The 133005-nt window shown below is 51.7% G+C and overlaps 46 protein-coding genes across 46 annotated transcripts; 22 read left to right on the plus strand and 24 right to left on the minus strand.

The window, feature by feature from the left end:
* Positions 1 to 546: 546 nt before the first annotated feature.
* On the minus strand, positions 547 to 1675 carry KD926_010741 (putative glycerol dehydrogenase; the record flags this gene model as incomplete). The annotated part of the gene is made up of 4 exons (XM_053103135.1): positions 547 to 743; positions 806 to 1186; positions 1237 to 1533; positions 1609 to 1675. The coding sequence occupies 4 exons, from the start codon at positions 1673 to 1675 to the stop codon at positions 547 to 549; spliced, it is 942 nt and encodes a 313-aa protein (XP_052953410.1).
* A 1247-nt stretch (positions 1676 to 2922) lies between these two features.
* Positions 2923 to 3947, plus strand: KD926_010742 (inositol oxygenase; the record flags this gene model as incomplete). Its single annotated transcript, XM_053103136.1, has 2 exons — positions 2923 to 3825; positions 3891 to 3947. The coding sequence occupies 2 exons, from the start codon at positions 2923 to 2925 to the stop codon at positions 3945 to 3947; spliced, it is 960 nt and encodes a 319-aa protein (XP_052953411.1).
* Positions 3948 to 4763: 816 nt separating this feature from the next.
* Positions 4764 to 5899, minus strand: KD926_010743 (putative NAD binding Rossmann fold oxidoreductase; the record flags this gene model as incomplete). The annotated part of the gene is made up of 2 exons (XM_053103137.1): positions 4764 to 5504; positions 5573 to 5899. The coding sequence occupies 2 exons, from the start codon at positions 5897 to 5899 to the stop codon at positions 4764 to 4766; spliced, it is 1068 nt and encodes a 355-aa protein (XP_052953412.1).
* An 835-nt stretch (positions 5900 to 6734) lies between these two features.
* On the minus strand, positions 6735 to 16510 carry tor (putative TOR pathway phosphatidylinositol 3-kinase TorA; the record flags this gene model as incomplete). The annotated part of the gene is made up of 8 exons (XM_053103138.1): positions 6735 to 7470; positions 7550 to 7686; positions 7759 to 8194; positions 8259 to 8612; positions 9175 to 9560; positions 9620 to 15311; positions 15373 to 16324; positions 16384 to 16510. The coding sequence occupies 8 exons, from the start codon at positions 16508 to 16510 to the stop codon at positions 6735 to 6737; spliced, it is 8820 nt and encodes a 2939-aa protein (XP_052953413.1).
* Positions 16511 to 17463: 953 nt separating this feature from the next.
* KD926_010745 (SDR family oxidoreductase) lies at positions 17464 to 18704 on the plus strand (the record flags this gene model as incomplete). Its single annotated transcript, XM_053103139.1, has 5 exons — positions 17464 to 17485; positions 17542 to 17593; positions 17657 to 17789; positions 17853 to 18143; positions 18198 to 18704. The coding sequence occupies 5 exons, from the start codon at positions 17464 to 17466 to the stop codon at positions 18702 to 18704; spliced, it is 1005 nt and encodes a 334-aa protein (XP_052953414.1).
* A 312-nt stretch (positions 18705 to 19016) lies between these two features.
* On the plus strand, positions 19017 to 20405 carry KD926_010746 (mitochondrial 37S ribosomal protein bS1m; the record flags this gene model as incomplete). The annotated part of the gene is made up of 1 exon (XM_053103140.1): positions 19017 to 20405. The coding sequence occupies one exon, from the start codon at positions 19017 to 19019 to the stop codon at positions 20403 to 20405; it is 1389 nt and encodes a 462-aa protein (XP_052953415.1).
* Positions 20406 to 20901: 496 nt separating this feature from the next.
* KD926_010747 (Rtr1/RPAP2 family protein phosphatase) lies at positions 20902 to 21882 on the minus strand (the record flags this gene model as incomplete). The annotated part of the gene is made up of 1 exon (XM_053103141.1): positions 20902 to 21882. The coding sequence occupies one exon, from the start codon at positions 21880 to 21882 to the stop codon at positions 20902 to 20904; it is 981 nt and encodes a 326-aa protein (XP_052953416.1).
* A 929-nt stretch (positions 21883 to 22811) lies between these two features.
* On the plus strand, positions 22812 to 26658 carry KD926_010748 (SH3 domain protein; the record flags this gene model as incomplete). Its single annotated transcript, XM_053103143.1, has 3 exons — positions 22812 to 24591; positions 24667 to 24765; positions 24824 to 26658. 3 exons carry the CDS (start codon positions 22812 to 22814, stop codon positions 26656 to 26658), a joined length of 3714 nt encoding a protein of 1237 aa, XP_052953417.1.
* Positions 26659 to 27385: 727 nt separating this feature from the next.
* Positions 27386 to 28788, plus strand: cwc25 (U2-type spliceosomal complex subunit CWC25; the record flags this gene model as incomplete). Its single annotated transcript, XM_053103144.1, has 2 exons — positions 27386 to 27411; positions 27489 to 28788. The coding sequence occupies 2 exons, from the start codon at positions 27386 to 27388 to the stop codon at positions 28786 to 28788; spliced, it is 1326 nt and encodes a 441-aa protein (XP_052953418.1).
* Positions 28789 to 29274: 486 nt separating this feature from the next.
* KD926_010750 (putative AP-2 adaptor complex subunit beta) lies at positions 29275 to 31734 on the minus strand (the record flags this gene model as incomplete). Its single annotated transcript, XM_053103145.1, has 5 exons — positions 29275 to 30352; positions 30419 to 30847; positions 30910 to 31274; positions 31334 to 31379; positions 31442 to 31734. The coding sequence occupies 5 exons, from the start codon at positions 31732 to 31734 to the stop codon at positions 29275 to 29277; spliced, it is 2211 nt and encodes a 736-aa protein (XP_052953419.1).
* Positions 31735 to 32614: 880 nt separating this feature from the next.
* On the plus strand, positions 32615 to 33342 carry KD926_010751 (ER membrane protein complex subunit 4; the record flags this gene model as incomplete). The annotated part of the gene is made up of 2 exons (XM_053103146.1): positions 32615 to 32755; positions 32842 to 33342. The coding sequence occupies 2 exons, from the start codon at positions 32615 to 32617 to the stop codon at positions 33340 to 33342; spliced, it is 642 nt and encodes a 213-aa protein (XP_052953420.1).
* A 354-nt stretch (positions 33343 to 33696) lies between these two features.
* bna5-1 (kynureninase) lies at positions 33697 to 35349 on the minus strand (the record flags this gene model as incomplete). The annotated part of the gene is made up of 4 exons (XM_053103147.1): positions 33697 to 34139; positions 34196 to 34679; positions 34746 to 35092; positions 35166 to 35349. The coding sequence occupies 4 exons, from the start codon at positions 35347 to 35349 to the stop codon at positions 33697 to 33699; spliced, it is 1458 nt and encodes a 485-aa protein (XP_052953421.1).
* A 900-nt stretch (positions 35350 to 36249) lies between these two features.
* On the plus strand, positions 36250 to 37390 carry KD926_010753 (HesB/IscA family protein; the record flags this gene model as incomplete). Its single annotated transcript, XM_053103148.1, has 2 exons — positions 36250 to 36594; positions 37019 to 37390. The coding sequence occupies 2 exons, from the start codon at positions 36250 to 36252 to the stop codon at positions 37388 to 37390; spliced, it is 717 nt and encodes a 238-aa protein (XP_052953422.1).
* An 863-nt stretch (positions 37391 to 38253) lies between these two features.
* On the minus strand, positions 38254 to 39847 carry KD926_010754 (putative eukaryotic translation initiation factor 3 subunit EifCl; the record flags this gene model as incomplete). Its single annotated transcript, XM_053103149.1, has 2 exons — positions 38254 to 39375; positions 39539 to 39847. The coding sequence occupies 2 exons, from the start codon at positions 39845 to 39847 to the stop codon at positions 38254 to 38256; spliced, it is 1431 nt and encodes a 476-aa protein (XP_052953423.1).
* Positions 39848 to 41359: 1512 nt separating this feature from the next.
* Positions 41360 to 43497, minus strand: KD926_010755 (putative C6 transcription factor; the record flags this gene model as incomplete). The annotated part of the gene is made up of 6 exons (XM_053103150.1): positions 41360 to 41780; positions 41837 to 42190; positions 42249 to 42428; positions 42486 to 42637; positions 42694 to 43280; positions 43467 to 43497. 6 exons carry the CDS (start codon positions 43495 to 43497, stop codon positions 41360 to 41362), a joined length of 1725 nt encoding a protein of 574 aa, XP_052953424.1.
* Positions 43498 to 47579: 4082 nt separating this feature from the next.
* On the plus strand, positions 47580 to 48915 carry KD926_010756 (branched-chain amino acid aminotransferase, cytosolic; the record flags this gene model as incomplete). The annotated part of the gene is made up of 3 exons (XM_053103151.1): positions 47580 to 47991; positions 48064 to 48665; positions 48730 to 48915. 3 exons carry the CDS (start codon positions 47580 to 47582, stop codon positions 48913 to 48915), a joined length of 1200 nt encoding a protein of 399 aa, XP_052953425.1.
* A 409-nt stretch (positions 48916 to 49324) lies between these two features.
* Positions 49325 to 50752, minus strand: KD926_010757 (AAR2 splicing factor family protein; the record flags this gene model as incomplete). The annotated part of the gene is made up of 1 exon (XM_053103152.1): positions 49325 to 50752. One exon carries the CDS (start codon positions 50750 to 50752, stop codon positions 49325 to 49327), a length of 1428 nt encoding a protein of 475 aa, XP_052953426.1.
* A 730-nt stretch (positions 50753 to 51482) lies between these two features.
* KD926_010758 (40S ribosomal protein uS11) lies at positions 51483 to 52232 on the minus strand (the record flags this gene model as incomplete). The annotated part of the gene is made up of 4 exons (XM_053103154.1): positions 51483 to 51634; positions 51710 to 51870; positions 52028 to 52100; positions 52166 to 52232. 4 exons carry the CDS (start codon positions 52230 to 52232, stop codon positions 51483 to 51485), a joined length of 453 nt encoding a protein of 150 aa, XP_052953427.1.
* A 133-nt stretch (positions 52233 to 52365) lies between these two features.
* On the plus strand, positions 52366 to 54742 carry KD926_010759 (prephenate dehydrogenase (NADP(+)); the record flags this gene model as incomplete). Its single annotated transcript, XM_053103155.1, has 7 exons — positions 52366 to 52470; positions 52529 to 52752; positions 53371 to 53417; positions 53492 to 53640; positions 53707 to 54306; positions 54377 to 54508; positions 54590 to 54742. 7 exons carry the CDS (start codon positions 52366 to 52368, stop codon positions 54740 to 54742), a joined length of 1410 nt encoding a protein of 469 aa, XP_052953428.1.
* Positions 54743 to 55673: 931 nt separating this feature from the next.
* Positions 55674 to 56812, minus strand: KD926_010760 (uncharacterized protein; the record flags this gene model as incomplete). The annotated part of the gene is made up of 4 exons (XM_053103156.1): positions 55674 to 56099; positions 56156 to 56276; positions 56332 to 56665; positions 56737 to 56812. 4 exons carry the CDS (start codon positions 56810 to 56812, stop codon positions 55674 to 55676), a joined length of 957 nt encoding a protein of 318 aa, XP_052953429.1.
* Positions 56813 to 59044: 2232 nt separating this feature from the next.
* Positions 59045 to 63160, plus strand: KD926_010761 (putative cytosolic regulator Pianissimo; the record flags this gene model as incomplete). Its single annotated transcript, XM_053103157.1, has 4 exons — positions 59045 to 60781; positions 60830 to 62671; positions 62726 to 62892; positions 62959 to 63160. The coding sequence occupies 4 exons, from the start codon at positions 59045 to 59047 to the stop codon at positions 63158 to 63160; spliced, it is 3948 nt and encodes a 1315-aa protein (XP_052953430.1).
* Positions 63161 to 63910: 750 nt separating this feature from the next.
* On the plus strand, positions 63911 to 66046 carry KD926_010762 (putative ATP-dependent protease (CrgA); the record flags this gene model as incomplete). Its single annotated transcript, XM_053103158.1, has 3 exons — positions 63911 to 65530; positions 65590 to 65742; positions 65795 to 66046. The coding sequence occupies 3 exons, from the start codon at positions 63911 to 63913 to the stop codon at positions 66044 to 66046; spliced, it is 2025 nt and encodes a 674-aa protein (XP_052953431.1).
* Positions 66047 to 67284: 1238 nt separating this feature from the next.
* KD926_010763 (RNA-binding protein) lies at positions 67285 to 68969 on the plus strand (the record flags this gene model as incomplete). The annotated part of the gene is made up of 4 exons (XM_053103159.1): positions 67285 to 67337; positions 67831 to 67879; positions 67946 to 68410; positions 68472 to 68969. 4 exons carry the CDS (start codon positions 67285 to 67287, stop codon positions 68967 to 68969), a joined length of 1065 nt encoding a protein of 354 aa, XP_052953432.1.
* An 897-nt stretch (positions 68970 to 69866) lies between these two features.
* KD926_010764 (40S ribosomal protein uS9) lies at positions 69867 to 70875 on the minus strand (the record flags this gene model as incomplete). Its single annotated transcript, XM_053103160.1, has 4 exons — positions 69867 to 70157; positions 70256 to 70327; positions 70665 to 70687; positions 70830 to 70875. The coding sequence occupies 4 exons, from the start codon at positions 70873 to 70875 to the stop codon at positions 69867 to 69869; spliced, it is 432 nt and encodes a 143-aa protein (XP_052953433.1).
* Positions 70876 to 71250: 375 nt separating this feature from the next.
* On the plus strand, positions 71251 to 71904 carry KD926_010765 (mitochondrial 54S ribosomal protein uL13m; the record flags this gene model as incomplete). Its single annotated transcript, XM_053103161.1, has 3 exons — positions 71251 to 71271; positions 71339 to 71699; positions 71786 to 71904. 3 exons carry the CDS (start codon positions 71251 to 71253, stop codon positions 71902 to 71904), a joined length of 501 nt encoding a protein of 166 aa, XP_052953434.1.
* Positions 71905 to 72372: 468 nt separating this feature from the next.
* Positions 72373 to 73515, minus strand: KD926_010766 (urate oxidase; the record flags this gene model as incomplete). The annotated part of the gene is made up of 3 exons (XM_053103162.1): positions 72373 to 72497; positions 72587 to 73233; positions 73379 to 73515. The coding sequence occupies 3 exons, from the start codon at positions 73513 to 73515 to the stop codon at positions 72373 to 72375; spliced, it is 909 nt and encodes a 302-aa protein (XP_052953435.1).
* Positions 73516 to 74130: 615 nt separating this feature from the next.
* Positions 74131 to 76093, plus strand: KD926_010767 (MFS transporter; the record flags this gene model as incomplete). The annotated part of the gene is made up of 6 exons (XM_053103163.1): positions 74131 to 74434; positions 74507 to 74547; positions 74614 to 74671; positions 74731 to 75398; positions 75458 to 75560; positions 75627 to 76093. The coding sequence occupies 6 exons, from the start codon at positions 74131 to 74133 to the stop codon at positions 76091 to 76093; spliced, it is 1641 nt and encodes a 546-aa protein (XP_052953436.1).
* Positions 76094 to 76318: 225 nt separating this feature from the next.
* Positions 76319 to 77863, plus strand: KD926_010768 (agmatine deiminase family protein; the record flags this gene model as incomplete). Its single annotated transcript, XM_053103165.1, has 2 exons — positions 76319 to 76372; positions 76421 to 77863. The coding sequence occupies 2 exons, from the start codon at positions 76319 to 76321 to the stop codon at positions 77861 to 77863; spliced, it is 1497 nt and encodes a 498-aa protein (XP_052953437.1).
* Positions 77864 to 78517: 654 nt separating this feature from the next.
* Positions 78518 to 79099, minus strand: KD926_010769 (uncharacterized protein; the record flags this gene model as incomplete). Its single annotated transcript, XM_053103166.1, has 1 exon — positions 78518 to 79099. The coding sequence occupies one exon, from the start codon at positions 79097 to 79099 to the stop codon at positions 78518 to 78520; it is 582 nt and encodes a 193-aa protein (XP_052953438.1).
* A 2250-nt stretch (positions 79100 to 81349) lies between these two features.
* On the minus strand, positions 81350 to 83090 carry KD926_010770 (uncharacterized protein; the record flags this gene model as incomplete). The annotated part of the gene is made up of 3 exons (XM_053103167.1): positions 81350 to 81375; positions 81442 to 82203; positions 82304 to 83090. 3 exons carry the CDS (start codon positions 83088 to 83090, stop codon positions 81350 to 81352), a joined length of 1575 nt encoding a protein of 524 aa, XP_052953439.1.
* An 11442-nt stretch (positions 83091 to 94532) lies between these two features.
* On the plus strand, positions 94533 to 96194 carry KD926_010771 (NUDIX hydrolase; the record flags this gene model as incomplete). Its single annotated transcript, XM_053103168.1, has 4 exons — positions 94533 to 95007; positions 95387 to 95445; positions 95586 to 95873; positions 95937 to 96194. 4 exons carry the CDS (start codon positions 94533 to 94535, stop codon positions 96192 to 96194), a joined length of 1080 nt encoding a protein of 359 aa, XP_052953440.1.
* Positions 96195 to 96539: 345 nt separating this feature from the next.
* On the plus strand, positions 96540 to 97998 carry KD926_010772 (Zn(II)2Cys6 transcription factor; the record flags this gene model as incomplete). The annotated part of the gene is made up of 3 exons (XM_053103169.1): positions 96540 to 96551; positions 96653 to 97279; positions 97348 to 97998. The coding sequence occupies 3 exons, from the start codon at positions 96540 to 96542 to the stop codon at positions 97996 to 97998; spliced, it is 1290 nt and encodes a 429-aa protein (XP_052953441.1).
* A 308-nt stretch (positions 97999 to 98306) lies between these two features.
* On the minus strand, positions 98307 to 98784 carry KD926_010773 (GFA family protein; the record flags this gene model as incomplete). The annotated part of the gene is made up of 2 exons (XM_053103170.1): positions 98307 to 98651; positions 98713 to 98784. 2 exons carry the CDS (start codon positions 98782 to 98784, stop codon positions 98307 to 98309), a joined length of 417 nt encoding a protein of 138 aa, XP_052953442.1.
* Positions 98785 to 98876: 92 nt separating this feature from the next.
* On the plus strand, positions 98877 to 100102 carry KD926_010774 (uncharacterized protein; the record flags this gene model as incomplete). The annotated part of the gene is made up of 2 exons (XM_053103171.1): positions 98877 to 99060; positions 99243 to 100102. The coding sequence occupies 2 exons, from the start codon at positions 98877 to 98879 to the stop codon at positions 100100 to 100102; spliced, it is 1044 nt and encodes a 347-aa protein (XP_052953443.1).
* Positions 100103 to 100328: 226 nt separating this feature from the next.
* Positions 100329 to 102173, minus strand: KD926_010775 (amino acid permease; the record flags this gene model as incomplete). Its single annotated transcript, XM_053103172.1, has 3 exons — positions 100329 to 101682; positions 101750 to 101861; positions 101915 to 102173. The coding sequence occupies 3 exons, from the start codon at positions 102171 to 102173 to the stop codon at positions 100329 to 100331; spliced, it is 1725 nt and encodes a 574-aa protein (XP_052953444.1).
* Positions 102174 to 103111: 938 nt separating this feature from the next.
* Positions 103112 to 106949, minus strand: KD926_010776 (putative disulfide isomerase; the record flags this gene model as incomplete). Its single annotated transcript, XM_053103173.1, has 8 exons — positions 103112 to 103120; positions 103181 to 103328; positions 103405 to 103458; positions 103733 to 103803; positions 104615 to 104959; positions 105018 to 106550; positions 106616 to 106697; positions 106759 to 106949. 8 exons carry the CDS (start codon positions 106947 to 106949, stop codon positions 103112 to 103114), a joined length of 2433 nt encoding a protein of 810 aa, XP_052953445.1.
* Positions 106950 to 107578: 629 nt separating this feature from the next.
* On the plus strand, positions 107579 to 108430 carry KD926_010777 (complex I NDUFA5 subunit family protein; the record flags this gene model as incomplete). The annotated part of the gene is made up of 3 exons (XM_053103174.1): positions 107579 to 108123; positions 108191 to 108295; positions 108355 to 108430. 3 exons carry the CDS (start codon positions 107579 to 107581, stop codon positions 108428 to 108430), a joined length of 726 nt encoding a protein of 241 aa, XP_052953446.1.
* Positions 108431 to 109120: 690 nt separating this feature from the next.
* KD926_010778 (coatomer subunit beta') lies at positions 109121 to 112054 on the plus strand (the record flags this gene model as incomplete). Its single annotated transcript, XM_053103178.1, has 6 exons — positions 109121 to 109138; positions 109233 to 109295; positions 109347 to 109368; positions 109433 to 109464; positions 109529 to 110797; positions 110852 to 112054. The coding sequence occupies 6 exons, from the start codon at positions 109121 to 109123 to the stop codon at positions 112052 to 112054; spliced, it is 2607 nt and encodes an 868-aa protein (XP_052953447.1).
* A 1530-nt stretch (positions 112055 to 113584) lies between these two features.
* Positions 113585 to 115841, minus strand: KD926_010779 (serine/threonine-protein kinase; the record flags this gene model as incomplete). Its single annotated transcript, XM_053103179.1, has 5 exons — positions 113585 to 113782; positions 113856 to 114220; positions 114296 to 115477; positions 115578 to 115721; positions 115820 to 115841. 5 exons carry the CDS (start codon positions 115839 to 115841, stop codon positions 113585 to 113587), a joined length of 1911 nt encoding a protein of 636 aa, XP_052953448.1.
* A 1201-nt stretch (positions 115842 to 117042) lies between these two features.
* adaB (chromatin-binding transcription regulator ADA2) lies at positions 117043 to 118649 on the plus strand (the record flags this gene model as incomplete). Its single annotated transcript, XM_053103180.1, has 2 exons — positions 117043 to 118512; positions 118581 to 118649. The coding sequence occupies 2 exons, from the start codon at positions 117043 to 117045 to the stop codon at positions 118647 to 118649; spliced, it is 1539 nt and encodes a 512-aa protein (XP_052953449.1).
* A 468-nt stretch (positions 118650 to 119117) lies between these two features.
* Positions 119118 to 120071, plus strand: KD926_010781 (enoyl-CoA hydratase/isomerase family protein; the record flags this gene model as incomplete). Its single annotated transcript, XM_053103181.1, has 2 exons — positions 119118 to 119346; positions 119449 to 120071. 2 exons carry the CDS (start codon positions 119118 to 119120, stop codon positions 120069 to 120071), a joined length of 852 nt encoding a protein of 283 aa, XP_052953450.1.
* A 376-nt stretch (positions 120072 to 120447) lies between these two features.
* On the minus strand, positions 120448 to 121614 carry KD926_010782 (mannitol-1-phosphate 5-dehydrogenase; the record flags this gene model as incomplete). The annotated part of the gene is made up of 1 exon (XM_053103182.1): positions 120448 to 121614. The coding sequence occupies one exon, from the start codon at positions 121612 to 121614 to the stop codon at positions 120448 to 120450; it is 1167 nt and encodes a 388-aa protein (XP_052953451.1).
* A 1270-nt stretch (positions 121615 to 122884) lies between these two features.
* On the minus strand, positions 122885 to 123823 carry KD926_010783 (SUR7/PalI family protein; the record flags this gene model as incomplete). The annotated part of the gene is made up of 3 exons (XM_053103183.1): positions 122885 to 123184; positions 123272 to 123646; positions 123704 to 123823. The coding sequence occupies 3 exons, from the start codon at positions 123821 to 123823 to the stop codon at positions 122885 to 122887; spliced, it is 795 nt and encodes a 264-aa protein (XP_052953452.1).
* A 1104-nt stretch (positions 123824 to 124927) lies between these two features.
* Positions 124928 to 125695, minus strand: KD926_010784 (Ty1/Copia family ribonuclease HI; the record flags this gene model as incomplete). The annotated part of the gene is made up of 1 exon (XM_053103184.1): positions 124928 to 125695. The coding sequence occupies one exon, from the start codon at positions 125693 to 125695 to the stop codon at positions 124928 to 124930; it is 768 nt and encodes a 255-aa protein (XP_052953453.1).
* A 66-nt stretch (positions 125696 to 125761) lies between these two features.
* KD926_010785 (uncharacterized protein) lies at positions 125762 to 127067 on the minus strand (the record flags this gene model as incomplete). The annotated part of the gene is made up of 2 exons (XM_053103185.1): positions 125762 to 126602; positions 126808 to 127067. 2 exons carry the CDS (start codon positions 127065 to 127067, stop codon positions 125762 to 125764), a joined length of 1101 nt encoding a protein of 366 aa, XP_052953454.1.
* Positions 127068 to 127660: 593 nt separating this feature from the next.
* Positions 127661 to 129205, minus strand: KD926_010786 (uncharacterized protein; the record flags this gene model as incomplete). Its single annotated transcript, XM_053103186.1, has 1 exon — positions 127661 to 129205. The coding sequence occupies one exon, from the start codon at positions 129203 to 129205 to the stop codon at positions 127661 to 127663; it is 1545 nt and encodes a 514-aa protein (XP_052953455.1).
* Between the last annotated feature and the right edge of the window lie 3800 nt (positions 129206 to 133005).

Here is a 133005-nt window from a genome sequence, read left to right on the forward strand (position 1 = left end):
CCCCCCCCCCCCCCCCCCCCCCCCCCCCCCCCCCCCCCCCCCCCCCCCCCCCCCCCCCGCCCCCCCCCGCCCGCCCCCCCCCCCCCCCCCCCCCCCCCCCCCGGGGAGAGAAAGAAAGAGAGAGAGAAAGAAAGAGAGAGAGAAAGTGAGAGTTGGAGAAGCTGAAGGGGAGAACTGCGGGGGGGGTTCAGGCAGAAAGTTAGGCGGTGACTATCAGGCGGTGAGATGTGCTATGTTGTGTTTTTGTTTTCCTTTTCTTCTTGTGTCTCACTTTTGGCGACGAGCATCTTTTCACGCCGTCTCACACTATCACGGAGGATCCCACGGATCGCTGGAAACTACGATAATCTCTACATTGGCTTGGACAATCACGATAGGTAGTAGATATCATTTCGAAGTGTCATGCAGATCATACAAAATCAAAAGTCATTTACATGTCGTCATTGCTCTTGGCTCCCTTTTCCAACTGTACAAATGTCTCTATATCATGATCAAAGCACACTCTATGGCACCAATGATATGGCAAACATAATTGGACAAGGCGCTCTAAGACTTGTCCGGGAAGCCAAAGTCAATGCCAAAGGGCGGGTAGACGAATCGCTGGAATGCTTTCTTCGCAGCCAGCTCGTCGGTGTACTTGGCAATAGTAGCCAGATCCGACTCATCCAGCTTGACCAGGTTGCGGTTGTCTTCAATGCGAGAAGGCGTGACTGATTTGGCGAGCACGGAGGATCCACGGGCAACTTCGAGGGAAGAAAACGTCAGCAAGATATCTTCCGGGAAAGCCTTGATACCGGGAACTTACTGTGCCAGCTCAGAAGAACGGTGGCGGGAGTGACACCCTTCTTCTTGGCAACCTCCACAATAGGCTCGGCCGTGAAGAGCGGGCTGCCAGTGCTGCCCAGGGGGCTGTAGGCAGTGATGTGGATGCCCTTCTCCTTGCAGAGGTCGACAATCTCCTGCTGAGGAAGAGAAGGGTGGTTCTCAATCTGATTAACTGCGGGAATCACCGTGGCGTGAGGAAGCAGCTCTTCAAGGTAGCGCTTGCTGTAGTTGGAGACACCAATTGCCTTGACCTTGCCGGTTGCGAGTAGCTTCTCCATGCTCTTCCAGGTATCGATGTGCGAGTGCGAGTGGATGATATCCCGGGAACCGTCGGGGTGCTTAGGGAAGAGAGGGTGATTGCCTAAGAGCACGTTAGAAACGAACGTCTCGAGGAAATAGATGGCGACTCACCTTCGGGGTTCATGAGCAGAGGCCAGTGGACGAGGTACAGATCGAGGTAGTCCAAGCCCAGGTTCTTCAAGCTCAGGTCCAAAGCCTCCTCAACCCGGGTTTGGTAGGTGCTCCATAGCTTTGTGGTGACAAAGAGATCCTCGCGCTTAACCTTGCCCGAAGCCAGGGCTTCTTTTATGCCTTTGCCGACTTCCTCTTCGTTCTGATAGCAGAACGCGCCGTCGATGTGTCTGTATCCCACGGAAATGGCGTGGCTCACGGCCTTCTCGACCTCACCGGGGGCGGATTGCCAGGTGCCTGTGATCTAGTTAGTCTGACTGAACTCATTGGCAGGCAGCTCGAATTATCTAAGGGAGTATAGGAAGTACATACCGAGACCCAAGGCGGGGATCTCCGCGCCGGTGTTTAGCTTGAAGCGGGTGTCCGAGACGGCGGCCATGATGGATTGGTATCTAGGGAATAGGGCAAAGAGACGGGAATACAGGATGGGAGGAGAGGAGGGAGAAGAGACTTTAAAAAATTGAAAGAGAAAAGCAGAGAGGAAAGAGAAGAGGAGCCGATGCTCATACTAATACAAGAGAAAACTCCCCCCCCGCGCTGCCCCTCCATCGACCTGCGCCGGAGCAACTCCGCCCGAAGCTCCATCAATCATAACCGTTGCTCGGACTATTTCACCGCGAAGCTTGAAGATCTTCTCGCCTTTTGCTGGGCATTTCATTCTTGAATCCATTAATCTCGTTTTCTTTTGTGCATGGGAATCCTAGATCGATCGTGAAGCGGATGGATGCCGTCGACAACGAAGCCAACCAGTTCGACGTTCGCTACTCCGTACTGTCCGAACAATTCAGGGTCGATAACCGAATCCCGACATGATGAACCCCTCGTCTCCGTCCTCTCCGCATGCCCAGAATCCGACCTGGACTACTCCATTATTCATCCGACGGGAAATGGTGGGGACAACGGGATCTTTTCGGCGTTTCGCATCAGGTGGACGGAGAACGACGAAGAGATGGATCAACAGTCCCCTAGGGGATTCTAGCCCGATTTAGAAGACTTCGAGGGGAGCTGCATGTCGATAAAAATAACAAAAATAAGAAACAGAAGAAGAAACACCTGTCAGCAAACCATCTGCCAGATAATCTCATCAGTCGTGGGTGATTCGACCGTCGGAAACCAGAATCCTTAAGCGTTGCACATCCCACGGCCAACGCCCGCGGATTGACATCACAATCCCCACCAAGATCCAGATCTGTCCCCTGGTCTGAGGCTGGTCCCCAGGATCCTCCCACGTTCTGCATCGGTGGAGATCATCTCCAGCCCTTGCGCTTCCAGAACTGATAGCCCCGGAACCCAGAATCCGACCGATGAGCAGGCCATGATCGTGCCCTGGTGTCACCGTCATGGCCACGCAGATCATCGGTCTTCGATTCTCTGGGGTTTCAAATTCGACAATAGGAGATCCTTGGACTGTCGGGGAATGTTTCCACAATTGCTCTTCCCACTACAGTGCTCCTCCATATTTATGCCGCCATCTCCCACAGCGTTTTGTCTCTCCAACAACAGTTCCTTTGATACAAACTTGAATTTCCCTTCCACAGAATCATTCTACCAAGTTTGAACCAAACAAATCAAATTTGACACTCAAAAGATTATATACATAAAATCACATTTTCATAACCCTTCACAATGGCACCAGTCGCTGTGTCACCCGAGGCTCCCGTCTTCAACACCAAGCGGGATGGACAGGCCCTTGAGGATTTGTCGGACGCCATTGACGACGTCAACGTCTTGAAGGCAAACATGAAGCAGAAGCAGGAGCAGGAGAAGGGCCTGTACGAGGCCTCCGAGTTCGACCAGAACAAGGACAAGACCCAGTTCCGTCAATACGAGGATGCCTGCGACCGCGTCAAGAACTTCTACAAGGAGCAGCACACCAAGCAGACGGTCGCCTACAACCTCAAGGCCCGCAACGACTTCCACTCCAAGACCCGCGCCGAGATGACCGTCTGGGAAGCCATGGAGAAGCTTAACACCCTCATCGACGAGTCCGACCCGGACACCAGCCTCTCCCAAATCGAGCACCTTCTGCAGTCCGCCGAGGCCATCCGCCGCGACGGCAAGCCACGCTGGATGCAGCTGACCGGCCTCATCCACGACCTGGGCAAGCTGCTGTACTTCTTCGACGCTCAGGGCCAGTGGGACGTTGTCGGGGACACCTTCCCCGTGGGACTAGGCTTTGACGACCGCATCATCTACGGCACCGAGTCATTCAAGGATAACGAAGACTACGGCCACCCCATCTACAGCAGCAAGTTCGGCATCTACAGCCCTGGCTGCGGCCTGGACAACGTGATGCTCTCGTGGGGCCACGACGAGTACCTCTACCACGTCGTCAAGGAGCAGTCGACCCTGCCCGACGAGGCCCTCGCCATGATCCGGTACCACTCGTTCTACCCCTGGCACAACCAGGGCGCTTACCACGAGCTCATGAACGACCACGACAAGGAGATGCTCAAGGCCGTCAAGGCCTTCAATCCTTACGACTTGTACAGCAAGAGTGATGACGTCCCGACGGTCGAGGAGCTGAAGGTAAGAGCTTTCCCCTCCTCCACACCCCTAACCAGAACACAAAGCTAACTTCCATCCTCATCTAGCCGTACTACTTCGACCTGATCAACGAATACTTCCCCACCAAGGTGCTCAAGTGGTAGACAAGGGGAAAGATGTTGTCTATACTATGATTGTTCGACACGATAGAGACTGTATTGATCTGTTGATCTTGTTACTGATGTACTTTCATTTTGCCTCCTGTTGCTTTTTCCCTAAATTTTGTTTTACCCTGCATGATGATAGCGATGATTTACGAACCGATTCGAAACCAACCAATTACCCAAATACATTGAATCAAGAGACCAAAAATAAATATGGTCTTGTTTACTTGATATGCATTCCGTTCATAATTATGCTCGATGTTAAAGTAGGTTTTGACTAAAACTACGGGAAATGGACGTTCTAGATTGTAGTAGTACAGCCTAATCACAAAACTGCATGAATCATGAAAAATCTTCTCCTTCCAACGGTTCTCCAACTTGCCCCATGGGACTCGGAAACGGAATCCCGAGTCGGTGGGTCGAACGGGTATTCTAAGAGGATATGTTTCACAGCGATCCATGGATAGAAATGCGACATTAGAGAATAATAGAGAATAACTGCCAGTAAGTCGGAAACTTTACATATGGAAGAGGGCCAAGGTATTTAGATTGTCTTCGTTAGATATTCCGGGGAGCTGTAGCTTGTTCGGCTGGAATCAAATTCGGCCAAGGATCAGGTGTGCGGATTTGCTTTGTTGGACAGAGAACACATTCTAGCCATTGGGAAGTCGATCGAATTGCAATCGATCTATTTGAATCTATTTCCGACACCAACACTAAAGAACTAACAAAGCAATTATCGTAAAACATGTCTCAGGTTGCCAGAACAGGAAGGAAACGGTCAAGTACATCAGAAGTCATCAAACAGTCATGCATCTATAGTCGGGACTTCTCCTCACGGTTACCCGCTTCGTCGAAGAAGATCTTCTGTCCCGTGATGAGCGCCTCCTGGAGCGCAGCCCCAATGCGCACAGCCTGTACGGCACCCTCGAGCTTCAACGGTATGGCAGTGTTCTCCAGACACGACGCCGTGAATTCGTTGGCCTCGGTAACGAATGCATACTCGAATCGGTCGTAGTAGTGCTGGGGGACCTCGCGACGGATACCAGCGCTGTCGTAAATGTTGACCAGGTTCAACGCCGGCTGCGTGTTCACGGCCAGTTTGCCCTGCGTGCCGACAATTTCGGTGGTATCTTCCTGGCCGGCAGCCATCATGCGCGAGGCGTAGAAGTAGGCGATCTTGCCGTTATAGAACTCGACAAGCCCAACTGCGTTGTCACGGTCGTTGTGCTTGCGGAGATCGGGCTCCACGGCCGTGATACCCACAGCCGACACAGTCTTAACCTTGCTATCTTGCCCGAAGAACCAGAGGGCGAGATCGATGTCGTGGATGGAGCAGTCTACGAAGATTCCGCCGGAGAATTCGGCGTAGGCGACGAAGAAGCCGGTCGGGTCAAGCTTATCGCATGTCTGACTGCGCATGACGGAGGGCGAGCCAATCGTGCCGGCAGACATCTTGGTGAAGGCATCTCGGTAGGAGGCATCGAAGCGACGGGAGAAGCCACACATCACCTTGAGGTGAGGCTTCTTCGCGGCGGCGTCAAGGACGGATTGAGACTGTTAAAACGACTGTATTAGCTGACCAGACTTTTTTTCTCTCTTGTTGTTTCTGATGGAGTACATACAATCTCAACGCTTGTGGACAGCGGCTTCTCACACAAGACGTTCTTGTCGGCCGCGATGGCCTTGATGGCCTGCTCGGCATGCACAGCGGTAGCAGAAGCAACGACAACGGCTTCCAGGCCCTCGTGCTTAAGCATGTCATCGTAGTTCTTGTATAACTTCACTCCGTAAGGAACGAGGTGAACTTTGGCCCATTCCAGCTCCGTGTCGTCCGGCGTGCTAGCCGCGACGAGGTCTGCACGGGGGGTTCGTTGAAGGAAGTTCAGGGCATGGCGCTTGCCCATGCGGCCGAGACCAGCACAGCCAACCTTCAACTTGGTAGCAGACATGGTGATGTTGAGAAGGAAAAAGAGAAGAAGAACGGGAGGGAAGACTTGACAGAGAAGAGAAGATCGAAGGAGAGGAGAGGAGAGGAGATGAGGAGATGAATTGAATTGAAGGATCCAAGCAAAGAAGAAATCAATTGAGGAGGACCGACCGGGAATTTATTCGGTCGGGGACCATCCCTCGAGAGACCGCAAAGTCGGTCAAGTTTCCCTTCGGACTTGGCGTCGAATTGAGGAAAGGACCTTGCCTAAGCAGGACCAGGCAGATCAACTAGTGTTGCCGGTCCAGGTCCGTCAGTCACATCGGGACTCTTACTAAACGGTTCTTGCTGGAGCTTGGGGATGTTGAGTGGAGACCTCGTTCCTACCCCGGAATCCATTTGCTGCGCAGTCCCAGTGGTCGGAAATTGCTTTCCTGCGCAAACGAGGTGCATTACCGGCTTGGGACATGATGATCTCGGGGCGCATCCGATTGCTTTTCACAGACAGTCGTAGGGTGAAAAAGAAACAAGAGTAGAGATCCGCTCCTGCCAACTGCAAGTTCGAGCTGGAAGCATTGAAGGAGAGGGCGAAGGAGGAAGGCAGCTTCGTTGGGGGTGATTTTCCCCGCACGGAGAGCCTTGCTGTCTTGGTCAAAGCGGCAGGTACGCCCGTCCGCTCGCCGGTGGCTCCTTCTGCTTTGGCTCATGCGGAAGGCTGGCCCGGTTACATAAGCCGAGGGGATTCACGTGGAACAGAAACTGGGAGTAGTTACTGAGAAGCTGCAGTATTCGCCCCGCTATCGAGGGGTTGGGGAAAACAGACTAAGTACATTCACGGGGCCCTTTCGTCTCCCCGCTCAAGATTCATCCTCGTTCTTCTGTGCAGCCGTCTTCTTCTGCTTCCGTTTGGCAGCAGCATCCGCCGGGTCTACGTATCCATCCCCTCTCATCCAGGCCAATGCTTTCCGTACTCCTTTGCCTTGCACCGCGGAGGGTCTAGCCTCCAAGATCGACCCCATGACAGCCCAGGCGATCACCAGTACGAAGAGATCCCCGCCCTTCCATCCCTTCCAGAGCCCGCGCTTGACCCCCGATTTCCACGCCGAGTCCACGGCCGCGCGGAAAAAGTACAGGAAGATATTACGGCTGCTGCTAAGGAACGCAAATGGTAAACCGGCCGCTGCTCCGCTCAGGAAGAACCGCTGCGTCGGAAGAACAGACCGTGGGAGGATGGAGTTCCAGAGGCAGATGCTTCCCCATGCGGAGCCGACGGAGGCAGAAAGGATGGCCGTCAAGGCAATGATTCGCTTCGAGAGATTGTTAATTGAGGTAATGGGCTGCGTGACGAAACTCTTAAGCTTCAGTGCCGAAAGCGCCAATGTCACCGTGGTTATAAATCGGGCTAGAGGTGGAACCGAAAGAAGAAGGTGATGCAGAAACGTCGTGCCGCAGCTCGGGCAGCCGGGATGAAGTAGAGCGCATGACAGACTGGAAATGGACGGATGCGCAGGTCCTGTGATTGGGGAGATGGCTTTGACCGTAGATGGCAACGTGTAGGGATCCGCCGGATGGAGGATAGGCGAGATAAATGCTCTATTTGAAAGAGTTAGAGTCTATATTGACTTGGTGTTGCTCAAAGTCAGCCCCAGGAAGTACACGAGAGGGGACTTACGGCCATCGCAGCTTCGCAACAGTGGCGAGCGAGTCCACTATGGCTTCCTTCTCAGGCCAAGGGACATTGGCAGGCAGAGTCTCCGGTCGACCATGTATGTAGGCGGGAGAGAGCCTCATGATGACGTTTCCAAGCCACTACTTCCAGTCAGCCCCTTGTAAACAATGGCCCCGAAGTAGACGGGACCGCGATTTCGAAGTCTAGCTTACCTTGGGCGTGGCTTCTCGGTCAAAAACAAAAGCGTGGAACAGCTGGGCGCAAGAGAGAGGCATTAACAGCCAGCTTCCAAACCACCAAGGCCGGTTCTCGACCCAGCCTTTCTCGTCAACCACGTTGAAAAGGAATTCCAAACTCCGGGTCGTTGTGTAAATGGCGGCCGACATCCGGAGCTGCTTTTGGGGACAGATTCCCAGCGCAAACCCCGCCAAACTGGCGCCGACGGCGGGCGCATATCGCGAAGTCAGCGCACTGGAGATGCGCGGGTTCCTTTTGCGAAACGGCTCGGCCTCCTCGGTGCGGAGGTTTGCGCGTAGTCGGGCAAAGAAGCGATGCAGGAGTCGATGCAGGAGGAGCACTAGAGAAAGGGCGAGGGAGAGCCGAAAGTTAGGAGAGCGGAAAAGCGAGACACGAGGTTCTTTTTTGGAGCTATTGATCCAAGTATGCGAACGGGTTAGTCAGGCAAACATGATCGGCCAGCATAGCATCGTACCTGGAGAGCTCTCCCCGGATTCTGCGAGCAACCAGATCAACAAGTTTCAACGATGCTCCTGAGAGAAGAAAGACGCGCACAGACGTGCGAAATGCCGCGACGTTGTGTCTGTTTTTAGATCGGACGATGGCTTCGTAGTTTGATGGTGATGGCAGTTTAGACTGGAATGAAGGAGCGCGTTGAGCCATAAGTTGGTGCAGCGTCTTGTATTCCTTGGCGCTTAGAGAAATGCGGAGAGCGTTGCGAACCACCGGATGGACGTGAGGCTGAGTGTCCGCATCGCCGGTGGAGCCGGATGCCATGATGCGGGCGATAATAGGAGGGCCCTTCAAGTGGAAGATCTTCGAGATATGGCTGAGTCCTGGGGCTCACATCCTGCGATGTGTGGAGGAAAGAGGCCAAGGGGAAACAGGGAAGAATGGATGGATGAGCGCATCACTCGTGACCTCGGCTATTTGGGTCGCCGGCATGTTTTTAGCCTCATGTGCTCCCTGAATACTCTACTAACGTAGAAGAGTATATTCTAATAAACAGAAAGATTTATTTATATATATATATATATCAAAAATACGCATTGGCTCCAGAATTGCCCAGGTAATGGAAATTCAATCTCTATATTAGATTGGTACCTGCTGTACACGTCCCATATGATCAAGATAAGGGTCATGAACACAGCTTTCAACATGCCAAAAGAACATAGCAACGGGAATCAATAAAAAAAGATAAACAAAAAGAGGTAATTCTACACATATAAAACGAGAAATAATGAGAATGAGAAATGAGAAAAGAAAGTGCGACGAAGAGAAATTATCCCATGCCATGTTTAAGAAAAATAAAATTCCACCATCAGATCACAGTTTGCGCCGTCTTCAGACTCCAAAGTCAAAACCCACAGAACAAAACACTAGGCGATTACCAGAAGCTGCACCATCCAATCCAGTGTTGGCAGATGTTCTCAACGCTGGTTGCTTGAGCAAGAAGCTTATCGACCTGGTCGCTAATATTGAGCTCTTCGTTGGGCTTGAAGTCTCGTCCGGTCAACTTCTCCTTGACACGCGCAAGGACCTGCAATGCCCGTGCATTCTGTGCTTCACGAGCTTCATTCGGGATTCCTTCTTGAGCGTCGAGTATGCCACCTTCAAGTATCGAAGGCCGACGGTGGCGGGAGAAGTTGCTGGGCTGGACGCCATTATCAACGTTGATGTTGGAGATGATTGACTGTCGGCGTTCCGATGAGAATGGCATCCGGTCGGGGGACTCGCGCACCCCTAGTCGCCAGTTGATCAAAGGATCATGAATGAACTGGAACATATTAGCACATCATTCAGTTTATTTATAAATTGCGGTATGGAAGTACTTACCGCCTCCAAAACAGCCATCAGTGAGTCCTTGTTTTCTCTCAACACACGCATGACAGCCTCGCAGGTGATCCGGTAGCTGCCCTCGATATTGCTGACTTCCATAGCAAAGGTCAACATACGGGTCAGTCGGAATGGCACTCGTTCCGGATACTTCTCCCGGTGCATTGCAACTTCAAAACAGTCACCGAAATCAATGTGAACAACCTTTCCAGTGACTCGGTCCAGAAGAAGATTGGAAGGATGGCGATCTCCCAGACCAAGAATGTAGCCCACCATCGACATAACACCGAGAGACCGAGTGTAATTCGTCCGCCGCTCGAGCCAGGCCTCGGAACTCTTACTCTTGAGCCACAGGACCCGATACAGATCCTTTCCGGTGGTGTTGTCCATCGCGTACCCGAATACCTCAACCTTCTGCATGAGAGCGAGGTTGTCATAATCGGGCGCCATCTGGAGCATGATACGGTGCTCGATGTTCAGCAAGATGCGCCGACTCTCTCGGTATTCCTTGATCAGCGCATGGAGAGTATCACTGTTCGAGACCCAGCCCAAAATACCAGAACTCTGGGACAATGGGATGGCGGGGAATCGCTGCACAGACAGATGACGTTTGAAACTTTCTCCGTCATTGTCAAGAAGGGTGTTGACCAAGCCGAATAGTTGCATAACTCGCTCATCTTGTCTTATGTCCTCATGCCCTTTGACGCAATACATGTAAGAATTTCCGTCACTGCCCTTCAGTGTCATTCTTCGCGGTCGTTTCTTGGTCTGGAGGACGTGCAGTATAGGATCGAAGCTCATGATCCGGATGATGGGCCGGCCGCTTTGGTATGTACCAGGAACAGCCAAGTCGAGATCCGAACAGTCCTTGAGTCTGGGGGAGACGTATTTCAGGTCCAGGGTGGACAATTGCGGAAGCTGCCGGCTGATTTTCCTGAAGACAGTGTAGTAGAGATCCCATGCCTGATTCAGGTCGCCGATTTCCTCAGTTTCGCGATACAGCATACAATAGTGTTTCGCTTCGGCAAGGTCACGCCCGAAAGCTTGGGCAAAAGACACTTCACGTAATGTTTCAGCCCCCTTGTCAAGCATTTCATGCAAAGGCGCAAGAGTTGCGAACATGCCTTCGACATTGTGGTCCCCGAAGTAAAGTCGGGAGGCTTCTTCGAGGCCTTCATGCCAAAGCTCGTGCCAAAGGACTGCGACACGGATCAACTCGTGACTCACGAGATCAGCTTGTTCGACCAATCTCGCACTATGCTGGCGCATGTTATCCATGATATTGCTTGCTGATTGCGATCGTCGAGTAACATTGGATTTCATCGCAACGGTCAAGGGATATACCAGAGCTTGAGGGTGAGTTTTACCGACCTCGGCCAGCAATCGATGAACAGCACTCCGAACTCTGATATTCGGCTGATTAATTCGTGCGATTAGCTGGGGGGTAACGGCGAGCCATGTATCGATGTTCACGGCAGTGAATCCTTCTGTAACGACAGCGTTGACTTCTTGATCGCCTCCGTGGGTAAACCAGAGAGTGAGTAGTCGCAAGGTATCCTGCAATGAGGATGTCGATGACAGAGAAATTGACCTTAGGAAGCCGCGGATTGCGGGAATTACATGCTCGGTGACAATGTGGCCCGGTACCAAGGCCGGTGCGGTGCCATCTCGGCTAGCCTGGCTGGCAATTGTCGTGACGACTTCAAAATTCGCCAATGCCCAAGAGTGCCAAGCTTTGTACGAATCGCGATTGTATTTGGTAGCCGCAGAATAAGCGTTGAGAACCTCACGAACATGCTCTGGCTTCCAGTCGCCTCGCTGTAGTGAAGTCTGCCATTCACCTAATCGAAGGTAGCTCTTCGCAAGTAGCCTCCTGACTTTCGCCACGTCCTGGATACGGTCACGCAGACCCATGATATCGGTGTGATTTGCATCAGTAATACCATTAACGCCCACGCCGTTCATTCCGTTGTGCTCGGCTTGAGAGATCATGAGTGTGTTAAAGCGCGTAAAGTCTTCAGTAAGTTCTGATGTGAATTCTTTCAGCATCTGGAGAGCCTCACGCTGTCGTCCAGTAGCCCAGCTAAACTTCAATCGAGCATAGGTTACCTCTGAAGGAATCACAGCTCGTGTGCCGCTGCTGTCAGAGACGACAGTCTCCAAGGACGCGAGCGATCGCTCTGCTAGACCCATCCGGTTTGACTTGCGGCAAAGGTTGGCAAATTTGACCCACATGTCGAGGTTTTCCCGAGGAGAGGTGACGAGAGCTCTGACCTTGAGCATACGTTGCCAAACCTCGACATTTTGCTGACAGCCGAGCAACCGCTTGTTCCACGTCTGGCGCATGGAAATTTGTTTTTCGGGATCACCAACATTCTGTTTGTATGTAATGATTTCCTCGAGTTCCGCAAGCATTTGGACACGAACAACAACGTTGTACGCACGGTTGTATGATTCTCCAAGAAGGGCGGACAACTCAGTGTCGAGGCCATTTCGCGCTTTCTCAATGTACATCGTTGCCTCGTCAAACTGATTTCGGTGAATCGAGAGAATAGCCCCGAAGAATGATCGATCCGGCGACTGCTCCTTCATGACCCCAAGATAAGAATCCATAAGCTCCCACTGGCCCCTTCCCCAGGCCGCTGCTGCTGCTAGAGGAGCAATTGCTCTCCGGTGTTCCAGTGACGCTTGGTTCCATTTTTCTTGGGCAAGATCTGACAGAACCTTCCACTCGCCCAGTGCGTGTAGACATCGCATTTTACCCATGGTGACTCCAAAGGAGTCAGGGTCAATCTTCTCGCGTCGTTTGTACGCAGCAAGAGCTTCCTCCCAGCGCTGAAGCTTTTCGAACCAAGTCTCTTTCAGCTCCACATCCCGATAAGCCTGCGCCTTTCGAAGGATACCGATGGCGGCGTCGGATTGTTGGAGCTGGTTATTGATGGTAATCAAAGCCTCCACTGCTCCCGAGTTTTGATCCTGCTCAAACTCAAGCTCCTTATAATGAAGAGCCTTGGCAAACGCATGACACTTCGCAGCGTATTTACCAAGTGTACGAATGTCAATGGGAAGAGCCTTGTCATCATGCTCCATGAATTCTGCAAGATTTAGAAGAACCTGCAGGATCTCTGGGGGTATATTAGGCGAAGTGAGGGCTTTTTCGATGGAACGAACAAGCTCCTCCTGATACTGATCATACAGCTCCGTCCAGCAGGACACAAAGGCAGCATTGAAGAGATCTCGTGCAAGAGGTTGATAGATGCCTGCCAAACTTGCACAGGCACGTAGCGCCGGAGAAGGCGACTCCTTCAGCAACTCCACACTAAAACGACGTATCCATTCCTGCCAATCCTCACGCGTCGACTTTTGGGAGGCGTCCCATGCATTCTTCAAATGCTGTTGGTTGACGACCATTTTTTTCTGGCCGATCTCTGCGTAATTCGTATCATCTGCCAGAGCTGCATAGTTTTCATCGGGGTTGAGATCTTGCGGGAGCGGGTCTCCCTTTTGCAACTTCGTCACCAGAATTTGGTAGTTGACATGGGTGATTTGATTCTGCTTCAGAACTTTGTTCAAGAGGTTGATGTAGTGGCTGAAATCTTGGCCCAATTGGAAAATGAGGGCACAGATGCAATCCATGGCGGCCTGTCGTAGAATGCGGTCATTGCCTGCAACAACTCGGGACAGGGAGTGGACCATTAGAGATGCGAAGTCAGAAACATTGACCTGTCTTGAGAGTTTGGTGAGACTTTCGATGGCTGATTTTCGAATACTCTGAGGGTTTTGAGTCCTGTCAAAGAGCTGTACAATCGAAGGAACTATCAAATGCATGTATTCCTCCCCACTGGTGCCAAATATCATAAACGTATGGAGAATCCTCTCCGAAGGTTGTCGGCGAGGAGTGCTGTCGTTATCAAGCGTGTCTAGCATCGGGGGAATGAGACCCGCAAGATACTTCTTGAATTCACCTTCCAAAGACTTGGCGATGGCTTCCACGAGTGACAGGATGGTGGCCTGGACTTGGTATGATGAATCCCAAAAATCACGAATGACTTCAATGATCTCGGGCAAAAAGGCTCGAATATGCTGCCTCACGATATTAACCAGAATTGCCATTTGATTGAAGTACGATTCAAGGCGGCTAGGGGGCGACCCTCTGATGACCGATATAAACCCGGGAATGATTTGTCCAAGGAATGGCACGCATTTCAGTCCCAACGTTTTGAATATCGTAACTATTGCGTCGATGACTGCCGAATGATATTGGGCAAGAGAGTTCTCGCGCAAGATACTTTGCATCAGGGTGTTAATGACGACAGTTGGGTAATATTCCTCATTGGAAGGCGTAAGGCCCTGCATGATCAGAGCAACATCCGAAACTGTTTGGACCTCATTGATGTGGTGAACGTCGGGTGCACTCTCGCTTATCTGCTGGTATTTGTACGGATCCAACGCACCAACAATACCTAGTAATTTAATGGTTTCTTTGCGTAGGGAACCCGTCTGCTCCGTCTTGATGATATTGATAAGCACCGCGAGAAGATGAGGATATTCAAGGTACGGGTCAATGACGTATCCCGAGTTGCTAGCCAATTGGCCTAGTGTCCGCAAAGCAGCCTCACGTTTGGCGTGCGAAGAGAGGTCTTGTAAGGAATCCAGGATAATTGGCATGAGTTGGGGTAGATAGACTCTCATTTCGTTGCCGCCCACATTTGCAAGTTCTCCGACGGCTTTTAGTGTAGTTGAGGCAACTCCAGGATTGGCATCAGTTGCCTTTGGAAGCAACGTCGTCACCATCGGATCGACGTAGGATCGAATGAGTTTCGTCGCATTTGAAACAAACAAACTGATGAGCTGAGCGCTTTCTTCCTTCTGCCGAGCTGTGCTTGCGAATCCCAAGCCAGTCAGGAGGTTGACGAGAAGTTTTCGTAACGGGGGGAAAACGTATGCCGGGTTGACACTAGAGAGGCGACCAATAATGCAAATTGCGGCTTCTCTGACGGAGAAGACTTCATCGTTCACAGCCAAAAACAAACAGCGAATATTTTCTGGCCTCGCGAGATGACGGTCGAATTTGCGATCCAAAGACCACAGCACCGTACGCCGGATTTCGGGGTCAGGGTCACCAACGCCCACAGTCAGCAGTTTATCGATGACCTCACTAACGACTTGTATCGAATGGCTACTCGTTTGGTTGATAATCGGGTCGTGAACAAAGAGTTGACAACATGTAAGTGCCGAGGCTTTCCGAATTTCAGGGTTGTCGTTCTCGACATAGTTGATCGCGACATCGCGAACGAACTCATTCAGAATGTGTCCAGAGAAGTCGAAGCTACCCAGAGTATGAAGTGCTAAAGCAATTTCCGCATCAGTATGCAGCTCCTGAGGAGCAAAGTCCTTTGCAAAGGACGGCATTGGAGGCAGCCTGGTCTCCGGACATCCCAGAGGCCGGAACGGGGCCCCATATAGAATCAAACTCAACATATCCAAGAGTTTCTCCTGTATCGTGGGTTTTATAGGTGGGATGTAGTGTGCCATGTCAACAAGTGCCTGTGTTAGAGATTCGCTCAGTCCGCAGGCAAAAATGGGATCAAGTAACGTCTCCATGTACTTGTTGAGCGCTTGTCCCACGGCCAGTGACAACATGCTGATACACTCGAACATCGGAGCTTCCTTGACAGCAGCTCGATTACGCCTTTAGAGAATGTTAGTTGAGGCGGTATCGACATGATAGGGTTTGAGTGGAGGCGGCTCACGCTTTCAGGGCGAGTCCCTCCCGTATGTAAACGATGATTCCGTCGAGATATTGCGCGATGGCACCTCCTACGGCATTGGCAATCTTTCCAATCGCTATAAAAGCTGAATCTCTCTCCTTCTCTCGCTTGAGCTGTGCTTGTAGGTAGATCATGAATCGGTGGAGGTAGGTTTCGGTAAAGTCAACAGGGGCGTAGGAGGCGAGAATCGGGATCGTCAGGACAACCTGCGTGCGAATCTTCGAGTCCCGGTGGTCTTTCAGACGGAGAACAATCTCACAGGCGTTCCTATAGTGCTCATTCATGAACATAGCGCCCTTAAGAAGAAGCTCCTTGAGAACGAGAAGTGATCCGTGTATCCAGTCCACGTTATTGGATTTCAGGCCCAGAAGCGCCTCCTCGTATATTCTTGCAAACCATAGTTGCCGCACTTGCATGTCCCTGGCAGCGATTATCTCAAAGCATTCACTGACTGCCTGAGCGGCAGTCTCTCGGATGGACACCTTGGGATCCCTGAGGGCAACCCAGATGAGTTCAAAAATTTGGGGGACAAATCCATAGAGAAGCGTTGGAGATCCTTTAGCAAGTTCGCGAATGACGAGTACCGCGGCGAAGCGTCTGCTTTCCTGTCTTTCAGATTGGAGGCCCTCGAGGGCGGATTGTATTTCACTTTCGACCAGCTCCGCGGTGAGAGCTCCGCCCGGCTTAGCCAGACGGCCCAGCGCCTTAGCTGCATATACCAGCACTGCATTATCATTGCTGCGAAGAGCGCTGCGCAGGTAACTAGCAAACCGAGTCGTCTTCTGTGCCGCATCGACCCCGTCGAAATCTATCAGGCGGTTCAGAGCCAGCAAGCCACCGATACGTTCGTTTGCGTCACTGCCCGTTACAACGAGCTGTGCGATCCGTTGACTGACGGCATTATAAAATTCGAGGAACTTCTCCGGGGCCCAATCTATACGAACGGCAGAGTAAGCACCAATACGAGGAAGCGGTCAGGGTCTGGGGGGCTACCTCGTGAGATGGCGAGGACGTTGTCGTAGAGCTCATAAGCAGCTCGTGCTCGCGTCTCCTCGTTCTTGGACTTCAACTCGATGAAGAGTCGCTGAGTGACGTCCGTGAAAGGACCTGGTTGCGCCATTTTTGCGTAGCACACCCCAGGGTGGACATTTGAAGTCAGCCTCTAGGGCATGTACGTCGACACGAAATGAGCATAAGAAAGAGAAGAGAGCAGTTGATGAGCAGGCGAGGATGGTGGATGCGGGAAACGGCTGTGCAAGTCGAAGGCCTGACGGGATCGTGCACGGGCCAGGTCGGTTCGCGGCCTGGGGCACCGGTGCTTCTCCGCCTTGCTTCCTGAGGCCTCCATAGATTTCACTCCGGCAACATGGCCCCTGTTTGCTGTTTGGGGGTTAATTCTGCCCGCTATACATCTGATGGTCCAACACTACTCTTTTCTGTCAATGAAATACATTTTCAAGCTTTCAGACGAATTTCCGGGATAGGCGTGTTGAAATCATGCTATATATAATTGGTACGGCAACAAGGAGCTACAAAACTAATGGTCATCAACAAGTCTTCTAGTCAGTACTGTGCAGTTACTCGGGATCTCCAGTTTTCTCTATTCGTATATTACCTGCAATCCAAGAGCTTTCACCCTATTTAAAGCAGGTAAATGCCACGCCGTCATGAGCATGGGCCCTGGACCATAGACAATCAATCCCCACTAGGCCTCTGCGGGTTTCGGGGATATGGCCCTTCCCAATGTCCGCTAACGCATCCCTGGTTGGCTCGAAGGCAATCCTCCCCCCGGGTGCCCGGCTAAGTCCTAATTCCACCATGTAATTCCGTCATCAATTGATGCAAATATTGCCAATTTGTAATCATGTCGGTAATATCCTATCACATCCGAATGATAACTGTGATGGTGGACCATGGTGGGGTCGTAAGGAGGGGTATAGATGCTTGCTGGAAGAGCTATAAGAAGGTTGTTTGCCATGTCGCTCGAGGTTCACGATCATCTTAACGTCCAATTGACTGAGACCCTGTACCGGGATAAACACTATTTTCGCAAATTGATCGCTCCTAGCAAATATGGTCAAAGTTCTTCTTACCGGTAGGTAGAAAGCCATTAACCAATTAGATTCAAATAGTCCTAACAATTGTCTATAGGAGGTAGCGGCTTTATCGCTGCTCACATTGTCGATTACCTGCTGCAGAGGGGGTGAGTTCGTTTGACCATAAACACCATTTCGTCTCTGGAGTGCTAATCTAGTCTTTACAATAGCTTCGACACCGTGGTAACTGTGAGATCGGATGAAAAGGGCCAGAAGATCCTCGAAGCACACCCCGGGGTTTCCAAGGAAAATCTGTCCTATGTAATCGTCAAAGATGTTGCGGCAGATGGAGCATTCGACGAAGTAAGTAGGAGACGCATTGGCACTGCTCTAGGATCGACAATACTAACGTCTTACTTTCCCCAGGCCGTAAAATCAAACCCTCCCTTTGACTATGTCCTCCATACTGCATCGCCCTTCCACTACAACGTCCAGGATCCCGTGAAAGACTTCCTAGACCCCGCTATTAAGGGCACCACGGGTATTTTGAAGGCTGTTAAGGCCTACGCGCCCACAGTGAAAAGAGTCGTCATCACATCTTCCTTCGCAGCTATCACCAACGTCAAGAACCACGCGAAGGTGTACAGTGAGAAGGTGTGGAACCCGGTGACCTGGGAAGAGGCTCTGGACCCTGCGCAAACATACCGAGCCAGCAAGGTAAGATAGCCAGTTCACAGCGCCGTATCAGCCAATGCTAATACATTTTGAAAGACCTTTGCTGAAAAGGCAGCCTGGAACTTTGTCGAGAACGAGAAGCCGAATTTTGATATTGCAACGATCAACCCACCTTTAGTACTAGGACCTGTTGTCCATTACCTGAACTCTTTGGACGGCATCAACACCTCGAACTCGCGGATAAGCAACCTGATTCGGGGGAACGACAAGGACAAACTACCCCCAACAGGCACATTCCTCTGGGTGGATGTCCACGACGTTGCATTGGCTCATGTGAGAGCCATTGAGGTTCCGGAAGCAGGAGGCCAGCGATTCTTCCTGACTGCTGGCTTGTATTCCAACAAGCAGATTGTGGATATCATCCGAGAATCACACCCCGAATTGGATGATAAGCTCCCGCCAAAGGATTCAGCCGACGACACGCCGGCGAATATCTATGGCTATGACAACACGAAATCCATCGAGGTCCTGGGAATTAAGTACCGGTCGTTGAAGCAGTCTGTCGGGGAGACTGTGGACTCACTTCTGGCGGTGGGTGCTTAGGGAATTGAAATCGATAGGTAGTCAGTATACAAAATTGACGATAAATATGAATGAATGTATATGCAAATGAACATGAGATCGGTGAAAGACATCTTGTGAGAAAAACCCTCAAACAGAAAAGAGAAACAGAAGCAAGAAGACCAAGTAGACACCGTCAAGTACGAGAGCTTCGCGTAAGGTGGTTGTAGTCCCCCGTACCAAGAAGTCTTGGCAAGCACTTACCTAGTTAGTCCGATGTCTTCCAACTTTTTTCCAGCGTGCTCCGGAGGAAGAACTCAGATTCCCGACGCTGCAATTGCCAATCGAGTCGCCATGGCCACCACCAGGATATCGCCTACAGCAAATTTGCTGCGGAAGTCTCGCCTTTTTGCACTTCCGCAAGCCTTGACGCCGCCTCAAGAAAACCCAACCACGAAGGTCAACCGTGATTCCGACACGGCGACCCTGCCTTATCCTCTCCGAGCGTCCATTGTCACTCCGGCCTCGTCGCTGGCAAGAGGAGATTGGGGTTTGAAGCGACCACTTCCTCAGAAGTCGACCTCGCAGAAATCCTCTCGGCCGGTGGTCCGAGTTAACGAACTCGACACATTCGAACATGTTACCGACTTCGAATCCGCCGCGGATCACACCGTGACTCTGGAGAAGTTCCAGGAACTTCATATGCCTATTTCGCTGCCTTCCAAGGTCAACTACGCTACCAGCATCGTGCCCCGGCACCAGAGTCCCTTTGAAACTCAAGTCGATAACACAAACACCAGCAAGAACCTCGACGAGCCCGGGGCCAAACAATTTAGACACTCTGGGCCTTGGCTTGCAGGTCAGACGAAAGCGCAATTCGATGCCTATCTGAAGAAAGTCCGCGGCAACCGGTCGGAGCTTCTACAAAAGTTGCGCGAGAGATTCATCGAGAAGCGAACTGCCGAGCGAAGGAAGCAGGCTCAGGACAACGGGGAGGATCTCGAGAAGCTCGCACCGGTCCAAGTTAGCGAGGAAGAGTTCCAAGCGTACCTGAAGTCTCTGCGAGGAGACCCATTCGCCCTCGGACCTGTCGTTTTTGAGCTTCTGGACCTCCCCTCTCCCCCCGCCGTGCCGAGCGACCGAATTGGCCACCGATATTACCAATCCCCCGGCACCAAACTATCGTCGGGCGAATACGCTGTGTCGGGTCCTCCGAAGACACACCCCTCCGCCGGTTTGTCATACTCGCGTTCGCATGCTCTGGTTTACAACCACCCTTCGTACGGTGCCCAGGCCTTCCAGCGCCCGGTCGAAGCCCGTATCCTGCGACCGAAGGGCAAGTTCAAGAACAAGACTGCCAAGGCCATTGCTGGTGTCGGTGGTATCGCTGTGGAGGACTTGAACGCCATGACCTTCATGGAACAGGGATCGCCTCCAGGCCTGTCGTTCTACGACTCTACTATCCCTGGGGGTGCTAAGTACTGGGTCACTCCCATCCGAGCCTCGGTTGACTCCGATGGCAGAATTGGGTTGGCATCTTACCGTGCCAGTGCTACTGCTAAGGCTCCCTACCGCATTGAGGACTACAAGAAGCCCGGCGCTATTTCCGACGTTGCCCGTGGCTACCAGCGTTTCGTCCCCAGGTTGGATAAAAACCGTCCCAGGACCGCTCGGCCACGGGAGTCAACCTCGGGATCCACCGAAGACATTGCGAGAAACCTCATGAAAACGCTCAGCTCTTAATGGAAATTGCGTGATTTCCGGATGTTTATTTCCCTTTCTTGATGTTGATTGCATTGTTTTCGAGCAGGGTTCAACTGGTTGTATGATTAGATTTTTGGATAAATGTAAAGCTATTCCTTGTTCGCTGTCTTTCTCTATCCTGTGATATGATGCACATCACCTGATATTCTTTGTGTAGATTGAAATTGAAGCGATGGATTTACAATAAATAGTAGCTCCTCTCCACAGAGTCTATGGGTCGCTTTCAATAATCCCCATTCTCCGTACAATGCAAAGAATCTGCTTGAACGCAATATTAGGATCTCAATCTGAGGCATCCTACCTCCAGAGTCGTCATTATTTTTGTAAAGTATCAATCTATATGCTGCAGAAACTGGGTATCAATCATTTTGCCAACGCCTCAAATAGGAACAAACATTCTAACACCTGTGGCTACTCGCCTTTTTTTTTTTTTTTGGAGAGAGGGGAGGAGTCGCAAAAGTTGTCTCGGCGCAACTCAATGATCTTTGGGCATATACCCTTCGATAGAACCTCCCTTATCATCCCCAGGGCGCATTTCTGGAGCCGTGACATTCCCATGGGAGCCTGTTTCCTTTTCTAGGATCTGAACCTCAACCCGACCCGCCTGAGATAACAAGGCCGAGTCACCACGTTCCATAGCGAGCTCGCGAGACCGGGAGTCGTCGCGAACGGAGAGCCGTGCAATGTCTTCAGCCACATCATTTCCACTTTGCTCTGTGTCCATGTGGAGATTATCCAGCTGACCAGCGACCTCGTTGACGGTAGCTTTCGCTTTTCCTTTGCCCCGCTGTGCCGCTCTTCCTTCCTCCAGCAGAACGAAATTCTTGCCACGAGTATCATCCGCTCTTCTCTCCCAAACCGGGTCCTCGGCCAGCTGGACCCGTAGATACATGGCCCTCTCGGCACACTCGTCTGAACACCACATTTCCACCTTTTCCCGCGGAACGATGTTCATATCTCGTCCATGCCCGCCCGGTCCGCTGCCTTTGGCTCCCCACTTGACGCGAAACGTCCCTTTTAAGTCGTCCTTTCGGTGTTCGCGAGGACACAGTGCATAGCCACAAAGACCCTCGATGTTACGCTCCAGAATCAAATTATCATAGTCGGCCGGTTGGAAAGGAACGAGAGCGGACTTGAAGGTCTGGACATATTCGGCCAACGGCGACGCAGGGTCCGCGGATGGCGACGGGGGAAATGTGGCTAGTTCGAGAATGCGATCGAGGATGAGGGCTTCCGTGTCTTTCTGCGCTTGAATCCGGTGTGCATGCTGCAGGGCGATGGCTAAATGACGAGGATCGGTGCCTGGTTTACTTTGCGACTGGGCTTTCGTTTGGTGCGACGCTTTGGGTTTTGATGGCGCACGGCGAGTGGTGGATTGGGCTGGCGGTGCCTTGGGGGCGGCGGCACGATGAGCGGAAGGAAGAGACGTTTTGAGTATCGACTGGTCGGAGGACATGATCAAAGAGATTAGGAAGGGATAGGAAGGGATAGAAAGTCGATGAGATAGAATAGGATGAAAAAATGGTGGTGTCGGACTGAGGCGATGATATAATGAAAGATGACGATCTTTGAGGAAGATTGGGTCGGACAAGTTTCTCTTTTTTTTCCGGGTCGGCCAAGAGACTGGAACCCCCGGATTAAATCCAGGGAGATGTAGTTTAGCTATAGAAAAGGTACGGCCGGGGACAATGACGCCAGCTGGTAGATAATAATAGCTATGGTGATATGATATGAGACCTCTCGATTGCTTCGTACACCAACTCAGTACGTATTTTAGTGTACGGTAGTCTCTGTACCGCCACCGAGAGGACTTTAATTGCGCTTCCTGTTCAATATTATTAGCCGCCGATCGCCCCCGTGGTGGAGCAGGTTGTCCCGCCAGAAGGTGACGACCTCACGACAGTTCCGTACACCCTTTCTTCTTCCCCCCTTCCCTTCCTTCTCTCTCTCTCTCTCTTCTGTCATCCTTGGCATCCGTCGTATTTTTCCGCAACTGCTCTTTTCTATCATTGCTGCGCCTGAATTTGGTAAGTGCCACGAACTGTCCTTTGCTGTTGGAGTCTCCACGAGGGGGAAGCTTGCAGTCCCTTCCTCTCATGCAGCGCACTCACCCTCTGACGTACCCAACCCGACCACCAGGCTGACATATTCCACTTCCGACTGTTGATTCCTAGTGTCTAGCGTCCCTCTTCCAAACCCACACTTTCTCCGAAAGCCACCTTTCGCGCATGATTCTGTCCGTCGGAACCCACGTTATTTGGTGCTTCCCTGCGTGCAACTGCTACATTCTGGATTAATTGATTGCAACCCCCCCCCCTCCCGTCGGTCCCCGCCCTCGGTCGCTGTCTTACAATCCCACGTTCGTGACAGGGCCCGGCTTGCCAGATGTCCAGCCCGCCGTTCACGGTCAGAGCGGTCTTCGAGTACTCGTCGAACCACGATGACGACCTAAATTTCGCAATCGGCCAGGTTATTACGGTCACCGAAGAAGAGGATGCCGATTGGTACTATGGTGAATATACGGACGGCTCGGGGTCAAAGGCGGAAGGCATCTTCCCCAAGAATTTCGTAGAGAAATATGAACCCCCGGCTCCTCCGCGACCTACACGTCCGAGCAGGCCCAAGAAGGAACCTGAACCTGCTCCCGCTCCTGCTCCTGCTCCTCCGCCCGAGCCCAAGGCTCAGCCTGAGCCTGGGCCTGAGCCGGTACCGCAACCTGTCGCTGTCGAGCCCCCTGCCCCCGAACCTCAATATTTCTCGGAGCCCGAGACAGAGCCTGCTCCTCCGGCCGCGTCGGTATATGCACCTGAACCGCCGCGGTCGCCGCCTGCTCGCGTGGAAACCCCGGCCAGTGAAGTTCCATCTCCACCTCGTCCGGTGCAAGCTGCGGTTCCGCAGCCGCCTCCGCAACCGCCTGTCACTGAAGCTAGCGAGCCGCCCGCTCCGAAGACATCAACCAAACCCCCACCTCCAGAGAAGCCGACCGGCTCGTCTTTCAGGGATCGCATTGCCGCATTCAACAAGCCCGCGGCTCCGCCAATCGCGCCAGTCAAGCCTGGAGGATGGAGCTCCCACAGTTCGACTTCGTTCATTAAGAAACCATTCGTTGCTCCGCCGCCCAGCAAGAATGCTTACGTTCCCCCGCCCAAAGAAGCTCCCCAAAAGATTTACCGGAGGGAAGAGGATCCCGATATCCAGGAGCCTGTGGTACGGGAGCCCCCCGTGTCTGAAAGCCGACCTGCGCCCGCCGAGACTACCGAAGAAGGCGCAGAGGACCAGCCCAAACCAACAAGCTTGAAGGAACGAATTGCCCTCTTGCAAAAGCAGCAAATGGAGCAGGCTGCTCGTCATGCCGATGCGGCTCAGAAGAAGGAAAAACCCAAGCGCCCTCCGCCGCAGACCCGCACAGAGTCCCAAGAAGAAACTGTGCCTGCTGAGGACCTCGGCACCGAAAGGGTAGCGCCTCCCGAGGCCGTCCGGGATCACAGCGTCGAAACTGTGAAACCCGGTGCGCTCCCTGTGCCGCAGCCAACAAGTCCTCCTACCCCGGTACCGGAACTGGCAAGCGATACCAACGATGCTGACGACTCTGCGGCTGCTGATATTGAGGATGCAGAGGAAACATCTACGAGTAAGGAGGATTACGATGATCGTGCGCGCGGTGAAACCCAGCGTGTCGCCCAGTCTTCTAGCGAGACAAAGGCGCCGGAACCTGTCAAACACCAGCAGGAGGAGGAGCAACCACAACAGCAGCAGTCGGATGAAGACGAGGAAGAAGAGGAGGAAATGGACCCGGAGGTGAAGCGCAAGATGGAGCTCCGCGAGCGCATGGCAAAAATGAGCGGTGGAATGGGGATGATGGGCTTCTTTGGCCCTCCGGGTGGTATGCCTGCCCCTGGCGCAGCTCGTAAACCAAAACCGCCAGTGGAACCCGAAAGGAGGACCGAGGAACCTGAAATTACCAGCCCATCTGCAGCACCACCGGTCCCTATTATGGCTCTGCCAGGGATGGGCAAACCGGCAGCCGCCCCATCTGTCCAGAAGGACGAAGACGCTCCAGCTACTCCTCTGACCGAGCAGCATCCGGCACATGAGGTGCCTGACGTTGAAGAAGTTGTTCCGGAAGCATCTCCCCGACGCACCTCGTCTGACAGACCCGCTCAAGGTATGGGTTGCCTGTTTATTTTAGATTATGTGAAACCCTGCAACCTTGAAGCTAACGATGTATCATCATATCCAGAACGCCCAGTACCTCCCCTTCCTCCGATGGAAACACGACCTGTCCCGCCGCCTCCTATCCCTCAGGATGCACCTGCATCCCCTCCGCCTGTGCCCGGTGGTGAGTTAGCGGTCGACTCCCATGCCCCGTGCCAGTTTAGCTGATCCCTTGGTTATAGCCCGCCCCGTTCCTCACCCTGCTAAGAGCACCACATCTGCTGATCCTGGCGAGGACTCAGACGATGAGCTTTCTGTCCATGCACAGAACTTGTCCTTGAACGCAGTGGCGTCAGACCAGTTTGTGCCTCCGCCTGTGTCGGCACCCCCAATTCCTGATCATATCGATTCCCGCCGCCCATCGACATACGAGGTGTCGTCTCCAAGATCTCCCACCCTCCCTGCGGATAAGAGGCTTAGCCGTCCCCCGCCTCCGCCAGTGCCAACAAGTCCGCCCATGTCGCCGCAGAACAGACCTGCTCCTCCGCCACTTCCAGGCGATATCCGACGTCGATCAACCGCAGATAGCCACATCAGTACTCTTTCGCAGCCCCGCCAAGCAGGAGATGACGCCGAGGGCGAAGTGACGGAATATGATGGGGATTATGACACGGATATTGCATCTGGTGCAAAATTCAAGGATGCGCTGAAAGCCCATGGGCGTGATTCGAGCGTCGACGAAGGCACTATAACTGACGATCACCCCCTGCAATCTCCCCGGAGCCCTCAGGAAACTCGTCTCCCACCACCGCCTCCTCCGTCCGCCCCTCGTGCAGTCCCGCCGCCGCCGCCTGTTCAGCCACCCAAGAGTGCCGGTAGTGCCGGTAGAGCCTCGCTAGAATCACCCAGAGGCCCTCCACCTCCCCCGCCTCATATGGACTCATTCAACGGGGACGATGATGAATATGATCCTTATCGCTATATCGCTCCCCAATCTGGACTGCTGCCACCTCCAAGGGCCCCTCCTGTACCCATGGGCCGACCAGAAGTTCCACCTAGCATTCAACCGGAGCAAGTCGCAGATGATTCGGATGAATTGTACGATGCGTCTCCTGTTCATGCTCCTCCGGAAGTGCCGCCGCCTGCTGCACCGACTGAGAAACGTACTTCTATGGCGCCCCCGCCTTCCAGTTTCTTCCCTCCTGCCCAACCACCTACCCCACGAAGCAACCGTGCGTCCTTGGATATCCCTAGGGGAGCGCTTCCTCTCCGGAGATCTATGGATGTTGCCCGTCCTTCTATAGACCAGGGTTTCATTGCCATGGATGTTGATCTGGCTGAAGGCACGCTGTGGTGGAGCCAACCATCGACGCCTCCACCCGCTCTGCAAAATCGCAAGGACCTTTTCTTCGAGGTTGAAGAGTCAACCTCTTCGAAGCGGGGAGGCAAAGCCACAATCACGAAAGATGTCTATGTCTTGTTCTTGGATTACTCACAGACCGTGATCACAGTGACCTACGATGCTCGCAACCCCAGCGATGCGTCCTTGGAACAACGTCATGAAGGTCCTCCCCTTCAGCCCCGTCAAGATCAACTGGAAAATGCTCATGTTCAGATTGGAACTCGCATTTTCAACGCCATCAACGGGATTCAAAACACCACGGTTGCGGACGGCACCCCATTCGGTCTGGTCCAGCATTTGCTTAACCCTATCAAGGACGCTTTGCGCCCTGTTGGAACCCGAGCTTACGGTGCTTTGGTCTATTCGAATCTGGCGAATGCCTCGGTGCAGCAAAATGATGAAATCCGAGCGGGTGATATTGTCAGCTTCCGTAATGCACGCTTCCAGGGCCACCGTGGTACGATGCACCAGAAGTACAGCTCTGAGGTAGGCAAGCCGGACCATGTCGGCGTTGTTGTCGACTGGGACGGAACCAAGAAGAAGATCCGAGCGTGGGAGCAGGGCAGAGAAAGCAAGAAGGTTAAAATGGAGAGCTTCAAACTCAATGACCTTCGCAGCGGTGAATGTAAGGTTTGGCGAGTAATGCCTCGCAGCTGGGTTGGTTGGGAAAGTTAAGGACGAAACCATTAATGCATAATGAGCTTGCGACGGTCTTCCTGCACAGATGCGGTTGACCCGCTGACGAAGAGTCCTTTGTGGACCAACTATGGTCTATAATTTTCTTTTTATTTTCGCTCACCTCTGTCTCTCTCTCCTCCTTCCTCTCCCCCTTCTCTTTTCCTTGACAATTGTCCTGGTATCCTATGTTTATGACAACGCAGACGGCTGAACCGAAGATGAGTAAATGATTTGACTCTGGTATATTTTAATTTCGCATGGTACATGATCTGCAATCGGGCTTACGAGATTCGCTGCGTGTGCACGCCTTGTCTTCTCTGTGTTTTGTTATCTGTTTTTCAAATAATTACTTTTCTCGTTGTATGTATCTACTGATGCCTCCTTTTTTTCTAACTTGTTCTGTTTATTCCCTGTAACGGTGACTGTCTCTCGTTCCCATTTCTGTCCTACCTGGCGGTCTTCAGATATACAATGAATCATATTTCCACGAAAGTCCTTCCAAGTCGTATGGCAGTGTAGACGGCAGATATACTTGCTGGGTGGTTGGTGCCTCAGGCATATATATGGCAACAACGTCGGCCCGGTGGCACTTTCCATTTCGGGACTTATTCACTGTACCCATCGGGCAGGTGCAACCAACGTCTACCTCTCGTTCTTCCCCAACCCACTCTCCTATTCTCACATTCTCCCGATCGCAGCTTGCCTGCAATAAACCCAAGTCAAGATGGGTGGCGATCTCAACTTGAAGAAGTAAGCTCCCCCGTGTCCCTCACTCGACACCTCTTCGTTGAAATCTCACATACTAACCCGCATCCCGCAACCCATAGGTCATGGCACCCCTCGCTCCTGCGCAACCAAGAGCGCGTATGGAAAGAGGAGAAGAGCGCCTTAGAAGAGCGCAAACGGATCGACCAGCTACGCCGCGAACGAGATGAGGAGCGCCAAATCCAAGAACTGCAGCGTCTGCAGGAAGATTCGGGGAAGGCGCGCCAGCAGAACCGCGTCGACTGGATGTACCAGGCGCCGTCGAGCTCGACGGGTCACTATTCTGAGGAGATGGAGGGGTATCTGCTAGGCAAGCGTCGGATCGACGGGATCTTGTTGAAGAATGACGATAGCAAGAAGTTGGAGAAGGGTGCTGAGGTGGGCTCCGGGCAGGTCTCGGCTGCGCCGCCGGTTCAGAATGCCCGTGATACGATGTCGAAGGTTATGGCGGACCCGTTGTTGGAGATTAAGAAGAGGGAACAGGCGGCTTATGAGAATTTGGTGAAGGAGTCGGCGAGGAGGGGTGGTGGTGGTGCGGTTGCGGAGGGGTCTGCTTCCCGTGGCGGTGGAGTGAGGGATAGGGATGGTGATCGGGAGCGCACTCATAAGCGGAGAAGGTATAGCGATGAGGAGGACTCACATCGGCGTCATCGTCATAGGTCGCATCGACACCGCTCGAGATCTCCGGAGCGGTCGCATCGGAGACACAGGGATGATCGCGATGACCGTGATCGCAGAGACCATGATCGCAGGAGTGATAGAGATCGCAGGGATGAGCGCGATGGTCGGGACCGCCGGGACCGTGATGATCGAGACCGCAGGGAGGACAGAGATAGGAGGGATCATCGCTCGGACAGACATAGAGACCGCGAGGAGAAGTCTGACCGTGCTCCGCGCCGTGGTTCCTTCCATGATCGATCTCCCTCACCTCAACCTGATTACCGTCACCCAGATCGCCGCCACGCAGAGGAAAGGGACTCCCGACCTCGCAGAGATTACCGAGGGGAGGACCGAAGGGACAACAGGCCTTATCGTGACAATGGCAGGAACAATCGTGGCCCCAGAGACTCGCACCCTCGAGACCGAGATTCCAGGCCTGGACCCGACGCAGTGGAGCAAGAAGAGATTCGCAAAAAGAAACTCGCCGAGATGATGGGCAATGCGAGCGATATGGAACAGATTCGTCGCCAGCGCATTGCCGACGTCACGGCCGAGGAGGAGAAGCAGCAGGAGCGAGATGACAAGCAGCGATCGGAACGCGGCCGTTTCGTCTCCTCGATGCATCGACAACTGCAGGAGGATAATCTAGATGAGCGGATTCGCCGCAACCGTGCTGGATTGTCTCGGATGGATGAGGATTGAGCCTTCTCATTTTGAGCTATCTTTGTCCCAGTTCTGGGAATCTGCTCCTTTATTTCTTTCTGTTTTGTTTCCCTCTTTGCCTGATTTTTCCGTCATAATCTTTAGCGTTCAAAGGACAACATCCACTTTCTTAGGCACATACTGCACTGCATCGAATGGAAAATGTGCGTTTTGCTGTATCTACTCATCAAGGATACATACTCGTCGTCTCCGTAATGACCATTCTATTACTATTGCCTTACATAACATAAACCTATGGTAGTGCATTAAATACAATACAGTAAAAACCACATAATGATAGAATGACTCAAAGATATAAGAAAAATGAGGTATCACAAATTCCTGCGATGAAAGGGAGTCAATACCGCTCGAGTGAATCAACCAAAAACACAAGACCCTCCTCCGTCTGCAGAGCTGAGAGAAATTGGACAAAAAAAAAGAGAAAGGAAGTCTATACAATAACAGGGAAATTAAATCACATTAAAATCACAGTAACAACAGCTCTCCCGTAGCTGCTCCGCCGGCCAATTGAGGTTGATACACTGACTGCTGGTTCTGATTCACCACGTACTGCATCTGCGAGGCGCCGCCGCCGCCAGCACCACCGTCGCCTCGACCGCCTAGATCCAGCGCCTCCATCTGCTGTGTGCCTACGTTGTTGAAGTAGTTGTCGGCTGCGTTGACCGCCGCGTTCATGTCGCCCGGTGGGCCCAGGTCGGAGCCGTTGGTCGGCGACGTCGGCGTGCCGGAGGCAGCGGCAGGAGCAGCCGAGACACCAGCACCGGCACCTCCTGGCGGAGCCGGCGCCGGGAGCTGGAAGACGGTGCTGCCGCCGCTGTCCTCGCGCGGCTTCTGCAGCGCGGGGCTGTACTGGAGGCGGCGGGTGCGGGCGGAGCGGAAGACCTGCTGCACGGGCTTCAAGTAGACGGTGGCGAGGGTGCCGACGTTCAGGCAGAGTTCCTCGAGGGTGCGCGAGTCGAGCTTCTCGCTTTCGGCGCTGATGGGCGGCTTCTGGCCCATGACGACCTGGCGCGCGGTAGCCGGGTCGCTGGACAGCAGCCGCCAGTACATGTACCCGCGATCGCGGAGGTCCGGGTCATCGGTCTCCTCGGTGCACCATTTCAGGACCTGCGGTACGAGCTGCTGGCCCTTGGTGGGGCGCTGGATGAAGAACTTCACCGTGGCGGTCAACAGCGCCAGCTGCACCTCGATGGTCTCGTCGTGGAAGGTGGCCAGGTAGTCCTGCAGCAGGCCGTCCGAGTTCTCGATGCGGTCGGCGTACTGTCCGATGATCCAGATGATGGCGGCCTTGGCCTCGGGCTCGTCCAGCTCGTCGATGTTCTGGATCACCTGGCCGATGATGCTCTCGTACTGGTTGGGGTACTTGCGGAAGATGTTGCGGATGACCACTGTGGCTTCCTGCACGATGTAGGGGATTTTGGCGTTGACCAGGTCAAGCAGAGTGTCGATGCATTGCCGCGCCGCGGACTCGATCTTGATGGCGAGTTTCCCGATGGCGCGGACGGCCTTGCGCACGAAATGCACGTCGATTTCGGTGGCGTATCTAGAAGTTTCTCATTTAGTATCGAAGTGCTTAGGAGGAAGAGGAAAGGACAGCATTTCTACATACTCTCGCAATTCTGCTAGAACGACGGAGATGTTCTCCTTCGTGGTCAACATGAATATAAGTTCCAGCTTGGTCACCTTTACGTAAATAGGATCGTTGTAGTTGCAGAAAAACACCCGAATATCGTTCCGTAGGACCTCTGGTCTCTTCTGAAGGATGAGGATGGCATTCCGGAGCGCCAGATACTGGACCTCCGGAGGTTTCGACAAGAGAGTGACGAGCGGGGGCGACAGCTTTTTCGATAGCGAGGTAACGTGTCTTTCGTCGGCGATGTAGTTCATAAGGTAAAGGATGACACGGACTGAGGTGAGGACGACGGCGGAGTTAGAGTGAGAAAGACGGGGAGCGATTCGTTCTGCGAGCAAAAGTGCCTCTGCCGAATCTTGTGGAACGTATGACATTAGAGCCTCGAGAATGTAGGACTGACCCCATCTATGCAGAGTTAGCACGCCTGACTAAGATATTAAAAAGGGGCGTTGGGGGAGTAAACATACTCAGAGCAATCCGGTAAGATCGACACCAATTTCGAGGCACTCGTGTAATCGATGGTTAGAGAAATGGTTTCACTCCGGCCCCAGATATCCACCAGGGAAGCAAGGACGCTGGAAACAACCGTCGGATTCTCATCCTTCAGCATCTGATTCAGCCGATCGATCAAATCGGAGGCCTCGATCATCTTCTTGTCATGTTCGTAGAGCTTGGCGACGCAAAATGCCGCGGTTTTGCGAACGTAAGGATCCATATCTCCCATTAACCGCTTGACAGGCTGGATGGTCGCCTCGACATACTCGCGGACGTGAACGTATGAGATGGTCCGCAGCGCGAGAGCTCGTACCAGAGGGTTCGAGTCCTCCATGTCCTATTTCGACCTGCGCGTTAGCCCGTTTCACATGACAGAGGTGTAACCGATTGTCATACATTGACCAAAATGGGCAGCGCCTTCAGTGCAATTTCCGGTTTCATCCTTGAATAATTCACCAAGAATAGGAAACACCTGTCATCCTCCGAGAATATAACATCAGCGACCATTCCTTCATGGCGGATATAGCGGACGGCGGTTCTTCTGCGACGTACATCTTCTTGATTTCCAAGCTCGGTAAGTTCATACATCCGATCACATCTGGAAATAGGCCGACCATATCGTTGTTACTCATGGTCATGTTCGCGACGATTTTCTTCAGGGCGATCTTCTTGGCGGAGAAGTTCTTGTCCTTCTTACCGCCGCTGTTGAGTTCCTGTCGCAACTCGGCGACTTTGCCCTGTCGAGATCGCGAGAATTGTAAGCCATGAGTCGCATAGGGGGCGATGCTGATGAACATGGAGAAATAAGAGCGGTTGTGGATGAAAGGTAGGAGGGATGTGGAGAGTTCGATGGAAACACTAGGTATGATCGAAGACGAAAGCGAACGACAAAAGACACAAAATGAAGTACGGTATCACAAGACGCAAGGAGAGAAGAGAGGTATGGGATCCTTTCGGTGGAAGCACTAGATCCATGACCAAGAATGGGACGATCGGTATGAGGGGAAGGATGGGGGGGACGAGAGGAGGGGAAGGAAAGGGACCCAGCCAAGGTTGATAAGACCGGCGCGACCAGACAAGGACAAGACAAGAACGTACCCTGGCGAACAGCTTCGCATCTCCCCCGCTGGAACTCATGGTGGGTGGGGGTGGTGGTGGTGGTGCTCGGACGACGGACGACAAAGGATCGGCTTTGGTGCTGGTTTCTTCTCCGAGTCTAATTTCTTTAATGTCTTCCCCAATGCAAGCTGGACCTGTGGCGCAAGGACGAATGAGAACAGAGTCGCGGCGAGGAGCTTCGAAGGAGCGATTCTCTTAGCTGGCACGCTCCATGCAGGCCCTGGTTCCGCCGGGGCTGTTAGCGACCATTGGGGAATGTAAGGGACCAGGCGGACGTACCTGGACTCAAGTGTAGACGCCGGACTTAATCTCCAGAGCCGAAGCACGACGTTGAGTCGAATGAGAGGCGAGAATCGAAAAAGGAGAAAGTCTTGGGTGAGAATCAGGAGTGGATCGGGGTTACCGCCGCCTCCGCGCGCTTGTGGAGAAATTATTCCCTATCGTCATTATTCATTCTCCCTCCCTCGTCCTCTCGCCTTCCCACCCCCACGCTCTAGCTTATTTTCCGCTACGACTCATCTGCTTGGTCCTATCTCTGATTTCAACTTCATCTCCATCATGGCCTCCCAACCCTTGCCCCCCGTTCCTCCACCGCAATGGGTCGTGGACCTGAATTCTCCCAAGCCACGTTCCCCCAAGTCCGCATCCAGCATCCCCGACCCTCCAGGCTTCTCTAGTCGCAAGGAAGGAGGCAAGAACGTACGTGTGACTAGCTGATTCTCGTCGACATTCACATGACGGTTTCATTTCCTATGGCCTCCCGCTAACTTCCCCTCCCCTCCCAGCGATCGCAGCAACAATCGACATCCGCTTCCTCCGCATCTAAACCCGTCGAAACCGATACTCTCAAGCTGAAAAAGGCCTGGGAGATCGCTCTCGCGCCCTCCAAGCAGATCCCCATGAACGCGATCATGATGTACATGTCCGGCAACAGCCTCCAGATCTTCAGTATCATGATGGTGTTCATGCTCTTCAAGGGCCCCATCCAAGGCCTGATCAACACCAACGGCGTCTTTGCCAAGTTTGAGACGGACGGCACAAAGGGGAAGTTGCTCGGGGTGAAGGCGATTTATGTGCTCATGCAGTTGGTTTTGCTGGCGCTCGGCGTGTGGAAGGTTAATGCGATGGGACTGCTACCGTATGTTTACTCCCGGATCTTCTATTGCATTGCCGTTGCAGGTGTAGATCAGTTCACTAATATGGATGTTTTGACAGGACTACGAGGTCGGATTGGTTGGCATGGGAATCGGAACGACAACCGGTGGAGCGAGCGTATTTTGCGCTAGGTTGATGGGTTACGTTACATGAAAGGCAAGGAGCAAGACACACCGGTTAATATATCAACAAGAAAACAAGTATATGGAATGGAACGCCGGTTGGGCAATTATGTTGGTTCTCGGAAGTAGTTCATTGGATTTACGAGCGTGTGTACTTCTACATTCACGGGAATTTATGATACGAAAGTTCATATCTGATCAGCTTCATCGTGATATCGCACTCATTGCTGCGTCTATTTCATTTATATATTCATGGTCGCTCTTGCATTGTTATGTATACAGTCAAAGCGTCGTTTATCTAGACAACCGTTACATTCGAACCCCCTAGGGAAAAGAGAATCCCATCAAAGCATGCCAAGCGGCTTATTTCCGCGCATTCACAGTCTTCCGGCAGGCATCATAGAAGACCTGGCAGAACTGCCACACATCCACATAAGTGTTATATAGAGGTGCTGGCGCAACCCTGATCACATCCGGTTTCCTCTCGTCAATGACGACCGCATGTTCTTCTAGGACCTCCAGGACGGAGTCCAAAAGACCGGGCTGCAGCCGCAGACTAAGCTGCGCACCACGCTCTTCCGGGTTCGACGGAGTGATGATAATGAAAGGCTTCTCCTCGGGTGGTGCATCAAGAGGGTAGGTCAGAAGCAGATGCTCTAGGTACCCCGTGAGGTCCAAGGATTTTTGGCGGATCTCGGCCATTGATGTGCGGTTGAAAAGCTCAAGTGATGCAGCTACTGCGTTGATATCCAGCACGGATGGATTGGATACCTGATATCCTGCTGCGCCTTCCTGGGGCAAGAAGTCTGCTTAGGTTAGGTTCACACTCGTTGGCTTCAAGCAATGGGGAAGCGTCTCTTACTATTGTTCATGAGAAACCGAGTCTTCTTGTCTCCTCCCCACCAGCCAGACAATCGGGGTCGAAATGGTTCGCCGTCCCCATCAGCGCGGTCCATATCTACTTGGCCATGTCTTTCGTGGACAAAGATGCCCGCCACGCCACCGGGTCCGCTGTTGAGGTATTTGTAGTTGCACCACGCCGCAAAGTCTACATTCCAGTCGTGCAAGCGCAAGTCGACATTGCCTGCTGCGTGCGCGCAGTCCCAGCCCACAACGATGCCCTTGGACTGAGCATGCGCGGTGATCTTCTCGACATCGAAGTACTGGCCGGTGTAGAATTGAACCGCTGAAAGAAGGAGGACAGCAGTACTCGAGGCATTCTCATCAATCACTTGGAGTATTTGCTCCGTCGTCAGAATCGGCCGATCAATGTCTTTGGGCTCGATGAGAACCAAGGCATCCTTGGGGTCCAAGTTATGATGCTTGATTTGGGATTCAACGGCATACTGTACTCTACACATTAGCCCATTTATTTATCTTGAACGGTTATATGTCGAACTTGGGAAACCTACATGATCACTCGGGAAAGCCTTGCCCTCGATAATGATCTTGTATCGGTCCCGGGTCGGCTGGTAGAAGCTTGCCATGAGAAGGTGCAGGTTAGCCGTCAGGGTACCCATGAGTGCCACTTCGCTCTGAAGGGCCCCCACGACCGGAGCCATGAGCTTTGCGCCGGCATCGTCGACGTCGACAAACGGAGGCAGGAGCTGGTCATCATGCGGTGTAAAATGCCCGGTGACACCTTTTAAGGCCCAGGTTCGCAGATAATGCTCAATGTACTTGCGCGTGTTGCGAGGCTGCACTCCAAGAGAATTTCCACACAGGTAAATGCATCTGGAATCGGCAGCGTCGTCAAGGGCTGTATGTGGTGAAGGTTAGCGGGGTACCATATAACACCAGTACATGGCTTTACGAGTTTGAGATGAACGTACGCTCGTCAACGGCCAGGGTCTTTCTGTTCAGGTCTGTTTTTGAAGGAATGATGAACTCGTTTCGGAAATGATGGAGCGGGTCTCGGGCGTCGAGAGAATCGGCATATTCCCTGGTGAAAGCCCTGATATCGTCCTTGTAGGGAAGTGGGGGTCGGTTTTTGAGGTCTCGGACCTGAAAACTCATCCTGAGTCTGATCTGTGGGGGATAGACGTGCAAGTGTGTTATGAACCCTGGTAACCGCGGGAGGTATAGCGCGAGATGTTTACGGAGGGGAGTGTGATGGTGACGGGATGAAGACCGGATGTGATAGCCGCAGTGGCGGAAGTTTCTACGTTACTCAGTTATCAAGATTGCACTCTAGTTTGCTGCGAGAGAAGGCGGTTGTTGGCGGAAGGAACCGTTGGACAAATCTGTGATGGACTTGGTGATTTAATTTCCGTAATTGTATAATATCAAGGAATCCCCCCAGTGTAACTACGCTGCAGAAAAGGACAAGACATGGTTTGTTCTACGGCGGGGTTGTTCTGCATAAATATCCGCTGTAGGTTGCCCGGCTGCCGCACGTCATATCTAGATGCATATGCAGGAAAGACAACCTGTCTTCTGAGTAATTTTCTATCTGACTAGCAGCTCACTACTTCAAATGCCCCAGTACTCCCCAGTGCCTCATATAGATGGGAAACAAGGTTATGGCGTGGTAGTGGCGTTTCTGCGTAGCCACTAGACTCGAACTGGTGGAGTTCACTCGGTCTGAGTTGTTGTCTCTCATGTCTGTACACTTCCAATGCGACTGCCGGTGATCCTGCTGGACCTGAAGGAGGGAAGACAAGAAGTAGAGGAGTAACTGCAGGACAGATGATAGAAGCACGAGAGTGTAGAAGAGAAAAGACAAAACCCCCGCGATGATCGGCATTGATTCTGCCGTCTCTTTCCGAGGCCCATCAACCAATAACGTCATGTGCAGCCCTCTGACTAACCTGATATATAATCAATTCCTTCATTGCCCGGAAGTCCAGAGGTGCTCCGGGGACTTTTTCTTCAGACAACTATTCTTGAATCCAAGGAGTTGTCATAGTCTCGACCATGTCTTTTCCGATATTATCATCCGCCGCCCGCGGGGCAACGCGAACACCGTCTCGCCCGGTAATCTCTGCCCTCTCGCCGTCCAGACCGGCTTGGAGCACGTTCTCCGCACGCTTTTGCGACTCGGCCTCCCCCCGGCCACTTTTCCCTCAGATCGGATCCCAGAAGACTCGAATCTCTCGAAATGTCTCCGCGCAGAACTCTGCTCCTTTCTTCAGTACGCCCCGTCACAGTCGCGCTTTCTCCGCCTCGACCGTCCACCGCGCGACCAAGCCGACCCTCAACCCGAGAACCGGCGAAGATGGCAATACATTGATGGTGGAAATTGCGCCTCGTGCTGCAGAGGTAGGTTCATTGATTGGGTTCATTTTCGGTCTCTTCAAACATACTGCGCAAACATGACTGTGGTGGCTGTAATGCGCTGCGCTAGACGGGGAAGCAATTTGTTGACGTACCCTGTGGCGAGGACTCCGGACAACCATCTCCGAATGGTCGGGAAACTGCAAAAGTTGCCCGCGATAAGAGCCTCGATCTGAAAGGAATCAGTACATACGACCACAGGGTGTGGAAAACAGGGCTTCCCGTCCGCTCAGCCGTACTTAAGCCACACGCCGGCCGGTTAGTAGTTGGGTGGGTGACCACCAGCGAATCCCGGCTGTTGTATGTTTTTCTTCTTTTTTGTTTTTACTTTTTGGTTATCTGAATGCTTTTGGCTACAACGCATACACACATGTTTAAAAAATAGCCAGCTAATCATATCCCCCAACAGCGTCTCCGTGAAATCACCGACCCCTCCTCCTCCCCATCTGCCACCAAAGAAGAGAACCCATACCACCATCTCCGAATCACCGTGACGAGCGGCGGCTGCCATGGCTTCCAATACATGATGTCGCTTGAGGCGGCCTCGAAGATTGACCCCGAGGAAGACACCGTTTTCGAGGCCGAATACACGCCCGAGGAAGGATCCCCTCAAGGGCCCGGCGACGCCAAGGTCGTCATGGACGAGCCCTCCCTGGAGCTGCTGTCCGGAAGTAAGGTCGACTACACGATGGAGTTGATCGGTAGCCAGTTCAAGATCGTGGATAATCCCCGCGCGACGAGTAACTGTGGTTGCGGGACGAGTTTTGATGTTAGTGATTGATCGAACCCGCGGAAGATGGAAGGAATATGATCATTCATTCATTTATGCTTGTTGATTCCTCTTTTGATTATCGTGTACCATATTTATCGATTGCATTCGCGTATAGATAGAATAATGCCTACTGTGTATACCCCCTCTTCTCATGTTATGACTACTTCCTACGGCCTGCGTACAGACTAATGGCATCGGTGTATTTAAAATGATAAATAAGTCATCATCTATTTCATCATGCAAACAACAAATTCTACCGTATCGCCTGTCCTCTTTTTGGGTAAATCCTCTCATGCTCACATGGAGCAACGATCGGACATGCCGGAACAGAAACAGTAAAACAAACCAAGCACAAGCATTGAATACGCCCCAAACAAGCCTCGATATTCGATTCGAATTTTGTATGCTCTCCCAGACCTGTAAACCAGAGCAGGTCCAGGCTCGCACAGCCCTGAGAGTAAAGAGGAAAAAGGTAAAGGAAATAGGGGAAAACATGGACAATGAAAACCATAGATAAGATTAAAACAGGAAGAAAACAAGAAGAAATTCATGATTTTGATGCTGTGAAAGTGGGAGAAAGGGTGAGAGATGGAGAGAGATTTTGCGATCTAACACCATGACTCTCTGTTTTTTGTTCTTGACACCGGTGATTGTGGCTCTTCCCCACTATTGATCTCCAATTTGCAACGTCCAAGTCTCCCCGAGCTTTTGAGTAGATGGTGGGACAAACCAGACTGATCTGTCCGACGGCTTCCCCAGCTTGGGAAGTCTTACTTTCGAAAATGGTCCGTTTATAGACATGACGCGTATCTCATTCTTGGGCCACTCGCGCACGATCTCCGAGAAGAAAGGGTAATTGGGAGGGGATCGATTTAGTACACACGGGCGAGGTTGCGCAGGTACCAGTCAACCAGGCGACGTCCGGCCTTGGTCTCGCTAACGTGGATCAGGTCGTTCTCGAGCGCGTAGTCCAGGTCGTTGGCACTCACGGGCTCACCCTCCAGGAGACCACCCTCGACCCAGCGAACCTGACGGCTACGCTGCTTGTTGACTAACAGCCAAGAGCGAAGCTTCTCGGGCTCGACCTCCAGGAAGCCGGCCAGCTTCTTCAGATCCATGGTCGTGTAGAGCTTCAAGTACGAACGGATCGTGGGGTTGAAGATAGTGTTCTTGACCTCATCCATGAAGATGGCGGTGTGGTGGTCGACGGGGTCGACGTTGACCGACGGGTTGTCGAAGTCGGGAGGAGTGGGGTTGATGAACTTGGGGCAAGCGGAGCGGAAGAGCTCCTCGAACAGAGGAAGGGCGTCGGGGCCACCGTGCTGGAGACGGATGAGCTGCTCGCCGTACTTCTCACGCAGAGCGGAGTGGATGGTGTCGTCGAGACGGGTGGGGTGGAGAGCAACGCAGATGGCAATGAGGGCGTACATCTGGTCGTTCTTCTTGGCGATGGCATCGTAGCTGTTGCCACCCTTCTGGAAGTTCTTGGTCCGGGAAACGTAGACCAGGATGTGGCTGAACATGCGGATGGCGTCGCCGTACCGACGCATCATCATGTACGAGAATCCCACGTAGTAGTAGGTGGTGAAGTGGGCAGCCATGACACGGGCGAACATGGCCTTCTTGTTCATCTCGATGTCATCGAGGGTCTTGAGAGCCAGGCTGAAGTCTCCCAGCAAGCAGTGAACTCGCAGCAGACCGATGATCGAGAAGTATCCCAGCATCTTGTACAGGGGCCGCGAGCCATATTCTCCAGCGTAAGCCAGCGGGTCCTCACCACGCTTCATAGCAGCCAATTGCTCGTTGATCTGCGATCGTTGGATGAGAGAGTAGAGGACGTTGAGCACGGAGTAGCAGCCCCAGGTGTTCGGGTTCTCGCGCAGAAGCTGGGCCTCCTCCTCGTTGGAGCCGCTACGGGCGACGCGGTTACGGTAGCGGCAGAAGGACTCGAACTGGTAGATGAACTCGTCGATCACATCCCAGGCCCAGTAGTACTATTTGAAGATGAAGAATCAGCCGATTAGCATAATCCGATTCAAACCAGCCCACCGCACACATCGACAGCGGGCAGACCGAGCGCGCACACACATGCCGAGATCCACGCCAACTACCGTACTGCACAGGAAAACTAGGGGGCATCACAAATCAGGAACATACAGAAGGAACCTCCAATTCCACGGGGCCATCCGAGTTGAGGATGTAGTGGAACAGACTGCAGTAGTTGTCGTAGCTTGCGAACTTGGTCTCCAGCGTAGCCTGGTATTCCAGCGGGGTGGCAGCAGCAGCGAGCTGAGCCTGGAGATCCTGGGTCTGAGAGCCACCTCCCAGCGACGTCGTGCGGTCCAGTTCACTCATACCATCGTCGAAGTTGACCTGCTCACGGTAGTCGTTGACGAGCGCTTCCTCCTCCACATCGGACTCGTCGTTCAGGTTGGGGTGCGCGTTGGCGCGCTCTTCGTAAGACATATTGGCAAGAGAAAATTAAGGGACTGCCGTGAATCAAGAACTATATCCAGGAGGCGGTCGACTGGGAAGGTCGGGGTGGGACAGAGCGCGTCGTTCGGCGTGGCTCTTCGGCGTCGGGGGTGTGGGATTTCAATTGTTTCCGCATCGAATTTTGAGGGTTTTCGCTTGGACGGTTTGTGCTTATCTTATCTGTGCATAAAAGGGGTGGGATGAGTCATCTATGCACGGATGGGTGAGGTAAGCCGATTTGACGGAAGCTTAAGTGACCCCAAGGGCAGCCTCAGTATACACTATACACTGGACCAGTACGTGAATTGGGGTTTATTTATTTAACTTGAAAGATCAGTTCGAAGTGTTCCACGGTCCCGGAAGCCAAGTAGCTGCAGGCTAGTCCACCGAAGCATCCTTGCTGCCGCTCTACAGGCACCGTTGCAGCATCGTAGCCAGCCATAACTACTTACAACTGTAGGTAGTAATTACTATGTCAATTACTGTGAGGCATGGTAACTAATGTACACATGGATCATCCAGTGTCAAGTTCTAGTAGTATCGTAGAAGATAGTCTGTAGTCGAGAACCAACACCCAACGCAAAGTGAATATTGATCATCGGTTTGGCTATTTCGGAGACACTAGACGGTTGCATCGTCTACCTAATTGGTCACCTCGCCTTGTAGTTCGTGGCTAATATTGCCATTTGCCACTTAGGGAGGAAATGGTCTCAGGCGGGATACTGGAAAGCAGGAGACCGGCAACATCGTTGTCCTCTCCCGCCTCAAAGACAGGGATGCTCACGAACGCGATGGAACCGAGCAGCATACCAAGGATCGTCCGGATGCGTGTCATGCCAACAGCACAAGAGTGGCCAGTATCAGTTCAAGGGCCTTTCTAGCAGTGGCAAACGAGCAGATCGGGAATGACGCTGGCAAGAATCAGGATTCTTCGGTACGGCACCTAGGGACATCATTGCTCGGAGATAAACTGCCATTGGCAGTGATCCCCCGGATAAAGTATCCAGGACACGCTAGACATATTACTGGTCACTGGGAGCCAAACTCCCTCCCCCAGCGCCAGGCCTGAAAGAGTCGTTAGTAGCCGCACTGTATCTTTTGGGGGGAAATCGCCTGTCCCTTTCATCTCTCCCCATACATACCTTACGCATCGAAGAGAAAACCCTGGTCCGTTTGCTTTTCTCTTTTTCCGTTTTTCTTTTTCGTCGGGTCAGACTGAATAAATTGACCCTATTCAATTTAAGTTCTAACTGTGTATCGTCTAATCCAAAAAGAGAAAGAGTCATGCCCTGATCAGACCTTCCGTGCTCGAAGGCCATTATCTGCGACTGGGCGCCCGGGATTCTTCGTCCACCCTTCAACCTACTACACCCTGTTCGTTCTTCCGCTGTGCTCGAGAGTCGGTATTCTGTTTATCGGGCGCGTTATGTCTCTTCCTCCTTCCCTAAACAAATCAGCAAAGTCGACTGAAGGCAAGGGGTTAAGGGGCATGTTACCAGCAAGTTAGAGCCATTGAGAAGTCTCTAGCTCTTTGTGATCGAGCACGGCAACAGCCTCGGGAGGCAATGCAATTTTCATCTGCCTGGCCCTTTTTTCGATCATGTGGATCATGGCTTGAGCCTGCGAGAACCTCTTGCTGAAAGCGACCAAAAACCGACACAACTCGATGAAGGATTCCTTGAGCTCTTCATCCTCTAGAGCGGCGAGCAAGGCCAGGGCGCCTCTGTTTGTGGGCCCAAGCATCAGTCGAGGCACGTGTCGAAGCCCGTAAGACTCGTGATGGATGCGAAGGCAATGTGCGATCTGGTTCGCCGACTGCAGCTGGGCCAATCTGGCCTGCTCGATTTGGGCCGGCTGTAATGTTCTTCCTTCGTGATCAAGGAAAAACCCGGACAGGTAGATGGTGGTATAATGGTAGTTGATGCTGCAGTACACGTCAGGCCTAATGATTAACAAGACAAGACAGGGGTCCGTCCTTACTGCATGTACAAGATTTGCGGGATTTGTTCCTCGTCAACTTGCAGAGCGTCAGGTAGTCCTTCCAACCACGCCCCTAAACGAGTGTATAAGTTGTTCGCCGCTACCCACGTATCCTCCATTCTCAAGTCGAGCGCCTTATCATACAATAAATCCTGGATGTCCACTACAATTTCTGTCAGGTCTGTCGTGTGAGCCATGACTGACGCGAGCAAAGCCGGCTTTGTGTCGTAATCTATCTGGTTCGAGCGAGGATAAGGTACCCATGCAACCTCATCGTCGAGCTTGTTCCGGGTAAACGGCTTGAATCGGGGGCGTGCAAGGTTTGCGACTTTTCCGGATTCCAAGGAGACCTGGCTGCTCGAAAGTCAGTCGGCGGATGAGTGAAACGCGTTGGACCAGACCATGTGCATACGAGTTCAGGGCAAACAATCCCCAAGCAGTTACAACCGCGGCACACTGCACATCGATGCGTGTCTTCTTCCACTCCTGATGGCTCGACCGGGGGGCTTGGAACATTCCAAAGTCTTGCGCAAGCTGCACGGCTTGCCTCAGCATTAGCCAGCTTGCTTTTCTTTTCGTCTGGAAGCTCAACCTTCGGGTCATCAGTACGAGCATATAAGCAACAGACTACACGCTCGAGTATACATACACGCAGCTCATTAGAGCGACTGCCTGGATATTTGTCAACGACGTATGCCCATCTTCCGCTATCCACAGTCGCTCTGCTTCCGCATAAAAGTGTTTGCCTTTCGTGGTTAGATCTCCGGGAGAGGAGAAGACTTCGGGGAAATCTGAATATGCCTTCGATCAAATTAGATATGCCGCGCGGGTAGGTCAATGTTGTGGGGGCACCTTACACTTGCCATTGCGAGGACACTATTTACGAGAAGCGGGCTGCAGAACTCTGAGTTCGTGTCACCCTTGCTCATGTGCTCGATGAACATTCTTTGGTCAATGATTTGGGACAGTGGGTGATCCCACGTGAAGTACAACGAGATCAAATGCGAAACGAGCTGTTCGTCTTCGGTGACTCTCGACCAAGGTTTGGCAGGCACTCGGAGCACGGGAACATCGCAAAGCTTCTCTAACGTTATCCTTGAGTGAACATCTACAAGCAGGCGTTCATGTTGAGCAACGGCGTCCTCTATGGTAGCTCCTCCCTTGAAATTATCCGATGGTGCATCGGTCATATCCATAGTCGGCGCATCTACGGCGGAGGCAACGTCCTTCAGAGAAGGAGCCTGCCGGATAGTATCCAATATGTACTGGATCTTGTTGTCCTCCGGAGATTTGAGTGACTCCAGCAAAGAGTTCAACAATCCTCGATAATATTCCAGCTCTCCGAGAGTGCGTTTAGCGGCGACTTTGCGTCTTAGGTCGAGTGTCTCATCAAAGACACATTCGGCTTCGGTATTCTGGCATGCTTTGCAAGGTGGCGGGCGTCCTGTACACTGTGATCCGAAGAAGCAACAATTAGCACCTGCGTGTAACAAGGGGATTAAGAGAACCGTTCTCCAATGAGGGGGTGCCTTCGTGGCGCTCTCTTTTTCTCCTATCTCCCACCTGGTTGCGGCAAATTCCGGTGCCTGCTTGTTTTCTCTTTCAAGACGAAAATAAAGAGATTGTTTACCTTTCTCTTCGCTTGCTTGCAGGGTTGACATGCGGTGGAGTTTTTTCTCGACTTTGTTATGGTTGCCCCTGAGTGCATAACGGGACCTCGAGGACCCGGGGCGAGTGTCGGAAGGTGCTTGCTTTGATCTTCCAGATTCATCTCGAGGGGTCGTGTCTATTTCTGACGGTGAAGGCGAGAAATACGCGCTTGTTCGGACAGGGTCTAAGCGTTGTTTATATTCTGGGCTCGCCAAAGATTTCGAAAGGACCACCAACGTGGCGATACGATCGTGGAGAAAATATCTCGAAAACCGGCGCCTGCAGCAAATCGCACTTGCTGGCAGCGCCACCCTATCGCACTCTTGTTTATGCACCCTCTCGATCCTTGTCTCGCGACTCGCGGATTTTTTTAACGTCTATCAGAGCGTCGACCGGCTTCGTGGAAGGGGCGAACAGCCATGAACTATGTCAGCCACACGTAACGGGATGTTGATTGTTGGGGTCTGCCCGGGGGAAGTCGGGTTGGCAGTGGAATTTGACGATGGATGTTGCAACAACGAGGGAGCTCAATCGCCAGGGAACAATTATTATACCGGAGAGGGGAGAAGGAAGAAGAAGAAGAATGGATGAGAATCCAACCAATGCGCAAAAAAAACCCCCCAACCAGAAAAGGGAAAAGGCGAAAAGAAACAAGAAACAAGAGAGGGAGAGAAAGGGGGGAAAAGGAACCATCCAATAAGAAACAGATTACATCTTCAAGAAAGAAAAAGAACGGTCGGTGGATACGGATGCAGCCATCGACAGGCTGCCTGGAGCCGCCATTTGCATCCATGACAGCACTCTGAATGGTGAAGCTAAGGAGAGCAGACAAGCATCAGGACCGGTTCTCTGGAGGTTGTCCCGGTTGATTAGCGGGTGGGGTTATGGCAAGACACATCCAGCCATGATTGACTTGAACGGCTCGGGTCCTGATTCACGGATCAATCTTCCTCCCAAGGTACATTGGGCGTCGGTCTTAAGTCCATCTGCACACCTGCCTATTTAGCACAAGGTATGGCGGGCTTGAATCCTTCGCTTGGTCTGCCCGACAGCCCAAGGCCTACATCGTTGGTACTCGTTCTTACACACACGCCCTCTCGGGGCCCCTGCACCGCCGTTACCATATAGTACAGCCTACATACGTTTTCTTGCGACGCCGCGAAACGTGTTGATGCCAGGAATCCACCAGCAACGTTCCAACCGATTAGGCTGAGAGCGGATCAGCACGCCGCATCCTCTTCCGGTACGAGGTTTTAGGACAGGTTTTGGCAACCTTAGTAGTAGGTTATCACGCGGCAAAGGTTTCGCGTCCAAATTGGATGGCAAATCTCGGCATAAAAATCCAGCAAACAACAATGCCAGGGGGCTAGCTTATCTGACCCACCAGGCGCGAGGGCGGGAAGGGGGACAGACGACAGGAAAAGGGCGACAAAGCTGGCTGTCCCAGCCGGCCTGAAAGCCATGGGAACTGTCACTGGCGGAAAAGAGCACCGACCGGCGATCCGCTTGGGATAGGTTAGCTCGAGGCACCGGGGGTTGCTGCCTCTATGTTGGTTCGACCACATTGTTCCCGGGCCTAGCTCCCACCAAGGCCCACCATCGTATCCTGAATTACATCAAATCCGTAGTGACTAGTGGCGTTCACATTAATCTGACTCTACCCTCTGGACGCGGATCTAATTTGAAACGGTACCCTTTGTTCCCTGTGGGAAAGGTTTCTGCGGATACCAGGTAAAAGTGTCAAGCGAATCTGCAAGGACGGAAGACCCTAGTCAGCGCGCCCAACAAGAATAGGCAATTGCCGCCATAAGTATCGCACTGTCTTCCCCTCTCTCTCCCTGCGTCGCGTCCATGCTATGACTATTGCCATGAACCAAAAAGGTCGCACGATGACCGGATGGTCGCATCATGAGAAACGAGGAAATGGCTGCTGGGTGGCGACGTCGATGATGTATCCGAGGTCGTCACGGCCAATCAGAGAGCACGATTACGGTTCATTATCGGGGATTCTTAGCGCGAACAATTTCTCGGTGCGATGATGTTCTCAGCGCGGTACACCGTCCTGGGATTGTCGATCATCTCGAGGTTATCCTTGGAACTGGAACTGGGGGGGGCCCATCACGTTGTGGCCATCACATGATCCCCCCATCACGACATCCACGTCCAACGAATTCCAACTGGCTTCAAGTATCCGCCAGCTGGTGAATGGTTGCTTCTCAGGCACGGGCGGATTCAGATCTCTGTCCAACCCATCCCGTCATGCTTACCCATGCGGCTGTCAGGCGGAGTCTTTTCCCCATCCTCTAAGATGAAGTCATCGTGTACTTCGTGCACGCCGTGGATTTTCTAGAGTCTAGATTGTAGCTGTCCGAGTCACCTGCCAAGCCTCGTTTCTTGCTTTCCTTGGACTTCTCGTTAGCCACTTTCCGGTAAGGCGTATTGGACAGCAGAGACGCCACTGGCACCTGGAGACTGGTCATCGGGATGGTGAATACTCAAGATACTGAAGATACAATGAGCCATACGGAGTACATTTTCACTCTTGGGAATTGTAGAGGATGTCGATCATCCAATTAGGGTTAATCAACTACCTAGATCAAGCGGGTTGGGGCGACGAGAACGGGGATCCAAACAAGAATTCCCAATCCTAATAACCAAAAAGAAAAAGAAAAGAAAAACAAACAAAGAAAGTAAAACAGAAAATTTCTCATGAGCCCTCCACCTGCTCATTCTAACGCACAAGGAACCCAAGGAGCCAGATGGATAGTCGACCAATATATAGTAGTTAGGGCTTCACATCAAACCATCCTAAACCTTAAACCCTACACCCTCCACCCTCCCCAGGTCAGCCATGTCAACTAGGTCAACCCCGCCCGGATATTACTTCCTAGCCCATCCTGTGTCACCCTGTGGTCGATTGCTGGGCCCTCAGACGGAAACTCTGGAAGGTGTAGATCCTGCATCTACCCGACACTAACGCTGGATATATTTTGGCGTTAGCCGTTAGTAACTCGAGTATACTTCTGACACTCTGCCATTTCTATGGAACCGTTAGATCTGGGTGTCACGAGCGATGACCTTGGACTGGGAAGAAACTCTACCCAAATTTGTATGGCACTATGCTTGTATTGTATATAGGGCGGGTTGGATGTGAGGGATATGGGATTCTACATCCCTACAGGACCACGGGTTAGTTTTTTTGGGTTCATGTGGCACGCAGCAGACCTTCCACTGCACAGTCCTTACGGTGTAGATAGCGACACTAGGGGCGCGCATGACGTTTATACGGCAAGGAGCGTTGAACGTGAACTCTAAACCCGAAGCTGGCAATGACATGATGAGATGAAGAGAATGTCATCGAACTGTCATCGTTCCGCGTGAGATTCAACCACACCTTGTAAGACTAAGGCGTGTATACTCCTGTGTATACACCGTGACTTGACATGACAAGCGGCCTCCGATCTCGGGGTCCGGGAAGGCCGCGGGTAGCCGGGGACCCTGGTCGGTTAGAGTCGGGACCTCCACCGATAGGAGGGGCCGAGTGGGCGGTGAAGGCGATTGATATCGACATCTGCACGTCGCGGCAGAAAAGAAACGGCCAAGCGGTTTTGTCACTCGAAGGGCGTCGAAGGGCGTCGTTGTGTCCTGGGAGCCTATCACAATCCCCAATTGGACTGGAAAGACTCCATGACAGCCTAGGAAGTGTTTCTTCGCGGGTCACGGCAGATAATGGTCTGGTCTGGCTCGGATATCGATGGCGAAACGTCCCAGACAATCAACTCGGCCCCGAGAAAACTTTTCTTTTGCCCCCCACCCGCCTTGGAGGCCCCGTAGTAGGCAGTAGGCCGTAGTCATAAAGCGGGCAGTATCCGATTGCGCTGACCATCTTTTGTCGGTTATCTCCTTATTCTTCTCCCTTCTCTGTCGGAGGTTCCTGTCATCAATTGTCATCGCCGGTTTATAAGGAAATTCGCATTTGGTAGTAGTACCTCCGCAGTGACTCACTCCTGCCTCTTTCCCTCGACTATATAGACCATATACCCCCTTCCGTTTCCCCGAAGACCTTGTCTCGTCCTCTATACCAACAGTCATCATGGGTTCCGTCGCATGTTTGGCCGAGCTGGATGCCTCGGTGGTTAATATCACCCGCACGACTAACTTTCGACCTGTCCCCGCGCCTGGCTCGCCAGAGGAACTGAGCCATTCCCACTGCACGGATCATATGGTCACCGTCCGGTGGACCGATGTCAATGGCTGGGAGACTCCTGAGATCAAGCCGTATGAGAACCTGAGCATCCCCCCCACGGCCTCTTGCCTGCACTATGCCACCGAGTGTTTCGAGGGAATGAAGGTCTACCGCGGATACGATGGCAAGCTGCGTCTGTTCCGCCCCGACCTTAATGGCGAGAGATTGGTAAACAGTGGTCAGAGAACGTCTTTGCCCGGCTTTAAGTTCGAGGAGCTGAAGCGTCTGATCGCCAAATTGCTCCAGATTGATGGTCCCCGTACGTTCACCCCCTCTTCGCCGTGATTTGCTGTCTCGTTTGGAGTTTGAACTAACACGGCATTGTGTCTAGGCTGGCTTCCCAAGGATAAACCCGAGAACTTCCTGTACCTTCGTCCCACGTTGATTGGCAGCGGCCCGCACCTGGGCATTCAGACCCCCAAGGAGGCCCTCCTTTTCATCATCGCCGTGCCCTGGCCCGACCCCGCCAAGAAGAAGCTCGAGCCTGGTGTCCAGCCGGGATTGAAGCTCCTTGCGTCGCAACCGGACACCATCCGTGCTTGGCCTGGTGGGTTCGGTTACGCGAAGCTGGGTGCCAACTATGGCCCCTCGCTTTCTGCACACGGCAAGGCTCAGTCCCTGGGCTTTGACCAGGTGCTGTGGTTGTTCGGTGAGGACCGTCAGGTGACCGAGGCCGGCGCCAGCAACTTCTTCATCGTCTGGGATAACAAGGAGACTGGAAGACTGGAGCTCGTCACCGCTCCTCTGGAGAACCAGCTCATTCTTCCCGGTGTCACCCGTCGCAGTGTGCTCCAGCTGGCTCGCGAGCACTTAACCAAGGCTTATGGATCCCTCGCGCCGGTGGAGGTTGTTGAAAAGACGTTCACGATCGGTGACGTGGAGCAGGCGTGGAAGGAGGGACGTATCGTTGAGGCATTCGTCTGCGGCACGGCTGTAAGTGAACTTCCATCCCCGGTCCGTCCTCATGTGTGGATTGGTGGTTCTAACTCGATTCTAGTATTTCGTGACCCCCGTCAAGCTTATCGGCAACGGCGACGTTCAAATGAGCATGGTGGGTGCCAATGCCAACCGCGCAGGATACGCCGCCCAGATCAAGTCCTGGCTGGAGTCTATCATGTACGGCAAGGATGGCCAGGAGAATCACGAATGGGCCTATGTCATTGAGGGAGAGAGTCAGAAATAAAAGGTCTTACCTCAGAGATGACGGATCGAAACGTTGATGAATTACCTGCATTGTATATACTTGGATAGGGAGCCGGTTTTATGTTAGCAGTCAATGACCATAGAGATTTTTTGTTTTTCTTTCCGATCGGATGACTATAACTCTAAGAATTCAGATGCCTCGTTGAAGAAGAGAGATGTCTATGGAGAAGGAAAAGAAAACGAGGAAGCGAGAGACAAGTACCGAAGTCAGTCAGGTGAGGGGATGAAACTCCGTAAGCCCTGGGCTTAATCTAGTTTCATCTAAGCAATCTAGACCTAATCGCCATATAACAGAATATCACATAAATAACAGCTCGTTTGAAGCATAAATGCATTCTAGAAAGACTCAGATTTTAACTAGAAACCAAAATACAATCGCTTCCACATGGCTAATACTTGCTGGCCTCAGTATCACCATCTCCAAGGTCTACAATGACCGGTGCATATTCCCCCATTTCTTGATCCTCGTCGCCCTCGTTCGTATCCATCTCAACCTCTTCGCCATCCTCCAATTGAAGCATACCGTGTCGAACAACCACCCCACGATCCAGCTCCCAGTCGTATTCCTCTTTAACCCACTGCTCTAGTCGTTCGAATTCGTCTTTCACTGGAGAGGGACCGCCATCCACCACATCATACAGCGACTTTCGGAATTTGACCAGTAATTTCCGCAAGAAGTCTCCGCCTTCCTCCCCGTCAAGATCAAATAGTCCTCCCTCGACATCGTCGCATCTTTTAAGCTGTAGTAAAAGCAATCTCAGCACGTCGCTCATGAAACGTTCATGATCCTTGATTGCACTCCGGCACGTCAGAATCAAACCGAGCAATCTTTTCCACTGCTGCAGACAGGAGTAATTCATCAAGGTCAGGATCATGAGGAAGGTGAATTGCAACTCGCCCAGCACCTGCTCTTGTCCGAGCCTTTCATCAACCTCCGTCTTACCCCCGGTGGTACCAGCCGCCTGGTGTATGAGATCCCCTAGCGCCCAGGATCGGTCCTGAGCCGCTTCGGTTCGTTCCCGCCCAATAGCCCCCTCTCTCCACGTTCTCTTCAGATCAATAGGCAAGAACGAAAGCTCGCTCTCCTGCTCCACGGCCACGCCTTCACCTCCTTCCGCCGAATTTCCCGACTCCTCCGGCAACTTCTCAATGCCGGGAATATCATCGTCGTCTCTCCTCGCCGTACTGGCAGACGTGACCGTCCATCTCGGCCGCTCATCCACATCCACCTCATGAGCCCCGATGATCCGCGACAGAAGCTTCGGCGAAATCCGATCCGTCAGACCCTGCCAATCCCTCCTCCCCTCCTCCTCATTCTCCTCATCCACCTCATCCGGCACCGATGCCTGAACCCCCGACTTGTAATGCTGCTGCGAAATAGAAGAAGGCGGGACCCGACTGCGATAGCGAAAGAGACTCCCGCGCTGCCAAACAGCAGCTAGGTTCGCTTTGTACCGCATTGCCTCCCGCTTATCTGCATCGCTGTTGCTCAGCAACGGCACGAGGGTCTCGTTGTCGGTGCTCCATTTCCAAATATAGATTTCGGATCCGGTGTCATTGCGGCGGGCGGTGATCGCGTTCTTTTCGTTGACGGTCGTGCCGGCGGCGTTGATGTCGCCTACGTAGAACCAGGCTCCGCTTCGGAGGGATAGACTCTCTGTTGTTCCTGTGTATAGGAAATGCCAGCCGGCTGGGAGATCGCGGATTCCGTGGAAATTCGGCGTCGAGGTGAAGGTGATGAGGTCGATGCCGACGAGGGTCTTCGGTGGGAGGTGGGGCACCAGGATGGTGGGGGATGGCGAAACAGAAGCTTGCATGATTGTCGACTATGGTATATGATTGTGGTCTTAGGTACAGATATCGAAGGGTAAGATTTATGCGGAAGATGTGTTTTGATTGGGAGTGTCGGTTTCAGTCCAATTCATTCGTTATGTCGCATGTCGATTCGGAGGGCCCTGACGTCAACCCAAGATGTAAGTATTCCTCAGATGGCGCTATAATGTGGGATGGTCGCTGATAGTGGATGAGTAAAATTATCAGAGAATTATTTACCCTTGAATTCAATACGTGAGATTATGAAAGCGCAGAGGCAAATCTTTTCAGAAGGTGTAGATGGAACAAACTGCAGATTTGAAAAAATGCCCGCACCTGATCTTATCTTAGCTCTGATAAAAGCCTGATAAAAAAGGCCCCTCCTACCACCAAATCGATGATAAAGACTCGCGCTTCGAGTCTTGACTGTTCTTGACTACAAAGTTGGCAGTTTAATCACACGCACTAACAGTTTCTACATATAAATTGAGAAGAATGCATCATTCCAGTTTTGAGTTATATTGACCTGAGCAGTTGCCACGAAAGCCACAAACTACTAACCCCAAAGCCGAAAACAACCAATTGGGACATGAAAAAATTGAAGACCAGGCTTTTATGCCGTTCTTCGCGTTTATTCCATCCACATACACAGGCCAAGAGCCCTGCTGGTAGCCTCCAATCCAGCGTTGCAGAAGATTCGTACAACTTGGAAGAGAAAGACAGACCCGCACATATCTACAGACGACGACCACGGCGACCACCCTTGCGACGGGTAGAGTCGGAGGGAGTGGGGGTAACGTCCTCGATTCTGCCGATTCTCATGCCGGAACGGGCGAGAGCACGGAGAGCGGACTGGGCACCGGGACCGGGGGTCTTGGTGCCGTTACCTGTGAGCACATCGCATTAGCCATATGAACAAATGGAATCATATTACGGGGGCAGAGTGTTCAAGAGTAACATACCACCAGTGGCACGGATCTTGATGTGCAGAGCGTTGATGCCGAGCTCCTTGCAGCGGGTAGCAACGTCCTGGGCGGCCAACATGGCAGCGTAGGGGGAGGACTCGTCACGGTCAGCCTTGACCTTCATACCACCGGTGACACGGCAGATGGTTTCGCGACCGCTGTTGTCAATTCGTTAGCAATCCTGCACTTGTCGGTGTTGTTATCCCAGGCCCCGATCTTCAATCCACGTCGAAATTTCCCGGAGATCAAATCCACATGAACCGAAGCATCGAAGCCTGTCGCAAATATCGCGCAAAAAGAAAAGGTGAGACGAACGAGAGATCGGTAACGTGAACGAAGGTATCGTTGAAGGAGGCGAAGATACGGGCAACGCCGAAGACGAGCTTGCCTGTAAACCCACCATGTTAGTCCATGCGCAAAACGCAAAAACTTCAGAAAATTTCGAATTCTTACCATCACCGGCCAGAGGGCCGAGAGTGACGTTCTCCTTGGCGGCAGCGGGAGCTTTCTTGGGAGGCATTTTGATGTGCTGTGGTGGAATGGAATATGGGAAGGAAGAGAGAAGATCAAACGGGCGTGCAAAAGATCGAAGATACAGAAAAATGGTGTGTGCCCTACCGGCAGTTTGCGGGGTTCTGATTGGCCCAGCCTCAATGCGAGCGGGCCCAAGCGAGTGGCCGCCTGAGGCCACCAGAATGCGAGCCCGTGACTTGACAGCCGCCGGTGGAGCCCGCCGGGGCAAGTCGGTCCGAGAGGCGGTGAGCTGTACTTTTTCAACGGCTATTTAAATTTTCCCGCAGTTTTCCCTTTTGCTAGTTCCTCGTGTGTACCTCGAGAAGAGAAGGAGAGTCAATCTCAGTGTGTCCTGCGTGGGATCCTGTCTTGATTTCGCCGGACTGTCACTTGATCTGGATTGTTTTCTTGAATACAGTGAACAGTCCCCTCTCTATCAACTGTCGCAAAGCTTTCCTACCCAGTATGGGGTTCACCAAGGAAAATGCCATGATTGGCATCATTGGCATGGGTGACATGGGCAAAATGTATGCTCAGTTACTCAGCCAAGCAGGGTGGAGGTAATCTCTCAGTCTTTTTTTCATGATTCCACGACACTTTCCCCAACTCCTCGACGTTCGTCATAATAGGTATGAATCACCCCTCTCTCTCCCCCTTCCCACACCGCCCCTCATTTGGATGATGACTTGAGTGCATTTGGCTCGAGTATGACTCGGGGATAGCTTTGGTACCATTCTGGTGCCTTAGTGACACCCGAGTTGTCGATGATGTAAATATCTCGCTACCTTAATTTTCTTTGTCTGAACTACCAAATGATTTTGCTTCTTGAATCACAAAACACGCTATCTGTTGACCATCGACTGACTTTGCAATGGATTCCAGGCTCTTATATCGTATTCCTAAATCTTTTTTCACGCGAGATAGACTACGGTCCTAGCTTTATACTAACTTGAAATTCATGAATGAAGGATTAATGCTTGTGACAAGCCCGATAGTTATGAAGATTTGAGAAAAGAATTTGATTCTTCAGTACGTCTCTATGGCCGCAGCTCATGCTGTTCCTTAACTTATCGTACATAGCAAGGTGTTACAATTTATCCGAATGGACACCTGGTTTCAAGGATTAGCGATTTTATTATATACAGTGTAGAGGCTGGAGTTATTGACAAGGTAGTGGCAGAATATGGCCCATGTATGTCTTCGTCAAAGCCAAAGCTACCATACCTTCCCTTCGAACGGTGTCTGACTCGTGGAAAATTCATAAAGCTACCAAGGTCGGCGCCATCGTTGGCGGCCAAACGTCCTGCAAAGCTCCTGAGCTGTCCGCCTTCGACAAGCATCTTCCCTCAGATGTAGAAATTGTATCGTGCCATTCGCTGCATGGGCCCAAAGTCAACCCCAAGGGTCAACCTCTGGTATGCTTCCGTATGCTGAGTGACATTGGAATTGCCCGCATAATAACAATGTTGCTTTCTCCTTAGGTCCTCATCAAGCATCGTGCGTCGGACGAGAGTCTCCGGTTCGTGGAGACCGTCCTGTCGTGTTTCGGATCCGAATATGTCTACCTGACTGGTGAACTGCATGATCGCATTACTGCGGACACCCAGGCGGTTACCCATGCTGCCTTCCTTAGCATGGGAACTGCATGGCAAGCTAACAAGCAGTTTCCTTGGGAGATTTCGCGTTGGGTAGGAGGTATCGAGAACGTCAAGATTAACATCACCCTCCGCATCTACGCAAACAAGTGGCACGTTTACGCCGGCCTGGCCATTCTGAACCCGGCGGCTAAGACGCAAATCCGCCAGTATGCGGAATCTGTGACAGATCTTTACAAGCTTATGATTGAGGGCCGCCGAGACGAACTTAAGCGTCGAGTTAGAGATGCCGGGGCAGCTGTTTTCAGAGCAGGCACCGAAGGCCAAGATCTTTTGCTGAAGGATGAGGTTTTGGACCGTTTCTCTCTCTCAAACCGGCCACGTGAAGAGACGCCTCCGAACAATCACTTGAGTCTGTTGGCGATTGTTGATTGTTGGTCCAAGTTGGGCATCGTCCCTTACGACCACATGATTTGCTCCACCCCTGTGAGTGGCCTTGACTTGATTCTATAGTGTCTGCAGCCACAACATCTTGCTTACAGTCTCTCCAATTTAGCTCTTCCGTTTGTGGCTGGGTGTTACAGAATATCTGTTCCGGAATCCCGAACTCCTTGACAATGCGATCGATACTGCCATTGATGACAAGACGTTCCGTTCCGATGACTTGGAATTCACCTTTGCGGCCAGGGTAAGCCAAGCGCCCCAGGCCCCGATGGTGATAGCCATTTCCCAACCCACAGAATACTGACGTACTTTGTCTCACTTCTAGGCTTGGTCCGACTGCGTCTCATTCGGTGATTTCGAATCCTACCGCGATCGATTCGAGCGTATCCAGAAATACTTTGCTCCTCGATTCCCCGAGGCCAGCAAGCTCGGCAACGAAATGATGAAGACCATCCTTGAGAAGACCGGACATTCATGAGTCTCAAAAAAGCAGGAACAATTCATGATCGGATGATATGATGCACGCTGCTCTTTCCTTCCTTCTACACCAGATAAAAAGAGGCAAAAAGCAAGAAAAAAGTGTGGTTCAAAAGTTAGCGAGGCGCTGTGGTCACTACTGATGCATTTGAGATTTCGCTTCAACTCCGTTTACATCGGAAAATGGGCGTTGTTAATAAGTCGACTCGGCCAGCGGGCTTTTTCGGGGTTTCTCTTTTCATTTTGTTGCACCGAGCGTACTTACTTCATTTATGTGGCCTCTTATCAGCCATTCATTGTCTTTCGGGTTAACTAGAAGCGATTACAGCGGGGAACAGTTTACTCAAGTGCTCTTATGATCATGGATTGACTGGATCCTTGCCTTTCCGGCTATACGTACTTTCGAAGTACGTGGCAAACAATGGTGCAGCGTGCTAATGCAAGCCTCGTCACCCGATGCTGGGTATCCTGGTTAAGGGTTTATAGTGTAGGAAATATTTAATCTGATTATCAAGCCATTGGTCCCAAGTCCCAGACTTAATCCGATGGCCAAGATCTATAGTAGTAGCGGGATCTCCCAGTGATATTGCAAGGATCGACTAGTGTCCTTGGACCGGAAGTGGTCAAGAACAATTTAAAAGATATATGTCCGTACCACAGTTGCGTGCTCAAGGAATCGAGCACACCTGTAGGAAACGGGACCCATTAAGTAGAAAAAGAAAGTCAACAAAGTTGTCTAATTCATATTTATTCCTAACACTGGGTGGGCAAATGGCGCAAAGGCAGCAAGAAAACAGAGACAATGATAAACGAAATCTATGTGTATCTTGTAAGGTGACCTCAAACTCCGAGCAGATGTATGTAAATATAATCAGGAAAAAAAGGGAGGGGGAAATGGGGAAATTGAAGAAAAGAACAAAGCGCCAGCATGTCTATATTTGAGCCTCGCTTCTCGCTGCGGCGGCGGCGGCGGCGGCGGCGGCAGCCTTCCTCGTTTGCAGATAGGCCTGTATAGCACCAACTTTGGCGTTACCACTGAAGAGGTATCTAAACAGCCGGGCCAGAGCACGCATGGCTTCCAGCCAGTCGGCCTTCAGGGTTAGATCATAGCCTCGAGTAAATTTCAAGGCGAAAGCTTCATCCGTAGAGCAGCCCTCTGAATGCACTCTCATGATCGTATCAGCCAGGAAAAGTCCATGGGCGATGTGAACATAGCGCCCGTGAAAGCCTACCACAAAGACCTCCTGGTCCTGAGGTCCGGCATGGACATGGTGTAGGGAGATGTTCTTGGCAAGTTGTCCTAGCATTATGCTGAGGGTTTCCACCAGAAATTGGTCCCAGGTCTGTCCTTCGTACCACTTCACGGTTGAAGTTAGAAATCGCTCTAGAGTTGCGTGGTGCTGAGCTGACTTACCCCAGTGAAAGAAAGAATTGGAACGTGGCCTTCTTGAAGCTTCACGGTGGCAGCGCCCTCTGATTTGGACGCAAACTTTTTACCACCCATCACATACTTCTGCATCACTTCGGAATCAAACCTTGAATCGGGAATTAGAACCTTAAGCGTGTCGAGGATTGAGGTCGTGAGCTCACTTGACTCGGGGAATGGGTTCCCCGGCATATTCGAGGTTAAAGTAGATAGTTCTCACCAGCGCCTTCAAGATCAAGCCCTGTGATCGGATGAAGGCTCTGTGAGCTTCTCGCCCTGGGACTTCCCAACTAGTCTTGGGGAGAGTGATTGTCTCCAGGGCTTTTAGATAATCGATGACCCCTGCGTTAAGGCCCTGTAAGCCGTTAAAGTAGGAGCCGAGGTCGTAGAAGAAGGCCCGGAAGCTCAGTTCGTCTTGCGGCCACTCTACGGTGTGCTCTTCTGTCGCGACATCGCTTTTCCGAAATATCCAAGGGATTAACCCCGCCACATCCATGTCTATCAGCAGTTAGCGACGTGGATCAGAAAGACACAAGTGAGTTACCCAGACGAGACACAGCATCCCATACCTTCACATTCTTTGTTCACGGCTCTAGGGATCAACCCATCAAGATCCACGATCTCGGAACGAATGGTCACGGACATGCCGAGGTAACGAATGAATGTATGGACTAGGTGAAATAGGAAACGACTGTGACTCTGAGGATGACCGCTGGTAAAGTCTCCATTGGGCTGTCCAAATTCAGCGTACAATTAGACAGCAGGAGCCGCGGAGTGTCATGGAGGTACAAGTGTTTGGATGACTGAGGTAAATACGTTGGAAAGCAGCATGGTCGTGGAGTAGTTACTGCGCATAATCGTTCTTCCGCCCCGATTGTCGCCCTCCTGGCCGTCGGGTACCATGAATTGCATTAATCATAAACTAACTTAATCTCCTGAGGGGCTTGCATCGGGGCACTAAATCCCTCATCAACGTGGTTCGATCCAGTTCCTGGTGGGAAACATGACTTGAGTAATCATTTTCTGGCCGCTTGACACTGGCCTCACCACGGAAAATCAGATATATTCTGACATTTGGCCCAATCCAATATGCTTTAGAGTATCCACAGATTGCTTGCATCGGACTAGAATAGACGGGACCCTCTTCATTGTCTGCTCGGGGTCTAATGATATTGTCATTCGTTCGCCACGAAGGGCATCTGACCCCCATGCGCCTTTGGTTGAGATGATCAGGCCTTCCTTCCCGAGGGCACTGGGAAACATCATGGGCTCATCACGACTGACATTCGTCGTAAGGGTGATGAAAACTGACGACCAAAGGATCCTGGGAGACCCTAGCTTCTGCATATGGACCGTGCATCGTGGAGAAGTCTTGAGATCTCGCAACCTCGCTCATCAATCACATCCGACGATCGATGAGACAGACCAACGTTGTCGGCAACAACTCTTCCAACTCATTCTCTCCTCCGCCGCAATCACATACTGGGCCAGACCCCAACTCGCTAAACAGCAACATCTAAGTTAAGAATTCCACATGGCACCATGAATCCGGATGTTTTTGATTCCACTCCGATGTCGTTATTGTGCTGTTGGTACGGAGATCGCACTATCTCGTGAACGAGTGTCCTGCCCTCGTGCTGCCTCTTTGCACATATCTACTATCCCTGTAGCTCTGGCTAGGCCTAGCAGCGAGAAGTGGCCTTCAAAGCGTCAAGTACAAGAGCCCCAAACATTCTATTTTCGCCCCAGGTCTCATGGCATGAATAGTCGGTTGCACAGAGATTAAATGCATCTCTGCCTTGCGTCGAAGCTGTAGTAGTTAGAAGGTCTTTTTTCTTCTCGATTGACTTAGAGAGCAGCATAACCTGTGTAATGTCCGTACGTTGATGAATTTTCAAAGGAGAAGATGTTGCTAGGAATGTTACACAGGACAGCGTCATCAGGAATTCTAGCAGTTGTTTTTATTCCCACCGTTATTCACCATTCTCCGGCTTTTTCTGCAGTAAATAAGAATTCATCATCTGTTGTTCTGTTGCACTCACTTCATGGCTACTTTGAGGCGCATTCCCATGTTATGTACTATTTCCACGTGTGCGTTCATAGTCTATAGCCATGATTTCAGGGTTTCTGAGCTGAAAGAACCCTTTTGCTAGCAAGAATTTGCGATCGTTCTGAGTTATGGCGATTTGTATAAGCCGTATGCGAAACTTTCTTCCCCCTTGATCTGGAATTGAGTGACACAAGCCAAGCAAAACCATCCCTGCGCCAGATCAATGCAGTCGTGTAGGCATAGAGTGCAGAGTGTAGTTTGTATAGAGCAGAGTATACGGTGATAAAGGAAGAACTCCGATGAGGGATTAAATGTGACTCCAAGTCAACTATGGAGAAAGCCGATCTCCACATGCAGCCTTAGGCGATGGCCCTTGGTTAGTCAGCCAACAATGGGCGGCCAAGACATGCATTGCAGCCAGCCTGAAACCACCCAGCCGTGGGATGGATAAGCTCGTCTTCATTGTTGCCCGTGAGCTCGCCGCTTGCCCTCTGTCGTTTCTTCGCATCTTGTTCGCACCCTCCAATACCTCGACCGTCTTTGATCGCCCGACCCCCTGTCGATAGCCAGCCCACTCCCCACTCCTCTCTTCCTCTCCTCTCTCCCCTCTCCCCCCTCCGAAACAATAGACACTTCCCTTCCCTCTCGAAACGTGCCCGCCGCCTTGCCCGATCTCTCTGAACGCGCTCGATCGGCAATCGTCAACGCCACCGGGGCTGCCTCGGTGATCTTCGACGGTCTTCTTCTCGGCGTCCAATGTGGTCCCCCCACAACCTACTCTCCCCGCGATAGGTGATAAACACTCGATTGGAGCTAGATGGAGATCTATGGCGTCCGGACATAACTCAGCGTTCTCGGCGACGTCGGTCCAGCACCGTCCTGGGGGTGATGGCCGGTCATTTTCCAGCCAGGATGATGGCTCTGGGGATGGCAGCTGGCCGGGGGTGCCTCCCAGGTCCGTGAGGAACGCTCGTTCGGAGTCTGGAGGCAGTGGGACCATCGGTCAACGGGGAGGCTCTTTGGCCCCTTCTTTTGGATCCGGGGGACCAGGCAGCTTCAGTTCGGAACTGAAAAGCATGAAAACTTCCCGCAGCACGACCCCGCGACCCGATGACACCTTCAGGCGAAGAGGAAGCAGTAACGTCGATTACAACGATTTGTCCAGCACGGAGGAGCGCCAGGCTGCCATCCGGAATAAGATCGCGAAGGAAATGAAGATCAAAACCGGAACGGAAAACATGCTCGAGGCTCTGCTGGCGAAGAACCCCAAACACACGAAAGACCAGCGACTAAAAGTGGAATCCGAGTTGAGCACGTCGAATCGCAAACTTGCGGAGCTACACCATGAACTTGAAGAAGAGATAATACGTGCGCAGGAGCCCTCCACCCCTCCCCGGAGCCGTCTTTCCAGCCTGTTCCAAGGCAGCTCGATACGGTCGCCCACTCGCACCAATCTGGACGTGGACGATGACCAGATAGAATACGGAGAGGCGGAAATGGAATCTCCGACATACGTTCTTGCGGAAACATTACAGGCGTTGGAGATTGAGGGCATGTCGCCCGACTACTACGTCGAACGGGCCAATAGTCTGGTGGAGCTGTTCAAACGACATCCCACCTTGAAATACGACCTGGCATGGCCGGATTTCGGATTGCGTGTTCAGATCATGCTTCTAAGTGACAACAAAGAGGTGGTGGCGGCGGGATACCGGCTAACGCGCTATGCGATAGCGGATCGAAAGTCCCTCCAGACAATTCGCTCTTTACACACCGACGAGCTTGTTATACTATCTCTGGTTAAAGAAAGTAAAGCCAGCATCGAGCGGGAGCAGGCTCTTAAATTTGTTCGGGGCTTTTTGGATGTCAAAGACGGCGTGCATGAGATCTCGCGTGCCGTGGTCCGGACAATTGTCGCTGTTGCTGAGCACCACGAGGATCGATTGCGGAATATTTCAATCATGACCCTCGCCGAGATTTTAGTAAAAGAGCCAGCGTTGGTCTCCCACGCAGGTGGCTTTGCTATCCTGCATGATGCCCTAGCAGAAGGGACATTCGGTGCATCGGAGAGTCTGATAGGCAGCTTTTTACACGTGCTTGACACCCCAAGCAGCAGGAAACACCTGCAAGGAGGGTGCGAGCTTGAGGCTGTTCTTGCACCGTTTACCGATTCTTTATCCGACACTCTCCGCAACGGGCGCTTAAAGTCTTCCGCGAAAGCCATTTCAGCCATGCTTAAAACTTGGCCCGGCTTGGTGGTTCTCGCCAGGAATGGTGCTAAACCTCTCCAGTCACTTTTGAATTCATTACATTACCCGGACCCCCAAGCAAGGGACCTAATCATGGAGCTTTTGTTTGATGCCCTACGAATAAAGCCACCGTCATGGTCATCATCGTTCCTCGCCGGTCGAAGGCTTACAACTTATGGGAGAGTTGCAAACCTGAGGTCCGATTCTGACGCTAAACTGACCCGCGGGTACTATGATGACCGCGATAACCAATTCGATCTAACCGCCCATTTTTCGACCCTGATCCTTGCAACCCTGGTGGATGCCGGGCTATCACAGGTTCGTTCTCTTATCCTTTTACTTGGAACACCGCTAACTAAACATAAGGCGCTCTCCGGCCTTATTGAGGATGAAGAAGACCTTTCTCTTAGGCGCAAAGCAACACTACTCTTGACTGAAGTCTTGAAGCTGGCGCACCACTCCTTGCCTCATAATATTAGTGCAAAACTTCAAGTTCTTCCGCACTTATTGCCCGCCGCCATCAAATTTGACGTTGAGAACCATGACGTTTCTACTTCTACTATCTATCAGATAGAGAGCATTAACCGGACACTGGCTCGCTCCATAGGAAATGTTCCGAACGGAGCAGGCCGATACAACGTCGAAGTAGACATATCTGCCTCTCTCCTAACGGGAGATCAGGGCAAGGACAAACTGAGCCCTACGATGGATGAGACACAGTTTCGCAATGCGATTCTCGAAACACACGTATTGAATACGGTGAATTTCATCAAGTGGAAATGGGATTTGATTCATCGCATCGTCGAAGGGCCGTTGACGAACCCGAAGAGGCTGGACGAGGCCATCAAGGGATCAAAGTTCATAAAGCGACTGGTGGGTTTCTACCGGCCTTTTAAGTACAGGTTCTCTATGCTCCCGAACACCAAACCGAATCAGCGTTATGTTCGGACAGGATGTGCATTAATGCGTACCCTAGTCCAAGTACCGGAGGGCATAAACTACCTGGCGGAGAATAAATTCTTGAGACAAGTGGCCGAGTGTCTTGCCCAGGTCGACCGCATGAGTGGGCTTACTTCTGCGTCGCCTCTATTTTCTCGAGAGCAGATGAGCAGTACACTAAGCGGCGGCTACTTTGCCCTGCTGGGGACATTGAGTGGTGATGCGAACGGTCTCATTATGATGGAGCGGTGGCACATGCTCAATATGTTTTACCATATTGCCGAGCTTCGAGATCGGGATGACCTGATACAAACGCTTCTGGGGAACATGGACTACACCAAAGACAGCCACCTCCGAGTTATTCTTTCCAAGGCTCTCACCACCGGCTCTAAGGAGATTCGAATATTTTCTACGAAACTCCTTCGCAAGTATGCCGTTGGGAACATTTCACTGGCTCCACAGTTGGCTATTGGCAACGCAGACTGGGTGGTCAAGCTTCTCGTGACTCAACTCTACGATCCCGATGTTTCCGTATGCCAGATGGCTGTGAAGATTCTGGAAGAGGCATGCAATCATCGTGATTATCTTGAATATGTCGTAAAGTGTCGACCATCTCTTGACCACCTAGGAGAGATCGGCGCCCCCCTTCTTCTGCGATTCTTGTCCACCTCAGTCGGCTACCACTATCTGGATGGCTTAGACTACATAACGCAGGAGATGGACGACTGGTTCCTGGGTCGTAACGACACATATGTGGGGTTTGTCGAGGCCGCTCTTACCAGAGCGTACGTCGATCAACCACGTAGGGGTAGTCTTGTTCCCGACGATCTTGTGGATATGCAGGATATCGGACTGGTGCCACCTCATTTCTACAGAGAACTGGCCCGAACCGCCGAGGGTTGTAAACTTCTTGAACAGTCAGGTCATTTCAACGAGTTTGCTTGGACCATCCGTGATTTCCAACTGCATGAGGAAGACACCGAGGTCCTTCTCAAAGTCAAGGGGTGTTTGTGGGCCGTCGGCAACGTTGGATCCATGGAGCTAGGCGCGCCATTTCTCGAGCCAGATATTGTCGAAAAGATCGTGAAGATGGCCGAAAGTGCAGAGGTTTTGACAATGAGAGGAACAGCTTTCTTTGTTCTGGGGTTGATTTCACGTAGTCGGCATGGCCTCAGGGCACTTTGGGAGTTGGGCTGGGACTCTGCTGTTGACCAGAAAGGCAACTCTTTGGGATTGAGTCTTCCTACTGATTTCAACAAGCTCTTCCTGGTATGTTCAGGGCTGTCTGATATCGCTTTATACGTGTCTAATTTTCTTTTCTAGGTGGAATTCCCCTCTCATTCTCGACACCCAGAATCGAAGCGTTCGTCTCAAGAGAGATTTAAGGAGGCTACTCTTGATTCCGATCCGGTCAACCAGAAGATCCTTAAGCTGATTGTTGACATGGGTAATACCGTTCTTTCCAAGCGAGCGGCGGCAGATCTTCACAGGTAAGCGAGCTTCTTGCATCTCTCTCGCGAGCTGTATCGCGACTAATCGACGCATTCAACCTGTAGTATCAAGTCGAAGCAACCCGAACGATTTCACCAGCCACACCTTTTCCGCAAAACCCTTAGTATTCTAGAAAGCCATCACTACCGACTTCCCGCCCGTCGCTTTGCCCTTGATCTGTTTGACAAGAGTGTCATGAGACGGATTGTATTAGAAGACGAGTCTGATTCCGAGTCCGACGGAAGTTCATCTCAAGAATCGAGTTGATTTCCCTGCCACCCTCGATTATTTGCATACTGTGTTTTATCTTTGCTTTCGTTTTCATTATTTCTTTGAGCCTTATACCCTGTAACCCTGTGGAACGACTTGTGGTTTTTGTTTGGAGGGTTTCTGGACGATTCTCACGTATCTTTTTTATTTGCGTCATTTCACCTATCTTTTCTCTATGTCCCATTATTCTTCGGCCCTCTGGGACGGTGTTGGAACGGCTTTGGTTACGAGCAATGAAAGGATATCAACGTGTCACGTTCTGCTCAGTTCTGCGATGTCTTTGTTATTTACTGAGCCGAGCAGGTTCTCTCATGTGAAGGAAAAGGAGACGGAGGATCTTTAAAGATGAAGGAAAGTTTCATGGAGTATGGTTCCTCTGTGTTCATTTACCGCGTATTTGATTGAAAAGCGAAACCGCATGCCTATCTGGAAAGAAGAGGTGGAGTGTACATACATACGATGGATGATATGATTGATATACAAATGAAGCCGAGGCCGACACGTTTCGGACTTCGGACGGACCAACTCCCCGTCTTTCCCATCGCCAAGTAAATCCAGTAATCAATCCAACTCTCTCCGCTTTCCCCCTTAACCATTCTCCTGATTCGATTTATTATGCGATCGGCCTGTGAGCAAAAGCACGGCCGTTCCAGTGATTTGTTTTCTTGATTTATACATTTCTAGGATACCTCTTGTACTGTACTACGGGTCACCAGCGTTCGTTTGCCCGATCATCCGTTGTTCCTCATGGATGCGCCATCTCCGCACTCTCCACAGGCCAACCACCACTTGGTCTCCGACCCTTCGACCCCTACATCCTCCTCATCGTCCCCCCGATCGATCTACAATGATGAGCCGTCCTCTCTATCCCCCGACACAATTATCCGCTTGATACAATGTTCGCGCTGCTCGCGACCATTACGCGCGCCCCTCCGACTTCCGTGCGGCAACGCCGTCTGTCGAGCCTGTCTACCGCCGATCCGTAAACGCACGGGCATCACCTACCCCGGGAATGAGGAGCGAAAGCAAGGATTTACCTGTTACTGGGAGCAATGCGATACGGATTGCGTGGGAGAACACTGCATCGGGGACTGCGGGGGAGACATCTTGTTGACTCGTCTGGTGGAAGTGTTCGACGAGCTTCTAGGAGCTGGCCCCAAAACGTCACAGGGCGGAGAGTTCCGGGTGGCATGGCAAGAGCCTCACGGAGACGGGTCAGGGATGTTTGAGGAAAGGAGTGCAACTTTGGATGGTAGCCTGCTAGAGGGTACTTACGACCTGGCCAAACGCGGTCAGCTCGATTACGACGCGTTCGGGGTCAGATATGAGACGTTTGGGCAGGGGGATCGGGACGACGGGACACTGGTCAGGCTCAAAGAGGCTATACGGAACGAACTGGATTGCCATGTCTGCTACTCGCCCATTCAGGACCCGTTGACGACGTCCTGCGGCCATACTTTCTGTCGCCTGTGTGTCATGATGGTCACGAACCATTCCGATCTCTGCCCGGTCTGTCGGCGAAAGCTCATCGTGGACTCGACGGTACGGGCGGAGCCAACCAATAAACGAGTCGCCAGTCTCATGGCGACGCTTTTCCCGGAGGAGGTCGCTCTGCGATGCGAGGGTACGACGCGGGACGTAGCTGGCACTGATGAGGAGACGACCATCCCCTTGTTTGTGAACACGCTTGCTCTCCCGACGGTGCCAACATTCATTCACATTTTTGAGCCCCGGTACCGCCTCATGATCCGGAGGGTCATGCGAAATAGAAAACGTAAGTTCGGCATGGTCATGCTGAACGGCGCAGGCAGGATCCAGGGGGAGCTAGGAAGATCTCGATTCATGCAGTACGGCACGGTCATGGTGATTGATCGCTATGAGCCGCTTCCCGACGGACGAAGTCTTGTGATTGCCACAGGAAAGTCTCGCTTCAAGGTGCTCGGCTCGGACATCGTGGATGGGTATTATGTCGGTAGAATACGGCCGGTGAATGACATCTCAATAACGCAGGAGGAGAGGCAAGAAGCGCTGGAGACGTCAGTCCCGCTATCACCTTCCATCACAGATTCTACAAGTCCCTCGAGTAGAGAGAGGTTACTGGAGACAATGCCGACGCAAGAACTTCTGGAGCTTTCTCAGGCATTTTGCCGGAAGCAGCAGGGGCAAGAAGTGCATTGGCTTAACTCACGTGTCTTGTTGGCATACGGAGGCATCCCTGACGATGCTGCTCGATTTCCTTGGTGGTTTGCCACCGTGCTACCTATCAAGGCGCATGAAAAATATGAGCTTTTACCAACAACCAGCGTTCGACAGCGACTCAAAGTCAGCGCACGATGGGCACGGAAGCTGGAGTCTGGAGAATGGTCTGTTGATACTAGATATATGGTCGGCTTGAAAGAGAATACTGACCAAACTTTCTTCTCTAGGCTGATTCCACCCCGACCCCCGGTGATGTCTGCCTTATGACTAGCCGTCCCTCTCCTCGTATTCGCAGTCCTCGTGTTAATAGTAGGACAATCTCCATCGCTCCTTCCAGTATCAACTCCGGGCGTTTTCACGAACTTTTCACCGTTTTTCATGTCGGTCTCAGTTTCCTTCGGACCCACCCACCCTTTATCTCTCGATAGACAGCAGCAGCAGCAGCAGCTCATGCGAGGCCAGGATTCTGAAACATACGTCTCGCAGACCATTGTTGTGGGTGTTTTTCTGGTCATTTTCATGGTACAAGTGGCCGCCAACGCCGGTCAAATTTATCGATCAAGACGACAGGAGCGAGACCTCCGACAGAGGACCGAAACTGAGCAAGCATCACCTCAGTTCGTGGAGGGGCAACCACAGGAGATAGAGCGACCAGATGAGGAGGCGGATCGCAATACTGGCTGAGGGAGTGCGTTCCTCTCGACCTGCCAGTCGACTGCAAGCGATCGTCATTTGGGCGGTGCACAAATAATGTTATCAATTGGCTCCAGTGCCATCGGATGACGAACGAACAAACCAAAGAGGGGCACACTGGCGTACAGATGGTGTCTGCGCTGCATCCTTACTGGTAGTGGGCCCGTTTTGAATCCCTGGTCTCAAAGGGTTTTTGTACAGGCGGTCAATCAAGAACGCAATGGAGATGATGATTTAATCTCTCCCCCGGGTCGCGGTGATTAGAATGGAAAAGACACCATCAGCGCATCAGCCGCGAAGCTAGGTGCTCCCATACAACTGACCGGAATGTACGCATCTTCGTCTTTCTCCGGCCGTTCTCCGGCCCTGAAGTCATTCTGATGTATATCCGGATATTTTCAGCCCGACCAGCCGCCCGCAGAGCTCAAGGCTGATGGTAGTCGAACACCTGTTCATGTACGACGGACGTTAAGTAGGATCAAGACCAAGACATTAGACGTAGTTTTAAAGCACATATTCCGAGTATCTTCCAGCTACGTCAACCGAAAGCCATCGCAGTCGCCCGAGTTAATAATAGAAACCCTAGGATCGCCTTGTGCGATACTAGCGACGCGCCTTGCGTCGTGGTCAATGATTTGTCTGATCAACCAGGAGGAGGGGAATTAATTGAGTTTGTGTTGTGACTTGTCCAACGCCACCGTCAAGCGGTTCTGCAGCGATTCGACGAGAGGCCGTTGGAAAGCGCCTGGCGGGTTCGATGGAGATCAGGAGATTGGGAGAGCAGCTCTGCATAATATGGTTGATCGTCTTGCCTCTGCAGCCGCCCATCCATATTGATTCCTAGAGCCGTTGACTGGTCAAGACGTCAAGATCTCTGTCTCGAATGAACAACGTGGGGGGACGTTGGGATATTTCTTTTCATTTTCCTTTGGGGGGGGTTTGGGGAAGGCACGAGACCCTTTTCCCCCGTCCCTTATCTTCCCTTTCCCTCTCTTCTTTCCCTCTTTTCTTCTTCCTCTTCTCCTTCCCCCCCTATTTTTGCTTTTCCTCTTCCCTGCACTTTTGTTTCCTCTCCAATCCGACTGTCGGGTTTCCCCTGTCAGTCTCATTTAAGGATCCTGGCATCCACGGTTCGTCTCCTTCATCCCATCTGCCTTCGCGCCGACAGTCAGGAAGAATGAATGGATCAGACACCAAATACTGAGCGTCGTTCTAGATATCGCCACACGATGTCTTCATTTATTACAGTTGAAAAGCGTCATCTTGAACACCTGCTAGAACAGTAAGTATGCTGAATTCGTCTACTTGTCTTCCGAGTAATGCCATGTTTGAGTGTGCCATACTTCGTATATACATCGGCCCATACAAGACCCACCCGCTAACGAGGGAATGTGGATAGAGCAGAAGCTGTAAGTCGCACGAGTTAGCGATCTATAGTTTACTTTTTTTTTCCTTTTTCCTTTCTTCTTTTCCTTTCCTTTCCTTTTTTGCCCGTTAAGCTCAGGCGAGGCCGATCGACAGCGCGTATCACCGGAAAACAATGCCTCCAACCCCGATTCAGTGACGATCCCCAATTCCGAATATAAGCATTTGGTTAGTCGTGATCACGATCCGATGGCATAGGCAATCGTCAGTGCTGACCAACGATCCGTGGAATGACAGCTTCAAGAATCCGAACGTTTCAGTATGTGACTGATCAGGCGACTGACCATGTGTTTATCTCTAGCCCGGGATTAAACTGCCTAATTGCTCGTCCTGACCTAATCGATAGATAGATTGAAAGAATCTCTTCTCAAGGGGGGATTATCGACGGAGAATCTCGATGTCAGTACTGATGGAACAAGGCTATAAACACTCAGCACGATGGGCGAGAAGGCTGACCATCTTCAGGTGTTGATCTATGGCTCAGAACCACAAGAGACGCCAAAGCAAGACTTTATACGGAGAAATCCTCATGGTCGTCGTGAAGTTTCCTCTAGTGTTGACTACCACTATGAGCATTCCAACAACTATAAGCTCTCGACAAATTTCGATGATGAAGATAATGACGACGAGGAGGAAGAAGAAGGCCTGATAGATTCTCAGGACAGTGACGAAAAGGACGATTGCGAAGAATCCTCGAGGACCACCGGATCATGTGCTGGCACAACCGATCGACGAACCATCTTGATTCGTGGCCTACCTGATCGAGTCACCCATAAAGATCTCGTCGAAAACATGCGAGGCGGCGCCCTGCTACATATTTACCTTCGAGCTCGTGAACACACCGCCAGCATTTCGTTCGTTGAAGAAGCCGACGCCCAAGGCTTTTTTCAGCATGCCAAAAATTATGGTTATTATGTAGCCGGAAAACGAGTAAGTTGATCGGTTGTCAAGTAATAATTATTCGCGTTTTAACTAACCTATGTCATTCTAGGTGGAGATCCTGTGGAATGACCGTCAGTTCTACATGCCCCCTTTTGTTAGGGCTAAAATCAACAACGGAGCGTCGAGGAACATCATGCTCTACAACGTGAACCCCAATATCACCGAGGGGCTCATTCGCAAGGATCTCGACCATATCCATAACCTTATTGTGGTGGCGGTTAAATTCAAGAATGGAAATGCCTATATCTCCACCAACTCCGTTCACAACGCATTGTTTGCCCGGTCCTGCATGATGTCTCGGCTCACTTACAAAGGCATGAGAATCGGGTTCTATCCCGATGAGTGCAACCAACCACTGCCCAAGATTCCCACGGGACCGAAGAAGGACGCACAAGCCGGGGTCAAGAAGCCAGCCTCGATTCCCAACCGTTTCCAGCTCCTATCGCTCGACGGGGGTGAGGAGGAGGATAGTGATGCCAGTGAAGGACTGAACGGTACTCCCTTGGGGAGTGGTATCCGCTGGGCAGACAACAGAGTATTGGCTTAGCCTAGGGTCGTTGACAGGAAAGCGTTCTTTTCCTTTTGCCGAAATCTTTCAAGGGAAGTGGTAGTGGAAGTGAATGAGAGGGATGTTCATAATTGTTGCAAGATTGGTCGAATGAGAGCCGGCCCTTTCACCTTCTTAACGTCTAGCCTGGGGATCATCGACCCCACATGTAGGGCATGAGAGCATGGCAAAAGAGCTTTGATTACGCATTGGGAAAGTTGGTGTACGATCTACATGAGGCGACGCAATAGCGGCAATTCCCTGGGCCCAGACGCAAGTCACAGATCCCAGAGTATCACAGTACACATAGAAAGGCAGGGTCATGATGTTCATTCCCCCCCTTTTTTTTTTCCCCTTTGCTGGAAGACATTCTTGAATTCGTGACATTTGAGCGTTTGTAATCCAGCCGACAAAAAAACCGATAACCATTAAACAAGGGAACCCCCCCACGGGCATGACAACGCAGGATGAATATCAGGAACGACGTTTCAGACACACACCGGCACATCGAGGAACAGGAAAAGAAAATTGGGTGATATTTGAGATAGCTGGCCTATACTAAATCCAGCCGAGGCCAGGCCTAGTATCGCACCATTAAGCAACAACATTCCACAGCGGCAACCAGAATCGAACCAAAACCCGATTGTCCCATGGATTCCTTTTCTCCCTTTTGATTTCCTCCCCGGTACACCGTAGATACCATTCTGCGTTTCTGCACAAACATCTTTTTTTCCATTTTTTCTTCGTTTCCTCGTCTCTTGCTCCCTTTCCTCGCTCCGACAGACGAGAAGAGAGTAAAAGACAGGGTGGGGGGATTGAGAAAACAAAGAAAAGATGGCGGGATGTAAGAATACCCGTCCGTCTTCCCTCTCTCTCTCTCTTTTGGGTGTCCCCCGTTTAACGGTAGGATTTCTGGTACCTGGCGCGGGCACCACGTCCACCGAACTTCTTGGGCTCCGTGCGACGGTTGTCGGCAACGAGCAATGTGCGGTCGTACTGGGCAAGAGCCTGCTTCAGCTGGTTCTTGGAGTGCTCATCGACGTACTTCTGGTAGTAGGCGACGATGGACTTGGCGATGGCCTGACGGATGGCGTAGACCTGCGAGGTGTGACCACCACCGGAGACGCGGACACGGATGTCGACACCGGCGAACTTGTCGGCACCGACGATGAGGAGGGGCTCGTAGACCTATTGTTCCATGGCATATTAGGTTTCGGGGTCCTTTTCTCATGTTCTTCCTGGCAACGAATTTCCCCAAGACTGGACTGGGAGTGATGGTGGCGTACCTTGAAGCGGAGGATCTCAGGCTGGACCAGAGAGAGGGGCTGGCCGTTGACCTTGACAAGGCCCTTGCCTTGCTGTTAAGAGAAAAAGTCTCAGTTATCTTGTTCCTTGTATTTTGTGCGGGTGGGTTGAAATTCGATTTGTGGGTGATGGTGTATGGATGAAGAGTCGACGGAATGGAATAAAATCATGGGTGTTCCTGTTTCGCGCATGTTGATCGTCCTTCTCTTGTTCCTTCATTCTTCTTTCGACGTTCGTTTCTTTTTTTCTTCTTCTTTCGTATCGTTGCGAATATTTCCCTCCTTGCTCTTTCCCAACATCGTAGAATGTATTCCACTTTCCGATCTCAAAATCCCAAGGGCACGATGTAGACAATCACAGGGATTCAACAAAAAGACGGTTCTCTCATACCTTGCAGTGGGCGACAGCGGTGGCTAGATAGAGATACTTGTTAGCCTTTCATCCATTTCGACAGTATATCCAAACCCCCATGCCATGTCTCCATCCAGTTGCGCGCACACACACAAAAACCACCCCATCGCAATCACCAAAACCAGCAAAAATCGATAAACTCACCCGTCTTCTTCTTGCCGAAGCATTGCACACTCGGGACGGAAGCCATGGTGATCGAATGGCCCTGATCGGTGTCGGAGAGGGAGTGTGGTGGAAGTTGTCGTCGTCTCGGGCTACTTTCGATTAATTTTTCGGACGGGCTGCTTCGACTGGAGCGACTCCGTGCGGGAGGCCTTCGCTTAGTGTTGGCGCTAGTGCCGCTTCTAGGGTTTCGGTTTGCTCCGTTTGCTTTGCCCCGGGTCACGTGGGGCGGTCAGTTCGAGTTTGTCGGTTCGGACTTCGGAGAACGACGGTCTGGCGTATTTTGCTGCGGCATCAGATCGTCTGCTTGGGGTGATATCGTTCATTGCCTTTCTTTCTTCCCATTGACTGGATTCAGTCTTGACCCCCTCCAGACCAGCTCCAGTCCGGATCCTTCATCACCATGTCGCAAACCATCGGAAAGGTACAATACCTCGACAGCTTCCAATTGCCCAAGAATCTCATCCGACTAACCTATCCCGACTGAACAGACCCGTCTCGCCTACTCGCGCACATGGCATCACGTTGACGTGGGCACCGACGGCCGCTCCCTCGGCCGCGTCGCCTCCGCCATCGCCCTCCACCTCATGGGCAAGCACAAGCCCATCTACGACCCCTCGACCGACTGCGGCGACTATGTCGTGGCCGTGGGCTGCCACGACCTGCGCACCACGGGCAAGAAGCGCTTTCAGAAGAAGTACTACACCCACAACACCCGCCCCGGTAGCCTGCGCAGCATGACCATGGACAAGATGTTTGAGAAATGGGGTGGCGGCGAGGTCCTGCGCCGTGCGGTGCGTGGCATGCTGCCCAAGAACCGTTTGCGGGACAAGAGATTGGCCCGGTTGAAGAGTACGTCCTTCTTCTCTTCCCTTCTCTCCTCATTAATGTTGCATTAATGCAGACATCTCGGGCTTTGGCTAACAATTGATCGGCAGCTTTCGAGGGTCTCGCTCACCCTTACAAGGCCAACATCGTCAAGTTCGGGAATCAGTCGGTCATTGGAAACATGCCGGAGGTGCAGCAGTCGTTCAAGGAGGCTAAGGCCACTGCTTAAGGGACGTTAATACCCCCCTTAGGTAGCTACCGTCTCAGGCTGTGTTATGTCGAACTCCTGCTCTGCCTCTGGAATGTTTCGATGGTGTAATTGTATACATACTTGTACCGTGCTGTTTGATTATATCTTCCTGTCTTGTCGTTTTTGATGATTTGCTAGCGCATGGGTGGGAGTTTCTTTTTTTTCATATTTTTCATACATTTTAGGGGGTTGTCTCGTCCTCCCCATCCAGGGACTCGAGGTCCTACCTACATTTAAACTGCATCTTTTCCGACAGATTTGATATTGGTGTCTTTGTATTATACCATACGAACCAGTGAGGGAATTCAAAACAATAAGAGAGAAAAGAAAACATATGCTTGTCATGTATGCCTTTATATGCCCCAGACTATATACAGTTGACCGTTGAAAACTCCCAAAAACACAGAGCACAGTTCTTCTTCAGCCGTCATGCATATCCAATGCAGTCTACAGCTTCGGTTTCAGCGATGACCGTCCCACGGTACACTTGATCAGACCGTTGGGATCGGTCTGAGGGGCAAACACCTCGGCGTTCTTGCCGGTGTTCTGCAGCCCCTTGTGCCACTCCAGATCTAAGACAGGAACAGTCAGTATGATAAGGGAAAGGGTGGGAAAAAAGGCATTGCGAAGGATCCAGGAGGGAAGAGGCAAGAGAACGTACTGATCTCAAAATAATGCTTATTAGGCAGGGAATAATCCACCGTCTCCACCAGCGGCTGATAGGCCAAGATCTGCTCGGCCATCTTATACATGGTGTTCTGCACGCTGGCACTGTTGTCCTCGGCAAAGGTCTTCAGAGTGACCTCGCGGGCGCGCTCCCAGGTGGCGTCGAACTTGGGGACCACGGTGCGGACCTCGTCCAGCGAGGCAAAGGGCTTCCAGGCCCAGCTGGCATCGACGTCGGTGCTGAGGATGCGGTCCCAGGTCTCCTTGAGGGTGGTGTACTCGTCGCGTAGGAAGCTATGGAACTGCGACGCGGTGCTCTTCAGCACGGTCAGCTTGGACAGGCCCGACGTGATGGCGATGCCGCGGCCCTCGGTCACGTCGACCTGCACGGTGCGCTTCTCCTCGCTGTCGCGCACGAACGAGTGCGGGTGCGGCTTGCCGTCCACGGTCAGTCGCGTCCAGCGGTGCGTGACGATGTGGGCGTGCGCCACGTGGATGTGCTTGTACTTGGTGACGAAGTGGGTGCCCAGGATGGAGCCGAACAACTCCGGGGGAGTGACGGGGTTTTGCTTGGCGAGGATGTAGATGGTGTTCTTGATGGAGTCGGTGGCTACGATGACGCTGTTGTCGGCTTTGGTGTAGCTGGTTTGGGTGTTAGTTTATGTTCATTTTCTGTCTTCTGCTTCCTTCTGATAGGGGTCTGGTATCCTTCATGTCCATATCTGACAAGGGAGAGAGCCCTAGAAAGACCGGAGGGAACCAAGGGCTTGCTTGTAAGGGCACTCACGACGTCTCGATATCACCCTCCAACAACACGCAAACGGTCATCTCGACCACGGTCTGCACGCCGGTCTTCTCGTCCTTGTGGACCTTGTAGACGCGAACATTGTCCTTGCCGTAGCGAGCTGCGGATACTTCGGCCATGGTGAGAGCTCGTCTTGAGATAAGATAGAGAGGGTGAGATAGGGATGGGATTGTAGATGTAGATCGGCGGGGAGGAGAGCTTCGAGCAAGGGGCAACTCGGACGAAAAGAAAAGAAGAAATCGATCTGTAGGACCGACAGGACAAACGGGAAATTCTCCGCGAGGTTAAATAGTCGGCAAATCGACGATGAGCGGCGTAGGACGACGGCGAGAGTCGAAGCGATGGTCTGATGGCGAACGTCGGCCACCTCCGATGGCCGCCTTATCTTATCGGCTCTCCCTCCTTGTCCCTGTCCACCTCCCTCTTTCTTACTTCCTTCCTGATTCCTGACTCTCTCTCTCTCTCTCTCTCTCTCTCTACTTGGCTCATTTCATTTGTGATGTCTGTTTCACCCCCCCAGACTCATTCCGGTCTCAATTGACCTCGTTAGATCAGCAGTGACAGATCATGACAATGTCAATCATGCCAACACTGACAGTAAACTCGCAACGGTCCAACCAACGGCGCCGGAAGTGGGATGCGCCGCGACAGCAAATGCTCTCGTCAGTGATCAACACTTTCGATTCTAGACTGCTTCATGAAGCTATATAAGACCTGGATGCTCGGTACATCCAATGACCCCCCCAAACACCGACACCGCCCATGCTATGCAACCTGACGGTCCGCCAGCTGTCAGGCTGTTTGCTCTCGGGCGCTTCTCAATCCTTCCCCACACCCAATCGCCGGTCTTAGCTCTTTTTTCCCCTTCTGCAACTCCAGCTCACAATCACAAGCTCGCTCGTTGCGTTGTGACCCCCGCCAACACCCATTCCTATGTTGTCGCCTTTGCTAGGAGGGCAGAAACGCCCGCCGTGGCTATTACGGCTGCGTTCCTCTGCGAGTTTTATCGTCGCGACGGTCTGGATCTCCTTTTTCACGGTAAGTGGCAGCTCGTGGTTGAAAAAAGTCACCAACCATGGCCATCGTCGCATCGGTCAATACCGAAACTAGTACTAATGTTCATTTCAAAGGACTTTTTTCTCTATGCCATGGTAAGCCGCGACCTGCAATACCGACCAATGCGCCGTCCACTCGCTGAACCTCTCCGCTCGGAATAGATCGTCCCCGTTATGCCGACTGCCCTGGTCGATCGAGCCGGTGTACCGTATGAAGAGCGTATGTCTTCAATTCACTCTTGTCTGCAGGAAGTATAGCTGAGCATACCTCGACAACAGGGGAATACTGGGTCAGCGTGCTCCTCGTGTGCGAAGCCGCCGTCGCCTTCGTCTGCTGTCCCACTTTCGGATACATGGTCGACGTCACTCCCACCCGCCAACTCCCCTACCTCTTCGGCCTGATCCTGTTGGGTGCCTCCATGGTTATCCTGTCCATCGCTCACACTGTGGGTCTGTTTGTTCTTGCGCGACTGATCCAAGGTGGTGCGACCGCCATGGTCTCGGTAGCAGGTCTGTCCCTGTTGACCGACACGGTTTCGTTCGACAATCTCGGCCAGACCATCGGGTACCTGGGGTCGGCCATCGCGCTGGGTTTTCTTTTGGGTCCCCTACTGGGAGGCATGGTATATGACGTAGCGGGGTATCAGGCCGTCTTCGGGATGGCCTTTGCCATCGTGGCCATCGATGTCATCATGCGAGTTGCGGTGATTGAGAAGAAGGTCGCGCGGCGCTGGACGGCCGACGCGCCGGAAGGAGGCCATGAATCGGCGTCCCGTTCGCCAGTCGACCGTGGCTATGACACCTTCGCAGACCCCGGACTCGTGTCGGATGCAGGTCCTGTCGAATCTCAAAAGCCCGCGCTTCTGCTCATTGCGCGACAACCTCGGGTGATAATCTCGTCGTGGGCTCTTCTCGTCCAGGGCGTGCTATACTCGGCTTTTGATTCAGTAAGCCGCCCTTAGATCGTACTGCCGGGTGGATGTAGGCGTCAGTGCTAACTCTGTAGACCATCCCGGTCTTTGTTGAATCGCGATTCCACTGGGGACCTTTCGGAGCCGGCATGGCTTTCCTGCCCTCCGCCATCACTGCTCTCTTCGAACCCTATTTCGGTCAGTTTATGCAGATCCGACACCCCGCATATTTTGAACCTCGCTAATGCAAGGGGCGTGGAACAGGTACACTGTCGGACCGTTACGGCTCGCGTCTCATTACCTTCCTGGGGTTCTTGCTGCTGGCTCCACCGCTCATCTGCCTGCGGTTTGTGGAGCAGAACACCACATCCCACGTCGTGCTTTTGATGGCCCTTCTCGGCCTGATCGGACTCCTGATTAACTTGTGCATTCCGGCTCTGTTTGTCGAAACACAGCAAGTTCTCGAAGATATGGAGCGCCGTCAACCGGGAGTCTTTGGCGAGAAGGGAGCCGTCGCGCAGGCGTTTGGCATTCAGACGATGGCCCAATTCATGGGACTGACTCTGGGACCGCTGTGGGGTGGGTTCTCGGAGTATCAGTATGGATGGAAGACCATGTCGTTGACCCTGGGAGTGCTGGCAGGCGGAACAGCGATTCCCATGCTCTGGCTCAGCAATGGGCAGAAGGAAGAGGCGGAGGATGAGGAGAGGGAGCACCTTATTGGAACATGAGTATCGCTCGTAGTCATCTACTTCTTATAGTTAACTAGAAGACTCGTCGGACCAGTGTGACATGTCCGACTCTACACTGTAGGTGAAGAGATAAACAATGACCAATACGAAAGCATGTGACTCCCTCTAGGCAGTCCGCGGACTCCGAAGTAACTTCTCTTAAACTTCCATGAAGTCTTCATCCTCCGCTCGCGTTACTCTACGTGTCAATTGCATCCCGTCAACATGGCGAGCCGGTTATGCAATGCCTCGAGGATAGGGCGACTCTCCAGAGCAACGGTAAACCCCCCTGTCCTATGATCAAGTACTTCAACTCACCCATCCTAGCTCTCTGGATCAAAATCCACCTTCCACACCTCCGCCCTCCATCACCAACCGTATCAACAAGAAACAGCTCGATTCTACCTCCCTCACGAATCTGTCCCCCACGCCGCGACTATCCTCGGCTTCCCGTCGCGCCAATCCGTCTCCAAGGCCCTGCATCCCGGCACCTGTCGCGAGATCGTCGATTTAGCAGCGACGATCGCCGAATTCGAGCCCGTCCGGCTGTATACCCGTCCGGAGGATATCAGCTCGGCGCAGGAACTGATCAAGCAGCGGGTCAACACGAGCGAACGCCTAGGTCTTATCCATGACAGCCAGAACAACCAAAAGAATGGGAGCAGCAGACCCGTCCCTGGTCTCCAATCCCGAGTCCAGATTATCCCTTGTCCGACGAACCACTGCTGGGTACGCGATACAGGACCGGTGTTCGTCCGTCCGGTAGATCCGGATCCGATTCCAAACCCTACTACAACCACGACGCAGCAGCAGCAGCAGCGTTTCGCGATCAACTTTTCATTCTGCGAATGGGGCAACAAACACATCGACCCTATCTTCACTGACCTCCCGGAAGAATCCACCCTCCCCAGCGATACCCATAACCCCAAGACCACCTGGCCTATCCCTTCACCCACTACCCTCGCCGAAAACACCGATTTCGCAGCCCGCGTCATCGCCTCATTCTCGCCCTCCTCATCCTCATCTCCCACCAACCCCACCATCATAACCACCCCCCTCCGCCTCGAAGGCGGCGGCATCGAAGTCGACGGCCAGGGAACCTTCTTCGCCACGGAAAGCAGCATCTTCTGCCCAGAACGCAACCCGGGCCTGACGCGAGCGACGGCCGAGAAAGAACTGAGTCGCCTTTTCGGCGTACGCAAATTCATTTGGTTTCCAGGCCGTAAGGGGCTAGATATCACGGATGCGCATGTCGATGCGTTAGTTAGGGTTGTCAGGCCGGGGGTGGTGGTTGTTTCGAGACCGTGGAGTTATGATTATGGTTCTCGTGGGGAGAGGATGGAGGAGACTACTTCTACTTCTACTGGTGGTGCTGTTCCTAGTAGGGAAAGCACGCGACACGAATGGAGGCGCAATTTCGAAGAAATCCGCGCGATTCTAGCCCACGAGACAGACGCCCTGGGTCGACGATTCGAAGTACATGAGATCGCGGAGCCAGATCCGAGGTATCTGACAACACAGCAGCAAAATAATGGTGTTGTTGCTGAGGGAGAAGAGGAGGGAGATCCCGCGGCATCGTACGTCAATTTCTACTTCGTCAACGGGGCCGTCGTGATGCCGGTGTTTGGGGACCCTGGGGCGGACGAACGGGCCGTGCGGACGATGCGACGGTTATTGCCGGAGAGGGAGGTGCGGACGGTGCGCGTGAACTGTCTGCCCCGGATGGGCGGCGTGGTGCATTGCGTTACGCAGCAGGTTCCTGCTCTCTAGGGTCTTTGTGTATAGTATAGTGTATATTAGAGTACCATGTAGTATTTGTTCCTGAATGAATAATATCTCCACTCATACATACAGAAATAAAAGAATATGGATCAAAGAAAACAATGATCATAGTCAATCCCCAAATCTAATAATTTATCTCCTTTTCAAGCATACAGTCCGAATCACAATCCACTCGTCCCCTCATGTCTTGGTTTTGTCTTCATGTCTGGCCTAGCCCCGTAGGCACACGATATACATCCAACCCACCCATATGATGTACAAGATCAGAGTAGAGAAGAGAAGAGAAAGAACATCCCGAGGAAAACAGCAGAGCAGCAAAGAAAGAACAGCGGCAAACATATCGTCTTTTTGAGAATTTGTCAGCTTCTTCAAATACCATGTCCAAGAGAGAGAACGAAATATAAGACCCAACCAGCCAATAACGCCATCCCATGCTTGAAGTCGAGTTCCAAACGCCCAGTATCATATCCCTCGAGGAATTTTAGAAAGTGGTAAAAAAAAAATAAAAAAAAAAAAGAAACGAAGAAGAAAAAGATATCTCGCAGAGGTCGTAAGTTCCAAGGATCCTCAAAATGGACACAAAAGTTCAACCGGAAAACGCAAAGGGACAGTGGGTACGGAGTAGAAGGTACAGAATGGTTTTTACAAACTCAGTTGATCAATACTTCCGACTCGTGTACTTCCACCCAACCGGCCACCCCCCTTGGTCACCATGCCTAATCGATAGAACCGCTCGTCCCCGCCAGGCGTCCTCCCCCCAATATACCACTTCTCCTGCCCCAGGGCATCCCGGAACCCGCCGGAGCCATTGGAACTATCGCTTCCGCGACGTTGGCGGTTATGGCCGCTGGCTATGGGGATGGGAGTGGAGGATGAGGCTGGGGTTGCTGGCGGGGAGGTCGGAGCTGCCGAGGAGTCTGCGGCGGCAGAGGCCTGATTGAGGGGTGTTCGGGGGTGGGAGTTTGGTCGGGAGTGAGCGGATGAGGAGGTCGACGCGGAAGGGTGGTGGTGGTGGTGGTGATGATAGTGATGAGTTGTCGTGGAGCCGGGCTCCGGGGACGAAGCGCCGGAGCTGCCCGCTTTGGTGGCTATCGCTCGGGCACTCTGGGCTATTTGAGAAGACGGTCCCGTTGCGGACTGCGTGCCCGCCGTGGAGGCCTTATAGGTAGACTGGGCGCGAAAGGCCGCGAGGAAGTTGGCCAGGAAAGGCCTGTTGGTAGACATGGCAGATGGGCGGTGGCGGTGGTCTTGGTTATCAGAATCCGGCCTTCTGCTGGACATATACACTCACGCGGCACCCCGTCGGACTATGATTTTACAGTCTGGTTGATTTGGTATTGAGTAGAGTTGAGAGACGAAGAAAAAGGACGGGTTAGTGAGATGGGATATGGAGGAGGGGGTGAGGCTCCTTTTGCGTCACTGGTGATGTGGGCGAGGTGATGTAAAGACAATGAAACCGCAGTGAGCGATCGGTCTTCTAGATATAGACAGGCGTAGCCCTTAGGACGATGAAGGCAAACGCGACCTCGACTGGAGGGACCTTGGAGGAGTGCGAAGACCAGAGTTTAAGGGAGCGAAGGAGGTCGAAAGCCGGGAAGTCGTTATTCTCCGAGGCGTCCCGTTGCCGCTGAGGCGGAACCACCAATCATCAGAGACGGATATCGGGCGGCGCCAAAGCAAAGTCGGGAGTGACGTCTTTGGCTGTGGAGAGGAAGGAATCCAAGCAGAGTCCCCGCACCAGCGAGAAGAAATTAGTCAAAGTAAAGCAGATCAAAGAACGGAGCGTCTGGTCTGATCCGGGGAGAACGCGGGGTTGAGGAGAGGAGAGGGGAGGAGAAGAGAAGAGAGAAGGCAGAGACGAGAAGGAAAGAAACAAGAAACGAAACTCCTTTGCCCCGGTTTGCGGCATTTCCCGGAGCCTCCCCCGAGATCACATGCCGTCCCTCCGTTTGGATGCCCTCATCTCGTCGCATCGGACAAAAGGGCGCCTTCTACTTCAAATCATTAAAGGTAGTCACTACGGTGTACTCGCTCTACGTCTATCCGCCGGTCTTGGATCGTAATCTTTCCCTCATTATGGCTCTTGGATCTAATCACATAAGTCTATATTCTAGCTTTTGATCCCCTGTCCCCCATAGGATCGTCCCCCCGGGCCGAGCGCGAGTACAAAAAATAAACACAAGAATCATCTCAGGCCCCGATGGTGTCCGATCCCTCCGCAAGGGAAGACAAGAATGTAAAATGCAAGCGGACACAAATAGAGAGACAATCAGAAAACCGACGTATGGAACATCATTTGGGCTGACCAGGGGCATTGCATCAAGGTCAATGGACACGCAAAGAAGCCCTCGCTGGAGGGGGGCGTCACATCGTCCAGGAGCAGCCCAGCCACGGAAAACGTTTGGAATAAAACAACACGTTGCGGATTCGCAATCAACGCGCAACGGGAAGAGAACGAGGTGAGAAAGACGAAGGGAAAAGGACAACCAGATAGAAAGAGATACCACAGAAAGGGAAAGGTAGGAATGGAAACAAGCATACAACATCTCCCCATAGCCCCCGCCTCCTCCAGAACCAGAAATGAAGAGAAAAAAAAGAGAAAAGAAGAAAAACACTCATATGTCCGGAGGGAAGATGCATAAGCTACTTACACGGGTGGACTGAGAAACGAACATGTGGATCGAGACGGCCGTGACGTTTAGACAAACGATCCCAAGCACAGTCGATATTCATGCGACTCGGGATTCGACAGGAAGGAAATGAAAAAATAACGGGGAACGAAGCGTTGACAGAAGCCCTCCCGTAAGATCTTTTGACACTGGCAAAGCAGCAGAGACGAGGAAAAATCGAAGAAAAACGCAAGGCACAAAATCAAGAAACCACATGCCCAAAGTCTATGATTGGACGCCGGAAGAAAAACCACACACACCAAACCATCGGCCCACTCATAATGGATGGAAGCAAATCAAAACAATTCCTGGACCGCCGCAAAGTTGCACTCGCCGTAGTAAATCAAGATCAATGATGCTGGCACGGTTTTTTTCGAGAGAAATAGCAAAATATCAAAGAACAAGCCGAACAAAAAAACCGCAATGGATGAAGAAAAAGATGGCCTTTTTTCGTAATAAATCGATGATGCGATGTCGCGATATGAATGAGCTAACGCCGAAAGCTCACTGCACCTAGTCCATGCGAAATGATAGAAGCTTTCTCCAACTTTCTTGTGTCTTTTGGCGCGAGACGTAGGCGATTCTTTCGGAACTTCCTAGATCGAATCTGATCGCTAATCGTTCGCAAAGAACGCCGGTTCCACGCACACAACCTGTAAACAAAAAAGATGATTGAGCTGCTTTCATTTTTCAAGGGTTGAAGAGAGAGAGCAAATAAGAAAAAAAGCTCCGATTCGTTTAACGTGCACATCGTTAAGTTGAGCTTCGACTCAATCGGCCATCACGCATCCACTTTATTTCGCCACTATTGACGCGCGGGCTGAACGGTGCCTAAATGTCGTTGATCAGTCACTGGATAATAGGAACAGGGAAATTCCGATGCGAGATTTTACTTACCGTCGCCGCCCAAAGTGGTCGATGCCAAATAAAGACCATTCATTCCGCCCTCCTGGGGACCAGCGGTGGTGGTGGGGTAATACTTCCGCTCGGCGTCGACGTGAGCGTGGATCGGCTCCTGGCCAGATGCCATGGACTGAGGGAAAACGGGGTTTATATAACCATCGGAAGCTCCGGGCTGAAACATCGAAGTCCAGTCAATTTCGCCAGTGTGATGGGGAGTGTGCCCAGACATAACTGGGCGTTTGGGATCTTGAACGACCGGGGGTTTTACCTGCTCAAGTGAAGGACGGTCAACGTTCAGGTGCTGGCCGGACGCATCGGTACCGGGCTGAACGAGGTAGGGGTTCTGCTTGGGAGCTGCCAACCAGGGGCCACGCTGAGGCGCCTGTCCCGGGGGGTACGCATCCTCGGGCTGTCCACGGCTCATCCCGTTGACAGACGACATCGAGAATCCCAAAGGCTGCTGGTCCGGGTATCCGGGTCGGCCGTGGGCCATGCCGTTTCCGTTCACGGCTCCGTCAGCGTAAGGCGCACCCGGCATCCCATTGGGAGGGGGAACGGCAGCGTTGACTTCGTCCTGAACCGGCTTGGCGGCCGCAGCTTGGGATCTCTTCAAATGTGCCTGGGGATGAGACAAGTGAGTCGCACCGGTGGGGTTGCCGCGACGTAACGAGCACTTCTGGAAATGGCGCTTCAAGATATCACTTCGGGAGAAAGTGTCTTTGCAAAGAACACACATGTAAGGGCGATCACCAGTGTCTGTAGAGAAAAGGAAAAAGATATGTTAGGGACAATGATTTCACAATTATCCGGAGCGTGCATGGCTTCGGATCAATCAAAACCAAAAGGAATAACTTACGTCTAAGCAAATGACGCTTCAGGTGCTTGGCGTGAAGATAGGTTTTGTTGCAATGCGGGCAAGGGAATTTTCCATCAGCATCCTTGGCCGGAATCGTGGTGTTCTTCGCGCTGCCATTGACGCCATTCGCGACGGGGGCGGCGCGTCCGGGAACGCTCGGGAGGATACCGCGACGGCCCTGGGATCCCACCACCTGAGTGCGGGGAGGCTCCTTTGCACCGTAGGGACTAGCACCGTTTGCGCCCGCGACCGGGTCGGGGTTCATCCAAGGGGATCCCTTGCCATCGGAGTAGCTGAACGCGCCCGAAGGGAGTCCGGAGTAGTCAGGACGGCGGTCCCGCGGGGGTGCCGGAGCAATCGGCTGCGGGTAGGTCTGGGCACTCGACGCGGGAGGCAACACGCTGTGAGGCGGAGGGTAGTGTTGCGACTGCTGAGGCTGCGCCTGCGGATTGGGGTGGGAGAGGAAAGACGACGGAGGCAGGCTGCCCACGCTGGTATGAGGCATTATGGGAGCGGTGGAAGACGCGTAAACATCGTGAGTAGTGGTGGGATACCTCGACAGATCCGGCCTGTACGGCGGCTGGCCCATGTAGGAATGAGGGGCAGGGGACTGGCTGTGATGAGGCTGCAGCGGGGGGAGGGTATGCGGCTGGGACACCGGATACTGAGGCTGCATGCTGTATTGAGGGGGCATTGGCATACTCGAGATAGGTGTCGAGGAAAGAGGCGTGGAACCCTGGGGGAGACTGGTGGATGGGGGCCGTGATGGATGAGATCTAGGATCCATCGTGAAGCGGAGAGAGGGGTGACGCGTGAGAAGAGAAATAGGGCTGGACTGGCAAGCAAAATTTCACGGTATCCCGATCATCGATTTCCGAGCGAGAAATCCTTTTTTCACTGGGAGGTTGTCTTCTGACGAGAGGCTGCGCGAGATGTGTAGCAAGCGTGCCAATGCCGAAAAAAATTTTTCGCGATCGAAATCCTGATCACTGCCTTGTTTTCTCTTCGAGGTCTTTGTCTTCCTGGTATCCTTCCTTTTTTTTTTTCTTCCTTTCTTTCCTTCGTCGAGGATTTTGTCTTCTGGTTTCTTGTTTCTTTCTTTTCCGTGGACAGAATCAATCGTCTGAACCCGACGCGGAGATAGGACGGAGCGGAAAGGACGTGGTCAGGATAGCAAATTCCAACGGGCGATCAATTCCTCAGCCAGCCGACAGTGAAGAATCCTTGCAGTCGACGACAAAAGGGCGTTCAGGATCAAAAGCGACTCCACTGCAGAAAAGAGATGAGGATGAGGTCGAGATGCTTAATCGTGAATTCCCCACGGTCACCCACCAGGAAAATCGAGTTGTGTGGGAACTTCTTTTTATCCGCACGTTGTCAAAACAGTCAATGGTTCTGATCCACCAGGGAGGCGGCGTGTAGGTGGGTCTAACAACAACTGCTAGAAGGGAAAAAATTGCTAGCCAAATCTTGCTTCGCGTCAACAATGCGCGGGATTGACCAGGGATTTTTTTCCAAATGGATGAAAAGGAATAATATAAAATACGAACTCTGCCAGGAACGACACGTAAAGGGTCCGGAGGTTAGAGAAGCAGAAGAGAGAGAGAAGATAAGGTGAAGAAAAGGAAAAGGGAAGAGGGAATCGAAAAAAAGAAAAAGAGAGAAATAAAATGTTCCCTAAAAAAAAAAGGGTAGTGAAAAAAAAGAAAAATTGAAATAAAATAAAATAGAAAAAAAAAAAAAAAAAAAAAAAAAAAAAAAAAAGGTAAATTAAATTTCCAAAAAGACAGCACCCAGGGTAGCCGTCTAGTCACGGAGAATGGAGGGAGAAGGAGGGGGGCGACGAACGGCGGCGCAAAGTTAAGAGGGCAAGTAGCGGAAAATGTCAAATTTTGGAGAAGAGATTCTAGCACGCTCTGCTCCTCTTCTTCCTTTCCTTTTCTCTCTTTCTTGTTCAGAAAAAAAATAGTTGATGATTCCGGCGCAGGATAGGAGAAGAAAAATACGAAAATAAAAATAAAAATAAAAAAAAGTTAATTAATTGAAGAAGGTTGAGACTTGTGAGAGGGGACGGGCGGTGACGATCGTAACTCGAGGAGGCAAAAAACCACGCAAGAAATAATTATTACGATATTTGTTTATTTTTTTTTTTTTTTTTCATTTTTATTATTAGTTATGATTTATTACTGTTATTCCGTCAGCAACACACAACGTTTGGGACGGCTGCTGGTGCCGTTGACCTGATTCGTGCCTCACCCGGTTTCCGAGAATAAGACAAGAGCCGAGCATTCGAAAACTTTTTTTTTGCTCTGTGTATTTTATTCTTTGGGGTAAAACATCGTAAGGTTACCGTTAGCAGCAACAGTGTTGAGAGGGTTCTACGGTTGGCCTTGCTACCCTTTCTCTGGCTCCTTCTACCAGGCATGTTAGAGATTGGCGGTTGATGGTCCAATGATTAAAGGAAAACGGCGGCATCGGCTTGAACGACGAGAGTTAATTCCGAAAGGTCGATCGGGAAAGCAGGGAAGAGAATGAAAAGTACGACTGAATTTGGTTGGCAGCAGCGGCAAGCAGGGGAAAGTTGAAATCGCCGTTCCGGGAGGTGCGGTTGGCTGTGCTGCTTTTTTTTTCCCTCTCTCTTCTTTTCTTTTCTTTCGGGGAATGACGAGGATGGTTGGAATGAAAGAATCGGACGTGTGCCGAAGGCAGTCATCGGGGGGTACCTCGGCGGTACCCTGGCCGCATACAGCTACGTAAAAGATACTTGGCATTGACTTCTCGTTACCGGCTTACAGGAACAACGCAAGCGGATAAGTGTGCTCTTCTAGCCCAATGGACTATTTTAGAACTGAAATGATATACGGTGTACCTATGGTCGCGATGGTTCGTCGTAATGAGCGGGCATGTGAGGATCATAAATTGCATTTATACATTTATACTCCGAGGACCGGGATTAGAAGGGTTCGAGGCGAGATGAGGGGATAGTACGGAGTAAACGATTGCGAATATCAGAGAAAGAGGGGTGATAAGCTGATGGAGGGGCGGGTGGCCCTACCCAGGTAATTACAGTTTACACTTTACACCGTAGGTACATCCTCCCCGAGAGGAAGCGCTACTCCGTAGTAGGGAGGGGGGAGGGGAGAGGTTCGTGAGACTGAGAACCGGTTGCCTTGAGAGGAGGCTGCTTGCAGGCCGGCTCTACGGTACGGTACTTACGACGCTCAGTCCATACGGGCTTGATACTTCCCGACTCTCTCTTCCGATCGCATATCGCATTGTCCTTCCGCTCTTCATCCCTTTTCTAGTTTCTATTCTGTTTCCAACTGAAACATCCCAGCTGAGTTGGCCTGTTGGTGTGCGTCAGGGGGGAAGAAAGTAGGAACTCAGGGGTTAATACGGTATAGGTTGGCATATCTACCGGAGTAGTAGATGAATTCTCGTGATTAATATTGTTTCCCTCCCAATTCCCCTGGATTTTCATGACGGCTCCAAAAAAATCCAAAGCATACTCCGTAAGGCGGATGGATAGACTCCTGCATCACATTCTCCGCAATTTGACAGTCCCGCTGGCCCAATATTGGCTCCCTGGGCGCTCAGTCCTCATGGCACATCCACAATCCCACATGAGCAGGGACAGAACCTTATCAAGGTTATCTTTGTGTGAGTGGAGAGTGACAGCCTTGTTCCTTGAAGATTCGAACAATGGTAACTTGCCCACTTGCTCCGCCCGAGGTGGAAATACCCATCTAGATACAGTTAAGATGTGTAGATTGAAGAGATGGATCTGGAGTTGATGGGGCTTCATCTTCTCCCGCTGTCATTCCTTCAGGGCCACCTTTTCTTCGTACTTAGTGATTCGTAGCCAACCTTCTCTCTCACATGCGGGCATCTATCGGCGCCTATCCCTCCACTACTCGTCACCTTCCCACCACTTCATCCAGCTTAGTGTACGAGGGCTGCATATGATATACCTGCGGTGTTACAGTCGACTCAACGGTTGATATGCATCGTGATGCTATTTTATGCTGGACTTATCGAGTAAAACGCTCTCGGGGAATGCGTTGACGTCATCAAAGTGCTTGAAGTATGTGCTCTGTACCACCAAACCGGCTCATTTCTCTCGAGGGTCCGTGATCGAGACTACATATATCTCTACATTCACAGCCCGTCACGAGAAAGGGGATTTTCCATCCACCCAGGCAGCCATGACGTCCGTAAGCGTTTGGGCCCTTCCACTCAGCAGAAATTGCGCCGAGTGACTGAATGTCAAACCACTCAAGCACGCACTGTGCTTCCGCATAAAGACACCGTCTAGACCTTAATTCGTACTTTTGCCTCCTCGCGTGTGGCAGCAACCGGTCCAATTGGCAAATTCTGGCATCGCCACGCACTTTGTTTCATCTTGCAGGCAGACACTAGCATTGGCTCTCTTTTTTTTACTGAAGCCAGCGTAAGAAAAAACCGCTCGAGGTCCTTTCCGTGGTTCCAATAAGTCGTATCGAACCCTTGCCACCTTCAAATAATAATATTATTACAAAAAGCCAGAATATGATCAGTCACATTGTCTGGTTTTTCCTGGTCAGAGCCAGTGCTTAGTCGTGAAGGGCATACGGCAACATCTTTCTGATGAATATTCAAACCATTCTGCAACATTCGCAAGTACCTGGCCGGATGGGTCCTCCCTTTGTTTTTTACTTTTTAGGCTTCAGACAAAAAAGATTCGGCGACTAGTTTTCTCCACCAGGAGATTTTCGCTGGGAGCTTCTCCCGCTTCGATTGTGGACCTTCAACCAGTTAGGTGAGGAGAAGAAGTGGGATCGATGGATTGCAGGTTGATTTATTTCCGATTACATCTCTATCTGATCTGACTTTTGGCTTCTTGTGTGAAGCGACGGACATGGAAGCGTCCTTTTGCAGACCCTCTGAGACATCTGGAGATAAACTATTTGGATTCCATTTCAGTAGTAGTAGCGACGACGCATAATAGAAATCCAAATTCTTGGGGTACCGACCACCGGTATTTCCGCATAAAGCATTCCGTGATAACGCTCGATGGTCGCGGAGATTACCAGGGAAAACATACACCGTACTGAGTACACCATGTGCTCCGATACTGATAGGTAGTGTGTACGGTGTACGCATTTATTGTTATTTATTATTTTTATTTCTCGGTGGCGGAGAACTTCGGGTGCTTGGATGGCCGATGCGGTCATAGTATCTGGCATCTACCCGCGAACCAAGGTGGGAGCAACAGTAGCAAGCTGAAACCTGCCTGCGTAGCGGCGGACATGAGCGTTTCATTTGACTCGGTTAATAGACTACACCCAATCCCCCCAAAGTCAGTTAATTAGGAAAATTATACGCTTTTCCCATACTGTGGTACGAATCCTATCATGCTTTTGTCTTTTGTCTTTTGGATTTTTTTAAGTTCTGATTGAGTAATAGATTAACTCATACTTTTGATGTTATTTTTGTTCTTAATTTTTATTCGAGCGTGCCACTGTCCGAGTTCACCTTTCCAGCGTTAGTCGTTACTGTCTGCACCGTGTGCTCTGTACGGAGTATGCGATGTGCATTGCCGCTGGTCTCGCCCGAGTTGCCACTTTGTGTGAAATTCCAAGGAACAATCCACTTAGACTCCTGGCAGGCTTCCGGCAACCCTGCACCTCGCCCAATGTGGCGGTCCGATCACGGCAATGGGCTCCACTGGAGGAGCCGATGGCCCGCTCATGGAAACTTCCACGGAGACCATCCACTTTGGAGTTAACTCAACTATCCTGGCGGTGTGGAGTGATCGTACTATGCAGCTTGCAGAGGAGAGGATACCGACCATTGTCTACTGGGTAAGTGAAGTAACTGAGTATAGACTAGAGTACAGTAGTGTATCTACGGAGAACCGGAGCATTGTCTAGCAGCTTTCGGTCGAGAGAAGCAGACACTATCACCCCCGTTGATAGTGGTAGACTCAGGAACTAGGTAGCTAGAGTGTCTTCTACGGAGTAGTTGCTACGGGTCGCGGTGACCTAGAAGGGGGACCGAGGGACTCAGGAAGAGATAGTAGTTACTACTCCTACGCACTACGCAGCGCATACGAGAAATGTCCGAGTTTGATCGTCAAGGGGTCCATTATCATAAAGCTTGGCATTCGCTTGCTGCGGTGTTTAGCAACATTAACAGAGGGAATTATGATCACGATCGGAGGCATATGATGGTAATTTTTATTGATTATGTCTTACTTGCGGCTTTATTCTAGGGCAGCTTTCCCGAGACCGTCTACGGTGTAGAGTACATTTGATACCAGAAGGTGGCCGGAATACCTCCCAGTTCTTCCGGATACGGATACTGCTAGCAAACAGAGTGTCCTGATTATCATATCCTTCGAACTTTCGCTGAGGAATTTCCGTATTGGGGAGGGACAGAGAGAGAGAGAGAGAGAAAGCAGGGCTATACATCGAAGTGCAGAGTAGCAACGACTACTGAGGCTACTTCGAGGACCTATCCATGGATAAGGAATATGGTAGCCAAGGGACCGACAATCTGCGCGTGCAGATAAAAAAGGGTTAAACCCTGTATGCAATTCGGCGGCCAACACCAATCAAACCGTAAGGCTACGTGGCAAGGATCAATAGTCCTGGATTGCAGCCAAACCGTGACGGCGTCACAAGGCCCAAAAATTTAGGAAATAATCGGTAGCATAATTCCCAGATCAATATGGCATGGCATGTAGCCGCCGCTCTTCCCCTCCTTCCCTGTCACTTTTACCACCTAACATTTGCGAGTGAAAACGCAACTAATGTCCATGCTAACCATCATCTCAAGGACCTCCAACCCTAGGATTTGACGCTACTGCACGACCTGCGTGCAGATCGCCTATCTTTTTTTTTTTTAATATTGTATTTTCATTTAATTTATAATTCAACCCCTCTGTATCTGCAATTTTTTTGCCGTCCGAATCCGGGAGCGATTCATGGGCGTACCAACTTCCCACAGCTCAACCATCAAGCGAAGGAAATTTCTCTCATCCTCGGTCGGCACTTTTACCCTGGGAGGCTGGTTTTTCCGGAGCAGGCCGGAGTAAAGCCGAAGCCAAATCTGGACCGCCCCCATTTTATGCCGGTCGGAGCCAATCACAGGGGCGGTGCTGCAGTACCGAACGCCACCCACTTCATGCCAAGGGATCTTGACTTCGTTAGGGGGTGGTCTGAGGTGGTCATGGATCTGGACTGCATGAGATGATATAATCAGTTTATCTGGGATTTTTGTTCAATTGAGTTCGTTCGTTGGGCGGTTTTTGTTTTTTATTTATTTCTATTTCTTTTGCGGAATAGCCTGCGCGAGATTGTCCAACTAGTCCATTGCTAGTAGGTTTGTACCGCGCTCCCTAGGTATACGCATACGGTGTACTGTGTACAGTACATCCTCCGTCTCGGAGTTAGGGCTAGTTAGCGAATTTGAAAACCAAAAGAAAAGGTATTTGTAAAATGTAAGCGGAGGAAAGGAAGGAGGATTGCCCTTAACGAAATCCTCGAGTCTTGAGTCTTGCTGCTATTGACTGGCTGACCGCATCATGCACCCTGCACCTGGGGGGCCCTGCAACGCTACCTACAGTGCTTTTCCCGGCGATTCTGGTCGTGCCGAATCCGACCAGATGCCCGAAGTTGCCGAGCCCCCTCTTTCTTGCTCTTCTTTCGCGAGAAGTTCGCAACCAATCGTGTCATGGGTCGACTCGGACGAACAGGGTGTCTGTTTACGGGCGGCTGCGAACACTCTCGACTCGGTAAACTCCCTAAGTATGTAACTACCTAAGTACCTTATGCGACGTGCGTCCGCGGCTTTGCTTTGCACTCTTTTACAGGTAGATACATCCATCCATCCATCCATCCATCCATAATACTGTAGTCCTGGGTATAAGCGGCAGGGACAAGGTTCGCCTAAGGCCGCGCGTCATAAAAAATTATACTCTGTAATCTTATTTGTGTCCGAAACTGAATCCTGAGGGTAATCAAAATAGAATGATCCAAATAATCGGCAGGGAAAATGAGACATCGTAGGATGGAATGTTGTGGCTGATGGAGGCGTGATTGAGGCGGCAGGGATGGGTTCCCACTCCACGGGGGGGGAAGTTGACTTTCCGTATGCAGGTGTATAACATGAATTGGAAACACAACACTACGGGGATATCCATAGACCATGAAGAGCCCTGGTTTGTTTGACAGTTGTTCATATCTTGGGTCTAATAATAATAATAATAATAATAATTAAGTCCATGATCCTCGTTTAGTCGAGGTACAGAACCTACACCACACAGAAAACTGTCGCACTGCTGGAAACGGTTTAGCGCGTCGCACCCCCTGGTCAAAGGAACACGGGGAGGTCGACCGTATACTCCGTCTTCATGTCCACGAATGTACTACGATGTTCTTGGGTTGCAAGCCCGCGAAGTCACAAGACAGGGCTTATATCGAGGAGTAAGGCAGCAGCGTATTGAGGCTAAACTAGCCAGAAGTTTAATGGTTGGACTTTTTATCCGCGACCGCCGTTCTGTCCGAACAACGAACGATTTGTGATTGCCCAGCCTCTTAGATGGAACACTGGTGCATTGGCTCACTCGTCGTCGGATTAGGGATCAGGGATCGTTTGATTGTTGGAGTCGAAGATGACTTGCCACGCTCTCTCCTATTTCAGATTAGGGATAGAGTGTTAACTGTTCAGACGACCTGCATCCTGACCGCAATATCAGACCTTGATTAAAGCTTGATTGTCAGGTATAGTAGGGGTATCTTGATCTGCAATTGCCTGTTAATCCCCAACTTCCAGCCCGCGATGTGGATATGAGCTGCCTAATTGGCAATTATGAATAGACTTCAAATCCCGTGGCTTATACATGGACAAACAACCACCACCATGCAGGCGTATGGAGTCCATTGTACGCCCTGACACCTTAGACGATGCTCTGTTTCGTGGTTGCAGATGGATATATTTTGACAACGCTCCCAGCCCACATAACGTAGCTCCACTTCCCCCTCACTCTCTATCGCCAACCCTATCAGGTACTTACCAACTTTTACACTGTCAGCGTGCAGCCACTCCACCGTGCCTAACCTTGGGCATTTGCCTGTTCCTCATATTCTATATTTTACCAGGCAGGGAGCCGGACTATTTCTAGATCAGGAATGAGGCGTGAATCCAACAGTCACCGATGTAAAACTAGGTCGACATCAACGGCGATAATTTACGTCAGCCCAAACAACCCCCTGTTAACTAACGAACTAACTAACTAGTTAACTAGCTAAATGCTAACTAACCGTCCGCCACCGACACCATTAGAAATCGTCGGGCAAAATCCGTCCCTCCGATCTCTCCGTGATTAGGAGACAAAGGATTCGTATTTACATAGCCCTCTCCGACAGGATTGATTGCGTGTTCGTATTATTACTTGTTCCTGGGAGAGGAATGGAAAAAAGGGGGAGAAATCGAAACATATGTATGGAACAAACCTCCGTCCTTACCGACATGATACATTACCTCCATACAAAGTTGCCCTTAATAGACTCTTAGGTGTACTCTTCTTTCCTGCCCCTGTCAATCGCCGAAGTCGCCATTTCACAGCCTGTCCTGACTGGTCATGGGATTGGAGTCTAGACAAAAGCTTAAGATAGGAGCAGGCTGTGTTTTTCTTACGTCTGCTTCGGATATGAATAGAAATCTCTACGAGAGTATAATCGATGTACATACGTCAGTGCGATCGTGCACGATCTAATCACGTATATCCTTTTCAACGGTAAACGGCAACACAAGGCAAAATCAATGATTATCAATTCAATAGTTTTTGAATATCGACATGCTAGATGGCAGATACTCAGTACTCCGTACAGCGTCCATGCCTTGGTAAGGCGCTCAATCATGACGTCGAAGAGACTTCCCCCTAACCCTGTTTAACCAGTCGATCAGAATCAAATACGAGATGGAAGCCGACTAAATCGGGAAATTTGATGTCTTGCTTTTGATGGTCTACCGTACCTTAAACAGCACGCGCTTCCAGTCGGCAGCTTTATATGTAGCGCGTATACTTACTGAGTACATAGAGTTACAAACAGAGTCATTGACTATAATAACCACCCGCTTCTTACCTCATAACTTGAACTTAAGTGGTTATGATATCCTGCACCTGTAGTAACCCGAGGATCGCAATAATCAAACCCCCAGTGCAGCGGGCAGGTCCTCGCGCAGAACATGTACGGAGTACCTGCAGGAACAGAATCCATCAATGACAATTTTGCAGGGCCAGCGCTTTTGGCTTTTTCATTTGTCCAGATTCCGGTGGGGAGGTGGACCGAGAGAGGGGAAAGTCAGTAGCCACAGGGGAGTTCCCTGTCGGCGGGAAGTGGTTTCATCGTGTCTAGACTCTAGACTCTAGACTCCCTGGCTTTTTGCTTACTTTTGTTTATCTTTCTAGACAGTTAGGAAAGTCTGTTCTATGTATGATATATATCAGAAACATTTTATCTCTCTTTTTTCTATCTCTATTTTTATTTTGTTCTAGATTATCTCGCGTACTGACACCTTGACATGACTGTATAGATTTCTCTGGTCGACAGCGTCATGAAAGCTCTAGTGCAGGTCCACTGGATCTAAACGACGTGATCCTCTCAGCATCCACATATAGGGTCGGATCCGGACTCTATCACAACATCCCTGCAAGTAGATGGAGCACGAACATAAATAGCAGCAACACTCGACGATTGATATATCTACCACAAAAGCACATACAACGAAAAACACCTCTTTTCGCAGTTAATATAACTGGAAATATATTAATTTATAAACACCTGTCATCTCACTACTCGAAAAGACCACCCCAACCGATTCATTCAGGTAATCAGGGAAACCCACACTCCCCGAAACATGTGATATGCAGGGGCCGTTAGGACATACCTACATGCTACATCCTACCTGGCCAAGTACATATACATAGTGTGTACATACATAAGAATACATATAAGTGGACAACTCCCTACACCGTACGGTCTCGTACCAACTAACCCGAGAGAAGCTCATACATACATAATACATAAAACCTACCTACCTACCTGCATGCACCCTCGAGCACAGACGCATCCATGCTGCATCCCAGGCAGAGTCTAGACACCCACCGCAAGGATACCTGCATGTGAGCTGGAGGTTCTGATAGGTCCGAACGCGCCCTGTCCTGCATGCTTTTTAATTGTCACCTATTTATTTCCCTCCCATTTCCTGGGGCTCTCATTGATGCGCCCGCCGCGCCGTGCTTTGTGATACCTCGCGAGTCAGTTCTCCGACCACCTACCTACCTAGGTACCTACCTGCCTTGCCTACGCGAATAAGTAAGCTGGAGTCGGTTGTTGAAAGAGTTGAGGGGTGAAGGATGAAGATACTGTTTTTATTCTGCAACGTTGGGACCTCCTTGGGGAAAGGTAAATGATGAGAAGTATATATCGAACTGCAAATATGTACAGTACATGCACTTACTCCCCACTGGAATGCTTTGGTCTCTTGTTTGAGGCTTGTATTCGTGTCCCCCTCACTTAACCCATCTCTCCTTACCTTTGAGTCGCGTTGTTATTACTATATATACATACATACTATAGAACGATGCTCAGCAACTCTCACTAGCTAGGATGCGTGCCGACAGAACTGAAACGAAGGCCATAAAAGTAACTGGCGTCCGCGAATCAGCGTCAAACCAAGATAACTATCTCCCCACAGGAAGAGATGATTTAGCTGGCGATAGGCAAAACAACCGAGAATCTTCATTATCTTTTGGTGACTCAGAAGGTCCTAGAAGCTTTATATGAACCTATGCACTATCGTCAATTTGAATATTCGTCTATTTAACTAGGTGTCGCAGATTTAACGCAGAATATTTCATATGCTGAATCCCCCAAAAGAGCTCGGGATCGCATCTCCGAATTATCGCGCTGCTTGGTTCATTTACGCTGCGTGAAAAGGGCCAGACAATGCATTGGGGAATAAAAGCCCAGATCGAGAGGAAATAATGCTGACCTTTTATAAAAGAAGCATTACTAAAAACATCCTAAGATCCATCTACCACTTTGCGCTTCGCGAGAGCTAGACGTCGGATGCTATCCTTTTGATCTTTTGGGCTAGACGAAAAGTCCTATGAAGAAGGCGCTGAAGTCGAGTGCAAGGAGCGCAAAGGATTCGCTCCTCGCATCTCTCTTTCCGATACATGCGAAAGCTCGCTATCAATGCTGAACAGAACCGTCTCGGACGTCTCGATCACCAAGGTCGATGTCCCTTCCGTAACCCGACTTCGATGAATCCTCATCCCCAGCATGATCATCCCCCCATCAACATCCTCCTCCAACCCCTTCGTCGTAATCCTGCTGGGTTTTCCGATGGGCACAATCCCGACATCTTTCCCACCGAGGTCCCCATCATTCCCCCGCACTCAGATGGAATGACGACCGGGTTTAAGAAGAACCAGCAGGTCCTTTCCCGCGACGAGAAGGACTCTCCCACAAGCATAGTCTGGCCCCGGCTGGAACAGATACAGATAATGAATCAAGCGAAGTCCATGATCAACGCGACCACCAGGATCTCCAACCATCACGATGTCGATGTTTGTGGCGTAGTTCTTCCGGATCCAGTGGACTGCTTTATCGGGGTCATAGAGATTCTGGTCACAGTATTCGACCACTTGAGTAGGGCTAGGGGGAGCGGTGAAGTATTCTCGAGCATCAGGCCGGAGTGAGTCCAGATCTCCGACGATTGCGTCGAGGGTTTTCTGCTGCGGGTTAGGTATTGGTTGCCGGTTGATATCAGGAATGGGTTACTTTTACATACATCTGGAACGAATGAGCTCGGGACACATTGGAGCAGATCGTATATGCGGTTCGCCCCGCCATCAGCTGCTATGCGTATACGAGCTAAGGGCGATCAGTCCACCTCACGTCTAAATAAGGTGGGAGCGCCAAACCGTTCTTCCATAATGAATCTAGTATTGGCCCGGGAATGAGGGGGCAATTAAGGAGAAGTAGAGCGAAATTGGTACATTGCACCCGTTCTGATTGAGTATGATAGATGAGGTCGAGGGTATGCCACTCGAAATGAAGGGCCATAGTCGAGACGTTGGATCTGTGGTAAAGTAGAAGAGTGGGAGATGATCTTTCTATAGTGAGTAGTTTTGCACCTATACGGAATACCAATGACTACTAAGTAGTGGGGAAGACACCGGTCGAACTAGGATTATAAGAACTAGAAAAATTTCCACCTCCATCAGTACTTTGGGTTTTTCCTTGATCTACTCTACTCCATCTCGGTCTACGATGATGCCCCCGCAACTCGCTCTATCTGTATTGATTCGGCGCTCGACGCCTACCAAACCTCCGCAAGCACATACATCTCGCAGCGGCCTTCCAAGCAGCTTGTCGGGATCCTCTGCGTAGCTGTCATCCTCCATAAGGGTCGAGTATTACTCATCCGACGGGCAGCCGACGACAATTACCCCAATGTCTGGGAAGTACCGGGCGGCGTGGCGCGTGACAACGAAACAATCATCGACTGTGCCGTGCGTGAGCTCTGGGAGGAGACCGGTCTACGGGCATAGGCTGTCACGAATGTGCTTGGGGAGTTTCAATATGGCAATAGCTTGCTCCTCCCGAGTGGTTCTTCTCAAAGAGGGAAGTGGATAATCTTCATATTCCGGGTGATGGTCGACGACCAAAACTCGGAACTAGAGATCAAACTTGATCCCAAGGAACACAGAGCGCATCTGTGGGCCACCAGAGAAGAGGTTCAGGATGACTCCTGTGGGGATCTCAAGCTGGACTGGATCTCGGTGAACCAGAAGAGGGCAATCTTGGAAGCATTTGACGAGGCCGAACGTTAGATTGGATTGGATTGGAATGGGATGGCTTTGGGGGAACTCTGTGAAGATATTATCATTATGATACTAGTTTGGGCAGATCTCACACTCTCTCGTTGATTCTCTCCCTGTTTCAGGGTTCTCTCTCGCCATCTCGAGTACATGGTGGAGTCTTATAGAGAGGATGTCGGGTCCCTCAGCGGCTCGCTCGCAAAGCTAACCCGAAGCAGAAGGCGACCCATCGGCTTTCTAATCATCTGCAGACAAGTAACTAGTTACCTCGATCACTTCTCGCCTCATCCTCTCATCCTTTCATCTCCAGCCCACTCCAGACCATGAGGCAATGCCGCTTGTCACCTACACAATCTTATGGTCCGCTCAGTGAGCCGAAGCAGGGGCTGTGCCCTGTGTCTACGACGCAAGATCAAGGTTGCCTCGAACTTCTAGTCTGCTTGGCCAATACCCACTAATTGCCTCTCCAGTGTGACGAACGCCGTCCGGAATGTTCTCAATGCAGACGAGTTAGGAAGCCCTGTCCTGGTGTCTACGGGGGTCTGTTCATGGTCAACGCTGCCGCTCTGCCTGACCATGCCCCCCTTCAGAGAATCCCAGTCGAGCCGTCTTGCCAGCCCTTGTATGAGCAGGCCCTCGTATCCACTTTTATTGCTTCATTTTCCATATCGGACTCCCACTCAGTGCAACCCGACTCCTGGACTCAATACCTTTCCACATGGGCTTCCTCTCCCAAAGCGCTGGGCTGGTCTATTAGAGCAACGACGCTTGCCTTTTACGCACAGGTATCCCAGGAGACGGCTATATACCAAGAGGCCAGTCGATGCTATGCACATGCCCTTCGAGGCCAGAGTGTCTCCGTGAACCAGTGCCTGGAGGGGTTCGGTGGTCAAATAACCGTCCCCTCAAAAGTACCCACCGAAGAGGATATCTACGCATCGCTAATGTTAATGTACTACGAATTGATCAGCCCGGCTTCTATAGGTAGCTGGATCACACACCTGCGAGGAACTGCTCAGCTTTTACTTTTGAGAGGGCCGCAGAACTGCCAGACCGGCGCTATCCATCTTGTCTTTCGTTCAGTACGATTGTTGCTCGTGAGTTTTTTTGTTCTTCTGTCGTTCGTGGTGGACCGAGGGCCCAAACTGAGACCTCTCTGCTACAGGCTCAAGCATCCATTACAATCCAGGAGCAGTCATGTTTTGCCTCTCCAACCTGGTGCGATATGCCGTTCGCTCTATCCAAGAAGACCGCACTGGACATTCTCCTCGACGCGATGCACGAGGTGATCGAATTACTTCGCTTGGGACAGATTGAAAGGTGCGGAGATAAAGAACGACTGCATCCCCTAATCTCTCGGTTGGAAAGCCTTGCGCAGACGGTCACCAAGAGCGAAAGTGTATACCTCCACGAATTCCATGCATCCTACTCGACCCAGACTATCGCTTCAAACTGTCTCGCGTTCCAGTTGATAGAAGTCGAGAGACTGGATGATGGGATGTGGCTCGGTGGCGGCGACTTCCGCTCCGCTATTCCAGCCGTGATGTTTCACACTATTCGAATCTTGATGGATCATCTCCGGCGTCAGACAACGGATGAAGACTATTTCGCGGAGGAGTCCACGACTAGGTGCTCCGTTTTGCTACAGTTTGCGCACGGTCTCTTTCAACGTGATCTATTGGGTAAATTGAACGAGGGATCGTGTATGCAGCTTGTGTTTCCGTTGGAGGTAGTACGGCGGTATAGTCTGTGTGAAACGCAAAAGGTGCAAGCTAGGATCTACCTTGATCGATTGGGTTGGAAAGAAGAGCCTTAATACCATGACATCACACTTGAGGTTCTACATAATATAGCTTTGACAATGGTGTTTCTGGATTGTCAAGCGTGTCAGCTGTGTCAACTGAAAGGGAAACTGGATTTCCTGTGGCTTCAATGCACTTGAACTTCCAATATATCCTTCAAAACAGGGTCTCCCTCTTGTCTGCCAGATGAAAAACAGTTAGAAGGTATGGTCCTCCTCCCTTCTTGCATTCCAAACGCTAACTCCCCAAAGTAAAACCGTCAAAACATGCAAATCAACCCTTCCATAACTCTCGTCCCAACAATAACAGCAGCTCCCTCAACCTAAAACTGTCCCCGCTGCTCAACCTCCCCCAAAGGAAGAATCCACGGCACTCTAGTGGACGTATAAAACTCCGCATCGACGCCTTCGTCCAACGATGCAGGCTCGGTCAACGTGCCCGCCTGAACTAGTTTCAGTCCCTGCAACTGCTTAGCCGTGGCCTCTTTCCACAGCGTAGTGCCACAGTCGGGACAGAAGAAGATCGTCAACACCATGCCGTATTCATGGTCTTTGGAGAACGATCTGGGGTTGCCTTTCGTTAGGCGGAAGGCCTGCTCTGGGACGGCGTAGTTGACGGTGTTGCTGCTGCCGGATATGCGGCGGCAGGAAATGCAGTGGCATAGCGCCTGTGTATGGGGGTTAGAGTTGGGGACTTCTTAGAGAGGGAGAAGAAGGGCAGATTCTTACTTTGAGGGCTGGCGAGCCGGTGTAGGCGTAGGAACAGGCATTGCATAAACAACTTCCGGTGATGGTGCTCATTGTGAATCCTGAGTAGTGAATACTGAATAGTAATGGACTGTGGACTGTGGATTGTAGAAGATGGATCTACTCCGTCCTATGGTCTCTAATTTATGGCAACTCACGCAGGCGAACTCCACTGCATTCGATTGCCAATCTGGGCTAGTTTTCCGACTTGCTTCTCCTCCACCCATGGAAGGAAACCACCGGACTCGATCAGTAGTCCAATTAATAATACCCAAGTGATTGAATCAACCATCCTGTACGCACACAAGCCCACTGATGTCAAATCAATTCGTCTACATATAGCAGGAAAACCCCACCCTGGCATCCCCATCCCCTCACATCTCCTCCCCCATCACCGAACATCCTATCCTATCTACATCTCCCTACCAGCCCATCCACCCACCACAAGAACAAGATGCTCCTCCTCATCGCCGGAATCACAGGCTCACTAGGCTAACGTCTCGCCGAACAAGCCCTAACCCGCGGCCTCTCCGTCCGAGGCCTCGGCCGCAACCCATCCAAACTCCCCCCTCGACTCTCCCAAGCTCTGGAATCCTTCATCCCCTGCACCTCCCACGCCGACGTCGACGCTCTCCACACTGCCGTTACAGGCGTCGACGCCATCGCATGCGCCTACACCACAGACCCAGTGCTCTACCTCGAAGGCGGCCTCTTGCTCCTCCGCGCCGTCGAAGCCGCCAACGTCAAGATCTTCATCGCTGCGTCTTGGACCCAGGACTGGAAGAATATCCGATACGGGGATTTTGAGCTCTATGACTCTATTCTTGCGTTCGTGGACCACGTCGCTGCTACGAGCTCTATTAACCCGGTGTATTTGATTAATGGTACCTTCGCGGGGTGGATGATGCGGCCGAGTTCTACTGCCGGAGATGGAGACGGATCGGTACGCTGCGAATTCTGGGGCGCCGGCGACACGAAACGAGTCTCCTGGACCACGATGGATGATGCAGCGGCATACACGATCGAGATCCTATGCAATGACCCCGCAGTCCGAGCTGGCCAGGGAGGAATCTTCCGGTTCCGATCTGGTGAGCTGACGCTGCGCGAGATGGCAGCTGTTTATGAGAAGGTGACGGGGAAGGAAGTTGTGGTTGTTTGTAAGGGGAGCTTGGAGGATGGGGAGAGGGCGTTGGATGCGGCGAAGAAGGAGAAGGGGCGGGCTGGGATTTGGGAGAGGTTGCTTTTGTCGTCGAGTGTGGTTGCGGCTAGGGGGTTGTGGGAGTTTAGGAAGCCGGTCATGGATTTGACGTATGTGAAGAAGCCGAAGAGCTTTGAGGATCATCTTAGAGAGAGGATGAGTGGGGGTTCTTAGTTTGGTGAGGGAGATAAGGAAAAGTAGGTTAGGTTAATATAGTATGTGGGTGGATATTGTTTTGATTTGAAAGCTGCCTAGGCTCCTATATAGGAGTTCCAAGGCTGAGAAGTAGGATGTGACTTCTAACAAATACCGTGATATGAGATATATCTGGTATAACCTGTCAGGTATAAAAATGTAGACCTGGATTCAAGGCAAACAACCATGTCCACTCACTCAATCACTACTTCTTGGACAATTTCCTTGACCCTTGCATCAGACTCGGTTGATCACCGTCAGACTCACTATCTTCAACCTCGACCCCCACATCCACGATAGCGGTTTCATCCTCCATGGAGTGAATGGCATGCTCCACATTAACCTTGGGCCCCGTGAACCATTTGTGCGCATCGACCACCCACCAGATGCCGACCGCCAGCATCGGCGCGCCGTACACGAGGCACGTCCAGTTCATCAGATCCGGCGTCAGATTCCCACCCGTGACGCTGGGAAGACACAGAATCGGGATCATCAGCAGCACGAACGACACGCCGAGGCCTCCGATGACGCGCCCAAAGGGCCCCAGATGCCAGGGTCCGCGACGAAAGCGGTTTCCGACAAAGAAGACCCGGATGGCGATGGGGATGGAGAAGGCAACGAATTGAGCAATGGCGCCGATGGAGAACAGCGCCCCGATTGCCACGTCGCCGGCTAGGATCAGCAGACACATAAGGATCCCAATGACGGCGTTCATGATCACGGCATTCACCGGTGTGTGCGTGCGAGGGTCGACTTTCTTCCAGTACCGGGACCAGGGGAAGCAGTCGTCTCGTGCGTACGCGTACGTCACCCGGGATGCGGCCACCATGCAGCCCTGGCCCATAGAAAATCCGCAGATAATCGTCAGGGCGAGAATGCCCATGGCGGTCTTCCGGGGCATCACCTGTAGCAAATAGGAGGCCCAGGGCTGGCCGAGGTCAGAGTCAATCACTGCTTCGATGTCCAGCACGGTGTAGGCGACGACCAGCTGCAGGAACCAGCCCATCAAGCCACCCACCCCGGACGTCATGACAATTGCGCGCGGCGAAGCTATATTTGCGTTGGAGCATTCCTCGCTCAGGTGGAACGGGGAGTCGTAACCCGACATGGTCCAGATGACGCCGACAAAAGTCATGAGAACAGCCACTCCATCTGGGAAATCGGTCAGGTTGGTGATGGTCCCCCAGACCTCCTTGGATGGTTGAAACTTGGGTTCGTTCTTGGTACCCGCCGGAATGGCGATGATGACGGCGATCAAGGCCAGCATGTTGAATGTTGACCCGTACGAGTTGAACTGCGCCACCCATTTGGTTGGCATACTACTGACGGCGGCATGGATGATCATGATCAGCGTGGTCAAGAGGAAAGTATGCCAGGTCGTGGGTACATAGCCGGGATTCGCGATGGAGCCTGCGGCTAGGATCATCGCAGCGAGGGAATAGTCCACGGACGGTGCTGCAGTAATTTGACCGATCCAGTTGGACCAGCCCGTGATCCATGCCGCAAAAGGGCCGTACTTTGGAGGCGCAAGTACTGCTGCTGCATAGTAGAGTCCGCCGCTGGAGAGGAGTTAATTAACCGCCTGCCCGTCAAGAGCTTCTGTTTTATATTTTGACGTGTACGTACCTGGTAGGCATGGCGGAGCATAGCTCGGCCATCGACATTGCAACGCATTGAATGAAAAGCATAGCAATGATCCAGCCCCAGACCATACCCGCCGTGCCAGCGTAGCCCATTCCTGACTCCGAGTCAGCGTTTGATAGCACATTCAAGGATCACAGGGCCAAGTACCATAGTAGAGTGTACTGGCGAACGAGGGCAACAGGCCCAGAACCGCAAAACTGACACAGAACGTGGTCCACAGCGAGAACTCGCGCTTGAACTCCTGCTTGTATCCTAACGCCGTGATCACCCTCTCATCTGCATCCATCGCATGGTCCGTGTACGGGACGTCGCCGTTCGGCAGCACCGAAGAGACCGGGGCATGGTCGATGTTGGTATATACCGAGCTTTTGATGGGGGCTCCATCCGATGACCGACTCCGGTCCATAATGAATCTTACAGGCGGGACAGCACCTTCATTCGTTCTGGCCCACGAAAAAGGGCCGATAAATAAGAGGACTGCACGCGCGAGGACCAGCCAGCCGACTGGAGAGTAGAAAAAGGACCGAGCACGGCGTTTCCGTCGAGTTTTTAAAGGCTGATAATGATTCTGTGTCGCTTCTGGGGCGTGTTAAAGTTTGACAAGCGATAACTGGGGATCGCAGTCTTGCAAAAATCGGTTTAGACAGGACCAATACTCATATAGAAAGAGTTATGTCTTAGCCGTGCGGGAGGCGTATCCCTTCGGGGACAGGCTCACATCCTGGACACCTGATACCCCGACAGATAGATCGAGAGATAAGAAGATGGATGACAATGCTCTCTTTGCCTTACAGCCATCAAGGTGAGGGGTTCACATGCTAATCCGCTTGGCGCCAGGTCACGCTGCATCCAATAGTGACGCTGGCGATGCGATCCCCGGAATGCAGGACCATCTGGATTGGACCAGCGTTGGACTAACCACGAGCTGCTCCGCATCATCCTGGTGAGATGTATCGTATCTAGACAAAGCTTGGCGACCAGTCCATACTCCAAGGGGAAACTCCAGGCGCGCAGAGAGAAGAGAGAGACGAAGAGAGACGAGCTTATCAGCGCCGCGTGGATGGTTGGATGATAAGCCTGAGAGATAAGGCAGGATCCGCTGCATTCACGGCTGGACACACGGGCCCATTCCACACATTGCAAGTAACAAAGGGCACTAGATTTAGACAGGGCGGGTTTATGTGCTATCAAACTCTCAATCGTTATTCTACACAGTACATCTCCTTCGCCTAATCCTCGAGAATCTAGTCAACAGGAACAGAATACCCGCAAATGTTGTATAAGGTCTTGTATATGATTAATGGCTGAAGAAATGCACTTTGGAGGATCAAACAAAAAACACGTTTAGAAGGGCTGGTCAAGTGTCAGTACGATAATCGCCCACACCATGCAAGCCAAGGGCAGAAAACATACGTTGTCCTCGGGAGCGACCGTCCGGTCGAAGTAGGTGTCGAAGAAAGGGAACTGCTGCAGGATATCCTTGCGGACACGGGGGACCTCGCCGAAGAAGAAGAGGGCGAAGACACCGGCGCTGACGCCGAAAGTGGCGGCGATGGAACCACTGTACCACCCCGGTACATTAGCATTTCGTCTCTTTGAAGACGTCGTCGCGGGAGATCAAGCGGGAAGAAACTCACTACTTGGTGGCATCACCCACGGTCAGGCCATGGAAGTGAGGGCTGGTGGTGTACCTAAGATCATTGCATGCCACGATCAGCTGAAATTCTCAAATGCTCTTCGCCCTCGTATGTGGTGCTAGCTTCCAATGGCTCGTTGTCGACACGGGGAGGGTGAAGTCTCGCCCAGGCCATGTTTCAGTGATGCGGAGGCTTCCATGCCGGTGGCCACGCCAGGGGAGCATGGACAGGCAATTCACCCAACACCGCATCATAGGCCTCAGAGAAGCACCTGCCACATAGTGCTCGGCAAGTTCTGAAGAGCGGATCAAATCTCGGGGAGTCTCACTTGGGAGCGAAGGGAGAGCGGTAGGCACCGGCGGACTGGGCCGCAGCGCGACGAAGGGTCTGGGAGAAAACCTAAAGCCGAAGGAAAGAATCGAATTAGCAACCCATGCATTCAATTCCAGAACACCATTGCCTGCTATCAAAGCGCATTGACAAGACATGACCGAACGTCATCAGCGCTGAGGATCTGGCTGCGCGGACCAGTTCGAGAGCCAGTGACGACGCCAAACAGAGAGAGCAATTGAGAGCGAGCGTACGTACCATCTTTGCGAAGACTCGAGAATCACACGAGGAGACAAGAACGACCGGGCAGGAGGAGCGAAAGGACGACGGACAACAGACAAAGTCACGGGTCCGACGTCGACGAAAACCGGCGACCTTCGGGAGGGTCGTGGCTGAGGTAAGCAGACGCCGCCGACGGGGGCGCCACGTGACCTACCAGTCCCGCCGAATCAGAGGCCGTCCATTTACACTCCTCAGGCCATGCGGCATCCAGGCATCTCTGCTATTTCTACTACTAGAATCCTAGAGCACAAGCACGCCAGTATCAACAACAAAATATGGAACATCAGACCGTTATGATCTGCGGTATTGTATTTCATGTGCACCCATTTGAACCAACTCGGACACCGATGCGACTAAGCAAGCAGTAAGAGAGATATAACGAAAAATAAAATAAATATAGGAAAACATGTCAAAAGTATCAAGGACACATCGTGGCTTGTTATCAACCAAAGATGAAAGAAGCCCAAGTGGATCTGCTGATCCAGTAAAGAGTGGGTTGAGGGAGAAAATGTGAACCACAAACGATTAGAAAAGCGAAAAGAATAGAAAACCCAAAACCCTAACTGTACAATAATTCATAGAAGTCCATTTAATCTACTTTCCCCGTCGAGCCGCCGTTCAAAAGACCTTCCTTTCCGTCGAGATGGAAGAATCCGTTACCATTCGTCACGCCGAGGATACCACCGCGGCCTGCACGTCGGGCTCTGCCGCGCGCAATGACGGCGGCTACCACGGCGGAGATGATGAGAAGAATGACAAAGAGGATGGGGTGGTTGACAATGAAGCCCCGGGTGAAGAAGAAGATGGACTCGAAGGTGCCCACCGTCGACTTGGGGGACAGCTTGGGCGGGTTGGCCACCACGAGAGGAATCGTTTCGAGGATGGAGGTACGCGAAGCCATGATGGAAGCTCCGCTCGAAGAAGAGTCCCAATAGCGTCGGTTCTATTCAAAGTTAGTTCTCGTGCATAAAGCCGCTCCAAAGTTGCACAACAGCACTCACATCTTGATCGTTGATGACGACGCGCTCCCCGTTGGCCACGTCAATCCCGTAGGTATTTCTCAGCCAGCGCTCCCAGAAGTCACCGTCGACCCAGGCAAAGCCCACCTGCTTCTTGTCGTCTTCACGGATGGTGATCCGCATGTTCTTGGCAGCCCGCAGGGCCCGCTGGTCGTTGCGGTCGTCGGCTTCTTCAATGCGGAGTTGCTTAGCATCTCGCAGCTCCTGTCGCTCCAACTGGAACAATTGTGTTTGCTTCTCCATCCATTCCAGCGCGGCATTTTTCAGCTCTCTTTTCGACTGCAGGAATTCGTCGGAGCGCGCGCGGCTGAGGATGCCGAGGACGACGTACTTGCCGTCCATGATCTCGCGCGCATTGGAAGCCGTAAGCTCCGGGACGATAGGCAGCCACACAGTTTGCATCCAGGCCAGGATCTGTCGGAAGTCACGCATGTCCTTCGGGGCAATCGGGGTGTAGTAGTTGGCGCGGCCATCCCGCGAGACAAGGAGACGCGGCCAAGTGTTGATCTTGAATCTCTCGGCGAGAGCGCCGCTGCTCGTCTTCACAATTCGAGCATGGCCAACCAAGCTCAGGGTCAGGCGTTCCAGAGCCTCGAAGTCCTCCGAGGTCGTAGCGTCGTCGTAGAAGTACAAGAAAAGAACTTCTTCTTTCTCTTCCAGCTCCTTAAATGTGTCCGCATCGACATCTTGCACACCCAGTCCCACGCTGACCGACTTCTTGGCGTAGCTGACAAGATCACCCAGACCACGCAGACCGGTGTATTCAACCCTCTCTCCGCCGCGGAAGAAATACATGGTCGGAAACGCGCTAACGTGGGCATCGCTGCACAGCCTCTTCTCCACGTCACAGTCGACTTCTCCGACGTTGAGGACGTGCTGCATTTCTTTGGCCATCTGCCTCCAGGTAGGAGCCAGCGACTGGCAGTGCGGGCACCAAGGAGCGTAGAACTTGATGAACCAAGGATCCTTGCTGGTCGTCACAAGCTTCTGGAAGCTTTCGGCGGTGAGAGGAACGGACATTCCCTGCGGATTAGCTGGTGCTGCAGGCGGGGTAGATTTGGGCTTGGGAGTCGCATCTTTCTCGGCGGACGAGCCTTTGTCGGATAGCGCAGCAGCTTTCTCGTTGTGCTCCTCGCCGGCCTTCGCACCAGCCTCGGGGTTTTTGTCCTTGGCGGCAGGGACCTCTGGCTGAGCCCTCGGGTCCATCTCCTTATCACCCGCTTTAGGCAGTTTGAGGCCGTTCGGAGGACGAGATCCAGGCTTGATGGTTTCCAGTTTTCCTTCGATGAAGTCGCTAAGGCCTTTCATCGATTTTTCGCCGTCGAAGTGTTCCACGAGTTCCCCATTGTGATAGAACGAGAAAGTCGGGAAGAATTTGACGCCTAATTCCTTGCACAGGTCCCCGTATGCCATACAGTTGAGCGATGCGAAGTGGAAGTTGTAAAAGGGTTGGAACGAATTCAGCGACTTGGTGTCGGGAGATTTGGATGACGAAGAAGATAGCGGATCCGAAGTCTAGGAAGATTGTTGATTAGGAAAAGGTGAAAGACAAGGATCCGGGTCGAGGAAAAGGCACTCACCTGGTAAAACTCGTAGAGGGTTTGCCATGTCGGGGCAATCTGCTTGCAATGCGGGCAAATAGGAGAATAGTGTTTAACAAACCTAGGAATGGTTAGAACAACGGAGGAACACCTTGAGAGCCGTGACTACGGAGGGATCTCACCAGTAGCCATCCTTGATTGTGTCCTTGAAGGTATCGGGCGACAGCTCCTTCATTTGAGGCACTTCAATGCCATTGAAGGTGGTAGCCTTCACCTCTTCCGCATCAACTTTTACATCTTGATCGGAGGGAGCGGCAAAAGAGGCAACAGAGAATAACGAGAGGAGTGACCACGCCAGCAACGAAGCCCTCATCCTGGCTGTAGGTCAAGGTCGAAGACCCGAATGCGACACTGGAAAGGGGAAATGAACGAGGGTAAGAAAGTCGAGGGGTCTGTTGGACGAAAGACAAAGAGAGATTGGGATAGACGGGTGGCGAGAATTACTGTCGGCAGCACATTCAAGAGAAGAACAAGATAACGAGCGTCTTAATGCGGCGCGCGAACTGTGAAGACAGAAAGGCCGGATCAGCCACTGCCCGATAAAAGAGGATCTACAGTAAGTAGTAGATCGATGGATATGTTCAAAGGTCGAAGAACGCGGAAGTTCCGCAATTTCCTCGAAGAGCGAAAAATGGAAAGAAAAAGCGACACGAAAGGGAATCGACAGAGAGAGTAGACTGGAGAGTGAACGAAGCCCCTAAGGCGCCCTGTGGTCTGATAAGAGGGTCAACGCTGAGGGAGAAAGAGCGAGGAGAGATCGAAAGTGGCTGTACGGGGGCTGTTGGCCTGGAATCTCGGTTTCTCCGCCTTCCGACGGCACTTCATCCTTCATTCGGCTCCCGATCCGCTTCGAGATTCACGAAGTATCGCCAGCCATTGGGGTCAATTCTGTCTCTTTTCCCCTCTCCTCTCTCCTCTACCTAGTTCATTCTCTCCGTCACAATGAGGTCTACCCTCCGTCTGTTGGCGAACGTCAAGTCGCCCCGGTACTTGGAGCCTTTCGCTCCCACCGGATTGACCGGCCTGGTCACCCATCCCAGTCCCCGCCCGACCTTGATCTATCTCTACACCACCACTCTGCAGAAGTTGAAGGCCTTCCCCGAATCTTCCGTCTACCGTCAGTCTACCGAGGCATTGACCCGCCACCGCCTTGAGATCGTTGAGTCGACGAAACCCCCCGGATTCGAAGCTTGGTTGGAACGGGTGAAGAAGACCGTGGGCGCCGAGCCCGCCCGATTCGCCTCCCTTCGTCGCCCGGATGGCTCGTACGCCGCTTTCCAGAAGGATGACGGAAGCGACAACCCCCGCGGTGAGGAGTGGGATGGTGAATCCATCGAAGCGACTACCGAAGGTCCTACCCGTACTGCGGAGCAGGAAGCACGATGGGAAAAGGCCATTGCGGAGTCTACGAAGCCCGAGGACAAGGAGACGGATTTCTTCCCCGAGGCTATGAAGTGGGAGAACGAGCCTGCTCTGGAAGCACAGCAGTATGTTAAGGGGATTTTTGTTCGACAACCGTGAAGCTCGAGGCGCTGATTGTTTTTCTTTGTCCAGAATCTCCGAAATTGAGAACAAGATTGCCTCCGGCCTTATCGAAGAGGTTATTCAGGTCGCCGAGGGTGAGATGAAGCTCGTGGATGAGATGTACAAGTCCCAGGTGTAAGTTATCCGAGAGAACCACTCTGTGGTATATGAGAACTTGGCTAATTGATTATTAGCTGGGAGGAACTCGAAGAGAAGCCCCAGCCCGGCCAGTGGACCTACTTTGAGCGCAACACGTCCGGCTCGTCATAAGGGCTTAGATCTCAGAGATTTCGAACAACTTGTATTTATTAGCCGACGTGTGTCAAAATCGCGGGGGACACTGTTTTGTCATATTTATATCCATTATGTCAAAATCGATCTGTCTTTGATGACCTAATTTAGTGAACTAAACTGTTTGTCCAGGGGTCGTTATACGGGGTTCTCCATACTGATGTAGGGACGGTGGCCTCAGTAGAACGACGGTGGGGGCCGTTTAGACCAAACCGGGGAACAAAGGGGAACCAGGGATCCTCAATTGCTATGTGGAAGATAGGATAATCACCGGAGCATGTCCACCTGCCCGTAGAATCTTTCCAATCCTTCAATACTTCAATAATAATCACTATAGTTATCTTTTGCATATTCTATAGGACAGGGGAAACGCCCGGAAGCGCAGGCGGTGAAGACGAACCGTCGCTAGCCAGTTCCAGATAGCTGGCGGATCTCCTTGTGGACACATCGCTGCCAGTCCAGTCCCTGAGTCGCTTCGACATTATTCTTGCTGCCCGTTCTGGCCGGGGGCCTCTTCATTGCTTGCACTACCGATACTCTCTTCCTTAAGAAGCCTTACTTGCATCTCCGGGCTGGGCTGTCTGATCGGCTCGAGGCCTGGTTTCCCCTCCTTCTCATAGGCCGTCTCCCGAACCCGCACAGCGTCGCGATTCTCCTTTCTACTACACCATGAAATTGGACGTCAAGGTATGCGATCCTGTCAGAGGCGGAAAATCAGACGGAACATGGCTGGAATTGGCTGGTCGGGGTCCTGTGGCTAACCAGAATTGCGATTTAACAGAGACAACTCTTTGCCCGCTCCGAGCGGGTAAAGGGCATCGATTTCCATCCTACGGAGCCATGGGTAAGTGATTGTATCGTCATGAATTTTCTTTCCTTGCTAATTAGATACTAGATCTTGACCACTCTGTATAGCGGTGCGTAGAGCGACGCTGCGCCGACGTCTGCCCCATTGAATGCGCTAATTCGGAATATAAACAGGTCACGTTTACATCTGGTCTTACGAGTCCCAGGTGAGTTCGATAAGCAACATTACCAGCGAGAACGTGCGACTGATGAACCTCCCTTCTCTTATAGTCCATAATCAAAACATTCGAGCTCACCGATGTCCCCGTACGAGCTGGTCGCTTTATTGCCCGCAAAAACTGGATTGTTTGCGGTTCGGATGACTTCCAGCTGCGCATCTACAACTACAACACCTCCGAGAAGATCGCTTCCTTCGAGGCCCATCCCGACTACATTCGTTCGATCGCAGTCCATCCTACTCAACCCTTCGTTCTTACCGCCTCCGATGACATGACAATCAAATTGTGGGACTGGGAGAAGAACTGGAAATGCGTCCAGGTATTTGAGGGACACAGCCACTACGTGATGGGATTGTCCATCAACCCCAAGGATACAAACACATTCGCTTCCGCTTGTTTGGATCGGACCGTCAAGATCTGGAGTCTGGGCTCCCCGCACCCCAACTCTACCCTCGAAGCCCACGAGACTAAGGGCGTCAACCATGTCGACTACTACCCGCAGGCCGATAAACCATACCTCCTCACAACATCCGATGATCGCACGGTTAAAGTATGGGACTATACGACGAAAGCGTTGATTGCGACCTTGGAGGGCCACACGAGCAACGTTTCGTTCGCTTGTTACCATCCGGAGTTGCCGGTAATCATTTCAGGATCCGAGGATGGGACCATTAAGATCTGGCATGCCAACACATACCGACTGGAACAATCGCTAAGCTATGGTCTCGAAAGAGCCTGGTGTATCTCTTACCAGCGTGGTAAGCAGGGTATCGCGATGGGTTTCGACGACGGTGCAGTGGTTGTGAAGATGGGTCGAGAGGAGCCCGCGGTATCCATGGACGGATCAGGAAAGGTTATCTGGGCGAGACACAACGAAGTTGTCTCCACGGTCATCAAGGGAGGTGATGCTAGCATTAAGGATGGCGCACCCATCTCGCTACCGATCAAGGACTTGGGCTCCTGCGAGGTCTACCCACAGACGCTGTCACACTCTCCTAACGGACGATTTGTTTCTGTTTGTGGCGATGGCGAGTACATCATCTACACTGCCCTCGCATGGAGAAACAAGGCCTTCGGGCAAGCCCTGGACTTCGCGTGGGGATCGAAGGACAACAGCAACGATTACGCCATCCGGGAGTCATCCACTAGTGTCAAGATCTTCAAAAACTTCAAGGAGGTCAGCGGTGGCCTTGATGTCGGCTTCCAGGCCGAAGGCCTTACCGACGGTGTCCTTCTCGGTGTTAAGGGACAAGGGGGTATTGGCATGTTCGATTGGGAAACTGGAAACCTGGTCCGACGTATCGAAGTTGAACCGAAAGCTGTAAGCACTTTCTGACTGCTGATCGCCTGTGAATATTACTTACAAAATATCTAGGTTTACTGGTCGGAGTCTGGTGAACTGGTCACCCTTGCTTGTGAGGACAGCTTCTACGTGCTCCGGTTCTCGAGAGAGAACTACGTCAATGGCATGAACGAAGGCGAGGCCGATGAGGACGGTGTCGAGTCGGCTTTCGAAGTTGTGACTGATGTCAACGAGTCCGTCAGAACCGGTCAATGGGTTGGGGATTGCTTCATCTACACCAATTCGACGAACCGCCTGAACTACCTTGTTGGTGACCAGACCTACACAATCTCTCACTTCGATCAAGGGATGTACGTCCTCGGCTACTTGCCTCGGGATGGCCGGGTCTACCTTGCCGACAAGGATGTCAACGTTGTTTCGTTCGGTCTCTCCCTCAGCATGGTTGAATACCAGACGGTGGTGCTGCGTGGCGACATGGATCTGGCCGCGGAGCTGCTGCAGGACGTGCCCCAGGACCAGATGAACAAGGTTGCCCGTTTCCTTGAGGGACAAGGGTACAAGGAGATGGCCCTGGAGGTCGCCACGGACCAAGAGCACCGCTTTGACCTCTCCCTAGCCCTCAACAATTTGGACATTGCCCTCGAGATCGCGCGAGACGCCAATGTCGAGCACAAGTGGAAGATCGTCGGTGACACCGCCATGTCGGGTTGGAACCTCGCCCTGGCCCAGGAATGCTTCACCAACGCCAAGGACTTTGGCTCCCTGCTTCTCCTGTACACCGCCAGCGGCAACAAAGAAGGTCTCCGTAAGCTGGCCGAGTCGGCCTCCGAGGCGGGCCTGCACAACGTTTCCTTCTCCACCCTCTGGTCCCTCGGCGACGTCGACGGCTGCATCGACCTTCTTGTGCGCACCAGCCGGATCGCCGAAGCTGTTCTCTTCGCTCAGACTTACAAGCCCTCGCGGGCTCCTCAGCTCGTCACCCAGTGGAAGGAGTCGCTCGAACAGACCGGCAAGACCAAGATCGCTCGCCTTATCGGTGTTCCCCCCGGTGGCTCCGACACCACGACGGACGACGATCTCTTCCCCGAGTGGGACGAATACATCCGTCTAGAGAAGGAGGGCGTTGCTCCCGAGCCCCCGTCGTCGGAATCCTTGATCGACGTCGATGGACCCGAGGAGGAGCAGTCCAAGACCGCTGAGAACGGAGCACCCGAGGTGGCTGCTGAGACGGAACCCAAGGCTGAGGCTGAGGCTGAGGCCGAGACCGAGGCATGAGCGTGAACATGAGCGAACGAAAGACGTGGGTCATGGAGAGGAAGACAGGCAATCAATCAGTCAATGGAACTTGAGACGAAAGCTTGGAGTGAAAGGGGAGGATGAAACGAATCAAAAAGAAAGCTATGTAACTTGACAGAGTTTTGTTTTTTTCTGATGGCCTGAGGCAGAGATATCTTTATTTTTTACCTTTTAACGTAACTACTATTTTTTAGAGTTGTTTTGTGTCTATTTATCATACTACCTTTTCCTATTTTCGATTTCATTCGTGTTTGCAATGATCATAAACACATGTTTTATATCTGAATTCTCCTTTCGTCCGTCGCGAGTATCTATCCCGTCTACCTAGCATCTTTGTCTCCAAGAAATCAATCACATTATTCTAGATTCCATGAAAACGCGATCAGCTTTCGACTACTATGTCCCAATAAACCACCAGAGGGTAACATTTGTGATCTGATTGCCATATACCAAGTAAGAATAACCATGACCTTTGATAGCGTCGTTCGACTCCAAAGAAAGATCGCAGAGTCTATGTGCCAGTAACAGGATCCGGCTGATACATGAGCAAAGGAAGCGATAAAGATGGGCGCTCGTGATGTTGGAACGGTTGGAGGTTGGAGGTGACTCTGATTCTACGAGACAAAGGGACTAGGCACGTGGGCTCACATCCGAGAATGGTTGCCTCAGGTCATCTAGCTAGTGACCTGCAACACAATAAAAGAGTGAATGAAGCATCCACCGTTCGAATTGAGAAGAAATATAGCATTTTCTGTTGTCTATGAACCAGTCACGTCGATCAACACCGCCATAAAAGATGGATCTCTGGAGCAATGCTAAGAATAAATTCACCCGGAAGAACATCAACGAAATTTGGAGAGGAAAAAGGGGTTCTTCAAAAGGGACCCGTTGTATAGAGAAGTTCGATGCTAAATCAATCTATATTCGAATGCTCGCCAGGCGAAAAGAGTCATTCACCTGAAGGGATGGGAGGGAGATGAAAGATCGGACCAGCTGATCAATGTACGAAAGTCGCGCAAGAGAGGAAGATGGGCCGGCTCTCCAATATAACACAAACTAGAGTGCAAAAAGGGGTGAAGGGTAGAAATTGGCTTCATGGGTGCCTTTTCATGGGATACCTTCACTGAAGAATCGAGTAACAGAGCCCGAAAATGTAATGACCGGATGGTCGAGAGCCGCATAAAAACGAAATTGATAACCGGATCGGTTTCGACCTGCCTTGATTGTACCTGAAATGCAACAGACGAAAGGTAGAACTGACATAAAGCGCTCAGTTGAGATCACTGCCGCATAACAAACAAGGGATTCCAACAATGATGCCCGTGGACTCCTTGCGCTAGGAAAGGAGGAAACAGGAGGGAAACAAAAAGGTTCGGGCTACGCAGCAGGACATGCAAGAGCAAATGCTTAACTCGAAGAAAAATCGTTGCAAACAATTTCTGTGTATTTCGGAACCATTGCGTTTCTGATAAAAGGAAACTGGCCAACGTGATGCAAGAAGTCGCCGATCTACTCGGGAATGCTGCCGAAAGACGGATCCTTGACACTGCCGCCGGCATCTCCCAGACCCGCAACCGGCCGATTGTAAGACCAGCCCTCGAATTGTTGCTGCATAGTCTGAGACAAGACCGGTCCGTCGACGTAGGAGTCCTGGGGAGCCTCTTGCGTGAATTCGCGATCAAAGTTTGCCGTATCACGAGCGTCCAACTGAAAAGGGAAACGGTTAGGACCAAGATCACTGGAATACAGGGATTGAGAAGGGAATAGGTTTTTAACATACCACATTCGGCCGGAAGCTCGGCTCATACTTTCTCTGGAGAAGCTTGCGCCAATCGATGTTTGCAAAGAAATGATGCGACTTGATTTCCGCGGCACCGTTGGCACCCAGTCGACGCTGCGGGTCACGGTCAAGAAGTCTTGTCAGAAGATCTCGAGCTGCTGGAGGAACGACATCGCTGCTAGGGAAAGTCAAAGGCTCCTGCAGAATCTTTCTGTACATGTCGTTGGTGTTCTCGTCGTAGAACGGCGGAAGACCCGTCAGCATCTCGTAAAGGAGGACACCCAGCGTCCACCAGTCGACGGATTTTGTGTAGCCATTTCCAAGCAACAATTCAGGAGCAAGATACTCAGGAGTTCCGCAGAACGCTGTGAACAGAGTTAGCAGATGCGCTGGGGACCGATAACCTTCGAGTTAAATAATGGGGCAGGGCATTGGCTTACTGTTCGTTCTATCCTCATCCTTCATATCCAACTTGCACAGACCGAAATCGCAAAGGGCGATATGTCCGGTGTAATCTAAAAGGATGTTTTCGGGTTTGAGATCACGGTAAATGACCTTGAAGCCATGCAAACACTCCAGTGCACAAAGAAGTTCGGCGGTGTAGAATCGAGCGCGGTTAATGTCGAAGCGTTGCTCCCGTTGGAGATGGTGGAACAGTTCACCACCGTTGACAAAGGCGAGGACCAGGTAGAGTTTCTCGGGAGATTGGAAGGAGAATTTCAGGGGGACGATAAAAGGGTTGTTGATCTGAGCAAGCACCGACCTCTCGGCAAGAGTGTGTGTGACTTCGGATCGCGAGATGATGTGAGCCTTGCGGATAGTTTTGAGGGCGTAGATACGGCCCGTGTCCTTCTTCATGACCTGCATGACTTTGCCGAAGCTACCTTTACCCACGACCTTCAGCAGATCGAAATCCTCCAGCTTCAGACTGCGTTGCTTGTTCTCTACGAAGGAGACGCCGACCCTGATTGAGCCGGTTCCGAACTGGAGGTCCAGCCATTCAGCCCCGAGTTGACCCAGATGGCGTTCCTGCTCCGTATGGGCTGCGGCCGCTTTTTGGTTGTCTTTCTTGCTGAGCTTGGGGTCCTCCACAAAGGGCTGAGTTTCCTCGAAACGAGGGTGCACCTTGACCGCTCCGAGGAAGATATCCTCACTCCGACCAGCACCAGGCCGAGCCGCGGGGTTTCGTAGATACAACTGCACGTTCAATTCCGTCTTACGTGACACATCGAACTTGAAAGCGGTGTTGTCTCCGGCCCAGAGGGGGTTCTCCGGAGTCCCCGAGACGGCATCCACGAAAACCTGGTTCTTTTCGAAATCGAGCAGGGCGTACGGGAGGTATTTAGTGGAGTATCGGCCGTGGATCGTAGGGGCGGCATTGATACCCCCGCTGGTCGACTGCGGGCGGGCGCTTTGTACGAACGACGCGGCCTGCCCCTGAGTGGAGTGGGAAGATGAAGAGCTTGGGCGCATGCCATAGCCATTGTTGTTTTGGAAATGCGAGTTGAAGATCTGCTGGTAGTGTGGTGATAAGGCGAAACCCTGACCTTCATGCAAGGTGACAATCAAGATACCGGGCTTGACGGGGGCCACCGGAGGGGAAACGAGGGATTCCGAGGCACCTTGCATCACATGTTAGAACATGGCCGGCTGTCATTTCCGACGGGGAAAGGAAAATGAAGAAAAGAAAGTAGGAGAGACCGGATTCATTAGAAAACGTACTTATTCCATTGGAGCTGGCGGGTGAGGCATTTGTGGGTTGAGGGGTCACCGGAGTCTCCTCGCCCGATTCACCCTTGATGGTTGATGTGGAGGAGGATCGCGCGAAAGTTTGGGTCAAAGGGGCCAGGTGAGTTTCCTTCAATTCTACAAAAGACAGAACGGGTTAGTAGTCCACACGACCGAAGGACTTGATGTCCATCGTATTGGTACTGAGGGAGGAGGGGAAGACCAACTGAACATACTTTTGGTGAGTTTCCACGACATAACGGCGGCGGGTTTGGGGGTCGTTAGGGGGGCGGTCGTGGACGGGCGGAAGTATCAACGGGTTTCAGGCTAGGAATATCAAAGGAAAGGAAAGGAGATAGAAAAGGGGGGATGGGGGGAGAAAGACAAAGAGAGAGGGTAAGAGAGGATGAATGATAGAAAAAGAAACGACAAGGAATGATTTGGTTAACCCCAGAAGGTAAGGTGGAAATCACCAAGTGCCGTTACAGAAATGCAGGGCCGCCACAGCCACAGCGGTCAGCAACACACAGACGGACGGACACAAGGGGAGGGGGGACAACCAGGGTCAAAGCGGGAACCCAGGCTGAGGATGGAGAAAGAGCGAGAAGAGAGGTAGGGAGAGCAGAGAGAGAGAGAGAAAGAGAGAGGCAGAAGCCAGACAAAGTAAGAGAGAAAGGAAGAGAGAGAGAGAGAGAAAGAGGGAGATAAGACGAACAAACAGAGGCTGAAGAGGGGAAAAGAAGGCGGCCGAAGAGGGGGCTGAACCCGCCGCTGTGATTGGGTCAGGAACGTCGCTGCCTGCGTGCCTGGATGCCTCGACACCTAGATGCCTGACTTTCCGGGCGGCAATCCCCCCTGGGGCGGTGCACGGCCGCTTATGTCAGCGCCCTCCCCGACCGCTCAGCCACCGCCCGGTGTCTCTGCCCCAGGCCGCACTGCTCCCCGTCGGGAACTGGCGATACCGCTATCTACCGAAGCTACCTGCGACTTCATCGTTCAATCTCTCAACAGCAAAACTCAATCAGCGCAACTCTTGTCGGGACCCATTCGGCTTTCTCCTTTTCATCTCATTTCCCCTCCTCCCCTGATTTGCTGCCGATCGATCGACCTGTCATTATCTTGGCAAATCCCCACCCGATTGCGGAGACTGCATCCCCTTGTTTTCGCTCTCTCGCACACCTTTCTTTCCCGGCTCACCGAGCTCACCCTTTCCCGCGCATAACCCCTTTCGGTCCGATCCCTCTATAGATAGCCCTCTGCCTTTTCTGGAGGGCTTCACGTGTGTTCGAAACGGCTCAGGATCTAGTGGAGGATGAAAGGGCCCCGCGACCGATGGGTGTAATTCGAAAGAAGACCGCCTCGCGCGGCACAGAGGCAGGGACGAAATACCATTGTGATATCTGCTCGGTGGATGTAACGTCGACGGTAAGTGAACAGAATCTTTTTTCACTTCTACCGGATGCCGCGTCGCTTCGCGGATGGCTGCGTCCGGAACGTCTGGAAGTCAGACATGTCTGACCGTCTGTTCGATCAGGTGCGCGTTTCCTGCGCCGACCCCGCCTGCCATGAATACGACCTTTGCGTTCCCTGTTTCTCTGCCGGAGAGAAGTCGAAGAACCACGACCCGTCGACACATCGGTACCAGGTGATCGAACAGAACTCGGTGCCCATCTTTGACGAGGACTGGGGTGCGGACGAGGAGCTGTTGCTTTTGGAGGGCGCCGATATCTACGGACTAGGGTCCTGGGCGGATATTGCGGATCACATCGGTGGGTATCGGACGAAGGAGGAGGTCCGGGATCACTATCTCGGCACCTACGTGGACAGCCCCAATTTCCCGCTCCCCGAACGCGCCGACCCGGAGGATACACGACTGTCCGACTCGATTCCCAAGGAGGATTTCCAGGCGCGGAAGAAGCGCCGCATCGAGGAGCGCAAGGACGCGGCCAAGGCGGCGCCGCCCACCACGCCGAAGCAAAAACCGACGGCCAGTGTACCGGCCTGCCACGAAGTGCAAGGCTACATGCCGGGACGATTGGAGTTCGAAACGGAGTTCTTGAACGATGCCGAAGAGGCAGTACAACACATGGCATTCGAGCCTGGTGCAGGAGAAACGACCAACGGAGAGCTCGATGCCGAGATGGAGCTGAAGATGACGGTGGTGGATATCTACAACTCCCGGCTGACCGCGCGGACGGAGCGCAAGAAAATTCTCTTTGAACACACTCTCCTCGAGTACCGGAAGAACACGGCGTTGGAGAAGAAACGCACGAAAGAAGAGCGGGACCTTTTGAACAAGGGGAAACCGTTTGCGCGGATGATGAACCACGATGATTTCGAGGAATTTAACAAGGGTTTAGAATACGAACATAATCTACGACTGGCCATCACGCAGCTACAAGAATGGCGACAAATGGGCATCGGTGACCTCAAGGGCGGAGAGAAATACGAACAAGAAAAGCAATCTCGCCAGCAGAAAATGGCGCCTCAGGGATCGTTCGATCGGTTTGCCAGCAACCGCCCGAAGCAGTCGCAAATCACCGAGCAACCCTCGGCCGCCAGCCAGTTGACCACGCCCGAACTTCCGTTGCGCCTGCAAAAGGCCTCCAGCGCACCCAAGCCGCCCGAGCTCGTCAGCCAACCGCTCAATGACTTTGATCGGGCCTTCGCCAGCGGACCGGACGGACTCCCGTCGACGCAGCCCGCCAAGACCAAGTTTGTCGTGCAACCGCTCAACGGAATCATCCCCTGGAAGCTGGAGAACGACGGCGCACCCGATCTCCACTTACTGACCAAGGAAGAGGTCGAGGTGTGCAATGTGCTTCACATCCAGCCGAAACCGTACCTCGTGATCAAGGAGACTCTATTAAAGGAGGCTATGAAACAGGGGGGCAGTTTGAAGAAGAAGGATGCGCGAACTATTTGCAAGGTATGACACGCTCTCTCTCTATGTGTGTGTACATGGTAACAAAGAAACCTGCTAACAACATTCTATAGATTGACGGAACGAAAACGAGTCGAATTTACGATTTTATGGTGCACAGTGGCTGGATCAACAAGGCTTAGAAGAGCGATGGACCGAACAGGACGAACCTTTATATTCAGGGATTGAAATCCATCTATCAACCTTTCAAGAAGGGAAGGAGTTGGGGCGTTGAGCGGGCATGGGCTGGTTATGCGGATAGATACGTAACCACTTTGCACCAGCGAGGTTTACTCTATTATTGATATTGATTTTTTTTTATTACCTATGCCAGCCTTCCAATGCCACTGTACTGTGTATATTCCACCCATTATCTTGTCGTTCCATAAAAGTAGTCCGTGACATGCACCTAAAGGCAACTAAGGCCGGCCAAATCCCCACATAACTAATCGCAAGTTCTCCGCACTCGGGCCTCGGCATGTCCATCCAACCTACTCTCGTTCCTTATAACCATCATCTCCTCTCCCTAAATCAATCCCTCCCTCAAACGAAGCCTAACAACCATTTAACAAAGAAACCATACCCCCAATATATAAACCAGACATATCGAAATGGCATTCCAAACTCCCCCTCCCGAACTCCAATACTCTCGTCTCAGCTTCCCCGCCCCGCACGTCCTCCTCGTCACGCTAGCCCGGCCACGCGACCTGAACTGCATCAACGGTGTCGGCCACGAGGAACTCCACGCCGTGTGGGAATGGATGGACGAAGAGCCAAGTATCCGAGTCGGAGTGCTGACCGGTGAAGGGAGGGCGTTTTGTGCCGGCGCAGATCTAAAGGGTAGGTACCTACATACCTAGCTTCCACACCACCCATTCCCTGCCCCTCCCTTTCCATCTGCCTTTCTATAGAAGGTTACCCGGAAACTAACCCCCTTAACAGAATGGAACTCAAATCAATCCCCCTCCCAATCCCAGCCCACACAACCCAGAAGACGCTCCCCTCACCAACCCTCAACGGGCTTCGGCGGTCTCTCGCGCCGCTCCGGCAAAAAGCCCATCCTATGTGCCGTCAACGGCCTCTGCCTTGGCGGCGGCTGCGAGATGATCATAAACGCCGACCTGGTGATCGCCAGCAGCGCATCGTTTTTCGGGTTCCCGGAGGTGCAGCGCGGGGTGGTTGCGATCGCGGGGGCGTTGCCGAGACTGGTACGAACGGTGGGACGGCAGCGGGCGATGGCGATGGTGTTGACGGGGCGGAGGGTGTCGGCGGAGGAGGCGGAGCGGTGGGGGTTTGTGAATGAGGTGGTGGATGTTGCGAAGGGAGGGGATGTGGTGGGGAGGACGCTGGAGGTGGCGAGGCAAATTGCTGGGAATAGTCCCGACGCGGTGATTGTGAGTCGGGAGGGAGTGAAGTTGGGGTGGGAGGGAGTAGGCGCGGAAGAAGGCAGTCGGTTGTTGGTGGAAGGGTGGTCGAAGAAGTTGAATGAAGGGGAGAATATCAAGGAGGGATTGAGGGCGTTTGTGGAGAAGAGGAAGCCCGTCTGGCTGGATAGCAAGCTGTGATGGGGTGTTCGATATCTACAGTCTGACTATGGAAGATCTACAAGGCACATAATACGCGGGACGTATCAGATGAATATTTCATACTCGTTGATTCATTAGACTCAGCTGTCCTGCATCTAAGTCGACATTACATAAAAAATGCTATTCTGAGATCCCATATGCTCCGTCCAACCCGATTTTCGCCGTTTCCCATGCGGTGTGAGTCCCGTCCTGCGGTTCAACCAGTTCAACGTCGCCTCCATTGTCGCGGGGACAGGTCGGATCTATGCTGTTGTACTCGAGCGAGAGAAAGGCACCGAGCCAAGAGGGCAATGTGCTTTCCATGCCAAGGAAGAAGTACGACAATGCGAGGCGGTTGACCAAACATGCATCTCGCTTATTTGGCCTCCTGCTGAACTTGGCTCACTCGTTTCAGCACATGGGAGTACAGAGGGTGATCTTCTTCCAAGCCAGTAAGCTGGGTGGTGGCGCCGTCGGCCTTGTTTTCCGCGAGAACGTGAGCCAGCTCGACACTTTCCTCATCGCCGGGGACATTCTGGAAGCGGAGCGCCATCTGGGCAGCATCCAACAGGTTCTCAAACTGCATGCCACGCTCGGCGAGTTGCGATGCAGGGCCGATGAACCGTTCCTTGCGGGAAAGCTTGCGCACGGGGGCACGGCCGACACGCTCCACCTGGTCTTCGAGGTAAGGGTTGCTGATGCGGCTGACGATCTTGTTGACGTATTCCTTCTGCTCCTGTTCGGGGATGCCATGCTTGGCCACGATCAGCGACGCGGTCTCGTCCAGAACCTTGTGCACAATGTCGCGGATCTCGTTATCGTTCAGGGACTCGGCGATAGTCTTCTTTCCGCGGGCGTAGCCGTAGTAGGCAGTGGTGGCGTGACCGGTGTTGACGGTAAAGAGCTTGCGTTCGATGTAAGGCTCCAGGTTGTCGACCCAGTGGATGGCCGGGATCTCGGGGTGACCAGTCTCGCCGAATGGAGTCTTCTCGACCACCCATTCGTAGAACTTCTCGATGCGCACGTTCAGGCCACTGTCGGCAGGCTGGTTGGGGACAATACGGTCGATGGCCGAGTTGGCGAACTGAGCGCGGTCGTATAGAGAGGAGACACGGTCCGGGTTGGTCTTTTCCTTGATGAAGCCGTGCAGAGTATCCGTGGCACCGATGGCATTTTCGCAGGCGATGACTGCCAAGGGCTTGGATTCAGTGCGAGCATCGATACCCTTAGCAATGACGGGAGCGATGAACTTCAGGATGTTAGGGCCAACGGCGCAAGTGACCACGTCGGCGGTGGCAATCTCCTGCACGACGTCACTCTCGTTGGTCTTGGAGTTGATAGCGCGGTAGTTGGTGATGGTCTTGGTAACTTCGCCGTCTTCGCTGATCTCCGTCACGCTGTAGGAGTCGGACTCGTTCAAGGCGTTGATAACGCTGTCGACGACATCAACAAAGACCACTTCGTAGCCCGCAGTGTGAAGGAATTCAGCAACGAAGCCACGACCGATGTTACCACCACCAAACTGAACAGCCTTCTTCGCCATGGTTGATATGGTGAGGATGGTAGGATAGTAGAGTCAAGTAGATGGGAAGAGGATAGAGAGTAGTAAGAAGAGCCAAGAGAGGTTCTGAGATAGATGAAAGTTGAAGAGAAGATGGTTGGAGAATGGAAGTTGAAGAAGGAAGAGGAAATAAAAGAGCGAGAGGGAGGGAGGAAGAGGGGGTTTATATGAGGGTGACACAAAGAGAGGGGGAAAGACGAAGGCAGAAACCGGAAGGGACGACGATGAGGGCCAAGTGGGGGAGGGGCTTCGGCCGCCAAAACTATCGTGACTTTCCTTTCCCTTCCCTGCTACAGACTTGGGTTGCGCACTGGAACCACTTCGGATTGTCGCTGATTGGGCACGCCAGGGAAGACACGGTGATTTGCTAATGGTCTGGGGATTTTACTGGCGTCCTCCAGGCACCCAATAATGGAAGATTTCGCTGGATACGAGTGGACCGGCCATCTGTCGTCCGGGAAAAGCGACTGAGCCAGAATCACAAGATGTTGGCCCATGATTGAATGGCAACAAGCCACTGTTCAATCCGGTTCGTTCCGCGCCTCAAGTATCGTGATGCAGCCGGAAACTCGGCCGCGTCTGCCGATTGTTGTGCAGATGTCAGTTGCGGTTGCAGTTGCAGACAGGGTGATTGTTTGTGTGATACGACTCTACGAATACCTGCACTACACAGTTTGTACGGGACTCCGGGTCGAAATCATCATCATTGCCATCATCATTATGATAACATGGTCGTCTCCACCCGTCGGACTCTAGCAGTGTAGTCGCGATCTTTATGTGCGACCGACGGGCAATGCGGTTTCGTCATTTGATGGCGGCCTCGCCTGAACTCCACTCCTGACGTCGACTTCCCGGTTGACCCAGTTTTTGACCCCTTCGTTCTTGACGACGACGTTATCTCTTCCCCGGGTCTTGCAAGAAGTCTGGAGTGCTCTCGGGGTCAGGGTTGGTGACTTGATCGCTTATACCTATGAAGTCAGAATAACGGGGCCGAGAGTTCGGGAAAAGAGAGAGGGCGACGATATCGTCGACTACGTATGCCATCATTCATTCCAATCTCGGTGGGTCTATCATTCTATTACCTATGGAGTATTCACTATTTGCCCGTTGGCTTTTCCCTATTTGCATCCAATAATTCCCCCGGTCTTGTTCCACCCCCCTGGTCTCGGCTCTTCGGGGCATTTCTACCCCCTTCTCTGCACTTCCGTAGGAGCATTTCGGTCCCCTTCTGTTTCATTCCGAGACCCCTTTTTTACTCCTTCGACTTGACCGACTCCGTGTCGGCGCCCATCTCTGATTTAGGTGTGTCCGACCGTGGAGGTGGTGACGAGGGCTCCTCTTCGGCTCGGCCTCGATCAACTTGAACCATGGCCAGACTCGCGACGCTCCCGACCAGCAACAATCCGGCCGCGGCCCAGCTCATGGCCAACAATGTCCGGCCGTACTGGGCGGTCACGTCCGAGGCCTCCCCGTGGTAATTGACGAGGTTCACAAATTGAAACATGATCACTGTCGCGACGATCGAGGCGATGCTAATCATGATAAACCCGGTCTGTGTGAATTAAAAAAGAGAAAACAGAAAACAAGGCATCAGTTTTGTCTCCTAATCGTCGACGTCATAGTCTCCAGTCGAACTTACCAACAGCGATGCCAACTCTATCACCGACTGTCGCGTCTTTCGGGAAAGCATAAAAAATAATCTCTCCAGGATCGCTAACCCTGCCAGTCCCACTCCCATGCAGTATAACACCCCCAGACTTTGGTGGGTGAGCCTAAACGCTCGGAAATCTTCGCTGATGGCGTCGGGCCATCCTAGCCTGGTGAGCGATGTGGTATTCCCGGTCTCTTCCAGTAGTACCTCCGACGGGTCGAAGGAGAACAGCATCGAGCGTTTGGAACATCCCGTCAGGTTCTTCTTCTCCTTCGAGTCTAGGAACCCCTCGCAGTAAGACATCACATGTATTGAATAGAAGTCGTGGGCTCCGGCCCCATTGCCAATGTTGGGTGTATACAGCTATCATCCCGTCAGCCGCCTTTCAAAGTACTGTACCGCTTTAGAAGGTCCACAAACCGTCAGTATGTCGGACGATGTCAGCAAATTTGTCTGCGTTCCGGCGAAGAGGCATAGTATGCTCAGAATAAATGCCGCAAATGCAGCTATCGTAGGTAACAACCCGATCAAACAGCCCATTTTGCAATCGCTGATCTGTCCTAATCTGTTAGGGGAGATAACCTTCGAAAACCTAATTTCACATCAGAGCAAAATCTTCTACGAGGATAATGTTAGACAACCCCCTCTACGTATACTTTTTTCTCAGTGAAAATCCCCTCATTCCGCACGATGGCTGGGACGGAAATTCAAGTGGCAGAGAATATCGACATCACAGAGCTCTGGGCTCACGTGGAGAAAATACCGCAACGGGCGTTACATTCACACTGACAGATTGCTTATCCAGGATTCCGTGATAAATTGGCCGTTCCTCGAAGAGTGGAGCGACTGGAATGTTACTGTTCCTTGGAAAGAATGTTGTTTTCTGTCCGGCCGGGTTGAGGAATGCCTGGACCAGCCTCCGGTATGCTTGCGCTATGCCTCTGGGTCCTGACGCTCGAGACAGTGCCACTTCGAGATCTTCAAAGTTTGCTATTTGAGTTTGATGTCTTAATTAGATACTGTAGTGTCGGTTGAAGTTTGCTCGGATGCCCTTGCATCATACCTCGGTTCATGCATATTGGGGATATAAGTAGTCACGCTGCATGCTCTCCAAAGCAAGTTGATCCTATGTTCCAAGTTCCGTGGATCTCTACAAAATAGACTTATGATTGATGACTTTATTCGAGGCCCTTCATTCTCGATATCACACCAAAGCTTGTTGCGGAAATAACATCCGCATATCGGGACTCGGGACCCGGTCGACATCTAAATTTAGCCTACTCTCGCAATAGGGATCAACTGTAAAGGATTTCATATATATGGCATTACTTTTCTTTTCTACTGTGTAAGGATTATGAAGTTTGTGTTAGTGATTCCAGTTTGTGGGATGTTTGAGTGTTTGAGGTTGCACTCTCTATGCCGAGCATATCGCCGTCTGCTCACAGGGCTATAAGGGTAGTTATGTAATACCTAGGAGGGTTTCTTCCTACGAAACAATAGCATTTGTATGATTTCAATGAATCATGCCTTTTCTATTATCTACAGCATCTTTGTACATGGAATTGGTGGCTAATAATTCAAAATCCCCTCTGTCCGGCGGGTGAACTCAACATGAAGCAATCGAGAGGCCTATATAGGATGGTCCTATTCAACACCCATCGCTTTGGCGTGTTGATCAAACTTGACCTTTAGTAGAGCCTTCGTGAGCGCGTCAGCGATCATCTCATCCGTAGAGATATATTGAAGCTCTATATCGCCTTTCTGAATGGCGTCACGAATCCAGTGGACGCGAATATCGATATGTTTGCTGCGAGAGTGCTTTTGAGCGTTATTCGCGAGCTTCAGCGCCGGTTCTGAATCCGTAAATATCTTCATGGGCCTCACGCCGCCGAATTCCATTGATTCAAGCATACTGGCGAGCCAGAGAGCTTCTCTGCCCGCTATACTGATTGCAGTATATTCAGCCTCGCAAGTTGAAAGGCTTACTGTTGATTGAAGCTTCGAAATCCACGAAATCGGGCCTTGAGCAAGCGTGAAGATATAGCCGGTGGCTGATCGCCTCGTATCAACGTCTCCACCGAAATCAGCATCTACGTATCCCTGTATAACTCCGAGGCGTTTAAACCTACGGATATCTTCATCCTCTTCATTCTCGTCCTCCGGCAGCGCTTGAAATACGATGCCTTTATCAATCGTAGGGCGGAAGAATCGAAGTAAGTGGATCAACTCTCTCATATGCGAGTCATCAGGATTTGAGGCGTATCGCATAAGTTGACCAATCGGGAACATAGTATCGGGTCTTGTTTGAAGCGTGACGTACATCAACGAACCAAGCAAACGTTGATATCGCTTCATTAGCGCGAAATTAGGCTCTCCAGAGGTTGATTTGGTCAACCGAGCGCCTTCACGCATTGGAATGCTTGAGGTCTTCTTTGAATCCCGGTCAAAATCGTCCAGAATGCGCTGCACGTATGCAGACTACGTCAACTTGATCCGTCGATCAGGCCGGTCTCTTTCTATCTTCATTCCGAGGTAATAAGCGGCCTCATCAAATTGCGCGCCGTCGAATGCGCCGTCAATTGCCGCTCGCACCCCCTCGACGGCGTCATGGGGCCCGCCGAGGAGTGTATCATCCACGTGGAGGATCACGAAGGTTCCCTTTCCGTCAATAAAGAAACATTCGTCGATTGAGGTAGGGCGGAAGCCCAACGCCTCCATTCTCATACGAAACGTGAGAAACCACGCTCGCGCGGATTGCTTCAATCCGTAGAGAGGCTGAAGGAATTGGCAAACCCTCCCGGTGCCGTCCTCGAATCCCTTGGGCTGCTCCACGTAGATTACTACGTCATCAAAGAAATCGCCCTGCAAGAATGCGAGCTTTATATCGCCTTGAAGGCATTCGTAATCAAACACGGCCACTAGTGCGAAGAACAAGCGGACCGTAGCTGGGCGCGCCGTAGGCGAGAACGTATCCCAGAAATCAACTCCGAATTGCTGGGTGAAGCCTCTGGCAACCCACCTTGCTTTGAATCGCGTAATACGATTATCGACGCCTATCTTGAGCTTATAGACCCAACGCCCGCGAAGCGCCGTACGGCCTTCGGGGAGCTCAACAAGGGTCCATGATTTGCGCTCGATAAGATCGTCAACTTCTGACTTCATGGCATCCCACCACTTCTCTTTGTACGGGGAAGTGATAGCTTCGTGGTATGAAGAGGGTTCTATCATGTCATCGTTATCACCGCGATATTGGCTGGTGAAGGAGTGGCCTTCACGAAGATGCTCTGCGGCCACCCCTGACAGTGTACCGGAAGGTCCCCTACCAGGCCGGTGATCAAATCGACGATTTGAGGTTCAGAAATTGTGGGATTTGCAAGCTCATCCTTTGAGTCATCCGATTCAACATCATGAGGGTTGCGCAGCGGCGCCTCCACTGGCGGAGGAGGTCGCCAATTCTCGTGATCATCATCAGGAGACCCATAGAGGTCAGGATCTGACCCCTCATTGAATTGTACGTCTCGGACATGTTTTGCTTTGAGGGTATCCAGATGACGTATTGCTTTCCGTGGGAGGTGTACCCGAGAAGTTTATCATCATACGCGCGAGTGTCAATTTTCGTAATCTTCTCCTGTGAGCGAATCTCGCTTGGGATCGTTACAGCACAATCACAGCCGATTATACGCAAGCTCTGCACATTCGGCTTCTTTCCAGTGCGAATTTCGTACGGCGTCAACTCCCTGAATCTCGTGGGCGAGATATTGTGAATATAAACAACTGTTTTCATTATTTCTGCCCAAGATTTCGAGGAAGATCACTATCAATCAATATGGCGCGGACCTTCGTCAGAATAGTCCTAGAAAGGCGCTCTACCGCTCCATTTTGACTGTGAGCGTAGGCTGCCGAGAACTCCCATTCAATACTCTGCTTTCTGGCCCAGACCCGCATATCAGAGTTATCAAACTCGCGGCTGTTGTCCGTATGGAAGCAGAGAACAGGGAATTTCGAGATCTTCTCACGATCTTAGAATGCTTGAACCGCCATGCGAGTTCGATCTTTCGTCTTGAGGAACATCACAGTAGCGTATTGAGCATATTGATCAAGGAATAGGCACCAGTATTTGGCTCCGTTGTTGAATGCAAGCGGTAGGTCAAAATTCCCGCCTCCTAAATCAATGAATACCCGATCCCCGCACCTCTTTACAGGCGTCATGACCTCCTGTCCGTTGCGGATTGTTGCGGAGGCCTTCTAACAGGGATTACAGGCATGTTTTGGTATAGCAAGGCCCTGAATATCGAGCCCGCTGACCATTTTGGAAAGACGCTTCATATTGGCCACCGGAAGGTGTGCAAAACGGCGATGCCAAGTACGCAGATTGACCTAGTCCTTCCTCATATTTCTTGCCTTCAAAGTAGTGTAGTATTTCGCATGGTATTTGGCCACGCGAGGTCTCGTTGGCTGAGCCGTATTCAGCGTTGTTTCGTTATCGGAGCCTGTGAGAAATTCACGATACTCGTCAGTTGAGACAGGGTCCTTGGACACTTGAAAGGAGTCATTTCTTGCAATTCTCATGATATAGGTCTCATTTTTAATGTCTCCGTATCCAATGATCTCTCCGTCTACAACTCTTGAGATGATGATCTCATTAGGCAAGAGATTGATGCCGAGGCCTCTCCGATTGAACTTAATCGTCCCGAAGAGGTTGATCTTGATGTCCGGAAGATAAAGGACGTCTGCAAGAATCAACTTTTGTTGACGATCAGGATGCTGCAACGTTATCTCAACGTCACCTGACAACGTTGAGTGGGCAACGTGACCAGTAGCGGTCCGTATCGCCTTTCTTAACGGCTTCATACTACCTTCAATGAAGTTGTTTTCATCGGAAGTTAGATGACACGTGGCTCCTGAGTCAATGATCCAGTCATCCTTCCGAAGATAACGAGCTCTCTCGAGGTCAAAAATGATCGATTCGTCAGCCACCTGCGCAGCGCAGATGAAGGCATCAAGGTGTTTTGCTGACTCTTCACGATCATATTTATGATTTTGGTCGTAATCGCGATCACGATTCCTTTTCTTATCTTTCCATGAATCAGGCCTCAACTCGGGATGCCTGAACCAGCATTTATCTTCGGTGTGGCCCTTCTTCTTGCAAGTGGGGCAGGTAGGGCCCTTGAAGTCTTTGTCGTCTTTAGAGTCATTTTTCTTAGATCCTTTCGAGTTCTTCTTTGACGCATCTTTGCCTTTCTGAGCCTTCACGAGGTTGGCAGCTTCAGCGTTGTATTTGACTCTGAGTTCTTCTTCAACAAGGCTTCTTGAAACCTCGTCAAAGGTTGTTTTCTCGCGGTCATAGCTCGAGTTGATATACGAGGTGAGAAAAGTATTCCACTCTTCTCCGAGATTCATGAAGATAAACTGAATTTTCATTGAATCATCCAGGACCGAATTCTTCCACAGGCCCCTCTCGTATCGCTCAAGCGCAAGCTTCAATCTCGAGATATAATCGTTCATACCTTTGCATTCGTCATACCGGGTGTTGCAGGCCATTTGGAGGCCGTGAAATGACTGCACGTTGGATATAGTATCATACTTCTCCTTCAACGTGGCAAGCACTTGATACGCATTGTCGTAGTGAGTATATTCTTGAGTGATTTTATTGGAAAGAGTCCTGAAAATGACTCCAACCGCTTTGGGATTCCTGCGGTCCCACTGCCGCTGAAGCTCTTCAGCTTTCTCGATATCCTCCTTCGTAACCTCTTTACCGCGCTCGTTTACGGGGATTTCAGGCCTTCGCTCAGCACCTGAAGCGACGAGATAAACGTCTTGATATCGGATCCCCTTATTGATCGCGGCGAACCACTTGCGGAAGGACTCAGGACTCTTCAACAGAGGTCCTGCATATTTATCTGAGTTCTGTGAAGGCGCCATTTCGTATGACTCCTCCTCCTGATCTCGCGCGATTTGATTCAGGATATGGTTGTTGATATGGCAGCTTCAAGGATCAATTCTGGCACACTGATTAGAGCGTCGTCGGGCTCATAACCTGTTGGAATTCGAGGTATTGAAAGCAGTATTGAAGATTAAAAACTTATGAAATCAATTATTATTGTTCTAATGATCATCTAACTACATAGAAAGAGGCCTTATCTATATGCGAAATGCAGTGATCAGAATAGAGGATTCCTCCGGTTCGATTGCAGGAACTCACCGGCAGGAAGATCGGATTCATGCGAATACCGGGATCTTCCACACCAATTAACTTTAACCAATCACGACATACTCAAAGCTATTTAAACACTCAACCAATTATTTATCCTTAAAAAATAAACCCTATCTCTATTTTTCTTTTCCAATGTTCATCAGGCCGTGGGCTTTAAGTTTGAATTCAACAAATTTATAGTTACCTGAACCGATAGTGCTTGCCCTGAAATATTTGATATATAATTTAAAAATGAAGAGATAGCCCAAATTTACTATACGCCCAATATTCCAGTCTATACTAGCATAGGTAGACTAAAAACATCCATCCATCCATTCATCGTAATATCTGCTATCTACGTTCATTGATACAAGAAGGATTATACTAAAGTAATGGGAAGGTAACATTTTCTTTATTTTATGATCGGAGATACGGTGTTATTCCATTCCGATCCGAAGACACATGTGGTAATATTTTGGTTATTGTCAAGTATGACTGGGTCGTTGATGCCGCTGTCAGTGATGACAGTTAATCGTCTGCCTTTGGCTTGCGGCGTACTGTGTTGTTGAATGTATCCATGAACGACAGGGATGAAGAGATTTGGGCAGCTTAGCCCTACTCACTATGAAGCTTTGTTTTTCAGCAACCTGAAAAAAACGGTGTTGTGACTAGTCTGGTTGTCAACGAGGAGGCGAATAAAAATTGTTTCTTCATCGAAATATGTCTTCTCTTGTTGATCAATAAGCGATAGTTCTACCACCCTGGGCTTGCAAAAATGACGGAAACAGTCCGAGTGTAGTGTCAAGACGAGATGCTAATTTTATTCACAGGCTGCTGCGTTGATCTTTGATCGCGATACTATCTTTAGAGTAAATGTTGTTTGGGGGCTTTAGCATATAGAAAAGGAAAATGTATAGTCTTCGAGTGGCAGGTTGAAAGACCTAGAAACATAGTCGTAATTGCTGCGCCTCGACTATGATGCAAAAATAGTATATTATGCTATTGTCAGTTTGAGAGAACTCACCTATCTGAGGATCGAATGACAGTTGTTGAACGAGCCGGACTCGGTAAACAGTTTGCTCCGGGAGGGCACCGCCATCGCGGAGTTGTCATGGAAGACATGCCTAGGCTTCCAAATAAGAACCAGTCAATTCTGGTTCATCACAGGAAACCTTAACCGCGAACAACATCTGCCTCTGGTGGCTGGAGACAATCATGCGGTCACATCATGTTCATGTCTAAACTTAAACATATGCAGGCAATTGTCTGGATAGGTAGCCTACATGTATGTATGTAGTACGTACTCCGTACACAGCATGCATTCCGTAGCAAGAACTTTTGACAACTCATGCTAAGTTGTCCCCGTCCCTGATAACGACGCGAGATCGACAAGACAGATTTCTCGAGAAAAGCGATCCGACAACAGCGGGATTTCGGCCGTAAGGTTCCGGTGGAGATCTTGATTCATACTTGTCATACCTGGGCCGGGATAATACAGCTGCAGTGTAAAATCACAAATGATATCACATTTCCGGATGACCGATGGACTTCCAGGAACTTTTTTTTTTTTTGATGTGAATGTTCTGGGGGTCGTATGAGCTCACAAACTCGACAAGTGTTATGTGTATGCACAACGCAAGGGGTATGCCACCTCATGGCATGGCATGGCGTTCCATGAGTAGCTTGTTGACTTGATCAAGTCCCTGACTGACAGGGTGTGAACAGATTGTTGTTATTTCGAGGTAAGGGGTCATGGAAAATCTGGGGCATGGGATCAGCCATGAATTTGCCAGCTTGCCTCGTTGATATCGCAGAGGACAGCCGGAGGCATAGTACGGAGTTAAGAAGCGGTCAAAAAGGGGTTGAAAAATAATGATAATAATATCTCCTCGGTTGTCACGGATCATGAGGTACGGATGCATACACAGTGCGCCACATGTAGCGACCGTCATCTGGACGCGCTACATCCCGACCCCATGCAGGGAACTTGCATGTTCGTCCACCGATCTAGCCGCAGTCTGATACAGCGCCGGAGACCTAGACCCTCCCAGGTGATTGGGAAGACGCGCAAGAAGGAGTCACGAGTCAGGGACTATAATTAATACGTCAGCTGATTGACCAATGCCTAGCGCTCATTCGGCCTTGTGGCCTCCCCCGAACGCCCTCCTGTTGCTAGGCTTCCTCCGATGGTCAGCTAAGGAGTCTTGACTACTATCAAGCATTGCTAAGCATTGTACACAAGTCTGTGGATACCAAGGGGCCAAAGCCAGTTTAGATTAATGACAAGGTCCAGGACCTCGCATGTTGTACTATCAGCCGGTCTACCCGAGCAATGACGCCGTTAGATGTCCTCGATGCCGGTCGAATGAGGCCATCCAACGACCTATCCCGTGAAGAGAGGGTCGGGGATTTCTGACATGTGGATCAGGAAACATCGGCATCCTGATACTGCCACCGGGCCTGGCTGGATTGAGAAGAGAAACCGATGTAGTTATTTGGATCAACAGTGATAATCGAACCAGGAGAGGCCCCAACGTCAGACGCTAGACTGGCGGCTCTACGCCGTTCTGATCCCAGGGTTGCACGGCACCCATGATCGTGGACCTAGCCGTTGGTATTGGATCGAGCGAGTGAAACTAGGCGAGATGCTGACTAGAGGTAGCGACATTGATAGCCCAGCGATGGACCATGAGGCGGACCATCCGATGACCTATCTGGCTCCTTGCTTTCGCCCATGTGCCCATGTGGCATGGGAGTGGGTACACTCTGGATGGCAACTCTGGAACACTAGGAGTAGTAGGTAGGTAACTCGTCGAGTCCCCCGTCAGCAAAATCTAATCTTGCAGTCTAGCGCTAGGCAACTAGGCAGGCGGTAACGATCTCCGCAGTTACGACGACCCTGGGAGGAACGTGATCGCAGCGCGACCTTTGACTGGCTGCGGGCGGAGATTGTCAACGCCAAGATGCCACGCCGCCGGTCGACACCAAACATGCCAGGATCGGACTGCACCACGAGTTACGGCCCGCCAGCGAGGGGGGGAAGGACGGAAGTGAGGGAGAAAGTTGGATAAAAAAAAAAGAAATGAAAAGAAAAAGAAACATAGTTTCTTCTACTCCATACAGAAAGCGGATATTCGAGGGTCTCCGGAGTATCTACGGCGGCTTCAACCGGATGATATGCGTCATACACCGTACTCCGTTTGAAGTCAATTCTGACCGCTCCATGGGATACTGTACGGAGTACACTGTACAGTGACAGATGGAATCAGGCACACGCACAGTTACTCTCTTGGGACATGCAGCTGCATTCCCTGCTCTTGACGTCGTACCCAGCCGGCAGGTGGTAGGGAGGACGGGACTAATGCGGAGTCAAGATCTCATCCATCCTACGACCGCCTACCCTTATCGGGGCACGTCCGGCCCTCCTGGAACCTTGAATGAGCGCATCGTCGCATGCATGGATTGGACTCGTTTCCCCTCTAGTGCCTGGAGAGTCGGAGATCCATAAATAACCCCGGGAAAATGAATT

The sequence above is a fragment of the Aspergillus affinis genome (genome assembly GCF_023601865.1).
Source record: "Aspergillus affinis strain CMG 70 chromosome Unknown NODE_86_length_164826_cov_86_211346, whole genome shotgun sequence".
NCBI classification, from domain to species: domain Eukaryota; kingdom Fungi; phylum Ascomycota; class Eurotiomycetes; order Eurotiales; family Aspergillaceae; genus Aspergillus; species Aspergillus affinis.